The 144,179-nt window shown below is 40.4% G+C and overlaps 4 protein-coding genes across 6 annotated transcripts; 1 reads left to right on the plus strand and 3 right to left on the minus strand.

Annotated features, from left to right (window-relative positions):
* Positions 1-351: 351 nt before the first annotated feature.
* On the minus strand, positions 352-12,190 carry TMEM237 (transmembrane protein 237). Its single transcript, XM_075028159.1, has 11 exons — positions 11,844-12,190; positions 11,268-11,324; positions 9,504-9,617; positions 9,057-9,171; positions 8,145-8,305; positions 7,396-7,519; positions 6,199-6,390; positions 5,167-5,240; positions 4,581-4,674; positions 3,233-3,354; positions 352-1,339 (listed from the first exon to the last, which is right to left on the minus strand). The coding sequence occupies exons 4-11, from the start codon at positions 9,110-9,112 to the stop codon at positions 1,272-1,274; spliced, it is 891 nt and encodes a 296-aa protein (XP_074884260.1). The 5' UTR covers positions 9,113-9,171; positions 9,504-9,617; positions 11,268-11,324; positions 11,844-12,190; the 3' UTR covers positions 352-1,271.
* Positions 12,191-16,723: 4,533 nt separating this feature from the next.
* MPP4 (MAGUK p55 scaffold protein 4) lies at positions 16,724-37,516 on the minus strand. The gene is made up of 14 exons (XM_075028164.1): positions 36,517-37,516; positions 35,730-35,810; positions 35,037-35,168; positions 34,295-34,376; positions 33,055-33,140; positions 31,969-32,040; positions 31,325-31,521; positions 30,119-30,183; positions 23,666-23,836; positions 22,695-22,775; positions 21,629-21,722; positions 20,697-20,805; positions 18,154-18,288; positions 16,724-17,176 (listed from the first exon to the last, which is right to left on the minus strand). The coding sequence occupies exons 1-14, from the start codon at positions 36,544-36,546 to the stop codon at positions 16,985-16,987; spliced, it is 1,527 nt and encodes a 508-aa protein (XP_074884265.1). The 5' UTR covers positions 36,547-37,516; the 3' UTR covers positions 16,724-16,984.
* Positions 37,517-37,534: 18 nt separating this feature from the next.
* Positions 37,535-91,130, minus strand: ALS2 (alsin Rho guanine nucleotide exchange factor ALS2). 3 transcript variants are annotated; one of them, XR_012650439.1, is made up of 35 exons: positions 91,005-91,130; positions 86,078-86,167; positions 83,454-83,608; positions 81,142-82,061; positions 78,450-78,810; positions 77,415-77,583; positions 76,858-76,954; positions 76,375-76,452; positions 75,256-75,432; positions 73,346-73,517; positions 72,773-72,953; positions 71,029-71,094; positions 68,283-68,445; positions 67,422-67,553; positions 67,083-67,211; positions 66,635-66,705; positions 66,203-66,269; positions 65,712-65,914; positions 65,504-65,569; positions 63,613-63,711; positions 62,855-63,019; positions 59,841-59,952; positions 59,464-59,541; positions 59,218-59,351; positions 56,914-57,081; positions 56,515-56,632; positions 55,785-55,942; positions 54,930-55,052; positions 53,680-53,856; positions 53,249-53,294; positions 51,572-51,633; positions 50,776-50,925; positions 50,375-50,471; positions 39,755-39,869; positions 37,535-37,632 (listed from the first exon to the last, which is right to left on the minus strand). XR_012650439.1 is itself a non-coding variant. In XM_075028160.1 (34 exons), exons 2-34 carry the CDS (start codon positions 86,095-86,097, stop codon positions 48,944-48,946), a joined length of 4,953 nt encoding a protein of 1,650 aa, XP_074884261.1. In that variant the 5' UTR covers positions 86,098-86,167; positions 91,005-91,130; the 3' UTR covers positions 47,665-48,943. The 3 variants fall into 3 exon arrangements, 2 of the variants coding, with proteins under 2 accessions (XP_074884261.1, XP_074884262.1); XM_075028160.1 differs by lacking the exons at positions 37,535-37,632; positions 39,755-39,869 and adding an exon at positions 47,665-48,982; XM_075028161.1 differs by lacking the exons at positions 37,535-37,632; positions 39,755-39,869; positions 91,005-91,130 and adding exons at positions 47,665-48,982; positions 90,329-90,404.
* Positions 91,131-92,843: 1,713 nt separating this feature from the next.
* Positions 92,844-130,294, plus strand: CDK15 (cyclin dependent kinase 15). The gene is given in 14 exon segments (XM_075028165.1): positions 92,844-94,465; positions 95,377-95,403; positions 95,405-95,527; positions 95,677-95,774; positions 96,420-96,499; positions 100,065-100,159; positions 100,956-101,018; positions 103,014-103,137; positions 103,693-103,813; positions 109,717-109,810; positions 114,678-114,741; positions 121,836-121,884; positions 124,565-124,704; positions 130,055-130,294. Coding segments are annotated over 14 exon segments (1,308 nt in total). The 5' UTR covers positions 92,844-94,345; the 3' UTR covers positions 130,165-130,294.
* Positions 130,295-144,179: the final 13,885 nt, after the last annotated feature.

A 144,179-nucleotide genomic window follows, 5' to 3' on the forward strand; every position in this document is an offset into this window, starting at 1 on the left:
AAACTTCTGTTTCTTGTATCTACATCAACTTGAAAGAACTTGTTATCATCAAGACCTTAGTCAAGAGAACTAAATTAAGATAAAAAATAAAGTGTCCTCTTCTAAGGAATTACTAAGCAAAATCCCTGACAATCCAATGCCTTATTCTAGCAAATACTAAACCCAGATTATTTTATGCTTACTAACTTTGTGGGTTTTATGTTTCTTAGCCCTGTTTTGTTATAATCTTCCTTAGACTATTTTCTTCATAAGATTTGTTTTAATCTGTAGAGAATATTTAGCCAAATCAGGTAAGCCAACTCCTATCAGCATTGACATGCGGATCAAACTTAACAAGGCAGAGAGTGAGTTATAAAGAAGGTATGTTTATTTTGGTGTCAGGTGCAAGGGGATTTCTCCTCAAAGCTTGCACACCGTCTCAGCAAGCAGCCAGATATTTATTACACCAAAGCATACATGTTCATAGCGTTACACAATACAAAATATACATATGTATAAGTTGGGGTGGGGTTAGTTCAAAAACTTGTGTCAGCAGTTCTAAAATGTTTATGTCATCTTGCGCAGGCTCAGATCTGTCTCTGGTGGTCGTTTACTTCTTCAGAGGTCTTATCTTCCTCTTCTTCTTCTGTCCTCTAAATAAACTTTAGTCATTTACACATGCTCTCTTCTTACTTGGTGATTTCAGTGTTTTTTAACAAGTCCTAACAAGTTCTGTGGTAAGACTAACATTGCAGTTCCTGTTATCACTCCCTTTGTTTGGCATGTCAGTCCTTGAGGAATACCAGTCCCTGATAAGCTTAACCCTTGACAGACACCACAGGCGCCAGGCCCTGGCAAGTGAGCCTTGAAAGAACAAACAAGGCCAACAGAATTATTAAACAAATATTAAGTGGTCAAAAGGCAAATAGTTATTTCCCTGTATCAGCATTAGTAACAAAAGCAGGTTGTTCAAAGACTGTACAGCAGTCAAAAAAGCACTGAATACCTGATCTTCTGCATGTGCCTAGTTTCTGTGGCTATACAGGTAGCAATATTTACAAAATCACCTTGACTTTATGCACTAGAGATAATCTACTTCATAAAATAAAAGCAAAAGTATAAAAATTTTCAATCACATTTGGAAATTGTAGCATACATAAAAAGATCAAAATCAAATATATACAATATAAAAATACATTTTTTTCTTTATGAAAGTTATAATACATGGCTATAATACACAACATGTTGAGCCATCAGTCACAGCTACAATATTTGCTGATGCTTGTTCCACACTATGGCTGTACTCTGGGTATGGTATCTCCCTGGGGAAATTCCTCTATTTCAGCATGAAACATCAGTTCTAAGAGAGAAAGAAAAGAATTACGTTTTCTTTTAAAAGTTTCACCTGAATACAATTTCATTATTCCTGGAAAGTGCTCTAGCATTCCCCCAAGCGTCCTGCTTTTCTTCCCAATTATAATATCAACAACTTGGCAATGGCAGGGGCCACCACTGTCTTTAGAAAACTATCGTTGCCTCCCCAAATCAACAGCATTAGCGACGATGTTAGCAGCTGATCATATGCAGTATCATCCTGCATTCAACCTGAACACTGAAACAACTCTAGATTGAGGGATTGTTGGAGTTTTGAGAGTTTCAGACTCAAGAATGAAGATTTCTGTTTAGAGACTCGTTCATTTATGGATAAATCTGCTGTATGTTATCACAGCGTAAGTTAGCAACACTAGAACCTGGGATAGAAAGAATCATGAATGACATTGCTCACAGCTAGCTGTCACCACGGCAGCTCAGGCACAGGAGACAGCCTAAAGTCAGCAGTGAAGAGCTCCTTGCAGAGAAATTCAGCTAGGCATGCTAAGCAACTGATGAAGTAGACCTTGTGGAGCTCTGTGCTGCTGAGGGTAGAGTTTTCTTGTATCTGGGTTCCCTTATGTATCTATACTGCACCCTCAGTATAAGTGTACTTTCTGTCTTGTAAATAGCACATTCATCATATAGACCAGGCCGTGTTTTCCAACAACCTGTCAACATGGTAAAGTTAGACAATCTGTACATGCAACAATGTGGTTTATCCACTCAGGTTTGAGATGCACATGTTTTTGCTACCTCATCCTTAGTAGACTAAACTTTCTCTACTATTTGGGATAAGTCCTAATAAAATTTCTCTCTTGAAATGTCCAAATCAGGTTTTCTAATCTTAGTAGGCACATGAAAATATCAAAAAAGTTCATCAAAACCGGAGTTAAATCCTGCCACTGGCTTCCTTGAATAAGTCTTATTTAAAAAATGGATTTTAAATACAATTTAAACATATATTATAAATTTTACTGTCAAAGATTGTAAAGGCTGCCACCTAGGGTTTTTTTTTTAACTCATTGAGTTATTAGAAATAAGCAGAACTGGGGCCGCTGAAATAAAGAAATGTGTACATTAAAATTCTAAAGTAATCTGAAGAAGCATGTTGAATCTTCGTCAGCCTCCCAAACACAAATCTGTGCTTCAACTCATGATGCTCTTTGGATACCTGTTGACTTTTAAGTTGAAACTTAGGAGTTTTAGCTTCAAGTCCCAGGCTGCACGCACTTGATAGGAAAGCTGAGTTATGATACACCTTTTGGATCCCATTTGGAACAACAAAAGGAAGAAGGCCTAGTCTGTAGCAAAGCATCTTCTAAGAAAAGGGGATGACTTGCTTGCCCCCTCCTCCAGCCTGGACCAACACAAGCAGTCCTCATCTGAAGTCCTGTTCTGCAAGCACAAATCTGACTTTTCAAAGTTCTGGAGTTCCCAAAACTACTGCAATGTTCTATTGAAAATAATACTGAACTTGAAATGCATTCAGCATTTGTAGCAAAAGGAACATTAATAATATTAGGGAATTTTCTAACACACAAGCAGAATAAATACATTTCAAATATTCAAAATCTTGTTAAAGTAAAAATTATTTTTCCCTTCAATGAAGAAGAGGCACATGCTCTCTCATGTTTCAAAATTCATGTTGCTTCAGCCAGGACAAACAAGGCTTTTCTTTCCTTTCTGAATTACTGTTTTTTCTTTATAAAAACAAACACAGACACCAGCATCCTAAGAAGCACTTGCTTTGGAAAGCTGTTAGGAGATGCTTGTTTTTCTGAAGCCACAAAATTTCTCAGGACTAGTCTTGAACACCAAACACAGAGCACAGCAGATAAAAGCCTGAACAAACAACATTTTGCCTATTAATGTTTCGTACCTTCACTGTGGTCTAGCTCTGGTCGGTAAGACAAGAAGATCCAACTTGTCCCAACTAGAATAGACACTACCAGATTCACCACAACCCATGGCTGAACAATTTCTTCCTCAGTACCTGCCATCCTGGGAAGAGCACATCAACCCATCAGTCAGGGATTTGCTGGTACATACAGGTTACAATAATAATTTCAACAGACTATCATAAAAACAAGCTTGGTAAGCCAGACATGAAAACAGAAGTACTTGTACTATCCTGATGGTCTTGCATTGCAAAGGCCTGGTAAAGAGAGTGACTACCAAAGACAGCAAGTCAGCTAAGAAACCCCATTATCTCACAGAGAATGTCCACTTGTAGATTTCAACAGCAAACTCCTTTTCTTGGCCAAGAGATAGAAAATAAAAATCAGGATGCATGGTCATATTTTACTGTGGTGAAAGACACCACACAATGTCATCAGTCGATCTTATTTTTAAGCACTTTCTCATGAGGCAGCAAGGCAAGTCAACAGGAAGTCAGTAAAGTCTGTCTGAAAGCCAGTGAAAGGACTTGTGTACAGATGCTGCAGGGTAGATGAGATAAGGCTTTAAGAAGGTTATGATTTAAGTTAGCTGACACTTTTCTTGCTGTAATAACAGCAGCAGGTTGTGGTTTTGTTACTAGAATCTAGGCTTTTTAATAAACAACTCAACATTTACAGAAGCCCTGAAAAAAAAAGAAGAAAAATCTAACCACCCAAACCAGCTAATTTTCACGTAAATACTTTTGTTCTACTTCTCCTGGTCTATTTTAAAAACTCGTGTTACTAGAGTTTAAGTCCATTAAATATCTACTTCAGAAAGTAACAGGTTTGGATGGGATTGCCTAGCATGAAACAACGCTTCATATTTAATGCCAGCTGTGTCTGCTAAGCCCTTGCATCCTGTGGCAAACATACCACTTTTTCATAATACCATGACATTCATTTCTTGGACAGATTAGACTATCTCCTTCAAAACCAGAATGGCCTGCCCTTGAACACAAAAGGGTTACCTCACTAGGGTCCCATTTTCCAGCAAAAGAGATTCTTACCGTTCCTGTCAGATGACATTTTCAGCATCATTCCAACAGGCTCTTGTTTGAGGTACAATGGATTTGCAACCAACATGACCAAACCCCTCCTTGAATTCTCATTTTTCAGTGAAATTATCAAAGATTCAGGACAAGCTCAGACAAAGGCAGGTTTAGTAATGAAATCCTTCATTAATACTTTCTTCTGTATGTTGTATAACCTTTTCAATCCACCAGTCTGACTAAAGTTCCTAAGTGAGCTATGTTATAATTTACAGAAATGATTTCTTAAGTTTCCTACCAGATGCTGCCATTTTCTGAAGGTGGTGTGTAGAGGTTAATTCTGTCACATGTCATCTGCTGGCTTAAGGATAAGATAAGAGCAGCAAAGTACACTGGAAAAAATTGAATTAGTAATGTCAGATATAAACCCCCAAAATGCTGTCTTCATCATGTCATGATAATTATCGCTACATTTTCTTTCCTTTCACTCCACTGCCTCCAATGATAGTTTCCTTTAATTCATTCTTTCTTCTTCAACATTCCCCTGACCCATCAAAATCTGGTTTCTGCACTTTTGCAATCCATCAGCTACATCAAAGGTGGTATCTTATGATTTTGGTTTTTGCTAGGTCTGTGTTCAGTATGCAGAAGTGGGAAAAGAACTCTCTGGCTAACAGGCCCACTAATGCTACTATTGCAAATGCTTTAAAAAAATATGTAGCAAAGTGTTCACAGCCTTTGAAAGCTATTTTAAACTACTGAGCAAGTCACTTATTCTAAAGCAGAAAATAATGAGGGAGGAAGACTTCACTGAAAACAGTATGTAGGATTCTTCCATTTACTGTCTTTTCTGGACAACTTCCTATCAGCTTCAAAATACTTACAGAAAGAGGCTACTGCTGCTGGGTCTAGGGTAAGAAAGCCCCTCAGTGCAACCGATGCTTTTGCCAAATCAATCCTGATAACAAAAACAAGGGTCATTAACACAGCCCAGTAAGATAATAATATTGTTCCTCTAATAGTATTCTATTGTTCTTTTACTTTTTGCAAGACACCTTCTTCTGCCTCTGTTACAGTGCCTTAATACACAACTTTATCCCCCACACATGGCAATGGTCCTCATTATGCCAAATCCAAGAAAGACTGAAACTAAGGAGGATGTTCCATGAGGTTTGTAGCTTTCACACTGCAGTCCCTTCTGGAACAGGGAGAATGTAGAGAGATCTGTCCCCTCTCTGATCTTTAGCATTCATTTCACTGTCCACACCACCAACCAAGTTATGCTAATGTAACTGCTCACATAGCTTACACCACTACAGCAGCAATGAAGAATAACTCAGGCCTCCTCCCTGCCACCACTCCAGGAAAAAAAAGACACAATTTCTTCCATAGCACCAACTCCTCCCTTGGCTTATTATGCTGCCATGGAAACTAACTGTAACTAAAAGAAACATCTATAAATATGGTCTTTTTTGCTCCTCTTTCTGTTCATTCCCACTCTTAAGCTGTAATGCAGAAACCCTAGCTAAGCCAGGAAAACCATTTACACAGCTATGTTGCAAACCTGGCTGGGCAATGGATTCACGTGAAAAGTAACCCCATAAAAACATCAGTTGTTCTCCACTGCTCTCCCCAACAAAAAAAAAACCAAACAGGTCAGCTCTTCCATCTGGTTCACCTCATGATCACACAAACAGCACCAGGACATTGAAGCAAGGCAGCAGGCAACAGACAGAAATGTGTAACAAAGGTCTGAATGCACAAGTACACCCTTTATCTGTATAGCCAGCCATGTGTAAAATCATTCTTTAAGTGTATCACAAGAAGTCATCAACAGCAGATCAAAATGTGCCATAGGAAGGAGAAAGGAACAGATTGCACACAAATTACATACACCTTTCAAACACATATTTTACCTGTCAAAAGCTGAGACTGTACTGATAGACAGCAACAAATAGAACAAACTTTGAGCTGGGTATGCTAGCGTCTTATACTGCTTGAGCAGGTTAGAAACCGTGGAAAGCTGATTTCCTGCCAAAACGTAGATAACAATGACGTTCCACACAGCATACCCAGCAAGGAAGCCATGGGTAAAGAGTCCAATCACCCTGAATGAAGAAAAGAATATTAGACAAGTTTAACATCTTGAATTGGCAAAGAACTACAGATAGAAAAGGTCTACAAATCCATCTGTTCAACCCTGCTGCCGTGACAGGATCCCAGCCTTTCACAGATTGTTTCTGAGTGCTTTTTCTGATCTAGTTTTAAAAATTCTAAGCAATGGGACTTCTGCTTCCTCCCTTGACAGACTGCACCAGAACCTGAGCACTTAACAAAGAAAACCGAGATGTTCTGCCTGATCCTATCACTACTTCATTACTGCTACAGGAATCAAATACTTTCACTCACTGCCTGTAGCTTCTCAAGACCACTGCCCCTTACACTTACACAATGCTCTTAAACTTGTCTTCAAGTCAATCTTTTCATTATCTTCCTTGCTAAGAAAAAGCTGAGAAGGAAGCACAGGCTTCCAGATAAAATACACCAGAGAAGTAAATGGCCTTCATCTTCCCATTCTTTATCATAACACAACCACATATTAAAAATCAATAATCATTTTTTGCTATTGTGTGCAAGCTTATGCCCCAGTCCAAATTCACTCCTCCCTCTTTTTCACCAACCAGGATTTTTCTTGAAGAACTATCTGAATTGAGGTATTTTTATTCTGGTCATACAGCTGATGGGTGAATCTCATTTTGTAACACATTTTTTCTGTAGGTCTCTAATATTTTTGTTATCAGATCCATCTCTTTGCTATTCAGATTTTGTCTGAATCTTTGCAATATGACTTCCTTAGTTATTCTTTTTATAAGTTGCATTTCACATGTGATGTCTAGACTAGAAGCAGATATTCTTGACAACAAATACCAAAAGCTAGTGGACTGAGAAACTTTGTACCTGTTGCATCCTGAACCATCATTTATTAGGAAAATCCAAAAGAAATAAAGATACATCACAATGATAGAGAAAAGCTGCTAACTTTCAGGGAGAAGAAAAAAAACCCAAATGAACCCTAATTTCTGCTTATTTACATCAAAACATTTATCTTTTACCTGAAACTTCGGTGCACTGAAAGGGCAACATCTCTGGTAGTCCATGAAGCCTTCACATCCATAAGTACATTGATATTGTCAGTGGTTTTAATCAATTCTGCACGGTCGGCTGCCTGAAAACGCCCTGAAAGTATGAGGAAACTAGTTTTAGACAGTACTGTTACCTTCCATCATAATTTCTACATTAATACTTATTAGTGTTAAAAAGCTGTAAGCATCAGAAGTTCCATCAGAAAATTTCTTCTCCCCACTTCTTGCCCTTTGTCAGCTTACATTTCTACCAGGATGCATCTGTCAGTCTGATGCATCCTGGTGGGTCAGGCTATGGATTTAAGAATGTGCAGCGCACTTCAGGTAATTACTCAGTCTTCCCTGGTATGGAACAAAACACCACAAAAATGAACAACCAAAAACTTCCACTTGAAGGACTTTTTGCAATATAGTAAATGATACTTTCTTCTCAAAGTACTGTGACAGTATTAGGTCAAATAAGCTCAGCTGCATACTATCAAACAGCCTTTTTCACCCACACCATGGAATTAAAAAATTCAACCAAACGTGCCAGCACAGCGACACTAACATTCACTGTTGAAAAACTATCATGTATATTTATTTCCAAATAATCTTTGTTCCGGAAAACTTTTTTTTTTAATTCTTCCCAATACTGCAATATTTGGATTTTAAATACAATAATGCTTCCTTTAATTGCAAGAATGTCCCTAAATTACTTAAATCACAAGATTACTTACGATTTTTTTCAACAAACACTTTGCTAACAGGCTGGCTAATTCCAGTGGGAGCAGCAAATACTGGCTGCTGATCTGGGCTCTTTCTGTGCTCATCTTCAACGATATCTTCCTCCTCCACTTCCAGCTCATTGGAACAGTGCATTTCAGCTGGCCGAGGTTTCCTATCAGCACAGAACATACAATGGGGCAGAGAAAGAATAGGAGGTAAAATGTAAAACCTGAAGGCTCCTCTGAGCATTTAACATGTCTAACTTGACTGCTAAGAACTGTTCAGGTTAGTGACTTGCATAAAATTACCCCCGTTTATAATTTTAAGGACTAAAGTTCTCATGAACTTAGTTAAATAAAACCATAAAGCTAATCCTTGATTTTGGTTTTTTTCTCTCTATTTAAATTCCTTCCTGTGTCAAAACAATAAGGTGGGAAGAAATACATATCAAGAGATTAACAATTTAAAAAAAACCATATAAACTAAATACAAGGCCAAGAAAGTTGATGCTTTTGGCAGAAAGGGCACTAAAATGATTTAAAGGCATAGTTCTTGGAGAAAAGGCAAATAAAAAGGATGAGAAAGGAGTTAAGTTTCTCATAAAATTAAGGAAAAGATAGTAAGAATGAAAGCAGTTACACGTTCTAATTTTTTCATGTATGTAACTGAAATATTAGGCTCATGTAAAATGTATTCAGAACTGCAATGCATCCAGGTATGCATAAAACAAACAAGTGAAGAAAGTTAGATCTTAACCCTGGAAAGAACTGCACACATATTATTTATTGCACAGGCTGAATGGTATCGTGCACTTCAAGATTTTACATTTTTGTAATGTGACAATGTAAAATACTACTCAGCTATGTTCACTATCACAGTGACTATCACTATCCAACTTATGAGCTATACTAGTTTTGTCTCACTTTGTTCTTTTTCTCTGTTTGCGGATCACTGTTTCTTCAGCTTCAGGGACATCCATGCCATTTCCATTCTGAAATAGGGATGCAACATTTTGCTGGGTAAAAGAGGTCTCGGAATCTGAAGATTTAAAACAAAACACATGAAAGTTTCACAGCATTCATAATATTGGAAATACATTCACTTATACATAAGCAGTTATTATATAATGATAAAAAGGATCTATTTTATCACTTTCAAAACTGTATTGCCATTATTTGCATGAGGGTTTGTAGCCTATGGAATCTGAAATCAGAAACTGAAACTAAGCTACCATTCAGAAATTACTTTCAGCTGTTTTAAGTACAAAAGCACATGAAATGTTTTAAGTCAAAATACAAGTTGGCCAATCACATTTCTACGTTACCAACTTTTATTCAGTGCTCTTTCCAATCTACAATTATTTCACATACCAGCAGGTACTTTCTTCTTCTTGCGTTTCCTCTGAGGAGGGACATCATGAGGTTCAGGAGTTAGGGGCTCACTGCTTTCAGACTGCCGACGAACTGCTGCTTGGACAATGCCATCTGAAAACCAGATGAAAAGATCCAGCAACCTCAGTTAAGAGCCTCTGAGAGACAGGCAATAAAAAGCTGCCTTTTGCTACATTGTGCAGAACCTCTGTATTTGCCCAGCTTACAGCTGAGATGAAAACGTATTAGCTAGGAAATATAAGAGTTGGGAAACAAATGTGGTAAGTAAGAATATACAAAGGTGATAGCTGACAACCCTCCCTTCACCCTGACAGTTTCATGCCCAGGAGGGAAATTTAAGTATCCAAGAAGTAGCACAAGTCCCATTTGGGAATACAATAGAGGACTGATTGAAAGAAATCTACCACAGGAGAGAACTATACCTCTGTATTTTCCCTTTCTACATGCAAAGTTTATAACGCAAGGGACAAGAAAAAATTAACAGTTTGTAACAAGCTGATTCACACAGATACGTCCCAATGCAAAATAGCATCAAAGGGAGATTTAAATGCTAAGCATACACCACAAGAATAAAGGAGGAGGAGAAAAAAAAACACTGAAGGATGTCTACTCCAGTCTGAGAGATTAATTACTACGTTTGGGGGAACTATATTTCCATGAGAGGTTAACATAAATTCATCAAATATTCTAGCAGCAGTAGCATCAATTTGCATGATCAGAAATAGGAGGACAAAGTTACTTCTCCATTTTACATCACATCTGCCATTTTGTAGCTCTCTTGAGTACTGCAGTTTTTATGATAATTGAATCTATCTTTGTTTTCACTTCAAGCACAGGTTTTCCTACCTTTTGTAAAGCTTTGCTGTGCTAAAATGCAAAATTCACCAGCAAAGTAATGGCCAAAGCCAATGCATACTTTGCATGATCATTCAGGTCACTGAAAACAACAGTAAACAAAACTTGATCCTTGGGAAACCCTGCTAGCAACAGCTCTACTTATTGCATTTAAAGGTCTTTCAGTGACGCTTCAATTGTACACTCTTTTAAGCAAATAAAGGAGGGTTACCTCATCAACCCATCATATGAACCCAAGTCAACTGGTCCGCCAAAATCCACTACATTCTATCAGCACATTCTGCTTTATCAAAATAGATCAGACTTGTAATCTTGCTTAAAATGGTATTTCTATTCTGCAGATCTGCTTCTTGTAAAAATACAAAGCCCTGGTGCTAGTCATCTTTTAGGCTCTTAACTCTTTGATGATAATGGAATGATTAACTTGTGACTTTATTTAGCCAAGGACTGACATTGAGCCAATTTGTTACATGAGTTTTATTGTAGTTCATTCAAAAATTCAAGCACTTAACACATTCAACATAACAAGCAGCTTACAGCTGGAAATGACTATTTAATGAAGTATCCAAAAATTCTAGAAAGGAAAAAATAGCAGGAATAAAGGAACTTTTTCAGTTCAATATCAAGATATGCTGTATTACCAGTACTGGGAGAAAAAGCAGTTCTTCACTTAGTTCAGTTAGCATTACAGACTTGTTCTAAAATGACACCACTTCAGGGAAAAAGATTGCAGTTGTTCAATATAAAATAAATTGTAATAAATTATCTGAGAACACTACTCAAAAAATGAGTACAAGACTGAAACCCATGTATCTGTCAGAAGCTTGGCTACAGCGCAGGTCTCACCCAGGATTACAAATACAGTTTTCAGTCTTGGCAGGACCTTACCTAATGGAGTCTTTCCTTTGGGTTTCCTTTTTTTGGGACGACTCAGTGGAATTTCATCTGCAGAACATAAAACAGAAGTATATGTGCACAGCATGGAGAAACCTCCATCTCCTTTTTTTAACAGCCATTCTATTGCTAGTTAAGAAAGGGATTCATTTTTACAAGTGAAGACATCCTTCACCTTTTACAGGTGAGATGACAATTCACCAGTTTACACAAGCAGGAGGAGTACAGAAGATGGCAGGAAAACAGGATAAGAACCTGTCTTAAGTGCAACACGTGCGTTCAGTGAAAAACAGAAATACTCTGAATAATGCTGTAAAGAATCAACTTCTTGTTTAGAGCACAGTGACAACATTTCAGTTACCTTGATTCAGTATGGAAATAGCAAACAGTGAAGAGAACAAAGAAAAACAACAGACAGTTCTAACAATTGCAGTGCAGGTGTCCATGCAGTTTAAATAACTCAGCCTGCATTTAGAAAGAGTGTAAGGCTCTTTCTTTAAAGAGAGGATGAAGTGACACCAAAAGGAACTACCAATGTTTATAATTCTCTTTAATGCCAGAATAACTCACCTTGGTTTCCACTTCACATTTAAGGAGAAGAGGTGTTGAAGAGCAATGTAAAAGGAACAAAGATAAGAAGAAAGTTAATTTGGAATCAATTACAATTCACAACAGTGAAATTCACACTGCTGCTTTTGTGATGCATTTCCTTATCCCCACTCCTAGTTCTCTTTAATGAGTAGTTTTGTACAACAGAGTTAAGGGTACGAAGCAATCTTCAAGACTCAACACTTTGTTCGTGACTATGCAGTTTCTTGATTGGCTACCTGTGGATCAGATTAAAAGCTTTAATCACCTAGCTAATTAAAACTTGTCTTACTGCCTGATATGTAACAAACCACAAAAGTTATGAAACATTTGAGCACATACATTACTAAAAAGACACTATATGTTGTCAATCATGAACATCGCATTTGCCTTTTTTTTTTTTTTTTGAAGGAATTCTTAAGTACCATATCATAAAAGCCATGTAATTGCCTTTCCTTCCACACTGGAAAAAAAAGCCCAAATTTTTCCCTATGCTATGTCAAACTAGTAGACACCTATACCCCTGTTCAAGAATATCTAGTCTGATTTCAGAAATTCCCGAAGCATTTGTGATTCAAATAAACTAAAGAACATGAAACAAAACAAAGAAGGAAGGAAGAGATTGAAAAGAAGGATATCAATAAAACTGAAGTAGATGTTAATAAAACTAAAGTAGCTATTTGTCTGAAACCCTTTAAAATGTTTATCTCTAAGAGTACTAAAACTGAGGTAACATAGTAAAGTTTCTTGGCCCCTGTAAAACTTCAAAATGCTTTGTATTCCTTCTAAGGGTTCTGGGACAACAAATTAGCAAGAAAAGCAATTATTTTTAAAGCCATTATGACTACTCAGATGTTTATTTAACTTATTTCCCTCCCTTAATTTCATTACTTTTAAAAACACTGCAGTACAGAACCATGATCAATTCCACAGAATAAACTGATTTTACCTTGGCACTGGAGGGAGGGCACGAGGTGGGCACTGAAAGACAAGAGAAGAGACAAAAGTCAACTTCTGTCAGCATGAAACCACCTCCCAGAAAACAGCTATTTCCAGATATGGTCAGAACACTCTTAAGTATGATTTGCTTCGTATACCTCTTAAATAGCTAGAGATTCCTGATGGAGATGTTATATAAAAGTAATATGTAAAAGACATAGGAATAATATGCTTTTACCACAGTTCTGATGGGCACTGCATTAGGGACATCTACCTAACAGCTGTGTGTGAGGCACAGCTTGCATTTCAACTTCTCTTGAATAATTTCCACTTTTCATGTAAGGTACTGCTTTCATTGGAAAGCTTACCAGTCATTCTGTTCAAGTATCAAAATACTGCAATAATTTATGCATTGAATGTACTTGCACAGTATACAGTGTGAGCTGAGTATTTTCTATTAATGAAGTTGTAAATTCAGAACAATAGTAAAAGCAATAAAAGGAAACAAGCTTATTTATGAAAAATATTTTAAATATGATAAAACATTAATTTTAATATATTTTTAAAAATATTTACCAGCAGGTCAAACACAACCGAAATCTAAAAATAAGTAGCTCCTGTTAACAACCTGAAACTGAACTCTTGCGCTTTCTCTCATCTAGAAAAAGGCAGTTTACTTTCAGATTTTGTATTATATAACTATATTGAAAGACTATAAATGAATAAACATTTCCCATGCTCCAAAAATTCAGTTGATATCAGAAATAAAAAAAGACTGTAAGGCTAGTAAGACTCAAAGATCTACAAACTTACCACTTGTTTCTTTCCCATATCATTTGAAGCTGTTGCCTGAAAGAGGCACTGTGAACTGGTCTATACTCCCTCACGCTGCTCACGCTGAACCTCAGCTAATTCTGAACTAAAAATAAGCTTCTAGCAGCCAGGATTAGCTGGACATGAACCTTCCTGCCCCTGGGTTAGGGCCCAGTACTACTCCCATTTGAAACAGCAGAGTTTGTTCCATGGCAGGGAACGTTACTTGCACTGAAAAACCCGTAACTCCACATGCTGGCACAGGTTCCAGTAAGCAAGTTTTACTCAGGTTTGTTTACCAAAAAGAAATTAGACACCTCATGCAAGGAAGGGTTTGCAGGATTAGGCCTCAAATCTCTCACTTGGATTTTGGCCATGCTGAAGACTGACAGCAAGTGCCATTTACACAGGTAGAAAACAGCACACCCTGAGCAGCATCCAGCAAACTGGTCAGGACAGGTCATACCATATAGGTGCACTGTAAGGGAGAAAAAATACTGATAAAGGTCAGAGCTCATTACTTTTATTGTTTCCTATGTTCTTGTGGCAGTAATTATTAAATGCTTAGGGTAAATGATATTTTAAAAAACTACAATCTAAAATCTAAAAAAAACCCTAAAAAGTAAAAAAACCCAAACCAAACCCTTTTACATAGCATTCACTGCCTGCACAGTAGTATGTCTGTGTTCTGTAGTACCTATTTTGTTACCTTCTACGAAACAACTAAGTGAATTAATTTCTCTATCATTTATTCCTTGCAACAAAAGAAATCACATGCAAGCAGGCAGTCCCATCTGTATGAAAGCCCCTGACTCTGCTGCACAAATACCAGCTTTACTCCATTAGTTTCCAGTTTCTCAGAGTCTGAAGGAACTCACGCCAAGCTCCATAGAAAGGGTGAGTTTGGGCACAGGTTTCCAGGGGCATTTTGTTACTGACAGAAGAGCTGCTGAGTGCTAACATAGCCATAGCAGCCCTGAAGCCCAGAGACTCCCTCAAACCAGGTAGCAGCTGCCTCAGTGAAATCCTGTGTTTGTGCACATAAGCCAGGCCACAGGATGGTGGGACACACCTGGGAAGTCTCACTCAGGGAAAAAAATAAACCACCCAACCCCCTGGGTGTCCATTCAGGGATGCAGAGCAGAAAATGCCTTCGCTCCTAAGTGCGGCTGGTATGAAACAGCAGCGAGCAGATGTATTTATTCTCTGAGTGCAGTGAGCTAAGCTGCCACCACCAGACCTCGGAGGTGGTACGGAGGCAGCAGTTACGCCCAAACTCGAAGGTTTAAAAAAGCTTAACGAGCTTTTACAGATTTAAAGCTTTGCATACATTATATATATATATATATATATGGATGAAAACAACGAGGAAATGCTTGTGTCCCCAGCAAAGGATGAGCAGAAACGTGCAACCCTGCGGCCGGCTACACCCCACCTGCCGCGGGTAGCAGCGGGGCCGGCACCGCCGCCTCCCGGCCGGCGCGGGGATGTAGGAGCCGCGCTGCCAGCGCGCCCCGCTCCCGCGCCGTTCCTCAGCTCCGTGTCCCCGGCAGCAACTGCTACCGCTGACAGCGCCGGTACAGCTCTTCAGCAACAGCTCTCAGGGCGGACCAAGCTCCCGCCGCCGCCGGTGCTCACAGCCGGGCGCACCGGGCTGCCGCCCCGCGGGGCCGGCGCTGCCGCGGCCGCCGCCGCTTTGGTGCCCGCGCCGCGCCCAGCCCCCTCCAGAGGCGGCCCCGCAGCCCCGCCGCGGGCAGAGCCGCCCCCCGCCCGCCCCGGCCCCACCGCGCCCTCACCCCGCCGGGGCCCGCCCGCCGCGCCGCCATGCCGCGCCCGCCGCCGGTCTCCTGGGCGCCGCGGGGAGGAGCTGGCGCTCGCTTCCGCCCCGCGCCGGGGCTGTGGGAGCGCGGCAGGCCGAGGGGGCGGCCCCCTCAGCAGCGGGGCGGCCCGGCCTCCTCCTCCCACCTGGGTTCGCGTCCTCCTCGGCAGCTCCGTCAGCAGAGCGAGCCCGTCCCGGCGCCGTGCCGCAGGGCCAGCTGCTGCCGCGGGCGGGGGTCCTCGTCCCTCGGGCTGCAGGCGACCAAAATCAAATGCATGTTAGTGGAAAAACGAAGTTTCTAGCCTCCTAGAGTTTGCAAAATGAAGTTACACGCAGTAAACGGAAAGGAAAAAAAAAATAGAAAATAACTGTGATCAGATTTTGTTCCAGCACAAATGGACAGGAAGCAAATGCATCTGTAATGAGAACATTGTTCTTTTCTAATAGTGAAAGGAGATATGTCTGTAAGCAAACACATGAAAAACAGGCAAGGAGAAAGAGCAGACAAACGCTGGACAAGGCAGCAGAAGTGGGAGCTGGTCATGGACCAGCAGCACAGAGCTGGCATCAGTCTCACCCTCTACCTGTACTTGCCCCACACCAGTGACATGTTGGGACTCTGGTCTCTCCAGTATTTTACCTCTAAACAAGGAGTACTAGGCCTGACACTAGAACAAGAAGGTATGGTGGTAGCTGCAATAGTTGGCTTTGAATAATCTCTTTCTAGACTCTTTAAATTGCTTCTGTTGATTTTCCTTCAAGGTGAGGTAGGCCAACAGAATAATCATCTGTGTTCCTCAGGGGACAAGACAGCTGCAACTTGAGGTCAAGAGGGTGAGGAATTTGTTTGCCACAAGCACTACACCATTTCATGAGAAGAGCATGCTACTGTACAGCAAGCCAATAGGAAATGGGGCTTCTGACAATTTCCTTCTTTGGTAAGTCCACATTCTATGAGCTTTTACTCACTTGAGTTGATGGAACAAAAGAAAATACATGCTACATGTATTGTGAAGGTAACTGTAGGTTCTAGAGTAATTTTTATTGTGACAACACCACTCTGCTCCTGTCTTAAAAGGTAAAAAGGATAAGCAGCAAAGCAATACCTTCATAAATAACACTCTTTGCTCAAAGACAGCATGCTAAAAGAGCATGCTCCAGACTGAGTATTGACTGAGTATCATTTATCAGTAAGGCTTTCAGAATGTACAGGTATCACAGTACCAGAATGACCATAATAGAAAGGAAAGGACTTTTCCATAGCTATGTAGGAGTAAATTATGCACATACATGCAACAAAATAGATTTTTCTTTATTCTTGTAATTGAGCGCTCACAGTATTTCCTTTTTTGTACAAAAGTGGATGCAACTGTAACATAAAAAGCTGAAGAGCTACACAGAACATAGTATGATTATATCTCCTGTAACAGCTTCTTTGCTAATCCTCTTTCAAATCCCTCACATACAAAGATAAATTCTTGCAATCCTGACATTAGGATTATTCAAGTAAAACATAAGCTGTAATCTTTCTGAAGCTGCCTGCTGCTCAGAGTTAGGGCTGAGTGTCTGAGCATATCCATATTGCAGGGACCCACTGGGGCTCATCCTGTGCACGATGGACTGCAGACAGCAGCTGCGCAGATGCTTCTTGTAAATTGTCATTCACAATCACTTGATCAAAGAACTGACCAAACTGGGCTTCCATTTTCTTAGCCGAATCTTCCATCTCCTGTAAATCTTCTTCCTGCGAGACACAGAGTAAGTCTATAAAAGCTTTTGTGTTGTGTAGAGAAACATACCTGCATGGCATCTGCAGAACACCTTGGGCCATGTAAACAAGAGGTGAATAGATAGTGCCTGTGTACTTTTATTTCATTTACGCCTGCTGCAGTCAGTTCCAAGTCTCTCAAACAGAGCTGACTGCCATATCCTTCTCAAGGAAATACCTTCTGTCTCAGCATGCTCCATTTGCCCCAAAAAGGTTATCCTGCTGACAGAGGATGTTAGGGACTGAAAGGCAAATCCACTAATACTTGTGTTCTTGTTCTACATTTTAGTTTATTTCCCCAGTGTTCATGTTTGTTTCTGCCATAGCAATCATGATTAATTTCCTTGTTTTCCATGGTTATGGACTGAGGTGTCCAAAATTTTAAGATGCTAAACTTGATTATAATTTGCATGGAAACAATTGTGACAATGTACCAGACACATTGTAAATACAAGATATGCGTTTCCTACGAGCAGGATTTTTTTTTACATATAGAACTTAGTATAGAATTCATATTGATACTGTCATTTAGCATACATAAAATAACAATACATTCTTATAACTACATGAAAAAATAATTTAATTACTGAATAAAGTGCATTGCAGGTATTCCGGTGCAAACAGTAAATGTATGTGTTGACTCAAATCCTGTCACAAGGAAGTTACTTAAAACAAGAATATAAAAAATAGCCTCTCCTTTAAAGACATTTTGAAGCAAAATGCCTCAATCCCCCAGGTACAAATTACAACCCTTCCGCTCCATAGCAAATCTGGACAGGGAAAAAAATCCCAACAAACCAAACAGAAAAAGACAAGAATAACTTAGATTTGATCCTAAAGACACAATAATCTTTTTTTAAAAGAGTTAACATAGTAACACAGTAGAATGCATTATGTTCTAAACACAGAATCCCAGAATAATAAACTGAGTCTCTTCTATTCCCAAATCTCACCTTGAATTTCATGTTCACATAATAATCTGTAATGATCCTGGCATTTTTACGAGTCTGCCTCATGCAGTTTATGCTGGATGGCTTGATGAATATAATGTAGGGCTTTAATTCATGAGTCCGGGCTACTTGTATGCCCTGCAAATTAAGAGTAAAAAAAAGTTAAAGTATTTCAAGTGTATTCTTCCCAGTTTTACTCCCATAAAAAGCCAATTGTTTACAACATGCTGTTATCTCCAGACCTATCAGTAATCTTTTTCAGGAACACCTACTTTAAAATGACCTCACTAATAATCCCTGGACCAGACATTGTTAACAACTGTAGTATACCAATCACTTAATTCTGCTTGGTAACCTTATTAGGAGTTGCTTTCAACTCCAGTGAGTGACTGGACATTGTCATTAACAGATCTCTACAATCAACAACATAAAAAACACAGATTTCAGATTCATTTTTAAAGTGCTGGGGAGCTACCTTTGGAACAAGTACATCTTTATTGCTCCATACAGGAAGAAAGTATCCTGCTTTTGGAAATCTTTGTGTGTGTAACATTCCCTGATGCTAATAAGCTACTGCAGAGCTGTGGAGGGAACTAGGAAAAAAAAAAAAAGGAAAAAAAAAGCACAGCATGTAAAGTTGGCCAAGCCACCAAATTTAAAATACAAGTATGCAACTTAGCAGTAATTCTCCTACCTCACAGTAGTTACTGAAGAATAGCTATGAGCCATTACTTCATACCCTTTCCCAAACTTGTCCTTTAAACTCATAGCCTAAAACACTGATAGTGGCACATCTGTTCAAGTAGCAAGATGTCATGGTTTAACCCCAGCCAGCAACTAAGCACCACACCACCCAGTGGGATGGGGGAGAAAATTGGGAAAAGAAGTAAAACTTGTGGGTTGGGATAAGAACGGTTTAATGGAATATAAAAAGAAGAAACTAATAATGATAATGCTAACACTAATAAAGTGACAGCAGTAATGATAAAAGGATTGGAATGTACAAATGATGCGCAGTGCAATTGCTCATCACCTGCCGATCGACGCCCAGTTAGTCCCCAAGCAGCGAGACCCCCGCCCCCACTCCCCCCAGTTCCTATACTAGCTGTGACATCCCATGGTATGGAATGCCCCGTTAGCCAGTTTGGGTCAGCTGCCCTGGCTCTGTCCTGTGCCAACTTCTTGTGCCCCTCCAGCTTTCTCGCTGGCTGGGCATCAGAAGCTGAAAAATCCTTGACTTTAGTCTAAACACTACTTAGCAACAACTGAAAACATCAGTGTTACCAACATTCTTCCCATACTGAACTCAAAACATAGCACCTTACCAGCTACTAGGAAGACAATTAACTCTATCCCAGCTGAAACCAGGATACAAGATTACATTTCCCCTCCCCCTTCTCACTTTTGTTTAGAAGTGTAGCAGAAGAAATCCAAGGACATTTCTTTTTTAGATCTTAAGTGAAGACTAAAGTGTGGCCTAATCTGCCCCTTATAGTGGTTTGGATTTTGACTAGAAACCCACAGGTCTTGTAACTTAACTTCTATTTTAAACAGCACAAACCACTGCTAACTTAAGACTGACTACACTGGCTCTGCATAATTAGAGGGAAGTCTCTAAAAGTTACTGAGTTACGGTGTCTCTTTACATTCAGTTAGAAGAGATGTTGAAACCCAGTAGCCTAACTCCTAAGTACTAAATATGCAAGTAATTCAGAGAAGTTTAGTAACATTTTGCTAGACACAGCTTTAAGTCTCTTAGCTATTTACAAACTCAGGCCTTTACTAGTCTTATCTTCATCAGCAAATTCAATGCAAAGATAGAAGAAAAAAAGTGAATAGTGTCTAAGTGAAAAGATTAGCATGGTAAGTAGTTCTGAAAGTGTTAGAGGTAATAAAAGTAATTAAGAAAAAAAAAAAAACAGAAAAATGCAAAGATTGCATTTGAAGTTTTTTTGCAATGCCCAGTATAGAAACATCTGGTAATCACCCTAGTATTTGAAGCACCTCTTGCCAATATCTGCTAGGGCATATGTGCAAGCTGCCCTTTCTCATAATAGTAAACTACAAACTGTGGTCCCTAGATGAGCAGTGGTCTACACAGCAAGCACTCACTGGAGGTTCTTGTAGAGCTGTTTGGTCATGTGTGCCAGCAGTCTACTCCCAGCTGTTAAGTTACTTCTGAAGAGAAATAGATGCATGATATAATCCATGCTTTTGCTCAATTACTTTAATAGTTGCTGCTTTTACCAAAGCGTGTTCAGAGATTGCTAACGGAAGGACAGAACTCTCAACTAAGAGAGCTTGTAGGAGGAGGAGGAAATCCCATGCAAGTCTCCACATGAAAGAATAATCCTTGCTTTAAGCAAGTATGAAAACGCCCACCAAGACCCATGCAAAGAATAATCTATTATTAATAAGCACCATGAGCTAGAGTGAAAAACAAGACAAAGCAACTAACACTGTTCCAATAGCTCAAGAATGTACAGAGAATTATTTTTCCTTCCAGGAGATAGGGAATCTAGATTCCCTGGCCCTTTACAACTCACCTGTGGTTCTAAATCTATTACACAGATCTTCCCTTCATCAAGGACTGTTCGCACTGCATCAATACTGGTACCATACAGGTACCCTTTGTATTCCCCATATTCCAGCATTCTGCAACAGCGGTGAGGAAGAAGGAAAATGAAAGAGCACTTGAGTCTCAAAAAGGTTCCATTTAAGGGTGAAATCTTCAAAGGTAATCCAGTGATCAAGACTGCATGATCATAGAACATAGAGAACACTGATGAACAACCTCCACCTTTGCTCTTTCCCACTACACTGGGCACAAAATCAGAACCATTACAGTTTGACATCTTCAAAGCATGCATTTTTTACTCATCTTGTTGTTACAAATTACATCTTTAGAGGTTGTGATTCTAATGATAAAATGCTTGTCATTTATATAGTACAAATAACTTCATAAATCAGAAGATCTGAAAGCACTTGGCATAGCTCAAGGAGTGTAGCTTCAGGTGCTGAGCTGGTCTGTCTTAGAGGAATTATTGATGCATAGTAAGGAGCAGACACTTCTGAAAGTTTAGCCCTTACAGTTCAGCTGCTTACATGGAGATGCCGTCACTGGCATTCTGCAATGGAGTTGTAGGTCAGGAACAGGTCTGACTCACTGCTCAATTTTAGAGAACTGTCTGGTTTCTAGGAGAGTTAAACTCAGCTTACAAGCACATCAAATGAGCTCAGGACTGGAGATCCCACTTTCTTTTAGGATTCTGAGATTTAATTGTAGAGGAGCTTATTTGCAACTGCACAAACAGTTTTTGAAGCAACGGGCTCAAGTAGTTTTACCCAAATTTACACCACACATACATAGTAAGTATGAGTGGAGGAGCCCAGACTTGGGACCTAACTACAAAACTGTCTTTTCTTACATCATGTTACATTTTAAGTAACAAAAGTTTATTTCGTCTTTCCTACTTACCTGTGGCTATACACCATGTTTTCAAAAGTTTCCTTTGATACGTAGTGATATTCACGACCATTCATTTCGTAACTCTTCTGAACACGAGTGGTGTCTGAAAGGAGATATGCAGACACACACAAAGCCAAAATCAACTGCAAGTAAATTCCAGTAATTTTATAAACGAAAATGAGACAACTTTCATGAAGGACGATAAATCAGTATTTTTGTAAGTAATAAAGTCAGTTGTTTCAATTTGTTAATCCAGAGCAAAAGCTTTGTCTACTCTACTGGTCGCCCAGTGGCAAGTCCTTGAAAATCAGCAAAGCACATCTATATTTCTTGGAATGGAAGGAGAGCGGTTTAATCCAAATATCTGCAACTCAAACCAATCAGGAACTGCTTTGGAACCAGTTGCACAACTTCTTTTACTCCTCTGAGGTAAAATTGATTAAAGTTAATTCAGAAAAATCCCACAAGCCTTTCCACACTTGCACCTTCCCCATATCTGGGATCTTAAGCACAAAAGAATTACTAAATTTTCAGCCAGCTTCAGATTCATACATTTCCTGTTTGGTTATCCAAATCGCATGAACCAAATAAGCACAGGTAGAAACAATTTCAGTTATTACGTCAGAAATTAAGCTGTGTAAGTCTCATCTGAGACTTGAAGGCTAATAAGGAAAGCTGCAAAGCCTATTAAGCACCAACTTCTGTTGCCTTCACTCGCACATCTGACCACTTAAACACTATGAACTTACAATATCCCTAAGAAACATTTTTAAATCTAGGAAAAACAAACATCAAGATTAAACAAAATCATGCAGATAATCTACTGCTACATAAAGCTTTAACAGTTTCAGGAGCTGTAACTTGAAAATAGCTTTGGCTGATTTGCCAAAATAAGGAGAAAGATCATATTTAAACTAACCCTTATACAAGCAAATTACTCTGGCTTGCAGTAGAGCTGAAAAAACAGCCATACAGCAAAGAGTGTATGAATACACAAAGGCAATAGGGAGGTACTTGACATTTCCTAATCATGTTTGAAGGAGGTAGTGGGAGAAAGAGGAAGAACGTTACATACGAGGTATGGCACTTCGAAACTCCCGTGGGTTACTTGCGATAAGCCTTCGCCTTAGCTCATTCACACCAACTCCTGCAGGACCTGAAAAGTTGGAAAAGCGACTATTACTGACAGAGGCACTTTTTACACGCACACCCCCCATTTTCTGACACATTGCACACAGACAAATGAAATATAAATAAGTTCCAAAAAAATGTACCAGAAGTGACTGAAGCATCTTGATTGATTCAGGGTACAAATCACTTCCCAGCAATATAGTCATACCCAGGAGGCAACTCAGCAATACCATTTTAAAAGAAAATATTATTATCAAATACTTCCAGACTTAGAAAGGACAATGGACTTGCTTTTACCCAGTTTGCTTTATCAGGATCATGGAACACTGCAGAACAACAGCTTCCTTTCAGTCACTATCATTAAAGACTACTTGAGAGCCTGCAGCCCACTTAATACAGTATTTCCTATAGCAAGCATTATTAAAGACATCTTTTTAACTTTCCCTACTGCCCAAGATTGAGATTTTTCTAGTCTGGAGTTTAATTTTAAACATTTTTACCATTGCCATATCCATGCATTTAACACTGGCGGTAGAAATGCCTCCATGTAAGTTACAAATTTTTTCTCATCAGTTTCTGTAGCAGTCCCAACTGAATATAAAACTGAACCATTTCCCTAATAAAATTCATTATCAATCACCATTCATAACTGTATGGCTTCTTCTAAGGACTTTTTGGTTTTTTTCAACATTCACTATCTCAAGCAAAGAAGATGACACATACATCAAACTTTAAAACCAATAATGGGGTCAAATTACAATCATTCTTGATGTACTGCTTTAAGAGCTACCTGCACAGTCTTGCAACCACTGCAGTCAGCAGCAGGAAACCTCAGTGGATCAGACCATGACTGACTGCTTCCTCCCCTCTGTTACAGGTTCTGAAATTTGCATGAGAAAGTAATTAACCTCTTACCCACAAGTATAATTAGTCTGTTGCGGTCTGCTGGGTGCCGCTGGTACCTAACCACCTCTTCATATGGAGCTGCAAGAGTGCTGTAACAGCTGCTGGGGCACCGAGCGTAACATGACTGCTGGTTGGTCCGGGATTTCCTGCGACACAGGCGCATACTTCTACGGAAACCAGCTGTAAGGGGCAAATACATCAGTACTGGAAAATACACCTGAGATACAGGCAACTAGTTCTTTAGTCTAGAGTGTCTGTTTCTAAGCCACACAACATACTGGTTTTTTGAGCTTTTTGCAGGGTGAATTTCATTGCTGCACTTGGTATGTCAGCTTGGTAGAACCGGTGAGTATTAAAAGACAGCTAAAGAGGAGGTCAAATCTCACTGAAAGTCACCTGAAAATTAACCCAGAATCAAAGACCCCCAAAAGATCCCCCAAAACAAGCCAAAGGAGAAGTTTCTGGCTACATAAAGCATCACTGGGGAACAGGTCAACTGTTTTTTGATAGCGTAGCTGGTTTTCTCTCCTAAAGCAAGTCTGGAATGCTTGCTCCAGCCTCCAGAATGAATCCAAATACTTTAAAGGTCACTGTGGTTTAGTAACAGGGATAGGTTTGTTGCTCCACCGTACCATCCAACTCTGAAAACCTCACTTTTAGGTCTACTTTTCTAATGAAAGCCCTCATGATTATTCTTAATGGATGATAGACAACATTACACTCTAGCAAAATAAATCATGAAGTAAGGGAAATCTTAACAGCCAGTCAATTTAAAATAGTGGTGGCCAGGTCTCAGTAGAAGCCTAACAGAAGAGAGATTTAAATGGAGAGAACAAGCATTAGTAGGAGGAAAGCGACTTCTTGAAGTTTGGAAGACAGAGTAGGTAGAATTCAGTGCAGTATGTCTTTAGATTTAACATCAGACAAGCACTTTATCTAGATCAAACCCCAAACATCTTACTTATCTTTAGTCATTGCGTACCAATAAAGACTCGTTGACCAAATTCACCAAATTCTTCCTCTTCTAGAATAGGAAGAACAAATACTCATGAAATAAAAAAAAAAAAGGAACAGCGAAAGCTTAAGAGTTAGATGGCTAACAATTATTGCTGATCCCAAATGAAAGTGTTTCAGTAAACATATGGAAGTACCATGCCTAATCTAATAAAAAAAGCACAATACTCCATAACATGAAATACTCAAATATTTGACATGATCAATGACCAACTCAAAGGACCAATATTTATGTAAGAGAAAATTTAAACTTAGAAAGTCTTGGTATTTTCTAAATTAGATTTGAAACTCAAGATTTTATTTGTTTCATTCCTAAGATAACTAGACACCAGACAATGTTTTGAAATACTTCTAGTGAAAAAAACTCCACATAATTTAAGCTTTTCAGGTGTAACCTAGCTTACAAGAATTATTTAGTTAAACATTACAATAACCAACAAGTCAGTAGCACAAAATCAGAAATAAAAAATTTATAACTCAGTTTCTGCCCAATAGCATGCTTGGAAAATGCAACATGTATCTGCTCAGACCTTTCAGGCAGAATGAAGATCTGATTTTATTACTACTTTTTAATTATCTTTTGATCAGTAATATCTGTACTCCAACATCCCAGACTAATCTGTTTCTCCAATTCTTTGTCCCCGTTCTCAGGCTGTTCCTTGTGAAGGCTTAACCATTCAGGTGAGCCTTCTGAATCTCTATATGGTTTGGGTTTTTTTTTAAATGAAATATCTCCTATAAGGCTCAAAAATATCCATTTCCCAATAGATCAATGCTGTAACAGTTTAGAAACTATTTTATAAAGTGATTTGAAAACAACTAAGGAAAAAAAATGGTGTCAGCAGTGTTTAGATTTCCTTTCAAAAAGGACTACTAATTTTCCTGTAATCGGGCATGTAGTTATCCAAGCTGTGTATTCCCTTTATTTAGGCCTTGTTAAAGCAAGAATAAGATACAGAATACATAGACATATCTTTAAAGGCAATTGTTCCAAGGCAAGAACATTATTTTCATTTGCAAAGCATGAAATGTATCATCTTTTAGCACTACATTCTTTTGATTGACAGTTATCTCATAAGCATGCAAGTATCAAAACAAAATTAGATGCATCTTAGTTACTCTTCTTTCACATCTGTACACTCTGTACTACTTGTTCCTTTAAAATACAGTTTTATTCCTACATTTCTATATGTACTAACAACTCCTTGTTTATGACTGTAGGAAAAAAATACTCGGCACAAAACTGCTCGTTCAGAGCAAAGTTCAGAGTACTATTCAGCTGACATATGCCTGTATCATTTCTATCTTCAGGTCTTTTGAGCTGTCATTCAAATCTTTTTGAGCATTTCTGCTTTATCTACCCTCTGTCCTATGGTATTGGAGTGCAGTGTGGAATCCTACAGGGAACAAGCAATTCAGCTACCGGGTGTTGTAAGAAGAGTAGTAGTTCTTAGTAATGCAATAAACACAGATAAATTCTAATAGATTACTGCTTACAGGAGACAGGGAGAAAAAAGTTTGTGTTACCTTCTTTAAGCTCCTCTGCACATTTAGATGGAGACAGACATAAAACAATTAGTTTTGAGAAGACAGTCTATACTAAGATTAAAAAAAAAAATCCAACCAGTATCATCCAATGCATTTAGGAAGTTTAGGGAACAGGTACTGCAGGCTTTAAATCTAAAATCTAAAAATGCCTGTTTGAGCATAAATTCTCAGTTCCCAAAGAATGAGACACTCAGCTACAGCATCTACGTCAGTATTGTACTTGCAGAATACATCACACAGATGTTCAACTACTGGTTAAAGTAAAATGTAGGATAGCAAATATTTGCACCTTCATTCCTCCGACTGCCTGGATATAGCAGAGAGGTGACTCAGCACTGAGTAGTGAATAGGATTTGCAAGAGTAATCCCCAAGTACAGTTATCAGAAACATCCTAGCCTGAAAACAAAAGACTGCCCTGTAGACCTGATGGTTCTGTCTTAAAAGCTTTGGGCATTGCTTAAGAGGTGGAAGAGAATGAACCACTTGTGATAAGAGGAGAAGATCTGACTGGCAGGTAGGAACCTTGTGGAGAAGAGCAAGTGTAAGGTGGAATGACATCATCTCCACAAGATTACCAAATATCTCAAACAAGAAGTTTAGCAGTAGTAGATTTATTTTAGTGGAAACATGATTTATTTCAGAAGACTTCAGTTGTGCAGAACTCTGAATATGCTGTAAATAGGTAGCTGTTCCCTAAAAAAAAAAAAAAAAAAAAACAACCCCAAAACCAGCTTGGTTAAAAAAAAAAGCACTGATTGATTGTATGTCTTACACATAAATCATTCATTAAGCATTTTTGTTTCATGTATGCCAGCCATGCACACAATCGGGAATCCAAAACAGTTCTCCTCTTTACCACATCAGCTCCTACAGGTGCTGGGGATACTTAGGCCTCCGTTACCCTAAGGTAATCCAATTATCCACTGACATCAGTGCAGCCCCTGCTGTCACAGCTTGCATGGGTATAACTGATTAGTATTTGATAAACAGATCTGGTACTGATGCACAAGAAGAAGCACTCACACTGTGGGATAACAGGACAAAAACATTACTACTAAAGTAATCAAAGAGCAAGAGGAAGACTTAAGGCAACAGGATTTTACATAATGGCTTTTCAAGCCAGAATAGCTTCTAAAGCTAAAATGGCATTCTGTTTTTGTCACCTGCTTGTTTTTAAGATGCTTGTCTCTGGACACCCTTTTCTCAGCAGAACAATAGCAAGGAATTTGGAGATAGGTCAGAGGAACTTACCAGACTCAAATGTTTCTTCATCTTGTTTAGTAATCCAGATAGCAAAGATATTAAAATAAATTCAAAATGTAATTATTTTCCTCCTATAGAATTTCAGGATCAGAAACCAATTTTCCAACTTCTATCAATCAGTCTGTCTCACACATAATTTCCCCACTTCCCTCTACACTGAAGTAGCAAAATACAGCTTGCCATACTTGAATGAACTGCCTGGTCTCTCTCCACCCAGTTCTACAAGATCACATCCCTCCACAAGAGCTTTCTGAATTACCTCAGGAGAAGGAAGAACGAGCTGTACTGCTTTAAGGAGCAAGTCAAGCTAAGCATCTTCACAAGTACTATTTACATGTAAAAAACTATTCTTGCTCAGTCCCTAAAAATGTATTCTCCCAAGATCAGTTTCTTGGCAACGAATTGTGTGGGTTCTTCAAGACTACAATCATCTGTGGCATTAAATCTACAATAGGCCAAAACTATGGTAATGTTACAGTCACAGTCAAAACCCTGAATTAAAGAGGCTGGATCTCATTCAGGCATGTATTTTGGGGGTGGTTCCTCTTTTCAGCACAACACTTCACTATAAGCACTGTACACTAGAACTGCAATAATAATATAGGATGAAGCTTCCATGGTATGAAAAATAGAATTTTCTACCATTAAGTTCACTAGGAGAATAAGTGTTTTTATCTGGAGAACAAAACAAGGCTTTAAGTAGCTACTACCTTGAAGCAAATAGAATAATCTCAAGTGAATTCAGTTACCTGTTTCAACACACTTCTCATCAATCTGCATGTCATCCTCTACAGATCAACACAAGGAAAAAAAAATTCATCTGAATGAGAGAAACACTGAGGAGGAAAAAACCTTACAGATCTTACAAGACTGAACTCAGACATCAGAAAGAAATTATCTGAAGCTCAGATCAGCTTTAGACATCTTTAAGGATTTTAACTGTTAACTCCAACTTACTGATGTTCCCTGTCTTTAGTGAGCAAAAGGCTCTTCTTAAACTAGTGCTCTGAAGGGCTTGTGTCAGAGAGGCAAACACATCTAACTTGAATTCTCCTTTTGAAATTATAAAAGGTTTAACATGGCTGGCGCTCTATTTATCCTGTAGATATCTATTATAACCATGACAGAATATAATTTTCCACTCCCTTCTCTCCTGTAGCTTTTAAAAGTGTGCATCTTTCTAATACGCTTCACTCAAGGAAAGTGTTTTGTTTGGTTGATTTTATTACTATTTTTACAAGGAAGAACAGGAAAAGAAAAGATTGATTCAGCTCCCTCTCCATCCTCAGACCACATCAATTCACGTCCCTGAAATACAATCTTCATGGGCTGAGGCTATCTCGTGGGCTCACAGTACTGCACTGTTCGTGTGTTCTGTTCTTGCATGCCCCTCCAGATAGGCCCAGTAGGAGCTATTTTCCAGTTACAGGGCAATTCTCAGGGCATCTGTCAACCATATTCTGCCTATATTTATCCTTTAAAGAAATACTTTCTCAGAGCTGCTCAGGTCAGCTGCTGAAGATGGCAGAGAAAGAGGGAGAGGAAAAGATGAAATGTAGTCTTTCCTTCCTCAGAGCAACCCATCCAAACTGTCAGTTCCCTACAAGATAATGCATAGCTTAAGTTTCCACTTTAAGACAATGTAAGCTTCTACTATTTTAACTGAAAAAAGGCTTGATTTTGGTTATGCTAAGCACAAAAAATGACAAGAACTTGAGTTTCTTTTGCATGTATTTAACAAACTGCCTCATTTCTGACAACTTCTTAAAAAGCCTGTAAAACTATGTGCTATCTTGATTCCAGGTACAGGAATGCAATGTTGTCCAGATATTGATATCCTACCTTCTTCCACAGTGCTTACTGCCCACAGCATATCCATTGAAGCAGTTAAAATGCAATAAAATTATGGTAAAAGAGAGCCCCGACTCTAACAAAGAAAGCAATCAGTGCAAGAAGAATCCTAGGCAATGAAACACACTCAATCTGGGAGTTACCACAAGAGAAAAATTAATTTTATACTAGTATAAAGAACCACAGAAGAAAACAGGGAGAGCAAAACCAGGAAGAACATTCTTTGTTGGGGAATAATTGCACGTTTACAGAAAGTTATAGTTGGCAGAGGATAATGTTTCTGGATTGTCACCACGAATAAACTCATGGGCAGCATAGCTTATCTTACACCTCAAGGAAAAAAGTTCTATCTTTCTCTCAAAAGTTTTGATGACAAAGGAACATTCTAAACATACTGCATGGCATCTTTCAGTGCAGAACTGTTATCTCTGTCCCTGGAAAGCCAGGCTAGTACAATTGTCAGCTCAAGACTTATTCACACCCAATTATCCTAGAGAGCTCCTAGATCTTACAGACTTCAGAAGGAGCTGAATTCCCAGCTTCTCTCACAGTCAGATCCCAAGTACATTGGAGACAACAGCCTCCACCATCAGTACTCCAGGTACAACTACTATTAAGTGTTTGATTTCCTGGAGATAGTTAACATACTTCTGAGGTTACAATAGGGCTCCAGAAACAATGTCTTTGAATTAAACTGAATTGTATAAGCTTCTGTTTCAGTAACCCTGGAAACAGAGAGAAGACCTTTCTTTCCTACTCTACCATTCAAGTAAATTTTCACTCACACATTGATGATTTGAGACAGAGATGGGGCTGGAAAGGCTGAGACCACCAGAATTCTCGCTGCTTCCTACAGAGAAATAAATGTATCAGTTAAAGAAACAGTCCACAAGCATATTATGCTCCAGTCAGATTCACTGCTTACATGTAAGATCAATCAGTACTGAGCTGACAGAAAACACCAAGAATGGAAACATTACCAATGTTTTAGCCCACTGCAAAGTCCTGAAAGAAAGCTGACATGCTATCAGAACTATTTAAAAGCAATTTCCAAATCAGCAGCCCAGAAGTATTTAGAGTATTTTGAGTTTATATATGAGGACAGGAAGATAAGCCATACTGTGGTACAGACTCCTGGAAGTAGAATAGTGTGCTACTGCTATGGGTACTAGTACTATTGCCTTTGTTACTACACAGACCCTCTTGCTTGCAGCCTCAGTCACAACCTAGTTTGATTTCAGCTTTCGTTATATGGACCACAGCTAGGTTTACATATAATACAAATCGAAGCTTATCATCTACAATTGCGTGGCCTTATGTTTTCCTGAGGGTAACACAGATGGGACAAGGTTAGAGGATCAAACTGAAAAGTGTGCTACAGCAGTTTAAGTACTCTGGTTCTGAAAGCATGTAGCGTAAAAATAATGGGCAAGGGATCCTTGTTCTTCCTTGAGCATGTTTTTTTGGTTTGGGTTCCCCCCCGTCCTTTCTTTTAATCTGGTCTACTCAGTTTTGACCAAAGCTGAAGAGGTGCCTCGTGCCTCACAGGTCATCTTTAAAAAAAAAACCTGTTTCTTGATACAGCTATGCACTTATACGATACATGTATTATCCCACTCTTCCCCCCTGCGCCCCCCCTTTTTTTTTAATCATAGATGATGGTCCTAAACAGCTGGGGCCCTTAATTTCTACCCATCTTTCAGCAGCTACACTCCACTAGATGTCTTAGCAACTAGCACAGAGACTAGGCAGCTGCTGTGAACTTCTCAGACGTCAATTTAAGATGATACAGGTGCTTTCAAAAGCTTGTCATCACATAGGTACTCCTAAGGAAAGGAGAGCAAGAAGTTGGAGAACAGAGAGAGGAAAGATGTTTGTCAGATGCCACTCTGAATCATACTGCTATATAGCTTATGAAAAATTTAAATAGCAAAGTCTGAGTAACTGGCTAATTTTTGAACTGGAAATCAGAAAAATTACAACTTCTTTACCTTTTAAGAAGATGATTTGAGGGTATAAGTCCAGCACAGGCACTGAGATCTGAAACTTTCCTGGCCTGCCACCAGAGAGCATCATTCTGGTCCACAATCTGGAGTATTTCACCCTTCTTAAAAGGCAAACCTGCATCAGCACACGGTATAGCAGGATCTTGCAGAGGCCAGTAATCTGCCATTGCTCGCACATAGAGCTGGTAAAGAAAACGTACAAGACTAAGGGGAAGCCAAGTTTAGAACAGATACAACATGAGCTTTATAATCACAGGGCCAGATATTGCTGCTACTTAATTCATGATGAAGTCAAGTTTTAAAAACCAGATCAAGCTCCAAGCCCTATCCGTTCATTAAGGGAGAAATAAAAATTTGTCTCATACATTGTGAAAAAGAATTGACCTTCAACCTGTAGATCACTCTGAAAATGTCTTCATTACCTTTAACACAACTGTATTTCAGCTTACTATCTTTACTGCTTCAGCAACAGCATATTGATGTCAGCTGAGAGGTAGCCATAAAGGCAAGTAACACTTTAGGGGTTGCAATAAGCTTCTAAGCAATGCCATTTTTTTGTATCACACCATTAGACATTATTGGGGTAACTGTTTGCAGTAACAATCCAGAAAAACAAAAATGTCTCTTACCGTTGTTTGGTTGCTGACAGGCCGATCAGAAACTGGAATTAATTTGAACATAATTGTCCCCTGAGACAGGGCCTAAATGATTAGAAAATAATTAAAATATGGCTGGTATTCAACACAAATAACCAAACATTGGCAGCACAAGCTTAACACAGCATGGCTTTGAGGTTTCTATAATGTCTCTATTACAAATAGAATTCAGGGAGACAGAGTCAGTGTGACATTACTGTATTTTTTTTCAAAAGGCAACTCAAGAAAGAAACTTTAAAGTCTTGCTAAATATTTTTAATTCAATGAAATCTATGTTTCATTATAAATAGATATAATTTCAACATTAATTCATACCAAACTTTTCTACTGAAATCTGATTTAAATTAGCAGCAGGGTCTGGTTAGACAAGTGATGTAAAGGGGGGAAGAGAAAAATATAAATATTTAAGAATTAAGCATTCCAATAGAGTTTGTATTTCTTATACCTAGAAATAGTACAATCAAGGAAATAACACATAGAAAGACTTGATATTGATTACATATTCCAATACCTTACTGACTGGCACTAACACTTTGCAGTGAAGAACCCTGAAAGATTGTGGGCAAAATAACATGTAACAGGGACAGCTCAACAGATTTCTTCATGAGAATTTTGATGACAGCAATTACCACTGCCTTTTTTTGCAAGGCAAGGTATATAGCTTACAAGCTCATTCACTCGGCTTTAGTGCATTTTGTAACATGGACTCTTATTAGAGCAGCACCTTTCCACTAGTTTCTTGTGGAATATTAACTGAGTGGAGCTTCCAGAAAAATTATGAATCAGTAACGTCTGAATAAACGAGTATTTTTCGCAGAAGATGCAAGTGGAATGGTCACAATTAATTTAATTTCTGTCCTGAACAGGGGTTAGATTTAATTCTGGTTTCATACATTCTGCTTTCATAAGCAGTTGTGAACTACTTCCATAGTAAGGAAACAATCTGAATTTTGTTAAAAATTTCAGACTGTCTCCTCTAAGAGAGTATGTGTGCATAAAAGAAGCGGCATACAGTTACTCTTAAGGTACAAAGTAGAAAAAAGAAAAAAGATTCAATACCAGAATATTAATAACTTGCTCAGGCTCAAGTCCCTCAACAGGAACACCATTTACTTCCACCAGTTTGTCTCCAGCATACAGCAACCCTACAGTAAAAACAAGGATGAAATCAGCAGCAGAAGTTTTATCACAGCATGGATTATCTTGGGTAGGTGAAGCAGGGGCACACAGATGTACCACAGGTTTGGAAGTCAGCATCAAACATTTCCATACACCAGGTATGCAAGAAGGCATTTTGGATTTAGGCTGTATTGCCCCTGGATAGGACTGCAGATTTCTGTGGGTCACAAGAAGCTTGCATGCTTCAGTTTTTTTATTTCCTCCCACCTCCCCCATCAACATGTTTAAAATCTATTGATGTAAATTGCCTTGCAATTGCCTTAAAAGTAGCAGAAACATTTCCCAAAATAATTTCTGAACCTATTCTAGCTAATCCCATTATATTAATAGACCATGAGACTTGGACTCAGACCCTTAAAAATTCCAGGTGCAGTGGGAGGCCTTGGGACTCCTGTCTGTCCTTTACAAAGTCTTCACAATATTGTTTACTTTTACATTTTCCTTCAGCTCAGTTAAAACATTAACCAAACTAGGAACTTAATCAGCTATTGTCTACAGTTTGCATTTTCTTCTCTATGCAAAGGCCAGAAAATACTAAAAGGGACTATTTTATAATGATTACAGTTCAATTTTATTCTGATTTTTTACATTTTAGTTATGTTACATTTCCCAAGAAGCATGGAACACATTCAATTCTAGGATGACAAAGTAGTGATATTTCCAAGGAAACTCCTTGGAATATTGCTTAGCAACTAATGCTACCAAAGTGGTTAGTAGACTAGTGCCAAAAAGCATTACTACGTATTCCTTAAAGCCGATTATCTTATAGAATCACGGACTACTGATGTTTTCCATTTCTCCATTAGGGAATGAGCTGCTGGTATTCAAACCACACTGCAGTTTGGGATATTCCTGATCAATCTCATGACAGGTTTATCCAGGTATTGCTGCCGAGAATACATAATGAAAACTGGATTTGTACCTCAATTCAGTCTCAGACATAGCACATTCATATGAATCAAGGTCACTGCAACATACCACTATTTACAGTGCTGTCCAATGTATACATCATCTTGCTCTATAATGGAAGACTAATTGTAGAAGCTAAGCTATTATCTTACTTCAAATATCTTATTTCAAGTTCAATTTTTTGTATCACTTTGTTTCAAATTACACATACCACTTCTGTCTGCTAGCCCACCATGGATCACACGGGCAACCGTTATGTCACCTGTTATCTCGTGGCGTTTAATGGTGGCACCCTGACAAATAGAAACAAAGAAAAACCACACTGATCACTGAAGAACCCCAGTAGGTTTCCTTTCACATCACAAGTCTGATCTTTGCAATGACAAAAAGGCATGGAAGGATACAGCCTTTTTAACACCACACGGATCTAGTGATAATGTTATCATTATTAGTACTAAGTCCTTCAGTGTCTTCAACTTCCATCACACTAAAATAACCTCATTGAGTGACTGTAAGAAATCTTTTCTCAGATATTAAAGCTACCTTTTTCTAAAACAGATTAGTTAAGCCATACAATGTTTTCCACTTATAAGCACAAATGATTTCTAAAGAACCTTTCAGAGTCTCTCCTTCCTTCCTTACTATTTTGGCCAAGGGAATAGCTCTCAATCCAGTTTGCATTTTCATTATATTAGATAAAAACATCTGCCAAATGTTCAAACGCCAAGTGAACAAGGCACTGAACAACCCGCTCTAGTTGTACCCACACTGAGCAGGGCTAGATGGTCTTAAGGCCCTTTCCAACCCCAACAATTCTTGTGATTCTGTAAAAACTGGACAAGAATGCACACAATGTCTGTGACATTCCCGGAAAGAAACCAATATGCATGTGATGCATTATCGATGCTTGTGTAAGTTAAAATAATTTGACAGACATCAGACAGCTCCCTCACCAGCGGCTGGTTGTTTTTCACTAAGCAGACAATCCTCATAGCTTCCTCATTTTCAGGTATGTTGTCTGGCAGAGGTGGAAGGGTTGGTTCAAAATCTTTCTGGGCCACAGTATCATGAGCAGATAGCAAGGCCTTTACAAACAAAAACAAGCAAACCAACCAACCAATGAGCAAAGATGATACAATAGAACAGCTTTAAACAGTGACTGGTCAGAAAACAGAAATCAGCTAATAAGTTTCTATGTGAACATAGATCCCTTTCACACATTGACATTTTCTTCTTTCCACTTGAAAATTCAAACTGTGAAATAAAGTTTTCAGAACAGTTCTTCACTCTGCTTCTTCTGGAAAACTTACAAAAGATGAAACATTTCTATTTGGAGCTCGAGGGTAAAGAATGCAGGTTTTGCAATTACAAGGAAAATTTGGTTTTATGTCTGCATTGACTGCTCAGAATTTAACTTTGTAAGAAACATCTCTCTCAAACATAGCCTTTAAATAAAATGCAGCCCACTGCAGCTACTTCAGATACACAGTCCACATCTTATTTCACAGCTAGGTTAGTTCATGACTAGGAAACTATGTCTTTTCTGGCTCCTTTGCCAGTTCTTGTGAACAGCTGGCCATCTCTTTTCCATTCCCACTGCAGACAGCTCTATGAGCAAACTTCTTCTTTCCTGATGCGGGACTTGCCTTTAAGTGTGGAGCACGCAGTAGTCGTCTTAGCTCTTTGATTTCTCCAGACTGAGGGGCTTCACGCAGTAACTCTACCACCTGATAAACGTAAGAGAGAAAGCACAGAGACTGGTTCTGGAGGACAAGTGATTTGGAAAGCTCTAAATTGAATTTAGAGGAATATGGTACGGTAAGAGTGTTAAGCCCTGCCATGTTATGTGACTCGGAGCATATCTATACAGTTTGCTCTAGAATTGGACAATACAACCACAGCTGCACAACACTCAGCCATGCTTAATTTAGTTCAGGCACAGTGCTATGTGCACTAAATTATTTTTTTCTCCTATGCCTCAACCAATTTCATCACTAGTGTCAGTTTCTCCACTTAGTCATTAACTCTCCCACTAATTCAGAAATTTAAGAATTAATCAGCTATTACGATTAGAAAAATCCCAAAAGCTTTTCAAAATCCTCATGTCAGACTGTTTGATTGTAGCCACACAGTTACACGAGAAGAAAAATACATGGCCAGTCATTAAAACAAATAACATATGTGTTCACTACACTGGCCAGGGCTCATGCAGTCTAGTGACCACAGCTGTACACATTTCTCACACCCCCACGCCCCTTAACACAGTAAGAGTTATCAAATAGTTTGACAAATGTGTGAGGAGAGGAGAGAATCTTTCAAGTTTATATAGTGTACTCAGACCTGAAATAGAAAAATACCCAAACACTGTTATCTGCAGCTAAGTTGACTAATTTGGTATAAGTAAAGCAATACACTATGTACACAGAGTCTTACCTCACGATTCAATGCACGTGCCTGCAGCATGACAGGAACTGGTCTTTTTCCAAGATAGTGTTGGAGGCATTCATAAATCTATTGCATGCCATGATAGACAAGACAATGCAATGATGGTATGATCTGTTCACGTGATTATATAGATACATACACAACACACAATGGACAATATTGTATTTCTAGGAATTTCTCAGTCCAACTAGAGTCAAAGAGCTTGCAATCTCAATCCTTAATGTCTAATGCACCTGGAATTGAGTCTATAATTGATTGTATTTCCATATTATCATCCAGCTAGCTAGTTACGCTGTAGTTTTAAATTTTCCAGTAAGAAAAGCTGATTACACAAGACAATAGCCTGATAGCATCAATTCTCTGACTTGTAGCTTGCTTCCTTCTTCTAGTTGCAGGCATGATTAACAAAGTAAGTTTAACTTAAAAAAAATAAATTACTGTATTTAAAATGGCCTTAATGGACATTCTTATCCACTGCAAGTTTTTCTTCCTTTAAATTTAAAGACTTTAAAAATCCTCATTCAAGCAGAATTTGTACAGAATTTGTCTCAGAGATACAGTTCTTCAAGGGAGAAACACCAGCCAAAACTCTGTTCTATAACAACATAAAATCTTCAACTACACATCAGATCAGTGTGGGCAAAGCCAAAAAAATATAATTTCACAAGCATCCATACCAAAAAGTGGGATGCATAGCTATACAGAGGTCTAAGAACAGAAAAGACAGCTAAGCAGTGCTGTGTTCAGCCTACATCTCCATCCCCCTGGCCTTCGTGTAAAGTAGAAGAGGACATAATGTCTAGGACATTATGAAATAGAATACTTTTTTTCTTTAAAGCAAAAGTGTTTTTGTTCACTTTGATTGCTAATGTTAGGACTGACATTAGGAGTATCAGCACTTAGTGTAAATAAGCATTTATTGTCCTGATATGGCAAAATAAAGTAGCTATCCCCTAGAGACTGTCCTCTAGTAAACCTTTGCCTTCACAGCTGAATATTACTTTACCTTTAAAAGTGCTTGCAGCCAGCGAGATCTGAGCAGGTCATATAACATGCCAACGCCATTGACATCTCTTTTACAGAGCAAACTCAGTTCTTGTAGCACTAGAGTCAGAACATGAGATACACCTGAGCCCAAGAAACAGAAAAGCGCAAGACACTTCAGTACAAATAGAAGACCAACTAAAGCCAAACAGTGACCCAGGCCTTTGAAAAGGACCTTTCCTCAATTTATACTTCCAAGAAATGCACTCATTTCCTGTCTGCTTTGCTTGTTTCCTGCAATCTACTCTGTTGCATAAAAGTTTTATTTTATTATGTTATTAACCAGCAGGGCTAGGTCAATACTAGCAATTTTCAACTGACATGTGAGAAATACACACAGGGAGTCTCACACATAATCAGTCTGGTTTCAGGCTCGTACCTCCTACTTGAGAAGAGGTAAACATAAAAAATTGCTGTGTTCATTTTATAGGCTTTTCTTTTGGATGACACCCTGTTTAGGCCAGGGACCATCTGTTTTTCTCCACTCTTGAGAAGTGCAGACATTTTGGAGAATATCACTAATGAAAATGCAAATTCCTGTCAAATACATACTGTTGTCACAGACGCCTACATGTCCCAGGAAAGGGGAAGAGCCGTTCCTGCTATTAGAAGCAGCACTTAATCTGTTAGGAACAGTATTCTAATACAGTGGAAAACCAAAAAAATCCAGTGTCTTTCTAAAATCTCAAGGAGGCAGAAAATAAGATGTAACAAATAGGTAAGATGTTACACAAAGTCAGGCCTAGATATATACTGGATTTTTGTGAGTGCGCGGAATTTAATTTTACCTCAAAAATGACAAGAGATATTTTCTCTTATGTGACACTCTTCCCAAGAAACACAATGTTTGTAACAGCACTAATACAATACCATACCAAATGCTAGAGGTTGGATTTATTAAGCTCTAAGGGTTCTTAAAGAGACAGTAAGAGCTGGATGCCTGACTCCCATTGCATGTCAAAGGAAAGTAAGTGCTCAACTCTTGTGTACTTTGGTAAGCACAAGCTGTCTCTTGCTTTTTAGTGCCAAAGTAGTCATACAATATGATTGCAACTGGAGACTTTCCTTTATATTTATTTGTTTACAACATTAAACTTGGCATGTTTCAATGAATAATAGTAATAAAAGAAGCGTTGAATAAAACCAAGACATTAGGAGCTTCAAAGGTTACACCAGCCAAAGTCAAAATAATAATTTCTTAAAACTAAAGCTCATCCAGCAGACCCAGAATAGCTGAGTACTCCCTACTGCAGACAATATCATCAGCTACTATCATCCAGTCACCACAGCTAACCTAAACATGGAAGCCCTTCTTTACTTATTTCTCTCCTGAGCACAATTTTTATTACAGTTAGTTGTTTCCTGTATCAGCTCTAGACCTCAATGTTACCAACACTTATGTGAGATATGTCTTCGATTTTAGTTTCACTGAGGTATTCTCCTTATGCATGAATTTATACAGGTACTTGCCTGCTAAGATTCTGCAGATGGGACTTTTGCCTCAATCATCAGGCAGAATTATTGAGTATCCAAACTGGGAAAGCCTGGAAATGTACCTCATTATCAAAAGAATCATCTTTTCTGGAAAGCAGACATCTAAGCACTTACAGATAAGCTCCATGAACCCTGATTGTGAGCCCCACAGGAAAATACCTCCCCAAACACAGTTTTCTTAAAATGATTCTATTCTACAGGAACTTCCTAGTGCCTAATAGAATGCTACCTTTCACGGAGGCACTTTTTAAGATCTTTTCCTCATTACTGGTTGTCTCTTTTTGAGATGACTTGTACTAATTAACTCCTAGAATGCTATCCCTACATCAAACTGGGCTCAAATAGACCAAATTGTTCCATACAGAAGCACAAATCTTCAAACTACACAGAATCATTTCCTTAAGCAAAAAAAAAACCCCTCTTGCAGTTATTAGTCATTCTTGATACAGCTGCAGAGACCCTTGACTGTAAGCCAGAAACAAATGCCAGGTATTCTCTTCTGACGCTCTCTAAATTAACTGCACACCACCATTAAACATCAAGAATCATTCCAATTACTAAGCATTAATACTTCCAGACAAGTTCATCTCTCTCATGACTCAATGGAAGAACAGTTACAGAGACCAAGGAACAAAACTTTTGTCAGTTTTCTTTCTCTTTGAAAAAGAGATGCAAAAGTTAGGAGTACCATTATCTTGACTGCAGACTGTTGGCACCTCCATCTTTTCCTTTATTCAAGGAGATTCCTCCCACTTCGAGTACTGCATTCACACCAAGCAGGTTTCACAAAGATAGATGCTGAACTAGGGAAAAGAGTACACTCATATCAGAATACTGTCAGGTATTTTAGGTTGATAAGAAAGCAGAAATTAAAAGAAGGGGGGCAACCATTCATATTTTAAGTGCACAACAGGTTGCAAGCATAAATTAAATACGAGTCCCACCTGTAAATGCAGTTACCCATCAGCATCCAAAATGCAGACAGACCAACCTCAACTGTAGTATGACATTTTATTTCCTTCATGGAATTGTCATTAGCTTGCTTCATTAAGCCATCTAAATTAACAAGCTATTTGGTACATCTCCTGTTCCTCAGCTTATGTGCACTACAATGGAAAGTTGTAATTTTTTCCAAAGACTTTTAAAACTTGTTTTACATCAATATAGCTTGGAAAATGACCATATTCAAAAACATATTACATTTAATTCCTCTTGTTATTGACGCAATATTAAAACTGAAAGTCTCTGGAGTTTATACTGATTTTTTATTGAGCAAAGACATATTTTGGAAAAAAAAAAGGGAACCCTGTTTCTATCATTGTTAGAATTTAAGGTCTTTGAAGGATTCATTCCACAAAGATTTCATTATTTTCCTCTATTTCCTCATAGTGAAGTAAAACACAAAAAAACCCCAAACCCAAATTAAAGAAAACCCCTATACCTTACCTTACTGGTATCATCATCTCTCTCAGGCAATTTTAGAGATAGAGGCAAAGTTTTTTGCTAATCTAAAAAACCCCTCCAATATCTTTCATTATAAAAAGCAGCATATACTACCTTATTTTTTTCCTTTAAGTTTTAAAATATGAATTTTTAAGTAATGCAGGAAGCCAACACTTAGACTAATTAATCTGTATCTGTGCCACACTGAACTTTTCACATATAAAACATAAGCCTTCTAAAATTTTCTTCCAAATTCCTTCCCTCCCTTAAAATTCTGTGACAACATATAATGTTCCCTTAGACTAAAAATGGAGGAAGTTCTCCAACCTACTGCTAATAGGCAACAATGCAGTACAAGATTGCTTCAGAGAATTCTCAGAAATCTTCTTTGCAAACAAGTATAGAAATTCCCCAGGGAAGAGCATAAGGTGCATTTATACCCCAAAGCATCAGGAAGCTATCTATGAAAGTTCTGAAGTAATTCAGAATTTTCATAACATCCTAGTTGATCTAACTCCAAATCACCTTTGATACAAGTTTGAAGATATTGCCACAATTACCAGTACTGTAAGATTACTCTTAAAGAGTTAAATATTTAAACAGGTCACTCAAGAGATGATTCAAAGTACAAGTTAAAAAAACCTGTAACATCAGGAAACTGAGCACCTCAGCCAATAGTGAACCACTGTGTGACACTGTATGCACAGAGAATGCCTTACCAAATTCTGTTAAGTATACAGTAGTTTATCTCCTGGATTAGTAAAGCAAAAAGGCACCCTTTTCCTCTAGATTGTTCTGTGGACAGAAAACATCAAAGGTACAAGCAGGAAAAGTATTATCTTGATCTGCTTATAAAAGCAGAAGGCATTACTGTCACTTTTACTGCACTTCTTAATACTGATTTTTAAAACATGCTTCTCTCCTGCTAAACCATAAAATTGCTTTCAGAAGGCAATGGAAATTAAGGGAGAAAAAAGAAAGATTAGAAGTTAGGAGATTATGATTCAAACACTTTATTACTGAGCATTGGTAATTCATTTCAAGTTACCTCTACAGGGCACTCAGTGATACTTCTTATTGAAATTTCAATCCAAAGACTGCTTTTAAAATTATGGTTTCTTCTTCCAAAGACTAACAAAAATATAGTTTGCTCCTCCCCCAATACCCAATGCAACTGGATTTTGAGCTGCAATTATTTCATTTTTTTTCAGTAGTCTGAGCTCTTTTCCTTTAAGAGTTTGCCTTCCCCTTTGTTTAAGCTTAGCTGATCTGCCTAATGATAGATTTAACAAAGCAGGCCATATAAATCTAGTCATGAATACCTGTTTCTTAATTACTGAAGACATTAGGAGTAGAACACAAGTCTTTACTGTGGGATGGTATAAACATGGAAAGAGGAATCCCTATGTTGCAAAGTAAAATCAGGACAGTGGCGCTCCTGGTTTTCCCTGAATAACAGCAATATGCAAACATAAGTAACCCTCAGCTTGGCTGATCTCTGTCCCCTGCCTCTTTTTGGAAACTAAGAGTCTGTAGATCTAGATTCAGTTGCAGAAGCATTTACAAAGAGATAGTACTCAATATGCAAGTTATGTTCTAAAAGGAAACTTCTGACAGCTTATCCCATTAGCGACATTTCAGAAGCCCCATTTCCTGTTATTATTACTAATTCTAAAGCTTCTCTAGCTTTTATGGTTTTTTTCAGATGATTTTTCAAGAACTAAAGACAGACCCTGCTGATGTCTGCTGATTCCCACGTACAATAGTTGTTTATTTTGCTTTATATAGTCTACACACATACAACAGCATACTTCCAATTCAAAATCCTGATTACAATTTTGTGGTAAAGGATATTTGAAGACAAAAGAAAAGAGCATGTCCAAACATTTCAGATGTACTATAAAGGAGCCAACTCCTCATCTATATGTTATATTTCACATACTGAAAGTCCAGATTTAAAAATCTCATCACATACCATCCCTCAAAAAAGCCCCCCAAACAACCCATCTTTTTCGCCCCCCTCAAAAAAGAATAAATCAGTAAAATCCCTCTTATAATATAGTTGGGCTTTCTGGGGCAACTCCCGTAACCCTAACTGAATTTGTCTGGCCATCTCACATCTAAAGATATATTCTGGTTGTCAGCTGTGATCAACTTTAGTTATTACTATACATCTCTTACCAGATGTATGATTTTATAGCAGTTTGTTCACTCAAAGCATATACAACTTTTATCCATAAAGATACTCTGTCACCCAGAAGGCTCTCAACACATTGTACTTACAGTAACTTCCCATTCAAAGCCCAGTTCTCTCCAGAATAAAACTCGAGTTATTTCAAGTCTAGATCTGGCTTTTCCTATGTACTGTCCTATTTGGCTTCAAAGCATCAGACTGCATGCCCTTTTAGGTAGGGTGAGACCCTACAAACACATATAGGGAAACCTGTGAAAGACAGGAATTATTTCCAAAAGCTTTTTGATTTAACTAGTTAAAATAAAGTTTAGAAGACCCCTTAACCTCAAAATAGACAAGAAAAAACCCTCAATTTTTTTGTAGAAGACTCCTCAGATGCATACTGAAAACCGAATCTTCTCTCTTGTGATAACTGTAGTGAAATTACCATAATCTTAAGACCGGCTTTGTTCATGTAGTGTTGTCTATTAAACTGGCATTGTCACCATATTGACAATTAGCATTGCTTATATTCTATTACAAAACAGAGGAGTTTAAAGGAAAATAGAAAAAAAAAACCCACAGCCGTCTCCAGTATAGTCTTAGGAATACCTTCATCAAGGTATCGATCCCTTTTAGCCTTTGGGAGCTGGATCATATTTATTTCTTCTCAGCTAAGATAGATCTTACACAGCACAGTGACTCAGAAGGGGAAAGAACTAAACCAAAGCAAGTTACCCTGTTGCTGTCAAAGAAAAAACATTCTACAATCTTCTACTGAAGAGTTATTTCATTTTTAAATACACTACTGAGAATCATCCTGCAAACAGAGACAAAGAAGAACATTTCTGGAGATGCTAAAATACTTCCAATTCTGCTAAAATACTAACAATACTGTTACCCCTTTAAAATACTCGAGAGATTAATTTATTTTTTTTCCTCCATGGACCCTTGTAGCTTCTGGTATCACTACTGCTTCCATAGAGAACAGATGTGGGATTAACTTGAGTGTGTTTAGAAGTTTTAGACACACTGTCTTAAAGGTTGACCTTGGATTTCCAAGAAAAACTGGGAAAGCTACTGAATGCTGATTGCTTGCCTTTTTGGGTGAAATCCTCGGGCATAGCTATCAGAGAGCTGCTAGGGTTAGTAATAAACACGGCATTAGTAACCCTTCCGTCCATTGTTGCCTTTTTAAACTACAGAGTTTATGCTCACACTGACAGAAGCAGCATTTAAACATCAAAACCTGTCAAGTTCTTAACAACACAGCTCACCTCATTCATAAAGTAGTAGCTGTTTCATATTTTCACACAACAAAAGGAAAGCAGCTTCCAACTGTGAAGCCTGGTTTCAGCAGCTGTCAGTAGCTATAGATGATGAATAAGTTATTACCAGAAGAGAGGAAGAATAGTATCTTGCTTCTGTGCAGTTCTTTAGAAAAAGACCCACTAAATTGCTTCCTTAAGGGGAAAGGTCAGAGTTCAAACAAACTTGTAACTACTACTGTGCCTTTATTTCCTAAGACTTATACCTACACAGACTATAAGGCCAGAGCTCAGGGTCTCCTCATCCCAGGGATCTAAGTAAATTAGGTGGAAGTTCTTACTAAAAGGTTTACCTGACTAATCTCCCAGCCAGTGTAAGGTCCTTCCCATTCACATGTATTGCACACAATTACAGATGCTCATTAACAGGCAAAGAGAAATGTCTTCTATTATTAGGGACAGAACTAGATATCCATGCTGAGTGTGCCAAAATTTAGAGTCAAAAGAAGTCTGTCACCTCGTGCCTACAAACATCAGTTAGCGCAAATGTGGGCTACAGGGCTTACTTCCTTCAGCAGCAGAGTATGAAATACCTTTACCCTATTTGTCAGACAGACCAGAAGGTCTTTTGATACAAGGCTAGAGTTGCAAGGGAACCCAAGCCCTGCTTTAAAGACAGTTCTAAAAACTGTATTAAAGTGGACAATTTTGGATGCTGTCAGGCCTCTACAGGGGACAACAACAGAGAACCTGACATTCAGAACATCAATCCCCCTGCTCTTATAAGCTTCTTTGGCTAATATGCTTGACAAGGTTATTGAGCACTTTTAAAAGATACGACTCGTTTTCCTTGTTAAGTTTGTCGAAATTAATTATTTGGCATATTGAAGACTGCAAATTAGCTTGAGGGCAGGGAACACTCGGAGAGCTTTTGTTGCAAATAAGCCACTATAAATCAGCAAACTGATTAGGCAAAAAATGGTAATAAGAGACATTCAGCATCTCTCAAATAACATGCTCTATTCAGGACTTTTGTTCTGCATTAAATAAACTTAATTAGGCAAGTCTCATCACTGAAGTCTGTCAGCTTCTTCTAGTCAGTGTAAAAAACCATCTTGCTGCTTGTACACTTTTTGAGGCTTGAAAGCATTTTAACTAAAAAAACAACGCTAAATAGTACTAGAATAAATTGACGCATTTCAATCAAAGGTAGAGACCTATCCTTTGAAACCATATATCCTTATCTTGACCCAAGAACCACTTATTGCAAGTCTGAGGTGGTACAGATTAAAAAAAGACTGAATACATTTTATGTTCATGTAAGGCATTCTGTGAGATTTAGATAATCAAACCTGCACATGTAAGGTTGCTGATGGAACAATTTATGCTATTGCTCTTTGTAATCAGATATATTCAGTGATGATTTGTTCTGCCTCCCTCTAAAACAAAAGCTTACAGCTCCAGTAGTGGTGTGAGTACCTTGTTCACATGGGGGTAAATGCCTCGAAAGCATTGCTTCCTAAAAGAGCAGCGCATTCAGAGAAAAATACTTAGGTGCAGCACACCGTAGTCATGTGAGGCAGCCAGCTTTACTTACAGCTGTTTACTGCCAACAGCTTGGGTGTACAAAAAAAACCCCAAACAAACAAAACACCAAAAAACCCACAACCAAACCCAAACCACCACCACCTGACAACATCAACACACTGATACTAAACCAACTTAGAAGTACATGGCTAGGTAGTTCAAAGAAAGGATTTGTTCTACAGTCCCATATCAATCACGTATCTTTCCTCTACATTCTCTCTCAACATACCAGAACAGGTAGTTCCCAAAACTGCTTCTAAAAACAAGTACAGTTAGGAAGCAAACCTACTTGCAGCAAAATAAGTCAATAATGTATAGCACCTGGCACTCAAGTCAGAATACTTTGTGAAGATTAGGAGCAAGGGAAAAATTCTCTTTCGAGCCCCTACTCCCCATTCATACATATCTCCAATATTTAGCTAATGGGAATTAAACAGATATCACAAGTTTAATTAGCTTTGCTGTAGCTATGAGAAGAAACTAATTTCACAGTTGCATGGGGGAAATGCATCTGTGCAGTACAATGGTTTCAGTACAGTGCATATTTTCTTACCTGCAAATGCCACAGAATACACCATGTTCAGCTCATGCAGAATTTCCAGAGGAAAAGAGTATTTGCTGGATGTTAGTAGAGCAAGTAACCTCACTGCCCTAGCTAATCTATGGACATCCTCTCCTTTCTAATCCGCAGGAACCTAACCTTAGAACTACTCATTACCAAGGAGAAGAGAACAAATCCCCTTAACCCTTTTCTTGCATAAAAAGCCTGCTTTAAGTTGTCTCTCACTTAAGTAGTTTCTTATTCTCAGCAACTTTCCCAGCCAATAGGGTACTCATCTCGAGGGCTGTCTTCAGCTACCATACCTACAATTACAACGAGAATATCCAATACTGTCACATTGATCTTCTGTTGCTGGTTACAGGATTTCTGCTGCAGCACAAGAAATAGCCAGCTTTCAATTTAGGGATAAAAAAAAAAAAGAGAAAAAAGTAATTACCATGAAGCAATACATCTGGAGAAGTCCTGCAGGTTAACTCATTTCTTTGTAGGCTACAGAAATATATAAATTGCAAATCGAAGCTGGTCTGTACCAATTTCCTAATGCATCACAGCCCACATAGGCTGTAAAGTGGAATCTGTGCCAGAAGCACATTTAATCCTAGGATTCTCTTCAGCTAATAACTAAGCTATATATCAGGAAGACCAAAAATAATCCAGCCCAGGCTGTCTGCTTCCATTAATCAGCAAGCTAAATTCATATGCGATACCACTACTTTTTATAAGAGGTTGTGTAGATGTAGATAAGTGCGTGTGTGTATATATACAAAGCAGATGTATTTTTTGGTTTTTTTAGTTCTCAACTTTGCATCATTCACAGTGCATGAAGTTAAACATTTGAAGTTGCTACATATTTGTAGATAGACCTCCTTCTTGAAAGGCAGGAAGATTATGGAAAAACTTCCCATCTCTAGTTCCATTCTGAGTTTAAGGCACAGAATCAATGTGTGAGTAAGGTCATATGGAACAAAGCTTTTCACACGTCAAAGCTGAAGATGAAAATCCTTCCTTTCTTCTGAAACTTCTGAAGACAACAGACACTAACACTGAACAGTTACAGCAGGGGAAAAAAAAAAGCCCAAATCTGTTTTTAATGATTACACTCCTACAAAAGGTGAAAAATCCTGAATTCAGATCTCTGCAGATGAAAATTATTGCCATTGATTTACTCAGCTGTTCAGCATAGCTCCCTTTCAAAGAGCAGTTCTGCTCTTACAGGTTTCAGTTAAATATTTTTTGTACATTGAGTTCAAAAGAGATGATGGCATGGAAAGACTGCATCTAGCACAAAAGATTAAGTGTTCAAATTCCTGCCTTATACTTCATTAGTCTCCACCCTTAGTTGTGTACCTCCCCCCCCCCCCCCCCCAGTTAACGTCTTTTTATAGCTGCCCTTTTATTCATATTATTGCTTCTCTCTCCTCAAATTATTCAGTATAATTTAAAAAGATTAAGCTAATAAAAAACTGTTTGCAAACATGAAGTCTGTTATCACTAGAGTCTGTTGCAAGTGTAACAAGTATAACAGTAGTTTTAAACATCATCTTGCCAGAATTACTCTTTCCCCTTCTCTGATAAAACTAAAAATAATTTCAGAAAGACCAATCATTTTTACTTTATTATGAAAATTGCTACATTACAGTCACTGTTCAAAACAGTATTTTGACATATGGTTTCTTTCCATTTAGGTGCCAATACAGAAGCCATGATTACTATTTCAAAAATATGATTAGCATTATCTAATGTAGTTTGACATAACTTAAGCCATTATAACAATCTATTATCTATCCCTCTGTCCCCTTTTTTGAGTCAGCCATGGTCAAGAACAGCACCTACAATACCCAAGTTATCCACTAGTGTTATTGGTATAAATAAAGTTAACCATAAACCACAGAAGAACACACACACACACTCAAAAATCCCCCAGGGAAGTTACCTTTTCTCTACATGTTCAAAAATGCAACAAGGTTAGCTTTTTTCACTCTGACACATAAGTTAACAGGCAAAAGTCTCAAACCTAATCCATGGTCAGCTTGTTCAAGAGCATGTTCCCATTCTCCTATCACATTGGCTTCCAGAGAAAGCATTTGTCCTCTGACCTCAGGGTAATAAAACTAAACACTACAGATTTTGGGTATTTCATTCAGTGCCAAAATTTAAAGTGGTCAGTGCCTTTTATTTATTTCATAAACAGAAAGAATGGTGAATGCCTGTATATTTATAATTCTAGTAAACAGGGAAGTCCATAACAGTGTGATTATTTCCACAACAGTACATTAATAACTGCATTCAGCAATGCTGTTCAACACAGATGCTTCAAAACCTTTACAGCTGAACACACTATAGGTTACCCATTATAAATACTAACATATTTCTATTTTTTAAATAAACATAATAGCTTCATTCAGGAAGACTGAATGGTTCTGTGGTGCAATTCATTCTCTTTAAACATCTCTGTTGACAAACCAGGAATAATAAAAACAAACCCACTGCTTTAGAAGCCATGCGGTCCAGACTTTCACAGGTACTCTAAGTAGATGCCATGCCTTTTTGCAGCATTGTTAATTTAAAACGAGTAAATAATCTTTCTGTTAGAATAGGAAATTATTTCTTCTTGGCCAGTACTTGACAAACCAAGTCTCTAGCTTCATCACCACTTCATAGAGAGCCTCTGGCTGCAGTTTTCCAATCTTAAAACTGGAAGTTCAGAAGAAACAACTGAATATTTTCATCTGTAACAACAAAACTGTAATAGAGTATTTTCTAAATGCCATTTCAGGGAAGAAAGTGGGTATTAGTGAAGTTCCAGAGTAGAATATCCCACAGAGCCAGGTCGTAAATGATGGTCTAGGTAAGCTTTTCATGTTGAATCTGGTAGTAACATGCCTGAATTAAAACAAAGTTCAGTTTAGCATACATACCAGTTCTCAGCAAGCTGATAAAGCATCATACACAAAAAGGTTGCTTTTTTTTTTTCTATCCAAGAAAACAGAGGACTAAGCTTTCTACAAGCAGTGATGATAACAGTGACACTCAACACATGAGAATCTTCTGATACATAAACTAGCAAAAAGAACAACAGGAGATTGTAAGTTACAAATTAGGTCCAACTCCTAATGAAGCAAGATAGCATGATTTGGGACTCTGAATACTTTCACATCTCCCAGCTTTCCCAAGATGAAGTACATTTTTTTGCTCACAAGTCTTTCTTTGCCCTTTGACAGAAGGGCCCAAAAGAGAAAATATTTTCTTATAGGACAAGGATGCAGGGATTAAGCATTTCAAAAGCATTCAGACTGAAAAGCAAAGGTTTCTATCACCTAGATAAATACCCTGACCCACTGCTGATAGATATTCATCCCTTAATGCTGGTTCAAATACGCGTTGGGTCAGCCACGACCAGAAACTTAATATAAATGTCTCAAACAGCACTTGCACTCACAGAAAGAAAGATTCTGCTTCTACTACATAGATTCTTTGACAAGTTTTAACCAACTCAAACCTTCCCTTTTTGCAGAACTATAAAAATAACAGGTATGAAGAAACCTATGCACCCAACTATTTCCAGTTTACACAGACAGAAAATACAATCATGTTAACCTAACAGCTCAGCTTAAGATTTTTAAGTTTCAGATTAACAGCCTCCCTCCAAAACAACCCCACAAAAAAGCACCACACAGCTGAATTGTCACAAGACCCCCCTGTTTGAACAGTTCTGAGGTACCAAAACAACCCATTTCCATTATGGAGGTCCTAATGCACAATAGGGTAGTCATCAAAACAGATTCTCTTTTTCCATACTTAAAAAGAAAAAAATACTAAATAGAATGTGGAGAGTGACACAGTAATTTTGTTAGGGTTTTTTTCCCCCTGAAATTGAATTCCTGACGCACCTTAATGTAATGTTAGATTTTTCCATTACTGGAATGGCTAATCTCCAAAGTAGCACTTCATTCCAATTTTTAAAAAGGGAATAAGGTTAAGTTGCAGGGGAACGACAAGCTCCAAGTGAGCATTCAGAACTGTCAACAGCAACCAATATTACATTTGAGTAAAGTACGTTTGCACATTGCATCATTTTATTAGCAGTACCTGCAATTGTTAGGTTATCTTAAGCTCCAAGTTAAGTTTCCTTGCTCATCCTAGCTAAAAAATTCAATAAAAACATCCAAAAAGTTACAACCTAACATTCATACAATTGTCCTAAGCTGATCATCATTGCTCAAAGCTGATTAATTTCCAAAGAAAGCTTTTAATAACCCTGAATAATTTTCATACCTTCAAGGTAGTGAACATGATGCCTTGCTCCCCATGCTGCAGATAAGGATCCATAAGGTCTTCGATTAAGTGCACCTCAGACCCCAAATTCCTTATCCTGTCACATGGGGGAGGGAAAGACAATAGGTGAGCAAAAGATGCCATTATAATGTTTTTACTTTTTGTACATGGTGTTGTGCAAAAACATGCTTTTCCCTAACCTCATTCTGAGGTCACAGCCATTTCACAGTCAACTGTTCAAAATTTTTCCAGGTCAAAGCAAACAGCCAAAATGGAAAATTTACTAAGTTACAAAAAGCTAGCAGTTAGTCCTATAATGAGAAGCAGGAGTGTTTAATACAGGTAAAAGTACTCATAGTTCCTATACTCAGCTTATGACCGATACCACTTTTAGTGCCTACCTGGCTCGTAGCACCACATAGAGAAAAACAGGAAATAAGTCATCCATGGACCACAGAAAATCTTCCTGAAGGGTCTCAAGTACATTCTGAGAGATCTCTTCAAAAGTCTGCTGGATCACCTTCAACTTGTCAGCTGGGGTAAATGTGGTACTATTAGGAGAGCAAAAGCAAAACAGGATAACAGTAAGAAGTTACAGATCTGCATCTAAATTAGGAAGACAATTTGCTAGCTAGCATGCCCCCCCCCACCCAAGAAGATAAGGCAGATCACTCACACCACAACAGCCATGGCTGCCAAGGCTGTGTAGTACCCCAAGCTATAACTACCGGATGAAGGCACACTATGGCAAGTGAGACTGTCTTTGCAATTTTCAGATGTTTTAACATAGGAATTTTTTTGCACCTTTACCACTTTCTAAAACCCTTTTAATTTTTACTTAAATTCTTACAGCAGAATTCCTTATGTCAGCTAACAAACACAGAAAAGCTCACCATGCACAGGTCATTTTGCCACAATTGTTTAGAAATTCACATGCATATTTGATTGGACATCCTCATGCTTTTGATTCTAAATGGTGTCCTATGGAGACATCTCAGTCACATTTATGAGGCTGTCCTTCATTCTCCATCGGGAGAATTCGCTAACATTTTTAGTAGGAACTCTGAAACTTCTTGGTGACCTCTCTTATGAAGGTGAACAAAGAAAAGGTGACAGGTAAAGGATCACAGTCAAGTAAACTACATACTACTATAGCAGGAACAGTAAAGTACTAAAAGACGAATTTCAGAGAATTACCTGATTTGCTGTAAACATTCAACTGCAGAGGCAAAACAGGCATCTTTTGTATTTGATGATACCTGTGTAATCATGAGAAGATTTATCATGAAGGTTTAACACCATCACTATTCAGCAGAAGAACAGCAGAGTATCATGCAACACTGGCATAAAAGACTTTTTTTTCCAGTTTTCCAGTGCAAAGGAAGGGGAAGGTGCCTGGATGCTAAGTCATCCAGGAAATCTGTCTACATATAATTTGCATGAGTTTCATTTAAAATTCACAAAAACCTGTACTGAATTTCCTTGGTACGTTACAAGAATCAGGTGTTGGATATCTTCCAGGTCAGGTAAGACTGAGAATCATTAAATCTTAATGGTTAACAATTATGAGGGAACCATAAGACTGGAACAGTTGAAACTTAGAAAAGTCATAGCAGTCAATAATCAGAGACTCAGGTTTGGAGCAAACAGAAAAGAGCAAATATAAATGTTAGCTCTTAATATGCAACTGAGCCTAAGTCTTTCTGAATGGAGCAGGCAGAGAATGGATGGATGCAAAAAGACCTAGAGAAATTCACAGAAATGAGGAAACTGGTCAGAGGAGAGAAGTAGATAAACATGTCTGGGCTAAAAAGTCCTGTTTAATTGAAGGAGTGACCCAGCAAATAAGGTAAATGGCTGCAGGGATCATCATATACTGCATAATTCAGAGAAGGCACATGCCACATAGTACTTAACAGTGGAAGGGCTCTACACTATAACCAAAAAAACCCAGTCAGAAGCGTGAAGGTTTCAGACAAATGGTAAGAATTTTGCCCAATACCTAAAACCACAGAAGATCTGAAGGAACTCAAGAAACATGTTATTTCTGGATTTTGTAACATTTAAAGTCTGAGTGGAGATTTGCATCATGTTTTCTCAGGTGAATCTTCAACTTCATGATTTGTGAAAAAAGGGGACTTGTCTTGCTCAGGGAACCCATAGCCTCAGGGGTGGGGTTCAGTGGCAGCTTTGGTTATTATTACAAACTTGTAACACTCAATCCCTATCAAGGACTATCAGCTCATCCATGTGCAGCAACTTCTATGATGAAAAGTCATACTTCTGATTATTACAGACTTTGCAAAAGCCACAGTTATAAATAGGGAAGAGGTGATCTGAAGGCAAGAGTATCTAAATGACTATAAGAAATAAAAAATTTCAATAATAGTACACTGATTCATAAACAGACATAATTTAAAAGTATAGTGTAAACATTGATATTGTTCGAAGTTATGATTATTAAACCACTCTTACTGGAGCACAGAGATTGAGTACTATATTATTATTATCATCTAAGACGAGTGTTCAGCCACTTTCAGCAGGATAATGATTAAGAATAAAAACTATACAATTCTTCTCCTAATCAGAAAGTATACAATGGTATAACTCTCTTAATCAAACAGCTTAAAAACTTCCTTGCTAGACTCTTATTCTCACGCTTTCATAACTGGTAACCAAGCAAATGTCTTCCTGAATTAGAATTCATTACAGAGTAAGACAGTAAGTGACAAAGCTGGACTGACAGCTATTGTAAGAAATCACTAATGTAGCTTTTAAGTAGCAGACAAATCTTAAGGAAACAAGATAGCACAGCAACTCTTAAGCAAAAAGCCTGGTCAAATCATACTGTAAGTCAAGGCCCAATGAACATACCTTTCTACTCTCTCCAAGTATGGATACAGTTCCTGGCCAAAATTTCCTGCAAGAAACACAACAGTCTATTGAGAGACCATAGTCTTAAAGGGTTTTTCACCTTATGAAAATGAAGTCATCATGTTCTTCTATGAGATACAACAGCTCTTTCTACAGGATCAACTACATTTAGCACAATTAGCTGGAAAATAGCCTAATTTGAAATGCCTCACTCTGGTTTTGTAGCAATGCCCATCTTTTTTCCACCCCATCCGCTTTGTGGAAGAGGGAAGTTTTGAGTCCCTCTCTCTTAACCATACTAATTAGCTGAAGATATGTTTAGATGCATTTTAATCAAAGAAAACACTTTAGACAATAGGGTTTATTTGCTTTATCTAATTACATGCCATAATCTTTTTCTGAGTTCTGTTTTATTGTTGAAGCATACTCACGCTTGCACGCCAAGAAAACTTAGAAGAGCCATATCAGTTTGTTTGTTTAGACGTAAAACACATTCCCAGTAAATATCTTCCTCACGCTCGTTGTCTAAAGCATACAACATAAATAGAGGAGGATAGAGTCGTGGCAGTAATACAGGGAGCAGCAAGCCAAAACTGGTTACCACATAGCTATTATAAAAAAAGAAAAAAAAGATAGGGGGGTGGTTTGAAGAGGAAGACATTTTAAGAAAACTAATTATCTATAAAAATTGAATGAAAAAAGAAATCATTGGAACAAGTCTTTCATTTAGCACAAGCCTATTCTGTAAGGGATAAGAATAATAAAATAAGTACAAATCCATCAAATAGTATCTGTGAAGAAATACTTAGGAGTAATTTTCCTTTACAGTCCACATACAGGTGGGTTTGGGGCAGGAGGAGAGTGGTTGTGGTGCAGGTTTTTTGTAGTTTATGTGTTTTAAACAGAACGTTGGCTTTCTTCCTTGTATAATGTAAAAGCTGAATACTGTACTATATTACAGTTCGAGTTTTACCTGTATCTTCATGCTAATCATTTAGCCCCCAATCTGAGCCCCTCTGCTGACAGCTGAACTTCACCTTCAAAGCACAAGCTAGAAAATAGACTAAACCCCATTAAATTACCTGACCTAGCTCCACACACTCACACTCCAGGCTTCATAAAGTCAGCAGTTGCTTGGCCTCAAGCTGTAGTCCTAACAGGGGAAGCTGAAGGTGCCCACTAATACTGTCTGCACAGGTCGCTGGAGCCTATCTCTACTGATCCCTCTGCCTTGTTTTGACCATGCCTGAGGCTGCTGTGAACAGGACAACGATGGACACAAGAGTGAGCTCCACGTGACTGACTATTTGTGATGCAGTATGTGTGCACTGGACCTGAATTACCCCCAGTGCTCATATCCCAAATAGTTTTCTGAAGCCCAGGCCCAAGCCTGAACTTGTTTACCCACAACAGACAAAAGCAAGTTTGGGCTTAAGTAAAGACCCATTGCATGGAACAAGGATGAAATGCTTATTATTACAATGATTACATGGAAGTTTGCCTATCAGAATCTATCATCAGACCCAAAGGAAAAAAAAATCTGCTTATATACATAAGTTAAACATGCATATCTTTCTTCCCCCACCCGAGAGAAAACTGCAAAGAGAAATAAAATGAAGCCTTCATTAGTAGTTTTTTTGTTTTTTGTTTTTTTGGTTTTTTTTTTTCTTCTTTTATGTACCCCGGCTCAGGAGATTCTGATCTGGAGTCAGATTTCCCACTGCAAAATGATCGCCTTCCTTTTGTCTCTGTTGGCAGAAGCGGAATTGTGCTGCCCTCTTCCGGAAGATCAGGAAACAAGAACCTAAACAGCAATAGACACAATAACATCTTATTTCATTTCAAGAAGTTTCCACAAATCACAGCATTAAAGAGCAAGACTAGAGAAAAAAGAAAAGTCAGCTGAAATAATACATGGTGGACTAAGACAGCATAGCTAACAGATGTACAGTACCATCTACCTGGAAGAAAACTTAGGAAGGCCAACCCCTCCAATGCCAAAGATACCTTTTCTATCTTGCCATCGCTTACTTCCCTCCACACAAGGCTTCTAATAGTTAATAATTTGCAGTATTTCTGCTTTCAGATTGGCAGGACCCAATTCAAGCTGTAACTGCTCTCAAGAATCTAAGCAAACACTTCATAGGAACATTGCTCATCCATGTTGGTAACAGCTTTAATGGAATACACTGCAAGTCCCAGTCCTCACTATTCTTCTATACCCTTTGAACTCTGTCTTTTCACAGCATAGACATCCAGAGACACTAAATTGGAAACCCACATTCAAGACGAGCTTCTTACAGCCACATTTTGAAGTATGATGTAGGATGTAATACACTGCAGTGAAGATTTTAATTTTTCTATTTTGACAGAATATTCAAGACTTCTTAAAAAGGTTAAAGAAATAAAAGCAACCCCCAAAACGAAGTAAAGATACTGGCATACTTGGACTGCATAAACACTAGACGGTTTCAGTACCTGAGACATCTTTAATTAATTAAGCAGTAGTTTGACTTGAAAATTAGAGTCTCATTACCTAACCAATTGGAAGATGCGTTTGAGGTAGGACTTAATCTCTCTTACAGCCTCCTGCAGTAATCGTCTATTTGCTCCTACTCCAACATAGGTCATTCTGTAGACAGCTACTAGCGTTTCCACCAGCTTGCCCAATGGATGGAGGGGAGTGTCACAAGCCTGAGGTGAAAGATATTAATTGGCCAGGCAGATTGGTCAATGCAAGACAAGAAAAAAAAACAGGAATTCAAGAAAGATGGATTAGAGGTCCAACAACAGGCTTTGAAAACACACAAACAAAAAACCAAGTACATTAAAAAAATGAGCTATATTTAACAAATTACTATTTGGATTATGAAATTTATGTATTAGCTGAATACAGCTCATAGAGGAGTCAAGGTAATACAAGAACGTGTGCTACTACTTGGACTAGTCATCTGTCCACTACTATTAAAATTAACATACCATAATTAGCAAGCATTTCAAGATGCTTTGCTGGGATCCAATGTGTAAGAATTAAAACAGTAACTGAGCAGAAACTGAATTTAAGGGAGTATCCATTAGGTATACAATGATTTTAGTCTTAGTTGTAGATTTTAATTCACTAAACTAGAAAGTTATGAGCAAACATGAATGAATACAACATGGATTAGAAGAATGCAAATATGGAAGGAATTAAGGAAAGCTACTGCAAGTAAGCTTGATGTCATACCTTACCAACAAGCTATATGAGCATTTGAGAGTCACAATACCTTTATCAAATATTTTTTTATATTTTCATATTTTTCCAGGGTGAAGGCACCAATGTGTTGTGGAATGAACTCCAAACTTTCCAGTGTCTGAGTATGTGAGCGGCTCAGTAATTCTGGGCTGCAGTTATAAAAAGGACAAAGACATTGTACAGATTATTTACGAGACACATGCAGTAGGAAAAAAACCCTGAAGCTAACAACTGAACTAATTCTAAACATCAGTAAGTCCCTGAAAGGGTTTATAGTGCAGAGTATTAAGAGTTCTGATTTTGTTTAGGATTTGTTGGTGGTGTTTTAACTGAACTTTCACAGTCAGAGTTTCTAGTCTAGAGTAGAATGTGATTGCAGTTTCTTTCTCAATACTTTTTGTCTTGCTGATTACATTCTCTGGGAACCAACCTGTCTTTATGTTGCCGTCGGTTGGTGGTCAGGGCCACCGCAATGTTGTCCCAAGCCTTCCATCTGTCCCCCTGGCCTGGGGTCTCACAACCAAGCTGGTTCCAGCATTCTTCAAACACTGCCTTCCATTTCTCATCAGGAGGCACTGCCAGGATCCCAAGTTTCCGCCTAGTAAAATGACCAGTTAGTCTGTTAAAATCAAACAGTCATGAAACAACACATTCAGCTATGAAAACCACCTATGGCTAATGTCAATCTAGCGTTTCATACTATTTTACCAAAAGCTGATATACTTAACAGTCTCCACTGTGAACCGAGTCTATCACTAAGAATAAACCTAGAACCTACTATTTAATTAATGTGTTGAATTTCAACACCTTTTAACTTACAAGAAGTTATCCTTAAATCTTTTTTCCTTGCTAACTAACATATATTAATCCATGTAACATAATGTTACAAGATTAAAACATTTTTTATACCTACGTGTGGGAACAACTATGAACCTTATTACATTAGGCAAGTCAGTCTTAATCTTTCTTGCAGTATTGCAGGAAACAGTTTGATTAAACACAAAGAGGACTGGTTTGATTTCCAAGAAAACAGGACATACTGCACTTGACTAGGCTTATCTTCACCACTGGTATTTGTTCAGAAGGCTCAGGACACATTCACCTTAGCAAGGACATAGTACACATGTCCCAAATATCTCACTATCCTGGAACATACAAGTAGCATAGCTACACAGATAAATACCAAGGACAGGAATATGGCTCCTGCCCCTAAAGTAGTATCTACATATGATGTTGCATGACATGTTAGGGATGTGCTGGTAGAGAGTAAAACAAGCTCAGGCATCTTTTCACTGACAGCCAAAGCTCAGGGATCCTCTATAGCCAAAAGAAAACCAAGAACTGTTGTTCTCCCTACTTTATATATAGGTATAGATATCTCAGACATATAATGAAATTTTGGGCTTTGAAAAGCTTTCGGAAAGCAAATAAATGCTGTCAGGGTTAACAGTTCTATCTTGATTTAAATCAAGTGTCAGAAATCGTCAGACCTTTCGTTAATATTTTTTCCACGTTTGAGATGAGAACTAGCAACACTGGTATGTCCCATGCTTCCAGCTTCACAAAGCAAAAAAAGTAAGCTCTAAGCCTTTTCACAAGTTGTACCAGAAGATTTTCAACTTCAAGAGAGCCTGAAAAGGGTAGATGAAACCCTTATTTCACGAGCAATCTTCACAAATATGTACATACATTTATTCATAGACTCCCTACTGGGGTAAAAAGCAGACAGCTGCTAAGGTTGCAAGTGTTCAGTTCAGCAGGGAGGCCTGCTTAACTTTGCATCCTGTTGTAGGTGTCAGCACTGTCAAAAGAAATTACCAGTGAACGCTTCAGGAAGCATACTGAGAAGTAATCTATATAAAAAACATTAAAGTTGCGTTTCCCATTTTAATCTGAAATTTGAGAGTATGCTTCAAAGATATTGAATCCTGTACAAAAATCACTACTATTGTAAATCAGTATATAGTGCTACCAAATACTGAAATTTCACCAACAACTCTTGAAATTTACTTAAATTTCTTCTACTCAAAGATATCTGTTAGGACTTAAATAAAAAGAATGTGGCTTTTTTTCCCCAGTGATAATTAAGCAAATGGACCTAATGCATCTGCTATAAATAGGGTTATAGGGATACTTTTCAAAATTATCTTTGCCAGGTTGTTAAAATGCTCTCTTTTGCAATTCAGCAGATTTTTCTACTGTTTTCTTATGCATTGTTTGGAAGAGGTGTAGTAACTGGCTAGTTCTGTCCAAATGCATCCTCACTGGCATTATTAAATGACATACTAAATGAATTAATTTACCAACAGAATAATTGGCAGAAGGCAGAGAGGTCTGTGATCGACTTAATGACTCAAATGTAACTTAGTCCTTCTCAGTACCTCAAAAGTCAGCAGCAGCTGGGAACTCAGGTTCTAACAGTCAGTTCAGATCTAAATAAAAAAAATTTTTTGAGACTGCTACAGGACAGTAGCAGCATGTCAGCTATCCTATAATTTCATACTGCTACTTGGGTATCAAGTAGTAATTAAAGAAAGAACAGCTGTAAATAAGATTTTTTATCTTATTTTATTTCCTAAGCAGGAGGGAAGAGGAATGAAAAGGGAAAAACATTTTCAAAATCTCACTGTTTCTTTGGAAAAAATATTTTTAACTGGCCTTTGAAAAAAGACAATAGTTATGTTCTGAAGTATTACTGAACCATATGAGAAATTATTCCTTATTCAACACTCACAATGCTTTAGGTTTGTCCTTCTCATTCTCATACAAGCTAGGTTTGAAGTAGGTTCCTGTGATTTTTATCCCAGATCCCCATTCTCCACTGAAGAGACCTTCAATATAATCTCCATTTGGCAAGGTCAGTGTTCCCTTGAGAGAAGATAATAAAAAATTTAGCAAGGGGGAGAGATGTAATTTAACAAGGAAAGAGACTTTTTATTTAGATGGTAACTGTTTACAAGTGACAACTGTTAATACCAACCTTTCCACTCAGAGTCCAGTTATCTGAAAATTCCCCCTCATAGACTGTATCATCCTCAGAAAGCAGGATTCCAGTCCCCTATAAAGAGAATCATAAAGAACACAAAGTAGTAATTACAACAGAAGGCCAGACCACAAATCTAAAGATAAACTGAAAAACCTGTTCCTAATTCTTAGCAAATTATTTTCTTAAAAGCAGTTTCTGAAGTAGTCCTAGGTAAAACAGAGCAGGGATTATAAAGACAGTTTAAAAGCCAGGACAATGGAAGATTAGAAGAACAGAAGGTTTACACAGCCTAACATACACTTACCCACCCCAGAAAGCTACCACGCTTAGAGGAAAAGTCACTACAGCACAGAGTCCAGTGTTCAACTCACCATCATTTTGTTGGTGCTGAAGGCTCCTTCATAATACAGTCCAAACTGAGTAACCACAACACCATTGCCTTGGCAAAGATCATCTTGCCACATTCCCATATACTTTTCTCCTCTGAAGAAAAATGAGTAGGGAGAATACAGTCTAAGTAGTACACTTATAACCTTTCTTTGGCTTTACTGCGATATTTGACTGTTACAGAAACCACTAGAAGAGAGTCATACAGCACTTGCTTCAGGTCTGTCAATCTAGTTTCACTAGCTTCATGGAAATAAAGACTCTTTTTCATAGAAATCTACTGTAATGAACTTGTTTCACAATTCACATTGCAAATTGCCCACATCCAAACAAACTGTTCCTGATGATCTGAAACAATGCTGAGGCCCCATTAAGCCCAATTCCTACCCAAAGGAACCTGAGCAGTTCCTACAGCACATAAGAAACAGGGAAACTTGTTAGCTGATCCAGATCGGCTAACATCTAAGACTTAAGTTGCACATGAAAGGTGATCTTTGGCTTCATCAGGCATTTACCCGATGTATTTAACAGTTATTTAGAAAAGATGCAAGTTTATTTATTTATATAGGCAATTTTTTTGCCAAAGCTTTTGATTTCTTTACCTAAGCTCAGATGACTCAAATTGGGAGTGTAATAAATGAAAGAAACCAAGCTGTTCTACTGGGGGATAGGAGGGAGACCTACAAAGTCATACATGACATTTTGAAAATATTAGAGTGCAAAAACTGTAAGGAAATGGTTCACATTGTAGAAAGTTTCTGGATAATAGCCTAACAAAGGTCATGCCATAAAAAAAATTATTAGACAATTAAATATTGCTCACAAGTAAACATCAGCCTCCTTCAGACTGCTATTTAAAATACTTTCTTATGTGTGTAAATCCACAGAGGTCAGGCTAGAGTGTTTGAAACTAAGTGCAAGTCCCAAGTATTTTGAAACAATCTATTTTGTTGTTCTGAAAAAGAACATGCTTTCACCGTACAAGTAATAAAAAAAAAAATTAACTTGTCAAGGACTTATGTTTGCTTTTAGAGGGAAAATAGTGATTGATTTAATAGAAGCCTGCTTATTACAGAACGTTTTCCTTCTAGTACCTAGGAAAAATTATGGTCATAGTAAAGAGAGCAAGCCCAGCCATTAATCTAAATTCAGGGGTATCTTCCAGCTGATTGGACCCATAACCTAGCAGGATGCTGGTCTGATTCATCATGCCAGCTATAGGGGTCTCTGCTGGGTGAAGGCTTCTTGAAGAGACAGATGCAGCATACTCAGTTACCAGGATGGAAACATAATAAGAGTAGAAGTCCCCCTTGCTCAAATGACTGGTTTGCAGTAACGACAGCAAGTTATAAAGAGTGTCTGCAGCTATTCCTTATTTGTCTGGGCTGAAGAATAAGAAGTGAAGAAAATGAATCCTTAGGCCACAAACACATGCACATATCCTTCCCTGAGACCAGAAGTAAAACTACCATGAGGGCAGCTCACTCATATTTGAGTAACTCTGGAACAGAAAGAAATGCCACATTCCTCCCCTGCCATGAACTACCACTGCATTTACAAATTCTGGAGGTGAGAGGATCTGTGAGGAAAGCTGCCATCTCAATAGTTTGTCCTAGGTAAATAAATGACTAAATAAAGCATGTGGAGACATCTTGACACTAGAGTTTAAGAACAACCACCACTACCACTGAGAAAGATGAGATGCAAAACTGACATCAGGAGATAACCTAGACATGCTACAATAGCTCTGTTTCAGGAAAATATCCACATACACACTCCCCCCACACCCCCTTCACCTCCAGACTTTTTACTACTCTGCTTTTCAAGTGGGCTTTCAGTTAAACCAAAACCAGTTTGCTTGGGCTCTCAACAAAAGCTCTCTTTCCAGGAAAAAACAGCATTAAATTGGTGACTGAAAAAAACAAACTATATTGATCTGTGTGTGCTCAGAGAGTATTCATTTAGTGCACATATTTAGTGTGGTTTTGTTTCTGAGACCATCATTTCACTAATCTGCCCCGAGAGAAAGCATCTTCCCTCTGCTGCATTGATAGAGTAAGTTAATGGAAAACCTGAGCACAAGCTGAAATTTACCTAGTCCTGTATATCCATCTGATCACTGAACAACCCAGCCTTGCAGGCCTGAGATGAAAGAATATTCCTCACATGACATTCATAAAACTTTCAGCACTTGCACAACAAGATACCTTAACAAGATACCATATTCAGTGCTAGTTTTCAGGCAGGAGCATGATAGGAAAGCAAGGCAAAAAAACCCAAAGCAAATCAACCCCCCCCCCCCATTTACTCCAGAAGCAGCACCAAAAAGCAGTCTCTAGACCCAATTCTTTAGACCATCATCCCAAAAAGCCTACTAGAGGGGAAAAGAGAGGAGAGGGGGAAAAGAGAGGAGAGGGGGAAAAGAGAGGAGAGGGGGAAAAGAGAGGAGAGGGGGAAAAGAGAGGAGAGGGGGAAAAGAGAGGAGAGGGGGAAAAGAGAGGAGAGGGGGAAAAGAGAGGAGAGGGGGAAAAGAGAGGAGAGGGGGAAAAGAGAGGAGAGGGGGAAAAGAGAGGAGAGGGGGAAAAGAGAGGAGAGGGGGAAAAGAGAGGAGAGGGGGAAAAGAGAGGAGAGGGGGAAAAGAGAGGAGAGGGGGAAAAGAGAGGAGAGGGGGAAAAGAGAGGAGAGGGGGAAAAGAGAGGAGAGGGGGAAAAGAGAGGAGAGGGGGAAAAGAGAGGAGAGGGGGAAAAGAGAGGAGAGGGGGAAAAGAGAGGAGAGGGGGAAAAGAGAGGAGAGGGGGAAAAGAGAGGAGAGGGGGAAAAGAGAGGAGAGGGGGAAAAGAGAGGAGAGGGGGAAAAGAGAGGAGAGGGGGAAAAGAGAGGAGAGGGGGAAAAGAGAGACATGCCCTATTACTGCTTCTAACAGATCAAATCCTTTCCTACTCTTTTTGCAATTGCATGTCATACCAGTGTTTTAAGGATTCATGGAACTGAAGCACTACCTTGTGATATCATCAAAAACTCCATAACCACTCTTCTTATCCATTGTCCACTGTCCAATGAACATACTGGGAGAGGAAGAGGTCAGCTTCCCACTGCGTAGCAGACCATGCCCATGACGCATGTTATCCTGAAAACACCCTTCATACACCTCACCAGTAGCATAGCTGTAATGAAAGAGAGAGTAAAATTCCTATAGTCTACTTTCCTGTTGTGGGTTTGGGTTTTTTTTCAGTTGATTTGGGTTCTTTGATTGTTTGTTGGTTGTTTTTTTTTTGTTGGGCGGTTTTTGGCTTTTGGGGTTTTTTTTTGTCCCGTGTCCCGTCATCCCCCCCTGAACAGATTAACCCTCTCTTTTTCCTTCTAGGAATTACATTACAGCCACATTAAGCAGGAACTATAGTAAAAGTATATTTGGGATAAAAGCGAGCCTTTAATACAAGCCTTCTGATGCTTTGTTGTTTCAAAGCCACTCTCTCCCCAACAAGCAAGGCCATTAGAGGTTATATTTATTTCTCAGAAGAAAGAATCCTCTATTATTTGAAAGGTGGTAGCAACATTAGAACAGACATTAATAACAGAACACTACAAGTATGCATCATGAGCCATCTACCAAAAGCAAAGCAGAAAGTAAGCCAAGCCAACTATAACCACAAGTCTGAAATGTAACAAGAAGGCGACATACAGAGGCTTGCTAAGCAGTGTGCCAGAGCATCAGCCCTGCTCTCCTGCAATGACAGCAACACAAGTGCTACGTTACCTGTAAACTCCATGCCCACACATTTTGCCTTCCTTCCAGTACCCCACATAATGGTCATCCTTATTCAATGCTTTGTTTGGCACTCTGTATTCACCATACCTGTCAATGCACGGAAATGGAACAGAAGCAGCTATAATACTAACACATTTCATTAAAACCAGGAGCAGATATATATCACAGACCCATTCTAAAATCAGAATGCTCTATGTAATTTTCAGAACACCTCTTTCAACTACAGCACTTACAGATTATTTTTTTAAAGAGAAAGCAGGAATTTTTAAAGAGAAAAAGGAATTCCAACATCACTAGGTCAATTTAGTCTGTAGTGCTTTTCTCTCCTGTTTGATTGTGGCATGTTGTAAGTATTCCCCTCTCTACCACACTACAGCATTTTTCTCAACTTTCTAAAGGCCACAAGTCTTCTTGCATCCTAACACTGCTTCTACCTTTGTTGTCAGGACTTAATTCAAGCACACCTTTATTCCAGGGAAAGATGAAAACATATATCTCTACAGAGAATATTTTTTTAAAAAGATGCTTGCTTCGAATTATGCTCAAACAGTGGTACAGTATTGTTCACAATTTCAGTATGCCTGAAAAGAATGAGACACACAACTTTTATTTACTGATTTTAATCTTCTGAGGAGATTAAAATCCAGTTATGAAGGTTCTCCAGAGAGCATGTGTACCCCAACCAGGCATTACTATTGTTAAGTGTTGAGACTGTAGCACGCATGCTGAAATGCAAATACATGCATTTGATAATCCTAGCAGTTACAGCTGAATACCAATCCATTTATTTCTGGTGGGGATTGGTTTGCAATATTTCCACCTCCAACAACCCTAAAATCACCAGGGTTAGTTACAAATGACCAAAGCTCTAGTCTGGTTTTATAGTTTGACATTATACCAATAGCTAAGGTGCACTTTAAAAAGCTGTCTGCAGCCAGACCACATTTCAATTTCCCCTCCAACTCAATACTTTGAAAATACATCTGGAAGCCAATAGGACTTCTCATATATTTTTATCCTGCCCAGTACAGACATGTCTGCTCACAAGATTCATATAAAAATGCTTTAGAAAGAAGTTAACCTCTTAGCCTCAGTAGTGCCCTAGGCAGATTCTTAGCAATGAAATCCATAGATTAATTCAAAGCTGTGTAATAAATTATTGAATTACTTTCAAGAGGTCTTATTTGTTTCACCAGATAAGTTGATAATGTCCAGAACTTCCATTCATCCTATTTTCAAACTCCTCTGTACTAGTTATCTTAATCATCAGGATCACATACTCTCATTAGTTTTGTTTTCATCACCCAAACCCTGAAGTCTTCATTCAAGATTTTGTTGTCTCCTTCCTGAATTACTAAACCCTTGCTCTACCAGAAATACAGCAAGGAAAACATTAGAGAAAATGCATCACTACATTGTATGAAAGGCATTGCATTTTCTAGAAGGATAAAAAAACGATACCAGAACTTTTCAAAGAATATTGCAACACAAAAAGTTAATAGTTGCCTATACAGCAGAAAGTTGACCACAGACTTTTCAATTAGCTTCCTCTGCTTAGAACTTTACACCCACCTACCCATTCTTTCTCCTCCACTGTTTTACCGTTTCCTTCCTCCATCCTACAGCTGATTACCCTAATTAGTTTCAGCTTTTATGAAAGAGCAAGTTTTTAATCATGCGGTTGCAGAGTCTGTTGTGAAGAGAGCCAGCATACCTCTGGATAAATGAGAAATTATCAATATATAGATGTATCTTGTTAATATACATAGCGCTGAGTCAGTAAGATTCACTGCAAACCCTTTCAAGGTTTCTGTTATTATCTTCTACAGCAAAAGCTATTTCTTGCCCTCTGGCTCCACAAGTAGTGAGAGGATCTTACCCATCCTCCAGTCCGGTCCGGAAAGTCCCAGAATACATTCTTCCATCTGCCCACTTTAGGATCCCTCTAGAAAAAATACAAAGCCATACATGTGTATAAGATAATCATTTCACTTCACACTTCCCAAATAACTTCTGTGAGTAAGCCTACTTATTGATACAGCAACCACCTCATTTTGTTTTCAACTGTTATGTTCAAACGCTTTTACCTGCCATGGGGTTTTCCCGAAAGCCATCTCCCATCATAAACAGCATCCTTAAATCGAGGGTCCTTATAGAAGGTGTATTTGGCACTGCGAGAAATCGGAGGTTCCTGTCGTGGCATATTTGCACCAGCTCCATATAGAACTAAGTCAGAAGTCCCTCTAAGGGCCTGATCCACTGCTTGGCTGATTGCCCTCAGCCACTTGGTCTGAAACAGAAAGTGTTTCATCACAGAATTTAGCTAACATCTGTCTTTGCCTTGAATCTCACCTCTGCAGCAACTACAATAATCTCCATCGCACTCCTCAGTAGAGTGTTGTAAAATGGAGCACTGCTACACTCAAGCACAGTGTATAGTCAAGCTGCGTACCAAGTTGTAGGAAGACTTCATTCTTGGTGAATACTTAGGTGATACTTCTCCCTATTTGGTTTCACAGTAGGAGAGAAAAACACATTCATATTACTGAAGCCATGCAAAATTTGTAGATATGCCTACCTTTTCCTGTGGTGTTGAAGAAACAAGAACAAGCTGCTCTTCTGGTGTTGTAATCTTCAATCCATTCCTACATGGGGGGGGGGGCAAAAAGTATTTTAATCTAGTGAAATTTCATACTGAAAAAGGCAAGGTTTTTTAGAGCATGAATACTGTATCTTCCCTCCACCACCCCAGCTAGCATTCACTTTAATATTAAAGTTGGCAGTCAAAAAAAAGCAGCAGGAAAGACTACTCACTTCCCTCCTGACTACCTTATTCTTTCTGATGTTTATACTTTTTTAAGACATAAAAATACAGTAAGTTTTCTGAAACAAGAGAGGTAGACACGATTGCATCCAGCCAATTCCACTCCTAGTTTACAATAGTTGGTTACAAAATGCTCATCCTCCCTCCCAAGATACCTATTTCAGCATCATAAGCAAGAATACTCACACATTACCAGCTTCTTCTGAAAGAGCTTCTACCCACAGTGTGGACAAGGGAAAAATATGGTGCGTTGAGAACTGTAGGCAAGGAGAAGAAAGAGGGAAACTTCACCAGGTACTTATCCATTACCACTGCCCCATGCTTTTTCTGAACAGTTTTTTGCCTTTCTTTGAGGACTAGGGAAAACTGAGCATTACAGGCTCCTTACATGCACCTTGTTCCGAAAAATAGCCAACCAAAACCATGCCAATCACCGGGCAACAGCAGTCAAACATTAAAGAAAAAAAAAAGTACAAATAAATTTGAAATGATGTAAACATGAAAAAATATCACTTTTAAGTGTTCAAGCAACATTGCAGTGAATGGTGCAAAAACTTAACTTCGCTATATGAAAAATAGGTCATGTTGTTTGAGGCAGAGAAAAGGTTTTGTTCCTGGACACAAGCTGGCTTACCTGAGCATGTACCAGAGCATCATTAAAGAGGATGAACCAGTTTACAGAGAATCTTCCAGCATGCTGTAGTGACAACCCCCGATTGCTGCTTTCACAGATTAAACGACGCTCTGGCTTCCGCAAGGAATCCTACAGGTAGGGTTAAAAACAAAATTAAGGTCAGTGCTACTTGTCTTTCATAGTAAAGGCCCAACCTTTCTAAAGTTAAAGAGTGGTACAGGAACACAGATTAGAAAAGTGAGAAGTGCAACTGGGACAGTACCATCAGTAATGGACACAGGGTGTAATGCTAACAGCAAGAGATTCAAGCTGCTAATGGACTGACAATTGTCATTATACCGTCATTTTCCCAGGAAAGGTCTTCCAGAAGCCAAGTGTGTATTCTGCTTCTTTCCTTTTTCTGCTAAGATGGACAGCAAGGCTCTCATAACAAGAACTAGAATCCTGTAGCTTCTGGTATTCTGGAGATGCCTATAGGGCACAAGGTAAGACAGACCTGAGAGTGTTTCTGAACACCTGTACCAACAACACTAACCAAGCTGCAATGCAACTGCTCATTTTATTAAATTGGCACCAAATCCATGGCAGTTGGTCTGGTTAATAAAGTAACAGTGAAGGCCAAGTTATTTTCTTGGTCACCTGTTCTGTTGGTGTGCTGGGAGTTTTTAAAATCACAGAAATTCCACGAACGTTGAGAGGAGAATGATTAATATACAATTACATGATCTACCTTCTTGCAGCTTAACAAGCTCTAGCAGAAGTAGTGCTAATAATTGTAGGGGTAATACTTTAAATGACTATATAGAGATAAACGTACAAGCAGTTATTGTTCCTGCTTAGTCATCTTCCATTTCAAAAGAATGCAATTATATACATCCAAATGGGTGGTATTACAGCCAAGGATAGCTACAGTAGTGATGCCAAATAGAACTGAAAAGCAACAGGCAAACATCAGAATAATGTATTTGCAATTAAGTACTCAGACACACAAACAAACAAGTTCTGGCAGGGTAACAAGTTTCTACCTGTCATGTGATCTGTGCAGGCGTGGTGCAAGATTGCACAAATAAACTTGCATGATCTTCCCTGCAGCAAACGCAAGCTATTTCTAATTACCTGGCATTTGCTTCACGCAGTTACTTCCGAGCCATAAGTTTCATGTGTATATTTATTCAGATACAGATAACAAAGCCAACTTACCACTTCAAAACACGTGGCAAGCTTTAACAAAGTTCTAGCGTAATTATGAAGTCGTCCAAATGGCATGAAAAACAGAGCATTCAGAACTTCCACTAGCTGGAGATTTTCCTCATTCTTCTCAGACAGTTTCTGTAACAGCTCCTGGTTTTTACTCAAGAAGTCTCTAAATGATGGGACCATTGGGGAACAGAGGGAGGAGAGAAGAAGAAAGACAGCAAGACATCAGTGATGTTTTACATAAATGAGCTCCAAATGCCCCTTTTTAGATTACCATAAGCCAATAAAAATTATAAAGACAATTGCATGCTGCTTATTAATCTATTCCCAATTTAGTTTAAGGAAGTACAGTAATATAGACATGTAGCTCTAACAACTGCAACACAGGACTTTTTTTACTTCTGGTCTCACATGCTTAATCATTAAACTGGTTGAAGAAAAAGTTGACCAAGATACCCCAGTTGGAGAGTAACTCACTGCCTTTTTCCCCTTTAACACTTGATTAGTAAAAAAGCTAACAGGTGGAATGACTTCCCCATTACTGTTAGAGTAGTAAATTTCTTAGACTGGTGATTCATACAAAAAGGCCTGAAAGAATTTTAGCTTTGCTCCAGTGCACTTCCCTAAGTATATCCAAATAAACTATTCCCCACCCCTGCTGTTCAAGGCAACTGACCAGTTTTTCCCCTAACTAGAAAAATTACATCCTACCTCAAAGAAAGGCAGGAAATCTGTTCAATCCTCAGTCTGATTTCCAAGAGGGAGAACTAATCTAGTTCAGAGAAGAAGAGGGAAATGATTCTGAAGACAATGCATTAGCACACAAAACCAGGATTTCTTCATTAAAAGGAAAACAAACCTACTTTTCCCTCTCCTTCACCATATCTCTGTGCACACATGTGCTGGCACATATGACACATCTGCATTAAAACACATCCAGCTGGGAAGCATTTAAACCACAAGCTGCAAGAATCAGGTGAGGCTGAGAAAGTAGGCCCCAGGGACAGTGAAACAGATCAGAGAATTGCACAGCAGGGTCACTAAGAATTCTACATGATTAGCAAAAGGCCATTTCACACATCAAAATAACATACCTTGTCTAGGTCTGCTACTGATATTTAAGAACTCTCCTGTTCAACAAGCCTTAGGAATAAAGTCTTCTTTCGAAAGAAGACCATATTTCTTAATTTTAAAGTTAACCGTCTGGATGGCTTGCATTTTTAAAGTGCTTCAAGATCCTCACATGGAGGTCTCTGTAGAAAAGTGTCAAATAACAACAGATTCATAACACTGAGTATAGCTCATCTACTCTTTCAGAGGACATGCTCAAAAACCTGCCAACAATGGAGACTTCTATTGAAGTTAGCACTTTTTTTAAAGCTGGGACTATTTGTAATGCATTCATACTGCAGAATATCCATAAAAGACAGGCTGACATTGCTAACCGTTGACTTAAGACAGGATCCCTCAGGGAGGGGGCAGGGGGGAAATTCATCATTATCAGCAAACATATTCTTGACTTCCCTTTGCAAGTAACAGGACAAAACTTCTAAGACATCTCCTCCCTGAAGTTTCAGAACCTGAAAAAGTGTTATTCACCTAATGAGACCCTGGCTGCAGTAGGAGAAGCTGTGACACCTGACAGCGACAACTGATGTGATGAATTCAGCATAAGTAATTTCAGCATCCAGAACTTTTCAGTACTTATTATAAATAAGCTTATACTTGAACTAAGATTTCCTGTAAGTCACCCTAAAAATCTTGCCCAATGCAGAAAGATTCTCAACGTCTCACTGCAGAGGGATTTTGTATTTAGTCTTTGACACTGGTCCTCAGGTGCAGAAGACTCTTTGCATCAGGTACCCTGGTGTTTCAAAGAACTTTCAATACCATAGGTTACATTACATTCAAAGTGCTCCATAAACAGCTGTAACAATTACTCCCAGATTACAGAATTTAGGAAGGAAGGAAAGCTGGCAATTCCTCAGATGAGTTAAAAATATACCCTCACTGCAACAAATTTTTTACAGCACTAGAGTCAAAGATGCACAGTGTCATTACTTTATTTCCTAGACAAAAATACTATTGAACTAAGAAAAAAGCTTTACTTTATGATCTATCAACTTCAAATATACTTTCTCAGGCCTTAAAGGCACAATTCCTTCCTTACATTTAAGAGCACCTATGCATGAAATAAAGCAACCTGAAGAGGCAGACAAGATACATGGGCAGAAATGTTATTTTAGCATAATTCTAAAGCGCTTCCATAAACTTAAAGAATTCAAGTGAAAGTGAATTCACATTATCTACTCTTACTAATTCTTACAGAAAAGTTTGCTGTTCTGTATTTTCTTGACAGCAACATTTGAAAGAATAAAATACTAACAAACACTGAATAGATGATGAAAACAACCTCAAGACTAAGTTTTCAAAAAAATCATTATCTGAAATCTATTTACGTTTCTTTCAAGGAATTTACAATAATTTATGCTTTTTTCCTCCTTTCTCCACCTTCAAGATAAAGTAACTGCTCATTCAGCAGCATTTTAACCTAAACTTTTATCACAGTTGAGAAGTAACTTTTTCTTCACCTGATGGAAAAGGAATTAGTGTACTAGAGTAAGCTGAGACCAAGTCTCTGCATGCTCATTACTACACACACACACACACACACACACACACAATTCTTTAAAGCACAGTTCTTTACTAGTTGACCAAAAACTCCAGAAAATGGTAAAGGTTTGCTTACATTGCTGGCTTTGCAAGGAGCATAAATCCTCCCATTACGAGGAAGTTTGTTACTGAAGTACAATACCTAGAATAGGGAAGAAAAAGAGCTTCAGTTACAAAATAAGAACATCCCTGGATATAGCAACTGTTGTCATTTCCACCAGTTTACCAATGAGATCTGCAGTATCTTTTACTATACAAGTTATCTAAGTACTTGAGAAATTATTAAACAGTGAAACACTCAATGTTACTGGAACATTCACTTTCCACATGAGGATAGAACATGCATTACTATTCCACATTTCTCCTGTCATTAGCAAAATGCAGAGGGGTTACTTTGCAAGTGAAACTTTGATTATTTTTTGTTTGGTTGGTTTTTGTTTGTTTCCCCCAAATTTGGGCATGTACAGAATATGCCATCTGTTTTAACAATTAAAAAAAAAAAAGCACCTTTCCCCAAGGGAAGAGGTCTCAGCTTAGCCCAATTAACAGATAATACTTGTGTTGCCTGACAGATCCTTGGAAGATGGTCAAGGCACTATGCTGAGGAGCATGCATAGGTTCTAATGCTATACACAGGAAAACGTGTAAAGCATTAGAAAGCAAAGGGGGAGACCAGAAGACAGGCAGTAATAACGAGAACAGAAATTAGGTATTTCAGTCTCTGACAAGGAAGAAGAAGAAATTATGAAACCCTTCTAATCTCAGTAATGAGAACCAATTCTGGAAATCCAGGTTACAAGAAAACTGAAGTCAAAGACTAAGTAAGAAAGGGAGAAAATACATATTTACAATTATGAACAACCCATTTGATAAATGGAGAAGAAAGCTTCTTTTAGGGTGATATGGCATAAGTTTATCACTGACCCAGTAAAAGTTGTAACTGTTGTGCCTGTGTTAGAAAGAAGTGCAATTAGCTGCACATTCTAAATGCTACAGCATAACAACTGAAGTTGATGATCCTGAAATTTTGTTCCCTTAGAAATTTTCAGGCGTCTGGTAACCAAGACTACGTTCAGAGAGGACATTTTCAGACTCTCCCCTCTGTCAAGCCAGTGTTTTTCAGAAGCCTGTAGGTATTAAGTATGATGAGACTTCTGCTACATTTGGATGAAATTACCCAGCAACTACAAAAGTTATGGAGGAGAAAGACAGCAAACAGTATGACTGCATAGACTTCCTCTCCCAAAAGCATTAAGCTAATAAAAATAATAATCAGGATAATTCAGACTTAATTCGGAGCACTAAAGCAGCTCTGTCGTTGGGGTGACAGGTGTAATGCTAGCTAGTTAGCAGATATCAGGACAGAAGAATCGTTCTTCTGGGAGACAATTTGTAGTTAATGACTATTGAAAAGGCATTTTGTAACCACAGAAAACCCCCAAAGGCAGCTTTACTTAGTAGCCTAGCCATGGTAACTCTATTACATTATATTACAAGATCCTTACTATTAACTAACAAACATGTCACTTTTTACAGGTATATATGTAGCAACCGAAGAAGAGTTTGTATGTAGTTTTACATTACGGAAGCTGAAGCTGTCCAGTGTACTCCACTGGCAAAGACTTTGAAATATATAGCTTACTACAAAATGAATTAGTTTGTGTAAAACCCTCCATACATTTTAAATAGCAAGAATACAATTTGCACAACAGTTACTTATGTAGCTTTCCTTATGATCTACTTTTCCCTAACTCAGGGCTTGTTGTAGTCAGTAGATAAAGCCTGCAGAGACTCAAGATGAGAGGGAATTGGATACTTGCTCAGTGTAACTATCCAAAAAGAGACTGGAATGCTTCAGGATGGCCAAGCTCCTGGCTTCTTTTACTCCATGAAGAAAGCTACTTAAAGAAGCTCCATGTTGACCAATGAGATAGCATAGCTTGCTGAACCTGCTTGCCATTTCCTGCAACAACTGGATTGTACTTGCATTGCCCAAATTATCTGTAACAGATCAGAAAGCAATTTAGCTTACCTTACAAAAGAGCAGCACACATTAATAAAGGGAATTACCACAAGGTGCTGTTTAGATGTTTTATTGGCAATTTCACCTCATGGCTACATTATTCAGAATCAGGAATTCAACAATTTTAGACTAAATACAGCTCAAATAATTAAGTTATTTCAGGTGAAACAGTCAGAAAAAGTGCAAATACTAATAACATAGTGCAGATGTCAAAATGCAGCTGTATTTCACCAGTTCATGCAAGCAGGGGAGAAGAGTAAGACCGTAGCTTTATCTTAAAAATATATAATAATTTAAATTTTGCATAAAGGAATTTGTTGTGGAACATAGGGGAAATAATATCAAAGAAAATATTAGAAGAAGTTCTTACCTAAACCTAAAAGAGGTCTAAGAACCTGAGATTTGATCTCACTCAGTTTGAAATAAAACCTTCTCTCAGTAGAAGCCAACTCATGCAAACTGGCAATATATCCCATTACGTTTTTGTCTACTAAGACCAAACAGTTGTCACCACCAGCTATCACATTGCTTATGTACCCTATCTGAAAGATGAAAAAGAGAAAAGAAAAAACAGCAGCTTTAATATTTTGCTTTTTACACTCCAATTTAAAAATAGGGCAATGCAGAATAAAGCATATCTTTAGGAGCACTAAGTGATAATAAGTATTAGTTACCTACAGTGACAAACAATGCATTCAATACTGGCTTAATACAAGAATGATAAAAGTAGAAGAAACATTTATAGTCAATGCTGTTCATTTTCCTGGTACTGACAGAGCCTAAAAGACAATAAATAGACCATCTTTTAAGGTGACTCATACAACCATTCCATATTTAAGAGATAGTGACCTTAAGTTCAGTCCCTTTCAGAATTGCAATATACTTCATGCTTCTATCAGCAATGTTGATATTAAATAGTATCATTACATCAGCTACTTCTCCTACTAATTAGGAAGTGAGAATAACAAGGCTTTAATATTATGACTGTGCTCTGAACTATAGTCCTTTCTGGACCTGGAAGATGTCAATTTATTGATAATAGTATTAAAGTATCAATAAACTGGACTAATATTAATAACTATACTAATACCACAAGTGGTATTAGTAGGTATTTGCTTTCCACAGTAGTTGGAAGGAAAATGCTTCTCTAAGGTCAGCACAAGTGCTACTGATGCTTTGTGGCTCCTCACTAATTCTGGTTCCCATGCAATACTATATAGTAATTCAGTGTTCAAGCTCTACTTTTATTTCCTTTGTTGCTAAATAGAGGATTCCTTAGAAACGTTGAGCCAGAGTTGTTCAACAAGCAACCCACAGGCCAATTCTGATATGCAAGAGCCTATAAGTCACCCTACAAGAGAAGGGAAGGGAATGGCTAGCAACAATCTTACAGAAGGAATACAAGTGTGTGCATGTCTGCATGCACATACATGTGTACACACACATGCACGTGCATATGCATGGAACCAGTGCCTAAATCCCTGTGTCCCCTCAAAACCCCTCTCCAACTGCTATTCTGCTTAATCTAGGGAAGTAGCAATGAGACCCAGAAGAGCCGAGACAAAGAGCTGCTTTCTGCCCTCACCCTCTCCTTTTTGTTACCTTGAACTCAGGTTGGTCTGAAATCAAACAAACAACTTGGAAAAGGACATACAGAACACACACTCCCCTATCTCACACTAACTTCAAGGCAGATATGAGATTCAGCTTGATGAAAAAAGTGTGCATAGGGGCACCTCTCTCCCCCATAGACATGCAAATGCACACTTCAGGGCCTTTGCTCAGTTCCCCCTTTACACCCATGAGAATGGGAGGGGGAGGGAAGGAGATGGTGCAGAAATCTGGGACCTTCTGCTTACTCACAGACAAGATGCATAGGAAGCAGAAAGGAACAGAGAAGGCAGTGCACTCAATCACTTGAGAAACAACAGGAAAATGGAGAGCAATAGCAGCAAAGAATAAACACATGAAGACTGTGGTGAAAACAGCACAATGTAAGGGTGCACTTCTGCAGCATGCACATATGGAACGAAATGGATTAGACACACAGGAAACACCTCCTTGTCTCTCAAAACAGAAGGAAAGACCAAGAAACAGGCAGGGAAGAGAACAATACTAACTAGGCCTTCTCTCTGCCCTCCATAAGCTGTGCTCCTGATTTGACTGCTAGGAACCAGTTACTTGACTTGACACCCTTAAAGCTAGTTGAACAACCAGCACTCTGCTAGTTCCAAAAAGCATCAGTATGATTTGCACTAGCTTAAAGGAAATACCACTCACCTTACTACAGGATAGTAACAAAACTGGACTCTTAGTACAGCTATTTTCATACAAATTATTTTCTTCTGTTGTCTCCTGGCCACTGTAATATAATCCAGGTTGGAAGTCTTCCTCATCTGCTAAGAAGAGGGAATAATCTAGTCCTGCTGCTGTACTCCAAACACCATCACCACACACCTGAAATTCATGAGGAAGGAAAAGACATTAGAAGTCATCAGCTGAAGAGGAGAGTACTTAACTCTTCTCAACACACATGCACATAATACACCTGCCAAAAAAAAGTATTGCAATAACTGGTAATTTTTTAACTTCATCTCATAACAAATACATTTCTTGCAGGTATACTGAAAATTATCTTTCTTTCCAGTCTTCTTTCCAATGGCTGATTTTCTGCCTTTAATTTATAAATCAGTTTTATTTTTAAATGGGCATCAGGTGAGCTTGATTAAAGTTGGGACACTATTCTCCCCTCTACATTTAACTGGGAAATCTATAAATTTGAGAGACAGTTAACATGCTGTACATTAATTTGCATAAGGCCTAAGCAGGAAAATTTTGCAGCTAGTTTTCCACTATGACAAGCACCAGAAAACATAGGAAAGGGTCTGCTCTAACCCAAAAATCAGTATTTGGCTATTCATTCAATGTGATAAAAAGTTCAAAACAAACAGAAAACCCACTGCCAAAACAGCTCTGGAAATACAGAAACGAACAACAAATATGGTCATGGTCTAGCAAGGCTAAAAATGCTAGAAGCAGTTGTTTAGAATAAAAACAGCATTCCAAAGTAAAAGTTTCAGCACTGCAACATCAATATCAGAGAAACCAAACATAAGGTAGAAATGGAATTTGACAAGAACATACAATCAGTCACGTTTCTCAGTTTTAGAACTTCAATGTGGTCAAAAACCAGCGGAAGTCTGTGTAAAGGATTTATTGGGTAGATTTTCACAAGCTCATATAAGGATCGTATTCCCAGTATAAGCCAAAGAAATCAAGGGTTCTATTACTATATAGCCCACAGATCCATAAACAAGGTCAGTTTTCAGAAATTACTTTGCACTTGTATAAGAAGAGACCCTAAACTGAAAGAAGAAAAACACAGAAAACAGAAAGTACCTTTGCAAGACGAGGGACTGTTGTGGGGGAGTTCAAGTGACCAAGCTGGCCAGAGATATTACTGCCCCATGAATACACCTGTAAGAAACATAGGTAAAAATCAGAATGTAACTTTATATACACAGACATATACTGAATTGTAGTGGTACAACACATCAAGTGTGCAAACACACACAAGTCAAGAGTATAAGATTCATGTACCAAGAAGCACTTCCCTAATTTCCACTGTCTTCCTATATTTGCTAATTGTCTTCTCACTTCAGAAATGGAATGCACCAAATCAAGTCATGGCAATCTTTAAACATAATGTTGACAGTACATGCAGAACTTTGGCAGAAATAGAATTAAAATTCCATGCTGCTTCCAAGTTGCCTCCCACAAACAGGAACAGAAGTTTGGAAGCAAAAGAAACAAAACCCTAGAAAACACCAAACATGACAATTATGTCATAGATAAGCAATAAATGATAACAATCACTTGTACCTGGGATTTGGCAGTGAGTGCTAAGGAATGATGGCCACCAGCAGAGAGATGAATCACTTCTTTACCATCTAGGCTTTTCACACATAGTGGTTGAAGCCTGTCAATCCCCAGAACCCATTGCAGAGCAGGGGAGGGGGGGAGGAAGGAAGAAAATAAAATTATCACATGTATTAACACAAAAATACATTCCAAGTTTTATTTTTTCTCCTCAAGAAATTAGAGAAAACAAGCATACATGGAGTCTTTTGGCAATAAACCAGCTTAGTCAAAAAGGTCATGAAGGGCAAAAGTTGATGACAAACCTCATCCCAATTTGAAAAAAGTCAAAATATCACCAAAACTCCTAGTGATTACAAGGGGAAAAGTCATAAATGATTGACATTCAGTAACAATACAGCATAAAACATGTTACTTAGAGGAACTTAGGTCACAACACTTAAAAGAACAAGAACACAGTGCAAGGCAGTTGACCAAATTTGAGAATTTGAGAAAGCTGAATACTCGAAATTTCTTAGTGACCTACTGAATAAAAAAAACATTTATCAAAGACATCTCACCTTGGCAGAACATCGCCATGCCCTAGCTGTCCTTCCTTCCCTTTTCCCCAGCTCCATACCTCCGTTCTCAGAGAGGGTAAAAGAGCATCAGCCTCACCACTGTAGGTTGGAGTCAGAGCTACAGTCCTCATTTTTGCCCGCCCTACCTTCCGTAAGAGCCTAGGAGAAACTGAAAACAGGCCAAGAGATAGAAAAATTTCTCATCATTTTAGGTAAATGTATCACTCAGACTGTGTTTTACACAGTAACAGTACCATTTGAGATAACTGATCAAGACTTCTTAGAGAGGTCTTAATTGAGATGGAGAGCAAAGGCTGACATGTAAGAAGATAGGTTACTGATACACAGAGGTAACGTATGTGCTAAAAGTAGACAGATCCCAATTAATTTTTACCAGCTATTAAAGTGTAACAGGCATATGAGAACTATGCAGTTATACTGAAGCAAATGAACCAAAACAAACTATGCCTTAAAAAAAGTATGTTTTGAAAGAAAATATATCCTTGCAGTGAACGGATTTCAATACTTCCTAAAATCTCCCCTCAGATCCAAGATCAATATTGAACTAAACCATGTACCCATTAAGAACAATTAACAACACTAAAATCTATGAGGGAAGAAGGTCATTGACTGAAGTCTGGCAGCAGGAATTAGAATATTTCTAGGTCCCTGGCTCAAAAATCACCTCAGTGCAGTAGGGTCTACACAGGCCACACAGTTTTTTAGCTTCTATGCAACCTATATGAAAGCCAGTTTGCCATCATTTCGCAATAAGATGCTCAGACTACAATGTGCCCATTTTACCTTACTTTACCAACAAAGAATGTTCCTAAACCCACTACACTTTTCTTAACATGCAGTATCTCCTAGTCTTCACTCCCTCCAGCACTTTCAAGTCCTAAAATACAGGTTATAATTCATAAACTCCTTTGGTAGATTATTAGATTTGTGTTCAATAAATACATTTTATTTTCAGTTATAAACCTCCGCATTGCTATAACTTTTCCAGTTGATTTTCCCAGCATGCTTTTTTACCTTGTGACAACAAGCCAGGCAGGGAAAGTCTTCGACTCCCTCCTTCAGATTCCTCCTCTCTAATATCTACTAAACTGGAACTCTTCTTCCCCTGCATGGATTCCAGTCTGACCTGCTCTTCTCGGCTGTCTTTCAGAGCTTCAGGCCCTGGGGAACTGCCACCAGTTTGAGATCCTGGTTCACTTGAAGGTGTGCCATAGAAGTTCATCACTTTCTTCAGAGACAATGCTCCAGCTTCATAAGTAGCAGCTACTCTCACACCAACTGCTGATGCACAAGAGGCCACCAAGCTGTTCAGGGCAGACGTGCTGGTACCTGGAGGGCCAGGGATACAAGCACTGAGTTGTTCTTCTTGGGAAGGCTAAAACCAAAGAAAAATTGAAGACTATCATACCAGACAGCACATAACAGTAGGATGACAATATACACATTCACTATTCAAACTATGTGCTATACTAAACAATACATTATGAGGAAGCTTTTTATACTTTGGTGTACATCTGTTCCTCAGAATTATATTTTTTAAGGTAGGACCAAGCACCATTTCTACATGGCCTGGCTTTCCCTGTTGCACTTGTCTTGTAGCTCATCCATAAGACACTGTGGATCTGTTTGGTTTTTTAAAATACAAAAAAAAAAAAAAAAAAAAAAAGATCTTTGCAAACAAATATAAAAGGGGATTTCATTTTAGGCTTATTACCAACTTATTCGCCACCAACTGAAGTACATCAGTGAGCATGCTGTATTTACAGAGAGAACGGTCTCTCTCTTCAACATGTTAAAAGGAAAACAGTGTTCATGTATTCATTTTGCAAGGTCTACCTTAAGACCAGTCTGGGCTACATGTCCCCTTATGCTACTGTTGTATCCATATAAAGCTTAATTAATAATCAAGTCACACTAGGGACAAACTGACCAAAGGCAATTATTAGTACCAGCACATGATTACCTATAATAGCAATCAATTTACCCACCAAATAAGAATAATGCACAAGATATTTACCAAATAGTTTGAATGTTAAAACAAAGACAGCAAACTCCCATCTTCCCACCTAATACATAGTGCGAAATAGTATTATCATAAATATAGCTCATTTTACTCTGCCAGAAGGGAAACAGTCTTACTTTTCTTCTTTGTGAAAAGTTAGGCTAAAGGATTGGGATTGGTCTTGTTTACTGGTACTTCATTCCTATTTATAAAAGGCATGCCTAGCAATACAGAAGAGCAAATGTGATTTCTGTAGCAAAGCAAAGAGAAGCAAAGGATTTTACTAATGTTAAAACATTACATTAGTCCTCATCTCTGCTCTTCACGTGTATGCTCAACTGTGTTAAGATTCAGTGAATCAGTTGCAGGCTTGTTTATTCCTGGACCTTTGCAAGGGCAACAGTACTCTGGAAATATTCCAGAACAAGGACTTGAGAAAGGGAGCATGAAACTATGCATTTCAGTCATTTCCTAATGGCAGGAGTTCTCACATGAGGCTGAGGGGCCCACAACTGTTAGAATGCATTTGTATTAGCAAAAAGCAAAGGGAAGGACAACTGTGTTCACACAATGTTTATTTCTCTGAAATAGGTTTCCCTCAGAATAGGAAAATATAACTTGCTGAATCCCCAAGTTACTGGACAGTTGTTGGTTTTTTTAAATACTTTTTTTTTCCCCCAGAGGTGACGACAAAAATCAACTATTTATTAGGCACTGTGAAATCTGCCTCCCAGAACCATTGTGAAAAAATTTTTACTGTAACTATAAAAAAAATAATTAAGAAACCAATGTCTACACAACACTTGAAATGACAGAAGAAATTTTCAGAATTCTGCTATGGACTTTGCATATTGGGCCACAGAGTGCCAATTTTCCTTACCGATGTTACCTTCACCATAAACCATCCAGCAGGACAGTACTCACGTACTGCAAGATTTTGGATTAGTTTTCTGTCTAATAGCTTTTTGGTTGTAACTTCCTCCCCCCACCCCAAATAAGGTTTTTTTCAAAAAAGTGGAAAACATAGTATTTTGCAGGGAGCTGGAAACAGCTCTTGAACCTTCATATCAAGCATTTTCTGATGCTTATTAAGAAATTATTACTTCACTGTTCTGCTATAGCATCAAAACTGTGTTGTTGAACCATTTTCCACATCACACAGAGTAGTACTTACGTATTTCCCATCCCTGTTTATGCCACACCCATGTGATTAACATTAGAAGCCTTTTGGTCAACTTTTTAACATTACCTTTACAATCTTTACTTGCAATCTAGAATTTTTAACTGATTGAGAAATTAGATTTGTGAGCGATCCACTCCATGTATAGAAAAGAAAGTTTTACCTTAAAGATAAATTAGGCAAGTACCAGCTTACTGCCCCATACAAATGGGAAACCCATGCATCATAAAGCAGGTAGAGAATGGGAGATTGGCTTACATGGTTCTGGTACTGTGGACTATGAAGAGGAGAGACTACAGCACTGTCAAGGCTGCTCACATTAAAGGCTTACCACTGAACAAGTATGGAGGACAAAAAAATCTTCCACTTAAAAGTTGAGAACCATGGCAGAGAAGAAACACTTTGAAACTACAGGAACACCACAGCTACATAAACTAGCAGAATTTTTCATTATGGAAAGAGTAACATTGTCACATATACATGAGAAGTTGTAGCACATTAAGAGCTAGTCACTAGGTACCAACCTGCTCAGGTTCTGTGCAGATGTTTTTCTCCAGGCTCTCATTTAATGAGTGATCTGATAAACTGATTAAGTACTCTTTCACTTCTTTTTTGTCTGGGAACAGGATATTTCCAGGGCTAGAAATTCCACTGTCTTCCTGTCCATCGTTGCTGGAAAGCATACTTGCTCCATCAGATTCTAAAGCAACAAGCGTATGTCCTTCCACAAGTGGTTTCTGACAGTCTTCACTTTGGCTACCTGTTACACTTCTTCTTTCTAGGGTCTCCAATGAGGGACAGAAGACATGGTTTTCTGGTTGGTTATCAGACAGTGCTACACCCAGTGGGCAACAGTGACTATCTGAAATTATTACATGATCTTCCTTGTCCGTCATGGTAATGAGGAGTTGACTGCAGTGATTGCACCTCTCTGGGATAGGCTTCATTTCCTGCACAGGCAGACATTGTACCAGAGCCAGGCTGTGGTAGGCTCCACAAGCAATCTGGAGCACAACGCGTCCTGCCAGGTGCTCTACCTTCTGTGGCTTTGTCACTGGGAAAGTTGTTGTTATGAGACCAAGCTGGCAGCCACTTCCCCAAGCCCATATCTCTCTGCTTAGTGATAGTGCCAGCGTGTGTTCTTCTCCACATGCTAGCTGCAAAATCCTTACTGATAACAGAGGACTGGTTTCAGAATCAGAAATACTGATGGGTTGTGGCTCTGGCACACATGGCTGATTAGCAACTGCACACTGGCCAGCAGAATTGTTTCCCCACATGTACACCACACCACTTTCTGTCACGGCTCCATTATGGAAGCTACCAGCTGCCACTGTAATAACATGATGCCCAAGCAAAGTATTTTCCAACATAGGACTACTAGCACATGACTCCTCTGGTCCTGATCTCCAGGGCAGTTTTCCAAAACTGTAGACCTCTCCACCTGGGGAAAAAAACAAAAAACAACAAAAACCTAGCATGAGTCTAATGAAGTTAAACCAATACAAAAATTTGAAGAGAGATTCAGATAAACAGATATCAATTTTTAGCTTACTCCAGGCTCAGCAAAACTGGCTATTGATGTATGAAGACTGCTGGTTGCTCTCTGCTATTGCTGCTGTTAAATTCTACACCTCATGTTAATGTTACCCTGTACATGCATGCAGTGTTGAACGAAGGTAAGCTTTTCTGCTAAAAATACTACTATAGTCAAGTTAAATATATTTATTGGTCCCTTCTATGTTAAGAACATACAACATATTAAGGACATACAACCATGCTTGAAGAGCACAACAAAGTACAGAGCTCGTCTTCCCATACAGAGATCTAGCATCACCAAACTGCACTGTTTGCCACCCTAGAGTAAAATAGGATGGCCCTATCAGGTGGAAAGTGGGGGTGGGTGGGTAAGTGTACCTTGCCACTAGTTTGATGTTGTACTGCAGCCTCTCCAAAATTTCATTACCTTTACCTGAAAAGATTGCAGCAATGCCAGTTCAAGTTACTTTGCTAATTCTAAAGAAAAGCAGAAATCTAGTTTTAAAATGAACAGTTGTTTTCACAGTGTTAGAAAAATGGTAAATCATATCAACAAACAACATCCTACATGGGGCAAGAACACACATGCAAAAAGTCCTTTCAATTATGAAAGAAACATGTTCTAAAAAAAAAAAACCAAAAAACCACTGGACCTCCATAACAACTCCAGTAGAGGAGAGGTGCTTATAGCAGGCTCACCAATAACCCAGATCCTTCCTTCAAAAACATCAGAGAAAAATCAAAGAAGCAACTTCCAATTTAGTCTTTACAACTGTATGCCCATTGATCAGTACAAGTATGGACCAAGCTAAGCAAACACTTAGACGGACTGGCTTTTAGAAATACTTTGATTCACAGTGCCAAATTGCTCACAAACCAAGACTCACTCTGATGCATCTACTAGCTACACATTTTTCCAGAAGCAGAAAGAAACCAAAGCTCTTACACATCAAGAGAACCTCTTGCTGTACTGTCTTTTTTGAATGAAAGACATCAGAAGAAATGTCATTTTGAGTTCACATGGTTCAGATTACACTACCATCTTTAAACAGGAAATCCAGAGCCATTGTTAAAAGAAAAAAGTATGAAAGAAGACACTATGCATATAATTTCCATTCCAACACAGTTTTAAGTAACTTACAGCTAACAAGGAAATACTGGCAAAGTTAAAAATCTAACCATTTAAATGTTTTGTATGAGAGACAGATAGAATGAAAAAAAAACAACTACAAGAAGAAAACTCGACAATAGCTAGTTTGTTATTGCCTCAAATCTTCCCAATTAAGATGTTTATTACCTTCTGTTAGAAGTAACCCATGATTTATGCCAAGGGCTGCCTGTAATACAGTTTTTCCACTGAGGCCTGGAAGCCTTTCTGGAGTTACAGAGCAAGAACCAGCCTTCCAAACATAGACCAGGCCTCTCTCTTTGGCTCCTTCTGCCTCTTCTGACCTACAAAAAGATTGGAGGAAATACAGAATCAGCTTGAAGTTTTCTGTGGTTCAGTAATGCACAGTTTGCTTTTCACATATGTAGAAAAGGCTTAGCAGTTCAGGTATTAGTTTTAATTCAGAAAGTCAACATATATAATTTACAATTTGGTAATCTTAATTTAAGTGTTATTTAAATGAAGAACAAGTGTATTCTATTTGAAATCATTGGCTTTCTTTTTCATTTGTACTTTACTGCCTGAAAAACAGCTGATCTCATCACTAATAAACTTAAAGATACATTTACTCACAACTGATATAGCCTTTATAGTATATATTGTATTTGTGCTCACAGCAAGGAGATCAAATTAAGACTAAATTCTGCCATTGTATGCTGAGGGAGATCACTGCATCAGTTCTACTCACATGTAAGCAACTCTGTTCCTATCTGAATAATAAGATTTATAATGTTAACTCCTCCTGTGTTAGCAAGCAGAAGGAACATTTCTGGTTCATTAAGTTTTATTTATGTTTTGTATTATTCAGCTTTTGGAAGTCAAAATGTAGGAAAAACAGCCTTATTATGATGTTTTTATCAGTTACATAAAACATCAAGTATGTCTCAAATAATATTTGCTTTAAAAGTAAGTAATTAAGCAAAGGATGTATTGTGTGCAGATTTTACCATGAACCAATTGCTCTCATTCACAGTATCTTCAAAATATTACACCTGTTAAGAGCTCATCCTTTACATACTTTCATTTCTACCTTTAGAGAGAAAAATGAGGTTTTGGTCAGTTTGGGTTTTTTTTTTTTTTTTTTTCTTCTTTTAATTCTTAATGAGTTTCTCAGATTCAGATGAGCTAGTCATTCAAATTAATTGAACCAGAAAAATAGAAAATGATCCTGAAACACAACGGAAGTATCTGGGCTTGCAGGAGTGACTGGAACTATCCAAAGCTGGTTTAATACTTCAACACACTTTGGTTTGAATGCTCAGTCAGCAACTTCTCCCATTCAGCAGAAACAAATTCCTCAGAACTTTGACAACAAGCACACAGTTTTAACATTTTGTGCAATCACTTGATTTAAACAAACACAAGAAGTCATTTTAAATATCAATATAGACTGACAGCATTTCAAGTTAAATTAAGAGTTTTCTTTAAATTTATTTAAAAAGTTATATAGAACAGATTGTTATCCACCCTGCAAGAAAAAGTAGGTTTAGCTCCTTATTTGCCAACAGTCAAGACATTTACTCCCCACATAAATCAGTTCTTGCAGCTTTGCATGAACTTGTGAAGTTAAATATATATAAAGTGGCAAGAAAAGCTTTGACAAAACGGCAATCTTTGTCTAGAAGAAGGGGCACAAAAAAACCCAAATGTATTCCAAAACTGAAGCAAACCCAGAAAAACCTAGTCTGATAGGCCGCACTGTGGACAACTTATCCAAGTAGCACATTCAAAAGCAGACAACTGATTTTTAAGCTAAAATTTTTGCTAACTGTGGTGCATAGGATGAACAATACCTTTGCACAATCTGCCTCTGAAACACTCCAGATGAGAATAACTAAGAGATGGAATTATCTCTCTTAGCTCCTGTACCCATCCCCAATCTCTATTCTTTTTCCACATAACAGGAGGAAAAAAAAAAAAAAAAAAAAAAAAAAAAATCAAGAAAAAGGTGACAGTCAAGAACTCTTCTAAAATTCAGATAAGTAATTTAATCCAAACAACATACATAGTACTAAAAGGCAGAGTCCATGTTGCATTTTAAATACATAAGACTTGTGTTTAGAATAGAATTAAAAAGGAACCAATCGAGTAATATATTGGCCAGAAACAAAAAATTAGAAAAATCCAACATCATAGTTAGGACATTTACCTAAAATCAAAATATGGATTTTACTCAGATGGGCAAAGCACTCCAAAGAACACAACATGATAATATAGAGAGTTTTCAGCAAAATACTGTGCATTAAATTGAGTGCAAAGCCTGATATTTGGGCTTTTATCCATTTAATAGGTTGTCAGAGAACAGTGTAAGACAAATTTGGACATTCACATACCAGGATTTATTACAAGACATTAATTTTCCATCCCAAAAACATCTGACCTCTGTCACATATCTTAGTGGAAGAAACAGAGAGCAAAAGAATAGTCTACTGCAGGGCTGTTGATCTAGAATCAAAATTCACAGGTGCAGGTAACAGATAAAATTTACCATTCACCAGAGAATGTTACTTTCAGGTTTCTAGCCCATGTCTGGCCCTCCACAAGTTACAACAATCAACTTAAAAAAAACTTGCTGTTGTAATAAGTTGAGTGTTCCAGATATAACTGAAACTAAAGCTAAGTTACTCCTCTTCTTCCCTTTAGCATAAGTTACATAAAGAGTATGCTAACATTACTTAGTAATTTTACAGGATGATCATGAGCTGGCATATTTCAGGGAGCCTCTGTGGCTTCACCTAGCTGCTCATTCTCACCTTCTTTCCTGTGAGTCCATCTGTCAGTGGCAGCACTCCATCACCACCAAATCTTTCCTCTTTCAAAAGGAACAATGTAATTTCCACAAACTGTAAAATACAAACACCAGCTATTTAATTGCAAATAAAGCTAAACATTAGAAAAAAAAAAATCAAAAAACCCCCCACAAAAACCCAAGAAGCAAATCTTTAGAGCCCGTGTTAAATAAATAAGCACTACCACAACACTAGGATGGTTGAAGTATTTAGTTCACTCACACTGAGTTGGCAGACAAAAGCTAAACAGCCAGACTTATCCCATCTACTCATCTCGCAATAGGTCTACTGTTAAGGACAGACTGAGCAAAACCTAGTTCAAAGGCAGAAATTAACATCAATCTCTCTCCATAATGCTCAGTATACCACTCAAGAAACATCAAATTGATCCATTTTCAGTCTAATATAAGATAGAATTCTATGCTCAAGCTAAATTTTTAAGGTAAACAGATTTGTATGAGCAGAAAATGGTTAAGAGTTGAATTCATAACTGTATTCCTGAACCATTAAAAGGTACAGTTCTATTAAAGCCTGTGCAGAAATGCAGAAAGCCAATTAAGAGTTCAAAACATTTCTTCACGCAACTGGTAGCAGAGCATCTATGAAGGTATGATAACACCACAGAAGCCAAGGAGAAAAAAGTGGCTGTTCTATTTATGCTTTTATCCTTTCAGATTTTGAATTTTGCACCCTCACACCTTTCCATCTTCATGAAGATACCTTTGTATTACTTTTCTTGTAATAAAACAAAGCTACAGTTAATCTTTGTTTCTTATAATCTGTTTGGCTTTTTAATATTGAAAGAATTGTAATTTTCCTTGATCTACTGTCTTGCTAGGTGAAGTATTAAAAATTTTAGTTACATTAATGTATGTGCGTAATCCTATTTATTCAAATAAAATGTTTCATACATAAATTCTTTAGACCTTTTGCCTCACTATAGTTGCTGTCTGCTATCCACTGTAACAAAAGCAGGAAATAAATTATTTAATATAACGGTCTTTTAAGACCATACATCCCCAAGAAAGGATCCAGAATGAGTAGTCTGAAGCTCTTCCATAAAGAAAATAGAAATAAAATATGGCCAGTCTTGATTATAAGAGACAATATATGCAAACCTCTAACTTGCATACAGAAGTTTCAATTCACACTTGGAAATAGTAATCATCAAGTTGATAAATAATTGAAATAACTAACACAAATTCCAACACTTTCACTAGACCACTCTGAATAATGAAGTACCAAGCAGATCTTTATAGACAGAAACAGCAATACATCATACCAAATGTTTCCAGTTTTCCAAATACAGGGCACTAAAAATAGCAATTTGGGCTTCAGGGTTGGCAAAGAACTTACCACAAAAAGATGAAGAGCCACAAAAAAATGAAATCAAATTAATATGATAGAATAGTATTGTGATAAGTGATATGCACCTTGCTCTAGAATTTAAAAAAAAAAAAAAAATCAGAGCATACTTTCTAGGAACAGAAAGCCACACTTGTCACCACAAAGATATTGCTTTCAAGACACTTCTGTCTCTCCTTCCTCAACTAAAAAAAGAAAAAAAAAAACCAAACCCCACCCACAACTGTAAAAGTTAACTTTTAAAATATTAACAGAGGAAGTCTCACAAATGCAAGGAAGCTGTCATGCAATCCTTCAGTAAAAGAGGTGTTGATGAAACAACAAAGGAAAATGGAAGTTCATTTTTGGAACTTCTAACTTTGTGATGTAATCTTGCTCAGAGTAAGTACATTTGAAGTTTTTTTTTTTTAGCCTACTCAAAACCACCTAACCCTACAATTCATTTTCCTAAAGATGCTGGCACTTCTCCTCTGTGAGGAACTCCAGCTTTACATATAAATATCCAATGGATCGGTGAAACAGAAGAAGAGTTGGGAGCTTTGATAAAGTCATCAAAGTATCAACGATTGTATCATTTACATTGTATAGTTTAAAATTCTTGGCTTCTATAATCTCGGCAGGTTTTTAAATTATTTTTATTTTTTTAAGGGCTCAAAGAATTTCTTTCATTTTCATAAGCTTCAACTGGACAAAAGTTTACTGTAATTATCACGAAAACTTCTGATTATAACAAAGCAAAGTTACAGCCAGGTAACTGATTAGCTGTTTTGCAAGACCTGCCTTCAAGGCCCAATTGAAAAATGATTTAAGTCATAATTAAATAAGAAACCTGCAATACCGGTGAACTAGAAATTAAGAATGATATGACAGTGGCGATACATTTTGTTTTCTTTACAAAAGCTCATACTTAAGGTTGCATTACTAAGCGTTTATGCATATTATGGAAAATGCTAGTCAAACTGTTTTCCTTCCACAAATGAGACATCTTTAAGACATTTCAAAACCATTTTCAATTCAATGCAAGTTTTCATTCACTCCTAGGACAGCACAACATTATTCCCATTTCATAGCTAATACAAAATATGAGTCATTTGGTCACAGCTACAAACTAAGTAATTATAAATAGAAAGTTTCTTCCTCCCAATAGGAATATGCAATTTTCCTTGCTGATTTTCACATTTATATAATATTACATTGTAGCATTACATATATATTACTTCTTTTCCACTAAGATTACCTGAATTGTTGTTAGCTTTAACGTTCATAGAACTGAACGGCCAGGCACAATATATCATTCTCACGGTATGGAAAATCGGTATGATACCAGCACCTGCACTGCTCTGCCTATATATTTACTTTCTACATTTTTGCTTCAACACTGCAAGAGGGAAAAAGCAAAGAGTGCCAAATAGTGCCAAATTATGAACTGGATTTCTGTTACAGACAGATGGTCACTAGCATGACACTGATGTCATACTTTCCACTTACAGCGTAGAATACTAATTCAAATTCTCTGGAAATCAAACACCATAATAACTGCTATGGCAGGGAATGAGGTGGACTAAACATTACTCTCATTACTCTGGACTGCATCCTTCACTGGACATTGACCATTCTTTAATAAGCATCATAGGTATAAAAGTAATCTTATATTCAATGCTGAACAGGAACAACTGGTATGCCCCTGACTTTTAGAAATACTAAAACTCCCATTAGCCTCATGTGCTTATTTACCTGCTACACTTAATAAATAACTACAAATACTTCTACAACTTTCAGACATGTTTACTTACATATTTACAAACACACCTTTAATAAACTTGTTGCATCATATTTAGCGATAACTTACACTACCAACACTGCAAGCTTGTTATACAAAATTATCTATTCAGGTTCTGAAAGAGGTTACTGCCAAACTTCCTAATTCAAAACAGGGTTGTCAACATTAGTCTTGTCTACATACATACAATTTATTATGCCTAACTGTGGTTCACATATAATGCATTACCAGTTCAAGAAGCCCTTATGTTTTGGTCAGCACCGACAAGGTACAACTACTGTTCTTAACATTAAGATCTGCTCAGAGCAAAACAAAACAACTTGCTACTCAAAGACAGCAGTGATCGCTTCAGATGAGGGCTCAAAGCTTTTAATGCCAGTTCCAGTGAATGAGGGATGGTTGCAAACAAGATATAACAGTAAAGGAGTCAGGAAAAAAAAAACCAAAACAAAACCACGCAACAAAGAAAGGGCCTAGTATCAGCTAAAAGAACACAGCTGAAAACTATCTGCTATAGCACATAATAAATAATTTAAAATTTACCAAACTCATAACAGGCTCAAAAATTTCTGAATATCCCTTCCTCCCTCCTCTTTCTCTTCTTAAATTACACCTTCTTAATTTAGTACATGTTCAGGTCCTTCCCTTTCTGAGAACAATTAACTCCACAGAAACTGAAAGATGGTAAGTGTAGCTAGTTTTTATAAGCTGCTGCACTACAACAGCAGTGATCAACTACCAATCATCTGTGACTACTCTAGGTGCTCCCCAGTGTCTCACCAAAATAGTTTTGGGCCGGAAGAGGAGGTCTGCGAGAGTGACAGCATGCTAGCTCGGTCATCTGTACACAATATTGCAGCCAAGCTAGAACTATCACTCAATGGACTCCGAAAGTTGAAACAGCATTTACTCCTGAGCAACCAAGTCATGCAAAGAGAAAGGACTCTGAAATGAACATGGATGGAGATAAAGGGAGGACATACTATTTAAAGTTTAGGTGGCCTCTTCCTATCAAAAGGGAGGAGTCCTTTAGGAACCTCCAGAAATAAATCTCAACATCTCTGCTTTACCAGCCTCTCGGAGAGCGGGAAGAGTTGGACAGCCAGCACCTTCCGTCAGAGCCGTTCTTTAGCCTCTCCCCCAGCTTCTCAAGCCCAGTCCCCGGCTGAGACGGGGCCTGTTCGCTGATCACCAGTGCAGCACAACAGCACACCACCTCCTCTCCTGAAGCTCAGGGGCGGGAGGCGCAGGGAGCGCGGCGGACCGGCCCACGGCGCTTCGGCCAACCGGGTTCCCGCCGCAGCGCCGCGCTCCCCGTTTCCCTTCAGGAGCGGGTAGCCATTTCCTTCGCCGCTCCTCATAACCCCCCAAAACTTTCCCCACCTGCTGTTGCCCCGCAGCCAGAGCAGCACCTGCCCCGCCAGAGCGGCTCCCAGGGGAGAGGCTTGGCGGGGAGGGGGGGGGTGTGTGCCTGATGCCCCGAGCAGGGGCCGAGCGGCGGGGCAGCCGGCTGCGAGAGGCGGTTGGCGGGGTGAGGGAGCGCGCGGGTGACTAGCGGCAGCGCGGAGCCGTTGACGGGGGGGGGGGGAGGAGCGCGGAGGGCACGTGTCGTCGTCCCCCGGCACAGGTCGGCGCCCCACGTGACTCAGACTCCACTCCCCACGGCAGGGCGCGCGCCACCCCCGCACCTCCGTCCTCGCGCCGCCACCCCCCCCCCCCCGTCCCTCGCGCCAACGGCCGCCTCACCCGGCGCCGCGCTCGCTTTGACCGCCGGTCTCGCCGCCGGCTGCCGGGGCGCAGATCAGCTGATTCACGCGGGGGCGCGGGGCGGGGACTGCGCCGGGCAGGGGGTGGAGCCTAGCGTGGACCCGCGCGCGCGCAGGAGCGTTGGGTAGAGAGGCGGCAGCTCGGGGGCGGGCTCCGGCGCTCGCGCCGACGGGTCCCTCCCGGGGACAAAAGAGGCAGAGACCCGCCTGAAGGGCGCGGCCCCGGCCCCGGCCCCGGCCCCGGCCCCGGCCCCGGCCCCTCCGGTCTCCAGCCGGAACCGGAACCAGGATCTGCTGGTGTTGCTGTTACCGGCACGTTTAGACCAGTAAACAGGAGAGTGGTGAAGCTGGTTGGGCAATGCTACTGTTACGGTGCCGGCACCAGGAGTGCAAGGAAACACACCTGAACATGTACCTTAAAATATTAGAGGCACAAATAAAGAACAAAGCTATAACCTACACAGGAAACCTGATCAATAACTAGCAATAATACCTGGCCGTCCCTTCCTGCTCCATAAACCCTCCGAGTAGCTTCTGGTTTAAATGGGAGCAGGCCTGCACCACTGGTGTAAATAGACCCTGTCTACAGGACAAGCCGCCTCGAAATAGTTAGGCACGTGTACGCATATATGTCCATGGAGATGTGTACGCCTCTGTACAAACTGCACACGTGCATTTTATGTATGTATTTATACATGCATAAATTTTACAGAATAAGTTTAAAATAGAGTGGTGTATATATACATGCTGTCCAAAAAGCAGATTCATCACCTGGTGTGCAACGACCCAACAACCACACACTCAGGAGAGACGTTCTTTATTTTGTATTTGTGCAAAAATGGGTGCTAGGTGGTTATTCCACAAAGCCGGCACACCACACCAAAGAAAAACAATGTATTTATTCTGTTACATGATTAGTAAAAACCCACCTAAATTTACATTCATTGGTTAGCAGTCACCATCTCATCTACTATTGGCCAGCTATATTTACATTAGCCCCACTTGCTATGTGGATTAGCATGCGTGCTCCTCGCAGGTGTGGGGTGGGCAAGTTCTTCCAGACCGGATTGAGTCGGTGGTCGCGATCTCCCCCTGCCACCTTTACCTTTCCCCCAGGTCGTGCTGCTTTGGCAATCAGCTGGCCCTTGGCACCTTCTGGAGCTGGATGTTTCATCAGTCACAGCCTGCATTTCTTACGTCCACTTATCCTTCTTGTTATCTCAAGAACGTTTCTTTTCTCTCTGATGGACCTTGAGTATTCTTGCCAAGTTGGCAATACACACGAAGTATCCTCAAAACATCAAGGCCTAATTGTTCCAGGGTGTCTTTACTCTATGAATGTCAACTGTGTGCCTTTCTGATTACAGCCTTACTTGTTAATTTGATACATACAAAATACATCTCGCACAAACCAGTCAGACCATTCTAAATCTCTGAGTTATTCTTCAACATACACACTATGCATATACCTATATGTATATATATATACTATATATATGTGTTTCTACCTGAAGAAGTTTTGCAAAATGTACTTTTCGTGTTATATCAGCACTTAGTAGACTATTTCATACACTGCCTGAAGTTTTCTTTAAAAACTGTTGTTCCAAAACCACGTATAGGCTCTCCTTTATAAACTCTTACATTTTCTAAGGATAACTATTAAACATTTATATTAGAGTGTTTCCTCTGCTAACTGGAATGAACACTCCTTTATTCTTTCTTCAATAACCAGAACCACCAGCTATTACCATGCTTTCTTCATTTACCAGCTCTTGCTAGCTGGCAAAAGTTGGATGACTTTTCTTTGTAACAGAGTAATTGCCCTCTACTACCTGACACAAAATGTACCTAAGATTAAAATGAATAATCTTCATATGAATTAACATGTATATTTTTATATTGTCTACTTTTTGTGCATTTATCTTTCCATTCCTTTAAAATGCAAGTATTATTTATGCTTAAATGTATTTTAAGAGTCCATTTGTATAAATATGGTCAAAACAATAAAAAATAGTTTCCAGAATAAGAAACTTTGTACAGATGTGCAAACGATGCTTGCATAACCAGTTTATTACTGAGTATGTTGCATTCAGACAACCTTTCTCATGCCTGGACAGCACATCCAAATTACTGCTATATTCTGATGGCTCAAAGAGTATATGGAAAATAAATAGAAGACTGAAGTCCATGATGATAGATATTTAGCAAACTACGGCTAACTGGGGAGTGCAAAAGAAAATCATGTGAAAGAAATCAAGCCTCCCAGTATGTTAGCTCCTTCTTGCCATGCAAAGGCTGGGTAGTTTGGCTGCAATGAGACACAGAAATTGTTCCTGCCTTCCCAGAACATTTTTTCTTAAAAAAAAATCCTTTTGCTCAAGGAAAGAGCGTTTTTCTTAGACACCAAAACAGTGAAGCAAAGGGAAAACTCCACATCATGTATTCACATGAAAACTGAAGGACCTAAGGGGTCAGCATAAAAATTCTACAGCATAATGCCTGCTCCCTCACCCCTTGCCAGCATTTTCTCAGTGTGGGTGGGGTGTTACTCCTAGGAAGCTGCACAGCGAGTCCGACTCATGGAGGACTGAAAGAAGGGGACTTTTGTCTGTCCACATCCACATAAGTCCACTGCGCATTGCCTGCTCAGTACAGAATTGATGAAATCTCTTTTGGGCTGGATCGATCAGCTTGTTCTCGCTATTTTGACATGTGGACAAGACTATTTTCTACCAGCTACAACTCATTGTGTTGCTTAGGCAAGTGATCCAATAGGGACAGACAGCTCCCCATGCTGACATCGCCACCACATCATGGCTAAGAATGTAAATACCAAAGCATGGACAGTCAATGTAGAGCTCCTGCAGAAAGCACAACTCAGCCGCACTGCTCAGATAGCTCAACTTAAAGCCTAATGGCACACAGAATAGTACCTGCCATAGACATGGAGGGAAGTCAAGGTCTGTTCCTGTATGAAACCTATCACTTCATTACCTAACATATTACACTGAAAGTTGCTTAACTGGAAGAAATTTGTATGAGCAGAAAGTTTGGATTTATTGCTTAATTCTCCATCTTCAGGTATGAAAAAATGTGGGCTGTTTTTGGAGGGCATGTGCCAAATGAGCTGAAATCAGTGGAGCTACTCCAGGGCTGAATTTGGATCACTGCGTGTTGGACTTTCAAAGAAAAATGGCAGAAATCACAAGACTGCTTGAGGCAGACACCTCATGTGAGTCATATGAACTGTTATTACAGACAGAGGGATGAGGAGGAGCAACGGAGGAAAAACAAGATACATTTTAATTGAAACAGGACAACATGGGAGACATGTTGTGTGTAAGTGCTGTCAGACCAGGATGCTGCAGCTGCTGTTCAGAGAGAAGGGGTTCCCAACATATCCAAGGCCTTCAGCACATGGAAGCAGCATCTACAGCAGAGGTATTTAATATCACACTGTGATACTTCTGCATCGGGATAGGTTAAGCCTGGGTTCTTCCACTTGTTGTGGGAGTGCAAAACATTCACATTTGCTTCTAACCAGACAGCATCAAACTTTGCAGCTTCAGGCTTGTGAAGCTACTGAAGGAGGACTCCATGCCTTAGATGACAATAAATGCCTTTGATGTGATGAACGGGGAGAAGATTGCACTCCAGCGAGCTCTCTGCCAATGAAGGATTGTAAAAGAGGGAGGGAGCCAACAACCTACAGTTCTGGAGGAGGCAGCATGCCATCGATTACAAATCCTGTTATATTTGAGTCAAATGATAATGCAGGCACCCATCCAATATAGCTGCTCAGGAGGAGCTTGCAGGCTGCCTGCCATTCATTACCACTATTTTTATAGTTTATGGCACTGTTATGCTGTATGGGCAAAAATAACAGGCTGTGTAAATTATACAGTGGTGAGAAAGGCTCAACATGAAGGGGGGACAGGGGCTTAAGGAGGAGAAGACGACATAAATTTAAACTTCCTGAAATTTCACTCCTGCATTTGGTTTTTAGTCCCTGCCCTAACAGATTGCTATCTAGAGATGAATAAATCAAGGGTAAGAGAGAATAACATGCATCTGGAATGATACTGGTAGAAGCGTCCTCTGCAGTTAAGGCAGTTTTATCTTTGTGTGTTCTCAGAGTGAGCGCTACCATTTATGAAGACAGGAACATGTAGACAGTTGTTCCCCTTACAGACGGAGCTGAGAAACTGTACTAGAGATCTGTGACTGGTGGGGAGGGAGATGAAAATGACATGAAGTGCTCAAAGTCAGTGCAGTCAAGGAGAAAGGAAAGAATCACATCAGTAAAATGGTGGTTTGCCAGTGATACAGTTTGCCTTCTTTTCCTGTGCCAGCTGTCAGACGTAACCAGAGCACCCCTTTCCTCTACCCTCTCTGCAGCCACCGCAGCTCCACACCCTCCAGAGATGGAGGTGCAGGACACAGAGGCCTTGGAGTTACGCTGATCCTTTCCAGGAGCAGGATGTTGTGGAGAGGTTCAAACAGGTGAGTGTGCAGCATCCATAGAGCCAGACAGGAGGTCATTCATCCTATGATTATTCCAGCCATGAATCAGCATTTAATTACTGAATAACATACTAGTAGCTTCTTGTTCTACCCAGCAATCTAAAACACATACCAATTTCTTCATGAAGCAGAGAGAAGGCATCTCATTTGGAGCTACCACATCCTATGTACATCTAGAGAAGCTGTGTGAAGGATCCTGTGCAACAGTGTACAAGGGGATCAGCAGGTGAGCAAGGATCACCAGTGCTATTATTGCCTTCCCAGTGCCCACTGAAAATACCCATTACAGGAATCCGTAAGAATGAGCTTGAAGCTGGGCAATTCAGAGTACTTACAGGAAGATAAAGGCAAATCAAAAGTCCAGCTTTGCCTTTAACCAGGATATTTGCAAAGCCTCACCCCAATTTTTCAGGGAACTCCTCCACTACAGCCATGTAGGCTCCACAAAGACACTTTGCTCTGCAGGAGCGTGCCAGGAGATTGTCTGGCTGCACCAGGGAGGGAATGAGGATTTTCCTTGGAATGAGGGATCCCTGCATGATGGAAAAATTGGAGGTGAGGCCATGCTGCCATCACACGGGGGCAGGAAAGCTGTGAGAGGGCAGAGTGGGAACACTGCCCAAAGCCATGCTCTAGCAATACCCAGTCAGCAGAACGGTGGTACTCTAGCCAGGCAGGCTGGCTCCCATTTCACTGCTAATGAAGGCAAGTTGGAGGTGGTTTGCAATACCTTTCTGAGCTTGACCTAGGTGGAGGAGTGAGCCCTAGAAATTTTGCTTGGGTAAGTGTGGAGCGCTCTAAGGGACTGTTAATGTTGTTGTCATGCCAAGCACTGAGGTGCTTCGTGTGACCTTCTGCTCTGACCTGACAGGATCAATGGCCAGTTGGTGGCGTTGAAAGTGATCAGGCTGGAGGCAGAGGAGGGAGTGCCCTTTACAGCCATTTGGGAAGGTAAGACATAAAGACCTTCTTCAAACATTGGTGAAAAGCGAGGGACGTCATTCTTGAAGAGCATTTATTTTAACCTGAAAAAGCTCCATGTGATGTCTTCCTAAGTCCTTTATTGCCTACTCAATGTGTCAGCTGTCCCTCTCCCAAAACTCTCTGTTTCCTTATCCCCTCTTGAAGGAGGTCTTTGTGCTGGGCTGGGTGAGCATGTGATGGACGGAGAGGGAACCTGCTGGCCAGTGTATTCCCTCATGACAGAAGCCTCTGAGCTTGTGATAAGCAAAGTGCCAGCTGCAGCCAGAGCATGTCCTTTCTAGCAGTGTAGGGGCCCTCTTGCACCTCCTGTCTGCTACCTGCTCCATAGTTGCTTTCTCACTCCCATTTTTATACACTAGCACTGCACAGCAGGTGCTGTTGCATTGGGCAGTTGTGGACTGGAAGTGCCCTTTGCACCAGGGTCTCTGCTTGCTGTTATCACAAACAGTGCCACTTTCCTGTGTGATGGCAGCTGATACCTGGATCATCACATATCCCAGCCTGAAGAGAAACACTTTTGATAAAACTGGTTTTTAATAACATCTATCATTTCAGCCCAGTGAGAAATTCTTTCTATCAGTTGACTTTGTAGAGCACTAGGCAAAATGTCTGCAGCTTTCTCAATTTCTTTGAGAAAGAAATGCTTTTGTTTAAGTGCTTGATTTTGGCTGAATGTATTTACATGTCCCTACAGACCAAGTTCATAAACTGCCTGGTTGATTAAGGCTTCTATTTTCATCTGCTCTACAATCCCAAGAGGATCATAAGCTGGTTTCTGCCTTGCACAGAAATATGCAACCTTTGTGCCAGTCTGTTGTCTGGTATTAGTGAGAGCTATCAATGTAAGAGGTCACACATATTTTGTTTTTTACTTCTTACTGCAATTCAAAACTAGGGTTGATCTTGTCACCATGGGGATGGAGTGCCAGCTTTCACAGAGCAGCCCTAGCACAGAAGGACTGTCATACCAGTCAACTCAGAATAACAAGAGGTCAGTCAGTAGACCCACTCCAGGTTTATAACAGTGTAATTAAGATAAGAAAGTTTACAAAGTCCTTAGTCAAATTCTGGCTGAAAGCAAAGAGATACCTAAATATGCCTATTTACAGAATGGCTTGTGTTACAGTTTCCTATACACTCATTTGCTGTGGTGCTTTTGCTCTGCGTTTACACCTGTAGCCCACCAGTAAAATAAGCCTTAAAAGCTTTATCTACATAGAACTAATGATGCTCTAGAGATCAGCACCCCTTTAACATGCTCTACTGGACAGACTGAGAGCCTTAACTTCATTATGGAAGAAAACAAGAGTGATCCTATGAAGGGTCTACTTTAAATAGATCTTTTGTGTACTGCTGAGCTTTGCAGCATCTGACACCTCAAATTTACAATGTAAGTCAGTAGCGCAAACAAAGCACAAGATTTATTAACATGGTGCATTCTCTGCTACCCTGGAGGAATGGCACTCCCCTGACAAAGAGCTGCTTCACCCCAGGAAGCCCCACAGAGACGAAACGCATTTAAAGCTCAGTTCTGGCTGCAGCACCTGACACCCCAGCAGGGGGTTGTAGAAGCAACCAAGTGAGAAGCAGTTCCCAGAGGCCTGATTGAGGCACAGGAGCTGAATTCTCTATATTACTGTGGACCCTCTGGAGCAACAGCTCTGGTCATATAGGATTTTTGAGGTATCACAGAGCCAGGTTAGCAGCCCCTTTCTGTAGCAGATGGGATCTAGCCAGAGTATCTTTACTGGGTTCATAGGCAATTAGGTGCAATCTGGAGCATGTTTAAGGTTCATACTGCCATGCACTGGAAACATACTCGTGGTAGCTAAATGGACTAGCATCAGTACTAGAGGCTCTGTGCAAGAACTATTTACAATCTGTGCTGTTTCCAGTAGTTATGCTGAATCAGGCATCCCTTACTGCTCAGCAGTCTCAGTATTGACATATGCTTAGGCCACAGCTGTGTAATACAGTATATCTGGCTATAGGGCTTTTAGAACCAGGTGAAATTGTTAAACTCACAAAAGGCAAAGTGCTAATCCAGTATAAATTTGCTTTGCCAGCATGAAACTCTTCAAATATCTTTTGCAGATTGTTTGAAAAACAAAAAGCAGCTTTTATCCAGTACCAAAACTCATTTGGCCTCCCATGAACGGCCCAAGCTCTGTATTGTGTGCTTCAGCTAATTCAGCAGAAATGAGATTGTATGCCCATGCCTTATCTGGATGAAATTTGTAGCACTGCATGGTCTGACAGTAAACTAATTTGGTTTTAATCAGCAGGGATGGGCGAGTCTGGAGCCGCTCTGAAGCTAATCTTCTATGTCAGAGGGTGAACTAAAATCTGGAGTCAGGGACCCCTGTTTTTGTTGAGCTTTGGGGCTTCTGTCTGTGCATAGTTTCAGTATAACAGTTGGCTTGGATTCTTCAGTAGTGCCCAGGATCTGCAGGCAGAGCGATCCCAGTTCCACCACTTCCCCGTGTCCCTCCTCCGTGCAGAGGTACAGCAACTACTGTCTCAAACCTATGGTAGCAAATGATGAAGTTGTGCATGCTCTTCCCCCATAAAGACTATCTTTGAGACTTTCTGCTGAGAAGCTGCCTTCATTAGTGTGTTGGCTGGAGCCTGCTCTATTATGAGAAACCTAACGCAAGGCTGAAAGGCTCAGAAGGCTGTAGCTTTTGTCTTAGCATCAGTCAGCAGTGTGTGGTCTGTATGGAGGCAGAGACTCTTCCATGTGCTGCCCACTCCATCACCACACCCTAGATGTACTGAGGCTTGGCAAAGGCATGTCAGCACCTAAGGACCAGGGCCACACAGTTGCAATGATGCTTTTAGACGGCCAGGCCAAAAGAAAAAACGTGCCAAAGTTGTAGAAATACAAACAAGTTACTGTTCACTCAGTAACTTCATCCTCTCTGCTCTTTGAGTTTTAAACCGGATAAAGTAACCAATATGCCTTCTCCAAGCTAGAAGCACAGAGCTTAATTCAGAATTCAGCTTAGCATTACAGTGATTTCTTTTGGCAGTTTTTCACACCCTGATATTGTGAAGCTGGAAGCTGATAGAAACTCAGCTTTCCCCAGAAGTCTCCTAAGGGCCCTGCTGAGGGCACGTGCCAGGAGGCAGATGGGAGAAGGATGAGAAGCTCAGTGACAGGCCAGGGGCTGCTGCATTTTGGCTCTGGGAGCTCCCAGTCCCTGCCTCTCTCTCAGTGTTTTCCTTGAAGAAATTATTTCTCCTCAGCTGAGAAGCTGACAGCTGGAAACTGTGAACTGCTATTTCTGATCGAGGCAAGATCCCACCTCTGAGGGACGGACAGGTTGCTGCCAAGTCCGGAGCACTGATGCTTGCTTCTCTAAGGAGCTGTTCCATCCTCCTCCAGACTCAGAGCTGCCGCTTCTTACAGAACTGCCAAGTTTGGACTATTTTCCCCCAGTTTTTTATTTTCACTGCCTTGCCATGTGCACTATCTCCTTCCACTTCCAGCACCAGTGGTTAACTCGATCTTCCTTTTGTGTTTTCCCAGCTTCTCTTCTCAAGCGTTTGAAGCATGCCAACATTGTACTGCTTCATGACATTATCCAGACCAAGGAGACACTAACATTTGTCTTTGAGTACATGGTGAGTTGATGTTTTTCTAGCTTCCCGTGGAGCTAGTACTGGGAAGTACTGGGAAGTGGCTGCATAATGAATTTATTGCATTATGAGATGTCTACAAAGAAACAAGTTGTAATCCTTTAGTGCAATGATTGATTTTCCTTCTTGATCTCCTGTTTCCCAGCCACACAGCCGTACTCTTTTCTTTCTGTATGTGCGACAGCTGTATGCAAAAATGATGCCACATCTTGTCTCCACTAGGGTGGTAGACACTATTTACCTCCATTTCTGCCTTGACAACACAATAAAAGTACTGTTCTTGAGCCACAGCAAGGACAGGAAATAATGATACGAGCTCACATCCCAGTTGGGGTCAGATTTGGCACTGACCCCAGTGGCTCACCATGACCAAACTGCAGGTTGCTCTCATGGGGAGGGTAGGATGCCAATAAAAAAGTTCTCCACATGAGTCTTGCTACTTCTGTTGCTTTTGCTGATAGCTATCAACCAAATTACAAGAAAAATACAGGGGCTATGTCTTCTTACTGCAGCTCTATGATTAATTCTGGCACAAGTATGAATACTGTTAACTATCAGCTTCAGGTCATAAACTACTAGGGTGAGATAACAGGTCAGCCAGGTCCCTGATTTGACACAGCACTTAAGCACATCCTTGTGTGCTGCATCAGATCAGATGTTCACCAAGGTGAAAGAGACACCTTTGTAGTGGTTGCATATTTCTTCCATTTACAGAAGAGGCATTGTTGGTAGAAGCATTTTACACCAGTAGCTTTGCCTCAAGTTCTCCTCTTTTATTTAGCACACGGATCTAGCACAGTACATGGGCCAGCATCCTGGAGGACTTCAATCGTGCAATGTTATGGTGAGTTCCCTAGAAGACCAGTATCCCTCAAAGCATGAGGAAGTGTTATTTTCCACTATGTATGATCACTGTAAATTACTAATATTTATATGTTCCATATATGACAAAAACTTTGAAGAAAAGCTGCCTTTGATAAAGATGTAGCAACCTCCCTCTCAGTCTCCAAAGCCTTTTTTTGGTTAGCCCCTCTTCCCATTTTCTGATCCTGCAAGAGGACATTCAGCTTTTGTGAACAATGACATCCTGTGGCAAGGAAATCTGCCTCTACACAAATTTGTATCCTCTTATCATAAGAATATATTATTCATCTCTCTAATTAAAAACTCTCAAAACTCACTCTCTCCTGCAACTATCTTCATATTTGCAGTCATTTAAGTCTATTTTGTTTCTACCACAGCTTTTTGGGATGGGTTGACTGGACCTGAGCACAGCTGAAGATGTAGCCTTACATTACAGATTGATGTTATGGTAGTCTCCTACTCTCCTTTGTATGCATCTTCACATTTAATTAACTTTCAGAATTATTGCTGCATACTGACTTAAGGTTTCAGTGTAGATGTCCTCAGTAAACGCCTGGGTCCTTTTCCTGAGCAGCTTCAGTTAATTTATCTTACAGCTGTCAACAATAACTTTGTATCTTATCAAACTGCCTATTCATCTGACTTCGTCAGATCTCTCTGAAGTTCCTCACTGTCAATTCTTACCACAGCTAATCTAAATACTTCTGTCATCTTCAAATGTTGCCACCTTGTTCACATCTTTTTCCAGATAGTTGTTAAGCAACACCAATTCTAATGAAGTTTCTTGGGGCCTCAGATTTTAAACATCTTTAAAACTCAGATATGTCCAAGATGCAGTCTTGTAGTTTTGGCACAGATCTCAAGGGCTCTGCTACCAGGCAGGACTGTAAAGCACAGGGAATACATGGCTGTAACACGTACTCACTGGCATTTCTGTGAGTAAACACTAGCCAGCTGCTCTGCTTTCCTGTCCAAAATCCTCATTGTCAGCAGGAAATGAACTGCAAAATGATTTACTACTCCTTTAGGAGGGTCATCTAGCTTGCTTCATTTTTGCTGGCAAATGTTTTTTTTGTCTCTGAGTGATTCCTATCACATAAGATGCAAGTATGCAGTACGTTACAGGGACACTTTTCTGGTACAAAAATGACCTATGGGTGTCACTGTTTTTCCTCCTCTTCAGATTAAACTTCTGGTAAAAAATATCTTTCCTCTGGTGAAGTCTAATTACTTTTGCTGTGTTTCGTTTCTATCCACTGTCCAACTTCGTACCTTGTTTCAGCTCAATTTATTTTACCCCAGGCTTCTTTATGCTGCCATGGTGGTTGGAGTTTGATATTTCTTTCTTGCTTGCGTGCTTTCTTGCTTGCTTTCTTCATTCATCGTATCTTATAAGGTATAGCTGTTCAAATCAGGTCCTTGTGTTTTCTCCCATCTTGAAGATAACAGTTCACATTGTCAAGTAAGTCAGTTCACTGGTACAGCTTATACTGTGAAGAGGTGGTGTGTACAGCAGCCGCAGAACTCCCTCTGCTGGTGTCAGCTGGCTCAAATGGGCAAAACTTCCAGGTCCTTAAACCTTCATTTTACTTGGCTGTCTTTGTCTTGAACACTGAAATCAGAATATCTGCTGTTCTGAAAGCTGGGTCTGTGTTTAGGCAAGTTGCACTTGCTCCTGCAATCAATAGTCTATTTCTAAAGAAAAGTTAAATTTCCAAAATGTGCACTTAGGGACTGCACTGTAACTGCCCTCATGGCCAAATATTCCACCCTGAAAACCTCAGAAAGCTGCATGGCAGTCATACCCTACCACAGTTTTCTCCTCCTCAGTGAGCTCTACTCATTTGGGGGATTTTTACCAATTTCTTAGATGCTTTGTCTCTGCTTTGTTCTAGGAGTTCTCCTGAAGTTCAGAGTTTATGTATCAATGCAAAGTCACACTAAATCATTTCAGTTTTTTGCTGGCTTTTTCTAGCTCTTCATGTTCCAGCTTTTGTGCGGCCTGGCTTACATCCACCAACAACACATTCTTCACCGAGATCTGAAACCCCAGAACTTGCTCATCAGTTGCCTTGGTGAGCTCAAATTAGCCGACTTTGGTGAGTCACAGTTTGGATACTGCTAATATATCTGCTTAGACCAAAGCTTTAGCATGCATATAGATCTGTATCCACAGCTAATTAAGGCATAAAAGCAAAACCTCTCACTGAACTTCAGGAAACTATTTCTGTGGTCAGTCCAGCCTTTCTTGCCTTTATACTGATAGGTGCAGGGAGTTACCTCATTTAAGTCAGAGCAATTACTGCCACACAAAACTGATTCAAGAGAATTGAGAATCAACCCGTCTCTTCAGAAAATAATGTAACATGTAGAGTCCACCATAAAGTGCTGAACCAAAAGGCTTTCTTGGCATTGGTTTGAGATGGCTGCTTCAGTCACAAATGGTAAAGCCCTGCACAACACAGCATATTGCTTGATCTGATGTGTCCCAGAGGTATATTCCAGACACACTTTCTTTGTCAATTGCTTGTAAACTGCATTGTGATTGCTTGTGTTTAAAGATCCAAGAGAAAATAATGTCCTGTTTCCAATTATTATCACCTATGCGCTGCACAGGTAGAAGGACTTTTTTGTTTGTTTGGGTTTTTTTGCAGGCCTTGCTCGTGCCAAGTCCATCCCCAGACAGACATACTCCTCTGAAGTTGTGACACTCTGGTACCGTCCTCCTGATGTGTTGCTTGGAGCTACACATTATTCTTCTGATCTAGATATCTGGTACTGACCAATTTCAAAGCATCTGGGGTCCCTTGGGAAAAATCATCTTTAGCTGAATTAAATTAAGTCAACCAAGTTACAGCAGATACAGTCATAAGTAGAGGAATTAACACCTGTGAGCAGAAAATGTGTGAGCAGTGGGGAGTTTTGTACTGCTGGGTTCATAGAACTTTGGGGGAATGATGTCACTACATCTCAGTTATGGATTTATATAAACCTCATCCGATAATATTTATGAGATACGTACATCTCACTTGGTGACATTTATGAAGCATTTTCAGGTCTTGCATCGGAACAGCTTTGCTTAATGCACTTACTGTTTTGTATCTATGTGGTCAGCTGAGTCAGCGGTAGCTCTCTACAGCAATGGCTTTGTAAAGAAACAATGGACGCAGTCACAACCACACCAACAATGACTTTGGCCTTGGTAACAAAAGGTGGCATTAAAGGGTTTCTGAATGGGTCTGGAGATAGAAAGGTGTCTGAGACTTTCATTGTTTCTGTGATACTTTGTCCTTCTCAGATAACATATCAGATGCACTCTGCATTTTATACAGAAGGGCTGTGTTCTGTTAGAGCCTTCTTACCTTATAAGCTCTATCCTAAAATCTTAATGTGGCTGGGAATTGCAGGAAACAAGCCGCATGTTAGCGGCGCTGAAGGGAGAGGGGTCTCTGAGAGCAGGCAGAAAGGAGAGGAGGAGGACCTTCACAGGGGTCCCACTGGTCCTTCTGGGCTGGCCTGGACGCGTAGCTGGGCCCTAGGGTTCATCTGCCTTCTGGCTCACTTCTGCACCAGCCTGAGCCAGCTTCCAGCACCACAGTCCTGACTTATTCATGGACAAAATGCAGTTCATGAAGTTGCAGGAGACCACCCTTATTCTGGGTAATTTTACATCTGTAGATAGTACTGCTGCTTCACCCTTTCTCCAGACCAGGTAATTTTCTGCCTGTGCCTGTGACACTGGGACTTTTCTTAACTGCTCTGCCGAGTCAAAGGCTGGGAAAGGGTGGGAGCGCAGCAGGCTGAAGAATGTGCAAGAAGAGGGCTGGGTAAGTTTACAAACAGCAAAGTTCCAAGTCTTCTCAGGCTGTATCGACCTCCAGAGATCTGTAGCTTATCAGTGACTCTGATGGCCTAAGCCTGGAGGGCAGTTCAAGAAAACAGGAGTTTTTAGTTTGTTCATTTCCCTAGGCCTGCTGCTAATTTAATTGCTTAAAGATTTCTCCAAGGAGGAAAACCTTGCTAAATTCTAATGGGTTCCAGCTGCTAAGCCAGTCTAAATGTTCCTGTTTTCTCTCCCCCTCTGCCTGTCACCTCTCCCCTCCAGACAGTCTCTCAGGAATGTCTGCTGAGTTTGAAGAAGACGCCTGCCTAGCAGATTGGAGGGTTTGTATTAGGCAGATGCTGGTATAAGCCTGTTGGTTTTTTTTCCCTGAAAGTTGACCCCTGTCCAAAGCCCCAGCTACACACAGAAAGCCTGACATTTCTGTCCGTGCAAAACCAACATCCCCACTACATAACTCTGCTCTAGTATAATGAATAGCAACATAGGAGCGGTATACAAAGATCCCATCCAGCACTCTGAGCGGCTCTAACAGCACAGTACTCTCAGTCCCACTGAACTACATTCACACTATAGGCACCTTTGTTATAATGCCTCCTTATAATAACAACATTCAGAGTGTTTGCCCTAAAGAAAGATGTCATGCTGAGAGAATAGAGAGTACTTCAGTGAGCTCTATTCAGTAACTTCCTCTAACAAGAGTCATTTATTATCTTGATGTACACTGCATTTAAGTTCAATTTTTGTCTATTAGGAAATAATGTGAATTCACACAGATGTTACTTGTCTATTGGGAAGAAAGGGAAAAAAACCCTATGTCTTTTGGATGCTGCAATTTACATGAAGGCAGGTCAGAATGCCCTTGGTAATGGCATGAGACAGTGGGTGTTAAAGCCTTGGTTTAAAGAAACCAATTATAACAAAATAAAACATTATGGCAATTCATGCATAGTGTGCTTGAGCAGCAATACTGTCAGTGGGAGGCACACGGGAAGTGAATGAGGCCTTGAATAGATGAAGAAAGAGATACAGAAGGAGAGTCACTCGCTCCTGGACTAACTAGAAAAGCTGCTTTAATCTCTCTGTATCTTTTTTCTCTCTCTTTCTCCCTCACTATCTCTTTAGGACTTTAGAAGATTCAATTAAAGGATTTCAGGGAGACTAACGTTTCAGGGAGATTACACTGCATATCAGAAAGACTTTTTTTTTTTAAACCACCAAGTGCTTTATGCACGTGCCACACTAGTAGCTGCTAACATCATGAGTGCCTTAAGTTATGGCTCCTTTTCAGTTAGGCTTTCCTTGTATAATCTTCCATTAAAAAAAAAAAATTTTAAAAATTTTTTAAAATCACAGGAATCTTCCTAGGTAGATTCATGTAGACTAGGAGTTCCTGTGTAGTCATTTAACTTGGACCTACCATGCCCACTACAGCCTTCCCTCCAGCCTGATTTGCATTGCCCTGCTGTGCTAAACTGGGACATACAGGCTAAGGGCTCCCCTGTACAGACCACGCTTGGTGAGGAAGAAGAAAAAGGATATATTTCTGGTTAAATATAAAATTGCAATCTCCCAATGCCAGAAAAACTGTGGAGAGGGAACTCTGGGATGCCACAGAGATATCTTAGATCTTAATCCTGATGAAGTCGCCTCTCCACTGTGTGATGCAGCACTGCAGGCTGAGGGGTAAGTGCAGTGTTCAAATCTGCCCCAGGGATTGCAGGCAGATGCAACTGTGCTGTCTGAACCAGCTCTGTTTACGCTCACTAAATATCCCTATAACCAGTTATACCTCTCCTTCTACTTTAGCAGTCACTGTCTTGATTCACGTGCATATCTGGCACATGCTGAAACATCATGTCTAGGCCTCTTCCCAAAAGACCCCCCGCTCTGCCCTAGCTCTTCTCAAGGCAGCTATGTGGGACTCAGACCTTTTGAGAAACTTGTAGACTGGAAGGGGTAAGAGGACCTCAGAAATGAGTATCAGAGAGGTAAGAAGGAAAAGGAGAAAAACAAAACAACACTAGGTCTAAATCTTTAGAAACATTTAAAAGTAAATGTTTTTGAATCATCTTCAAGAACAGAAGGATCCTCATAATGCTGTCAGAGCAGTAACTGTAAATCCAGTATCTCAGAAGGAAAGTTGAGGCCTCTACTGAAAGACTAATATGATGACTAGCACTAGTTTCTAAAGTCCTACTTTAACAGATAGACAAAAATACCTGGGAAAAGAGTGGAGTGTCCATACATCAGTTATTTTATCTACTTCTGGCCTTTTCTTTTAAAGAAAAGCATATTTCATCCAGAAACAAATAGAGATAGAAACAGTCATAATTGCCATTGATGAATCAATACAGTATCAAGCAGGCATTAAAGGCAGCTAGTTAGCTGACTCTTGCTACAGGAAACAAAAAGCCCTTCCTTTCCAGCAGTTATGGTGGCTCTGACAGTTTTGTCTTTATTAGACACGCTAAGGTTTAAAAGCTTCCAGAGATAACGGTAATAAACCAGGAATACAAAAGAGAGCTCTACCAGAAGATGCATTTGTAACAACCCACAAGTTGTTCCTCTCCTCAGACTGACAGCTTGACTATTAGTGAAAAGTCTGTTTCATTAGATTGGAATTTTTTAACTCTTTGCTCATGAGTAATTCTTAGCAAATGCTACCTGAATCTAGAAAAAAAGATTTCTGCTGTTGCCAGTCTAATGGCCATTTCTAGCTAGGGTATCAGAACCCAAACTGTGGGTGAATGACAGGATCATTTGCTCCAAAACCACATAGAGCTGATCCTCTTCTCCCTACAAATCACGAGTGCCTAAATTGCTTTATACAGTTAAACTTGTGCAATGGAATCACTGGATTACAGCAGCCCCTGTGGTTGCAAAATAGGGTGAGCCATCTCAGCATGTACATCAGCTGTGAAAACAGAAGGTTGGTACGACACTGGTCTCAGTAGAATCAATCTGTGGGCTCCAAAATAATATCTAGTGATGTGGTAGTGCTATGAAATACAAAAAAATCTATGTCACAAAAGCTGTGGGTTAAGTTTCATGATGCCTGGAGCCTGTAAAAGCACATTAGACAAGCAAGGAGCTAAGCTCACAAGACCCAAGATTAGGGTACAGGAAGCTAAGGGAAAGTACAGCAGAGATGTTTGTGAAAACAGCATTAGATATGGATCTGCAAACAGGCTTGGCATCACCTGATGCACAAGGATGACCAAAATGAATACCACAGATGAGTTGCATGTCAGGCTTTCAACTGACCACAACCAGGTGGAAAAAGCATCTACAGTATTGCAAAAAAAAGGTGCAAGAGGTAACACAGCAGTACAGATGACCAGAAAAGATTACCAGTTGCTCAGCAAGTGAAAATAATACTTTCAGAGCCTGTTAGGCAAAACTGGGTTTTCAACATTTGAGCTTAAAGGACTCAAATTTGCTATAACCAAAGAAGATTGAGACTGAAGCCTGAAAAGTTGGAATGGGACTTAGTGAAAAGACAGGAAACCTAGAAAAAGTTTGGAGAAAAAAGATTAAAAAGTAAATGAGCAGAGTTTTACACCATACAATAAGAGATGGAAATACTTGCAAATAGGTAAGTCTACCCTGACCACAACTATCTTATCGTTTTTGCCAGCAGGACTAATACACCTTAGTAAAATTAAGCATTTTTTTGCAGGGTTTGGTGCTTGGTTTTTTTAAGCTGGCTCATTTGCTTTGGCACAAGTGCAGAGAAGGGAATGGCATAAAAATAAGAATACTTTAACTTGCTGTTGTCACCAAGTTCTTTATGCTATGAAATCATGGCTTCAGTTTTCCAGTGAAGAGCTAATTGCTTCTGAGGGAAAAATTGCTCTAGTGGTTAGTGACTCTGGGTTCTTTCTGCATCTAATGTATCCTTCAAGCCAATGTAGTGTGTAGTAGTTCCCTGTTCATCTTTTCTGCTGTTATCACTCCAATTTTGCACCTTTTTCTCATGGAAAACAACGTAGTATTCCACAGGCTTCTGCCACGACCATCTTTTTAGATGTATTTGTAACAGGATACATTGAATGAGACCTGAAACAAATTGTCTGGTGCTGGAAAAAAAGATGGTGCTTAGTGGGTTTCTTTTCCAAGGATATCACCTGTCTTCTCTTACTGGTGAAAGGTGGGGGTTTTTTTTAGTGGATGGTGCTGATGAGAAAAAGGAGATGGGAACAGCCTTGTGTGGACTTTGACTGCTTTTTAAAATTCTTCTAAAATCCTGGAGGGATGTGAATGTGACGTATATCTGGTCTGGTCCCATCCTATTTGACTTGTCAGCTTTTTAATTCAAGTGTTTCAATCAGATTTGGATGAGGTTAATGATACTACATACAACTTGCAACAAGGGCCAGCTGCAAGTGCTTAGAACAGTGGTGCAAGACCAGGGATGTATAAGACGGCCCTTCCCAAAGGAAACCTTCCTGACTTGCCACAATCAGTAGGGTTTTTTATAATGCTACATCCTCCCTACCACCATACTGTAGAGTATATCAGTCTTCACTGAAGCCTGTATTTATTTACATATATACAGACACACACCCCCATCCTGCCTTGCTTCACGGACACACACACTCACTAGACAACGTGAGGTGGGTATACAATACTTACATTAGACTGGTACTTTTCAGACTTGAGCTGCAATATGTATAGGGTTTACAGGTTATATCAGAATTTCTGCATTTATACATTGGGATTTCTAAATTTCCATTCCAACAATTATCTCTCTTCCTTTCTCCCCTGCCCATCCCAACAATCATATTATATATGTCACATATGTGAATGAGTTAATACCTTGGGTTTCTTGCAGGAGTGCAGGCTGTATATTTGTTGAAATGATCCAGGGCCAGCCAATATTTGCAGGAACTTCTGGTACTCATGAACAGCTGATGAAGATCTGGGTGGTGAGTAAAATATACCCTGAAATGGGAGAGAAAAAGAATCTGTTGCTCCAGCCCCCTACTTAATTTTGGAGTCCTGAGCATAGGTCCTGTGAATAGCAGAAATAATTTGGTTCAATCTATCTGCCACGTTCATAGCAGACTTTGTAACCCATTTTATATTTGGCAACTTTCTTACAGACACAGGAGTAAATCAAATGACTTTCCTTTGATGTTTGTCATCTCATCAAAAATTTAAAGCCAATTAAAGTGACATCAAATTGAAGAATGCATAAAAGGTGTGCAGGTACTGCAAATTCTATTCCTTCTTGTTAAATCCTTTACTTACTGTAGGATACAGCACACCGTATTCTCACAAAGGAGCTCTAATACTGCTCTTAAACTACCTTGAAAATGGCAAGACCCTGAGGTTTTTCAGAGATCCTTCTTCATTTTAACTTGGAACATTTTGTATCATCCAGTTTATGGTGCAGCCCTAGAGACTGCTTTGGCATAATGGAAAGTGTGAAATTACTTTATAAAGGCAGCAGTGAGAGCAGACATATTCAGGAGCCTCTTAAGCCATTTTTTCTGCTGGGGAAACTGAAACACAGAGCCATGTCGTTAGTGCAGCTTGGTAGAATTGAGGCAGTTACCAGCACGAGCAGATTCTGTATGTTTGTGACAGCTCATTGCTGACCCTGTTACTGATTCGACAGGAAGGTCAACCTATAGATTCCTAGTGGGCTTTGCTGTAGGTGTCTGCCCTTTCACATCTCCTCCCAGGGGTTTACTCTTCTGCATAGAGTGTTTCCCAAATGTGGGTCTTCAAAGGAAAAAGTACAGCAAACTGGAATTTGGAAAGTGGTGAGAAAGGACTTTATAGCCTCAACTTTGTGTAAGTCAGACTTTTCCTTCTTAATTCCTTCATCCAGAAACACTCCTGCCTGGTAGGGTTTTCCTATCTGCTTTTAGCTAGAATGTGATAAAAAGTCAGGCAAGTGGGTCCAGTTCTTAGACTTGAGTTCAGTCCATTTAAATAAGTGCTGAATTTCTCTTCCATAGGGAGTGAAAAAAAAAAAATTATTGAGGAAAAAAAAATCCATACTTGGCCAATTAACAGGGTTCAAAGCCAGGGCAGGGCCCAGTTTCCCAGAGTGTAAATGAAGGGTATCCTTCCACTTATGGCTCTGAAATCTCTGGATACATTTCCTGTGGTTTTGCAGTTGGAGGGTTATAGCCCTATCATCATTTCTCTGGTATTATAACTAATACCGTGATTAATAGGATTTGTGCTATAGAAGGCAAAAAAAAACTTATTTAAAAATCATGAGGAAGCTTTAAGAGCCATGAAATAATTAGTGCCTTTCACAGAAGGTTTTATGTTATTATACAGCCTGGAATGAGGCTCTGTGTTAGGCCAGGATTTCAAAGCTCCTTAGAGGCTTTCGATGTCTAACTTGAGATATTTTGCCAAGTGTGAGGTTCAGAATGGGGATTCCTACTGTTTTCTAATAATCAGTTCCTTTCATGTACTAATAATAGAGGCACCCTGCACTGGTTTAGAGACTGTCTGCATTTGTGTGCATGAGCCTCTATCACCCAGCATGCTTATCTCCACGTTGGACTGCTGGTTCAAACACCGTATAGATATATGGCTGGAAAATCCCCATTGTTTGTCCTCTTGAATCATCAGGACTGACTGTCATTTCACCAACATTTCTTCTAAAGGCAAGTGCCACCTTAAGCAGCCTCCATTCCCCATCTCTATCCCTGGCTGCTCATTCCTGCTCCTGTGCCACCTCTCACGTGTGGGGCTACATGAACTGGGGAGCCTGTAACTTGGTTTTCTTCCCGAGTTACTCTAAATGAGAACAGTTTATTTACCCAGTTCATCATCTGGCTGCACAAACAGTAGCACTAATGACCAGTAGTACTCAGGAAGGGATGACACAGGAGTAGAACCAAATGGGAAGGGAACAAAGAGGAAAGAGCTACTTAGGCTGGCAGTGCTACTTATGGAAGTACGACCTGAGGGAATGTGAACTGCAGTGTCTCCAGTTCTCTCGTGGCATGGAGAGTAAGCAAACCTGACAAACTTAAGATCCATCATTCAAATTTCAAGAGATCGGGCACAGGTTTTACATTCAAAAACTCTACTTTATTGATTAACACTGTGCTGAGGACTTCATGTGGGCTGGATTAGACTGCAGCATGCCACCAGCATGCTTTTGTGGCTGAGCCGAACATGTGACAAGTGCCAAATGAATGACTACAAGGCTTCTCTACATAAAACATAAAATATAACTTCCCAACAAAACTAAGCAAAATCAGCTAGGGTGATTCCTTCAGCTGGTTCATCACAGGAGAAGCAAGCAGTTAGAGGGCAGAGAGAGAGGACAATGACTTACACCAACTTAAAGTGCTTGCTGAAATACAGGCATTGTAAATATGCTTCTGGCTGAAACTATGCCTCTTCCAAAGTGGACTGAGCCGAGCTGCACCAAGACCTTTCACTACAGTAAAAGGTGCCTTCTTGGAGAAGCATGGCAGAGTAGCAAGTATAGAGAAGCTGTTTTGCTTTGTCTGATGGCATGCACCAGAGAGTTAACAGCTAGATTTAGGGTAGATACACAACAGATAAAACAATCCCCAGAGTATAATTAATTCCAATTAAATAAATATAACTCATTGTCTGATTTGGCAAGGAATCTTACTAAAGGTCCAGGGGGAAAAAAGAGAAAAGAAAAAAAAAAAATCACCTGCCCTGTTACCTTGGAAATGCAAAACTAGATCCAAATTCATGGATTGGAATAGCATTTTTTGTAAAAAAAAAAAAGGCTCAGAAAATATAAATATAAATCCATATTCATATGACATTCAGTGACTGGTGCTCTGAATGCTTTCACACCTCAACTCAGCAAAATTTAAGCATTTGCTGAAAACCTTGTGTTGCAAAGTACAAGCAAGCACAAATAACTATTTTCTTAAATTCTTCACCAAAGAGAGGCAGAGTGCTGAGCTGACCCTGAAGAGTATGATTTTACTATGTACTGAACTTTCTCAGCTCCCTCTGATGCCTTTAGGACTGATGCCTGATGGCTCACAAGAAACCTTGAAGAATGAGGGCCCAGATGAGTGCAGGGATGGCACTTCAGAACACACACCTGGATTTTCAATACAGAACATTTTAGAGGGTTTGCTGTAGCCTCCTAAAAAGCTAAGAGGGTAGCAAAAGAGAGCAAATTCTGGATTCAGGTTCAGATTCCAGCTCTCTCCTTCCTGCGCACAGGGAGTTTGCTTTGGGCAGACCTGCCCTGCTTACATGATACACACACCAGTCAAGAATGCATCCTCATCCAGAGCTGTCAAATTACCCTTGGTGCAAGCCACCTTCCAACATACTCACATGGCTGAACGCTGCAAGACACTTTCTCTTTGGAGAGCTTTCAAGCTTCCAAGACTGATTTGGGGCAGCTTCTAAGACTGATTTTACAGGTGAGCAGAGACAAGGGTCCTACCCCTTGGTCTTTGCTGTGGCAGGGTGAGTCCATAAGCAGTTTGGAAACATGGACCACAGCAAGCCACGCTAGCTTGCTTCCCCCTACAGACCACCTTACTAATATGTGCCAGCTGTGAGATGCAGTCCCTGCTTGTGGCTGTCCAGGTAGCTGTAATTGTCCTCACAGCTGTTTCCCAACTCTGAGTGAGAAAAGGAATCATCTACCAGATGCACAACTGCAACAACCAGGCTTTATATTTCTTCCATCTTTAATGTATTTTTTTACAGATGCCTGTTTTCTTGCAATCTTATCACAAGTTTCTGTGAGGCCAAGTTCCCTATATCATGTAACCCAGCTTTCATTTTAAGGGAAAGGAATTGTCTATCATATGCAAAGTGTAACTAATATGAGACAAATCTAATGTTGGAGAAGAGAAAGTGAATAAAAAAACCTGACATTTTTCATGTCAAAATTTCACCATTTTTTGAGGAAATCTGATAATTTGGGGGGTTGTCTGGATGATAAGCTTTGAATGCTTGGAGTTAGAAGTACTGATTTATAATACCATATCACATGCTCCGGAGTCATCTTAAATATGTGGCTTTACCTCTTTAGCACAACTCATCCATATCAATAGGTACAAGGCACTTTTCATGTGGTAAGTAATAATAATAACACTAAACATCTGCAACTGCAACCAGCACAGAAATCCAGATATGCTTTATCTCACATATTTCAGCTACTAAAATGAGGTTGGAGGAGGCTTTACTGGCCCACACTTTGCTCAGCAAAGACCTACTCCTGAACCCCACAATTCACAATAAAGGCCAAAGACACCACTGAAGCCCTGGACCCTTCAGGATGAGACACTGTACTGCTTTCTACCTTCTGCCAGTAGACCTGTCTGCCAGCTTTTCTTTGTCACCTCAGAATGGCAGGCATTTCTACCACAGCTCACAGCCTGTGCTGCCTCTGAGCGTATCAGCTGCTGCCAGCAAAGGTGGGCAGAATGAGTCCCCAGTGCAGCTCTGGTGCAGGAAGACACCTTCAGCGGTGAAAGGGGCTCAACAATGTGACCCCTGGGATGGCAAACACGTGCAGGAGTGGCACCTGGCAGTGAATCTGCATACGCTTTCACTGATGTTCACAGCAGCAACAACGTTCAATCTCAGCAGGACCCTTTCGGCTATAAAATCAAGTGCTAAAATGTCAGTGTCCTTTTTTGTGCAGTGGTAGATCCAGCACGAGCCAGGGCAGTGTGAATCTGTGCTGGTTTACAGCAAAGGCCAGCCTTTCTCCATCAAGAGTGATTCCTCCGGCTCCACACCAAGGCAGAGTACTGGCAGACAGAGGTTATTGCTCTTCTCACTCTTTCTTCTTTTGCATAGGTATTGGGGGTCCCAACTGAGGACACCTGGCCAGGACTTTCCAAGCTCCCCAACTATAACCCAGGTAGGATTTAACTCACAAGAATGCCAACTTTTTCTCTGAGCCACTAGCCACTCAATTTTGGGGTCAGTAATTCTCATTATGAAAAATCCTGTGCTTCAGTGTTACTAAATCCCTTGAGCTACTTAATGATTGTTGTAGGACCCACAACAACACTAGGATTGGCCTAGTATACAAGCAAAGGTACACGTGTGGCAAAGTTGCCTCACTGAGTGCTGGGTATATATTAGGCTGATGGAAGATTTCATTGCTGCAAGTGCTGACAATGTAAAGTCTCCACTCCTCAGTGCAAAGGACCGATGTCTCCTGATTTAGACTGGAAAAGCTGACAGGTACCTGGAGACACAGTTTATCTGAACTGTCCTTATTTTTATGGAGATTGGTTTGGGGGCCTTTAAACCTCAGTTTTAAAGGTCACTGTCCCTGATTTTGATGTGGGCAAGGTGAGAAATCTGTGTGATTTATAAAGCTGGCTTCTTTTATTTCCACATGGGCTGGTAGAGAAGTCTGTGTCCTGGACTTCAAAGGGCCAGTTGTCTCTTATTTTGATGTGGGCAGGTTGAGAAGTATGCTTTGAAAAGCTAGCTCAGTCACTCTCCCTCTCCCTCCCTCTCTCCCCCTTTCTCTCTCTTTTTGTTTAATGTTTTCTCTTGGGAAAATATATTCAAGTGTCAGTGAGGGGGAAATGATGAGCACTGATTCTCAGCCTCTCAGCAGGATCATTCTGTAAGAGAAATATAAAAGTGAAATATTAAAAACCCTAGAATGTGAAATCCACCCATCTACAATCTAGCCATTCTCTCTCACTTGTACCCTAAGAGAGTGGTGGGGGGAGCCTGTCTATCTGGAAGGGGGAAAAAAGAGCAGGGGGGAGAAGACGTGCTTTAAGCAAGAGGTTTACAGGTTTAGTAGAGCATAGTAACATCTTTTCAAAGAAGTGGGTGTTGCTCTGTGACCCAGTCCAAGATGCCCCTCCTTTGATTCTGGTGCATGAACACTAAACAGCCCCCATTTTCACATGGTAGCTGCGATTGGCTGAACAATAACCTGGTCTCACAGTCGAAAGGACTGGAATCTTTCACACAATTAGCTGAGACACATTAATCAAACCAGCGTGAAATGGGAATGTGTCGCTGTCCACAGCAAGTTTAATTTGGATAGGGAGCAAGAACAGAGCAGACAGCTGGAGGAAGCACTTTCTTCTCTAAGTTGTTGAAGGCTTGGCTGGATAGTCTACAAGTTGGAAAGGGTAGTCTGGGAGGAAAGAAATGCCCATGTGTGGGACAAACTGATCACAAAGAATTTTTTTATGCCAGTCATCTGCTCATAGAAGGCCAAAAACTCTCAGCGATGATGATTAGGTGTCCTGATGCTATATAGAGGGACAATCTAAAAGTGCAAGCATTAAGGCTATGCCAGCAAAGAAGCTAATACAGACAACAGAAAATGGGTGAGTGCCCAGAACTGCCCTGAGCGGTGACTCCCACTTAGTTCTATTTTGTCTGAGCAGCAGTGCTGTCCTCTGCTGCTGTGGGGGATGCCAGTGCCAGGGCTGGGAGAGAGAGGACAGGCACCTAGGCAGCATGGGAAGTAAAGACAAGTCTAGTCACCATAAGCAATTTTCAAGTCTGAGTTGCTTTCAGGCTTGATAGAAAGTTTCCCTAATGGACTCCAGTGGGGCAGAATGGACCTGTGCTGTGCTGTGATCCTATGATGCTGGTGCCTTTTGTGGCTGGAGCAGACAGAAATACAGGAGTTAGAGGACACCTTCCTGTGGGAACACCCCACCATGCTAGCAAACACATGGGAGAGGGGTGCTAAGCCAGTGTTTGGGGCAATAGCTGTCCCAGCTGGAGAGGCAGCATCCCTTTTCCTCTCCTCAGAGCCTGCTTAAGGGGTTCCGGGGAAGCTGCTCCAGCCACGTACTGGAACCAAGCTCTTGGCTCACATCTGGATTATACAAACCAGTCTGGATAGAAGAAGGTTAGTCATATAAGGTTGGACTATTTGCCCTATTCATGAACTAGATCAAGTCAGTTTTTGATGGGGCTGCTGGTAAAAAGGCAAATTAGTCTCTTTATTTAAAGCTATTTGCCATTCACATGCTCCTGTGCACTTCCCCTCTCTTTTCTGAAGTACAAGTGCTGTTTCCCCCCCAGGACACACTCAGCCCAAGTGGAAGCTGTGGAGTCTGCCTGAGAAAACCTTCTCTCTTGAGGTTATTTTCAGTCCAGTTGTGCGAATCTGAATGCCTGGGATGGTTCAGATAAGCAAACAAACTTTGGAGCGCTTCCCCAAATCTGATGGCTTGAATGCTTTTAGCTAGTCCTATTGATGTTCCCAGTGAGCGCAGGCAGCAAACAAACAAACAGGTTCCTGCCCGAGGCAAGGAACTAACACGGGCAAAACAAAGCACTGAGGTGTGATCCTATTCTCATTGAAGTGGATGGCAAAACTCCCACTGGATTCAGCAGTGTAGGCTCAGCCCCAGAATGAGGTTGTTACTGGGAGGGTTCCTGGGCCAGGTGGGTTAGTAGGAATCTTTGAAATGAAAGCTGGAAATCTTTAGATGTTTTCCTATCCCTACTGTGGGCTTGAGCACATCCTGCTGCAGTGTCTGAAGAGGAGATACAGCATGGGCTGTGGGGTCTGTGAGCCAGGCACACGCAGGGCAGCTGGAGCAAGAGCAGCTCCCCTTCCCCATCTATGGGCAACTGGCAAGGGATGAAATGCGCAAAGGAGTATTTGACCACCCTATGCCCCTGTGCCTTCTTGCACAAAGAAGTTCAGAAATAGGCCTCATGCCCATTGCCTACAGCTTGTCAAAATCTCAACCTGTGCCTAACCCGAAGTGAACAGGAAGGGTGGGTGAGCAACTCTTCCGTGGCCAGCCCTGCAGCTGGTGATCTCTGCCCCCTCTCTGCAGGAGAGACACTTGGGGTAGGGAATTACATGCAGCCGTGGGGCCTGAAAGCATGGGTTTACCCCAGCCCTGGCCTGAGAACCAGTTCCTGCAGAACATGAAGGGTTGGGAGAGCTCCTGCCCCACGTTTCAGCGCACTCGCTGGCCCTCTCCCTGGCTCCCCAGGCTTAGGAGCCCTGCCCATAGCGACAAGGCTTTGCCCTGTGTTTGTTCATTTGTTCTGTTCCCCTCATTTTGCTTCCCCTGAAAGAGGCAGTTGTAGCTCTGTTAACACTATTTTTGAAAGCTCTCACGCTGTGTGAGCTCAAATCCTTGCATTAATCTACTGCTGTGTTCATTTCACTGCGCTGAAAAGCAGGGAGTTTAAATCCCCTCTAAACACCATTGGTGACACCAGAAGGCCAGTGTTTTGATCCAGCCCCATTAATGGTTACAAGTTTGAATCTAGACAGCAGGGGTCAAGGGCAGGAAAGGATTAGGAATCACAGCCCATGACATTAAGCTAGTGCTTTTGCCAAACTGGGAATACTGGAGCGCCCAATGTACCGAGTTGTTTTTTGTTTCCTTTTTCTGACATTTGGATTCCAAAGAGTGGGGAATAGTGCTTATTTGTTTATAACATGACGAACTCGCTATGAGTGAGCTTTACTCCCTGCTTTATCGCACAGGCTGACTAATGAAGTTTCCTATGCCAGCTAGCATCATCTCACTTAGCAGACACGGGTTTTACACTGTCTTTTTCAGATGCAGCAATGACTTTTAAATTAAGCCTAGCTTTTCACCTATCTGCAGGCTTTGCCACGCTGAATGAGATTTAGAAGCTTTCCAGAATCAACTTCTGCTCCCGAGTACGGATTTTTATTATCTGTTGCATTTCCAAAATGTCACCAGCAGATGGAGGCAACAAGCAGCAGGCTCTGAAATGCAAACTTCAAGTAACATTTTTGAGAATGCAGATGAAGTCTGCACTCCGAGTGCGCTCTTTTTTTCCGCTTTTTTTTATCTCACTTTTTATGCTGATGCTTCATTTAACAAATCGGATGGTTGGAAACTGAATTCTAAAACGATGACATTTTTATTGTCATAATAAACTGCATGTGGCTTTGATCCCAAAGGGAAGAGCAGCACTGTAACTAATGCGCAATATATGCTGGTCAGGCTGTAGGGAAACTTCCTATCTGTCAGGCACTGGGCACAGACTGCAGTTTCCAGCCTGCCACACAGACAGAGCTCTGCTTCTGTCCTGCAGCCACAGAGATTTCACTAATGAGAGAAATTTTCTCTGTGAGCCTGCAACCCCAGCGTTCATCCAGCAGCACTTGGCATCCTCTTTCTCTCTCTTCATCAATTAGGAAAGTTTAACTTTTGTCCTCTGGCTTGCTTGCCTCATTATCAGTTCATTAGCCACTTCCACCTGGGTTTTCATTTTCAGGAAGGTATTTCCTCATTAGCACATGCTGACTTGCATTCGGATAGAAAATAACAAACCCAAGTGCTACCTTTCAGATCTACTTGTATTGTTAGAAAAGCCAATCAGCCCTACACAATCCCATCATTTAATGTCTATATCATCATTGTAAGACAATTAAATCTGTAGTTCATCCACTTTTTGGAGTGATATCCAAATATTCTTTATCTCTTACCTTTAAGGAGGAGGTGTTTACATTGTTTTACAATTTTAGATTGGTCTTAATCTTACAGTAGGGAAAATATTTACTGCTCTGTTCTTACCCTGCTCAACACAATGGGGCCTCAGCATTCTCTAAGGGTTTGTCTATATGGGGTCAGTCAGGAGATTAATCTGAACTGATTTAAAGTGGATTAGTTAACTGCATTAAATCCTTGAGCAGAGACACACTGTTTTCTTACCCATATCTTCCATTTATAATCAAAGCTCTGTACACTCAAAGTGGCAAGTTTGGCAGTCCTCACCCAAGCAGAATTCTCCACTGAGAGATGTGTTTGGACGGGGACAGCAGTAGCTGGCTTGCTGGCTCTTACAATACCCCTTGTAGATAATTATTAATCTCCATGTTATATAAATGATGAATTTCAGTCAAGAGGCTTACTCGAGACAGTGAAGACTATAATTCAGGTATTCCTCCCAGTTCCCAGTAAGCAAGCTGCTATTTCTGTCTATAATGTAAAGAAAATCCTATTTCCTCTTTGGAATGTTAATCCTGAAAATGCACTCCACAAAAACAAAGTGACATTTCACTTAGATATCACTGAAATATTTTGCCCTGCTGTTATCAAATGAACATGCATTTTTAAACTTTTATGTTAAACTCATTAAAGAATATTAAGGTTAAAAGATTTCAGTAGAGTTAAAGTACAATATTTAAGTAAACCTGACATTTTTATTAAATATTAAAGGAACTTTATATATTGTCATGGAATATTTCCATCTCACAAATGAAAATTTTCTGGCAGAAAGTTACAACATCTGAAAGTTTTTGGCCAGCTCTGTGAAGAGGTAAAAATTTCTACCTCATACAAAAAAATCTTATGCCTTTCCAAACCATTTTAAAAATTGTTTTTCTTATATTCTGCCTGGAAACTTTATATCTCTACTCAGTATGGACAATTTATTTCTACACTTTTATTACAGTCAAGGGGGCAAAATGAAGGAAAGAGGATCCAGAGAAAATGTTATTAGTGATCCAAGAGGACCGTTCTGCCAGAGTTAATCTCAGTGACTGATTTGGGAAGGGGCTATTCAAGATACTAATATATAACTTCTATATATGGGTGATAATTCCAGTGCTCTGGCACCTAAACAGTCATTAATCGCATTCCAGGTTATATTGCCATTTACTGCTTTAGCAATTACCTTAGTATTTGGGTGTAGGAGAACACTTCGATTGTGAACTGTTACTTACCCTTTGATAGACAGGTTTAACAACCTGCTTGCCTGGCTTAATGGTGAAAGATTGCTGCTGGAAAGGTTAAGTGCTGAAAGTTCAGTCATTTTCACTTTTTCAAATTGTTGGTGCATCAAGTCAGATACTGAGTGACCAAGCCCCTAGGCCTGGCACTCTGGAAATGGCCACACAGGTGAAGTGATAGGGGACTCCTGCTTTGCCCACAGCAGGCAGCTTCTGTCCCTGAATGATGTGGCTGGTGCTTCTGGGCAGGAAGGGAGGGCAGATGCTCTCAGATGGTGCCGGATAAGCCCAGCCGAGCTCCCAGTCTACTGGCAACAGACCAATGGCATTTGCTTCCTGGTGGTCTCGCTGCCGTGGGGAATGCTTGTCCAGGCTGGGCTGGAAGAGGGGTCTACACCACCCTTCCTGCTCTCCTTTCCATGGCTAGAGCACCATTCACCTCTGCTGTCAGAAACGGTGCTCAGGAAAATGTAGCTGGGTAGAAACTACAGCCTTTCTGATGCAAGAAAATGTCTCTGTTGATCAGCACTAAGAGGAAATCTTCCAGGCTTAAGCCATTCATTCATATCTAAGCCTGAGAAAATTCATGCTTTGTAAGAAAACATTTGAGGAATGTATTCCTCCACATTTTCCACAATGTTTAGAAATGTGTCCTTGAAAAATGGCAACAACACAGCCTTCCCAAAACTGCAAACTCTGCAAAGTTCCAGTCTGGTAGAGATGTTTGAATCAGTAAGTACAAAGCCTGCATGAAAATGGTTAACTGGATAAACAACAAACTTAGTGAAGGATTGACAGCAAGAGCAGTGGGCAAGAAGAGAGTAGGACCCAAGTGTCTTTGCTCTGTCCCCAGTCTTTCTGCCAGATCCATGCAGAAAACCCCATGTGCCCACACGGCAATACATAAAGCTCAGCAGCCCCTTCGTAAGCCAAGAAAATTGCTGGGGATTCAGGCCTGCAAACCTCTTTCTGCTTCCTTCATGTGAAGGCTTTAGGGACTGATACTGCTTTTATTGAAGTCAAAGCTAAGATTCACACTGTAACAGGAGGGCCAAGGCCTATATTCACAGATGTATGAAAGGAAAGGGTTACAGAACTGGAACAGCCTTATTAACATCAATGCTGGTACTCAAGTCCTATAGGAATAATGTATATTTATAAACACTAAGAAGACAGATTCTATAGGGCCCTTTGAAATTCTGAGCACACATTTTTTTTAAGGGCTCAAAGAATGGTTTTTGGCTTGATTTTCATTTAATCCTGTGATTACATATTACACTTTCTAGAACTGGTTGCTTCCAGGAGACCTCAGAAACTCCGAGTCATGTGTGACAGGTAAGCTACCTATAACGACAATGTCAAAATCGCCTCTGGGTTTATTTGTTTCTTTATGTAATCATTTAATTTGAAATGAGCTCTTTTGGCAAGCACAGGAAGAGCGGGGTGGCTCTGTAGTAACAAGCAGATCTAATGTCAGTTAAGTAACTGCTTTCGAGAGATTGCAGTAGAGGTAGGCATATAGTGGGTTTATTATTCTCAGAGGAGTAGTGATTATTCTCAGATAAGCGGTGATTCAATGACACTATGAGCAGCTTTTTGTGGGGCACAGTTCAATTCAGAATGTCGTACTTTCCCAGGCCCTCTTGCCCAGACTGAAGACAGACTTTACACTGTCCCAATTTTCATTTCTGGAAACAGACTGTAGGAATGTTGCTCACAGTGGTAAGGAAGACGTGCTAGGAGAGTGTTTTCATGAGACAATGAATAATCTTGTGATTAGTTAGGAGGGGAAAAATCGCATTCTTCAGTGGCCAAAAGCTATGAGACTAGGGCCATGGTTACACACCTTGGCTTGACCAGGCACAACACCACCACCACCACCGCCCAATCTTGGTGTGTAACCATGGCCCTAGTCTCATAGCTTTTGGCCACTGAAGAATGTGATTTTTTTAAGCACATATATGTACACACACACACATATACACAATGTAAATATGTATCAGTGGAAGAAATTTAAAATCAGGCAAAGTGCCCTAACCTAGCTCAGAGAGCCATTAAAATCGAATCCGCCCCCCAGTACTGATTCGGAGGCACACAACAGGCTTTATAGATACATAGGAAAATACTAGATAGGATTTGTCCTCATGATTGTGTTCATGCACAGGTCAAGAATCAAATATTCTTTGAGGACATAACCACATTTTTCATTGCTGCTGTTTATTACCTGCTCAGCTCATTGCTTGGGATCCAGTGGTGCTTGGGGGGAAGTGTGCTGCCCTTCAGAGCTGGGTTTCCCAGACACTATTCTGAATGGCTGAACATGCTGAAGTTTTCAGCAAAGCACAAGTTGCTGAAATGCCAGCCATTGTCACGCACATCTTCAGAAACACACAAAGCTCAGTGCGTCCGATGCCCTGATAATGCAGGTCCTGGAACAGAACAAATCCCCTCTCAGCCTGAACATAGAAATAACTATATTCATTGCAACTCTGCTGTATTGCACTTCTGCTTTTTGGCCCTAATCCCTTGACAGGCTCCATTACAGCCCCATACCGATGGGCTGGCCCAGCGCCTCTGCGGCAGAACTCTGGGCTGCATGTGAGCCAGCTCCAACTCTGCGTTACACAGTCCTTATGCTGGTGTGGCCGAATGGCTGCCTTGGCATGCTTGGGTCTTGAAAAGGAAAGAACTGCTTCATACAGACTGCTTAGCCATGACTCTCCATGGCCAATTAAGAAATCAAAGGGGAGCTCTGTGCGGAGCTTGGCCACCACCAGGAAGCCTGAGACATGGTGGGAAGCACTGAACCATGTTGTTGCCCAGTGTGGGAGTCTGCAGCAGGAACGAGCAAGGGGGCAGAGGGTCTCCAGTAAGACCCTGCCATGGCAGGGGCAGCCTGTGGTGCAGCTCTAGCAAGCAGCCTCAGGCTGGGTGCTTTGGTTCCCTGTCCCATCCCTGCTCCCCAAGGCAGCAGGGGCTCAAACCGTTTTGCTGGAGGTGAGAATTCAGCAGTTCCCTACCACAGCGAGGCCAGATACCTTTTACAAATCTGTTTCTCAGGATATCTGCCTCTCTGTGTGTTTTCTCCTTTCTTTTTTTTACATCTTATCTGCTCAAAACAAAACTGTCAGCATGTCAAATGTCCTGTGTAGAGAGGTGGGGTGCAGGGGCAGGGGGATCCCTGTGCCTGATGTCACTTGGAGGGGAAGCATGGGTGGGGGCTGAGGGAGGAAGCACAACAGGCTATGCTCCGATGGGCCTCCTGATGCTGAAACATGATCAGAACAAACAAACAAAGTAAAAGCTGTAAAACTAAATGACTATATTTGTTTCTTTGTTGGTTTGTTTTCTCTCTTCCAATTCCTTGTCCCCAGCTGTGTGCTCCTCTAGAAAGCAGCCACTTGGCATTGGTATTTGCTGGGCATGGAGCATGTGTGTATTACATCTATTTTAAGCACTTCTCCTGAGAAACAGATTCATCTCTGTGAATCCCCAACACATTTTACAACCAGCTGCACTACAGGTACTAGGGTAGGAAAAGGGGAAATGGTATTTTCTTTAGTTTTTTAGTTTTGACCTCTGGTCTGCTCAGTGGGCCAGTCAGGTTATTTTGTGCACTTGTATTGTCACTGTAAACTGGTAACACCAACCTCTGATATTCAGTTATGACATGTAAACCTCAACCTCAGTTATGACATGTAACATATAGTCTCCCCAGCAGCATTTTCCCTTTTACTTACAACCTTCTTTTTACAAAATAACAATTTCTTTTCAAAATTCCTCTGAAAACATAAGTTTGAGCTGAAATCTTGGATGCATATTCTCCAACATAATCAAACTCACATGGAGAAGCAAATGTCCTGGAAAGCTATATAGTTGGGGTGGGTTTATCCAGCTCCCCTGTGTCCCTCCACTATCTCTGCCTCAAGCTCTGAGAAGGGCTGGGTCAAGTTCTGGTTCTGGCTTGCTTTCTTGTGTTCATCTCCTATGCTATTTTTTTGTCTTGTTTTCCTAGGCTGAGCAGGGTGCCAGCAGCAGAGGATTTAGCCTCCAGGATGCTTATAGCCTTCCCTCGAGGCAGGATCTCTGCACAAGATGCGCTTCTTCATGACTTCTTCAGCCTTCTGCCTCCTCAGCTCTACCAGGTTCCTACTGGTAAGTTAACTCTCGATTTCATCTCACCAAGAAAAAGCTATTTCACATGCTATTTATTATGAGTTTATTCTGTACTTTGAAAGTCTCTGCCATTCACTGGCATGTCTTTCTCTTTTCTGCCTGCCCTCCCTCCACACTCCCGTATGCTGCGAAGTTTACATCCCATTGCAAATTTGACAGCCTGTTTTTCTGTTTTCTTCCACTTGATCACAGTGCTAATACTAGAAAGGGACCTGGATGGGCTGCCGCCATGGTACCTTTACAAAGTGGAGGTGTATATGCTTTGACAGGTCGTTTCTCCCCCATTCTGTAACCCCAGGGGCCCGGAGCTTTCCCTCGGGCTGGCTCACACTGTGTATTCAGCGTAACTCACATGCTGGTCCCTCCTGATGTCCTGAATTCCCAGCTGCTCAGCATGATGTGCTAGCTCCAATTCCCTTGGACTGCTCCTCCTGCTCCCTTTTGATGTTCAGAGACAACAGCTGTTCCTCATACCCTGTCGCACCAGTTCTCCCTCAGTTTTACCTGCTTTATTTTCTTCTTCCCTTGCCCCCTTCTCTTAAGCACACAGCTGCATACTCACAGATCTGCCTCTCCTGCCCTGAGCTGAGAATAGATACAGGGTCTCTCAAGCTACAGGTTCTGTTCCTCACTAGGCAAAGCTCCCAACTATCAGGCAACGGACCAGAGAGCCCTTGCATTCCCCCTTGCTTCCTGGGCACCCGCTACACTAGTTAATTTGGTGGGTTTATTTAAGATAGGGGCAATTAAGAAGAAGCCTTCTTGGACTGTGTTGTCAAGGTATTTGAAAACCTAATTTCTGGCTCCTGCGACACATCCCAAGCGAAGGAGCAGCCAGCTAGCGTGTCTCCCAAACCGCTGCCCTTCAGAAGGTGCTCTGTGTGTATGTGCATGAGTGAGAGACATCTGCATTCCTTTTCTGTTCACCCAGCCACAGAGCACAAATCTACTTTGACACTTTTAGAAAAATGAAAAGATGGAATCTCGCAGGAGCCTGCGTGTGCTGGGGGGGGAGGAGGGGAGCACGCACAGCAGGAGGGAAGTTGACTTTTCTTTATACATATAGGGTTTTTTCCATGCAGAGTTTAAATTATGCCTGATAAAAGGAGTTTCGTGGATGTTTCAGTTCTTTCAAACCCTCCTGGCTTCCTCCCAATTAAATGAGGTTTGTCAAAGCCACAGGGCTCTGCTGCTGCCGGAGAGGCGGACAAGCACTTCCCGCAGTGACATCTCCAATCCCCAAGGGAGAAGATGAAAGTGTCAGTGCCAAGAGAGAGAGAGAGAGTGTGGAAAAAAACAGGTACAGAGACAGACAGTGTGAGAGAAAGGGAGAGAGTGAGGAGAAATAGAAGGAATGAGAAAACAGATTGGCATAATGTGTCAATCTCTCTGACATGCTGCCAGAGAGGGGATAGATTAATTTCACCTGGGTTTATGCACCATCCCATATTTATTATCCCCCATATTACGGTGAGAAGTACCTTGTGGACAGGAACCTGCATGGCGTTATCATAGCAACCAATGTGTTGGGAACAGAATCAAAGTGCACAGGGCTGAAACAAGTACAGTATGATCATGCAAGACCATATTCATGAGTGACTCATTAAGCCTGTAAAAATTAGGCAATTCTGAATAATTCCCCATGTAGCCATCCCTATCGCCATAACCGTGTAAGACATTTGTTCTCTTGTGTCATTTTGGCATCACACTATTTTGGAATTTAACTGTATCATTTTAAAATTCTCATTGCTTTGATAACACAGTGCAGATTTTAAATATATTCTGTTCCCACTTTGTTCTGGAGGATGCTGGCTATTAGTCCCTATCCTCTGAAGGAGAAAGTTAAAGCAGAAGGGCAAAGAATGAGCTGGAGATGAAAGGTGAAAGGAGGAGGGGGTTGATCCCAAGGTGTGTGAGAGAGTAAGAGGGAAACAACATTTGAAAAAATAAAAGGTTCCCATAAGAAATTATTTTCTGTTTTTATGAAATAATTGTATCCATTACTGTCCTTTTTATAAGTTGCTATGACAAGCTGGAAGCTAGAGGATTTTTTTCAAAGGTCAATTCCTGGCAAAAAAATAATTGGAGAAATCAGTGTTTCAAAGATAAGTACCCCTCCAAATGGCGTGTTTCTGGTTACTGAGGGGAATACTAATGGCTGGAGGCTGGCTGCTGCCCCTGGGAAAGGGGACAGGGAGCATGGGGCTCTTTGCTTCCTGGTGGTCAGCTCCTGCAGAGGGGAACAGGTTGCTGTTGCTCATGCTCATCTGGATGCAAAGTGCTAGAAAAAAAGAGTAGCTTACGTTGTAAGAGACGACGACTCCCCTGAGTGGGGCTGGTCCACAGATGGGCCAGCTCTCCTACAGCTGCTTGCTCCTGTGCCTCTAGTGCTAGAAGGGGCTGCTAAGGCCCAGGTTCAAATCCCACTCATCGTCTTGGTGGCCTTAATTCTACACATACCACCAGCACCTCTGGATATAGCAACAAAGGAGAGGGGCAGGGGATTCTCCAGCTTCCTTCCACTGCAGCTAGTAGCCTAAGGGGTGGCAGTGATGACCTTTCGTAAAACTGGAGCATTTGCTGTCCTTTTTCTGGCCTAAGCCAATCCTGAGACAATTATCTTTGTGCAGTGCAGCCCTGCACTGCAGCAGCTCTGATAAAACTTCAGTCTAACCCTTTGCCACCTGCTAAAGCAGAATGTTTTCTGTCCAATTAATCACTCCTGGAAGAAAGATGAGATCCCTGAATCAAGAAAGCATGAGCTGTGCTCTCAACTCAGTGTCAGTCCTGAAGTGCAAAGGGCCTTCTGAGAAGGTATCTCACTCCGCTGTCAGACAGGTCAGACACAGTAACAATTGCAGCTTATTATTCTTAGTTATAGATTTGGCTTATTTTCTCTCTTTTGCCCTCGAATGCTTTTGAGCAGACTCGCAAGCAGGGGTGGTGAGCGGTGTGATCTGGGGTTAGCACCAGTGCACTCCCAAGAAAACATACTGCAAGAAGAGCTCTGGCCAAACAACGCAGGCACATGGGCCAGGGAGGGCTGAGCTGGCACCTCAGATCCTATCCCCACAGGACCAATGTCCAGGCTCAGTATACACCTTTCTCACAGTTCAGGAGACATTCAACCCTGGGCATACCATCAGCATAGCAGTTAGTCCTTAAGTCCAATTTATGCTCCATGAGGAGGATTGCGTGTTGTGTGGATGTGATCCTGGCTTTGACTAGGAGAGACTTGCTCCTTTTGGATAGGGTTGGTCTCTGATTGTTACCTCCCCCCAGCAATTCAAAACCACTGTGCCAGGTGGTGATGACACTGTGCTGTTTCTCCTAAAACAGCCCGCTATTCAGCTTTTCAGAGACAAGGAGGAGGAGGGAGGCTTGATGTTGACAGAGCACTGTCATTTTAATGCCGGTTGCATCTAAATTAGTGCAAAGCAAGCATAGGCAATGAGGAGGTTAAGGCTGCAAGCCACTGCCTACCAAAAATCCCATTACTAGTGGGATTAGCCAGCGCTGGTATATATTATCACAGGGCACTTAGAAAGAAGAGCTGGCTTTCATGGACATCTTGTTTGGATTGGCTGGTTTCCCTAGGTTCTCCTACATAGCTAAAAAGTTTATATAGTCACATTTTTTTACTTCTGTGCTTTGCCACCTCTGTACTCAGCAAATGGATATCCTTCACTGCAAATCAGATACAGCCACCTAGAAAGTGTGTATACACTTAATGTGTATACACTATAATGTGTCTTAATAAGGGAATAAACCAAAGTTGGTGTTGAGCAGCGAATCAGCTGTCACTCCTGAACCAGAAGCAGTCTTTTCTGTAAGGTGATAAAGCAAATCTTCACTTAACTCAGGAAAAATACCCCTCACTTCACCTGGCCTGATCTCCACAGTGGTAGAAGGTCTGCTTGCGTAAATACTGACAGGACGCTGAGGTTTTGTATTCCGTCATTAAGCCACCACCCTAGGAAAGAGCCATTGCAACACCACAGCAGATGTGTGCCAAGGGCACAGGCCTCTGGAGATGTTGCCCTGCTTAAGCTCTTCTGCAGGCGCTGGCCTGGAGCAGACATCGTGCTGGCAGGTGCTGGGCCCTGTTCAGGAGCACAGGACGAAGGGGAAGATGGGAAAAGAAGGAAAGTTTTCTTTGCTTACTCCCCAGTTCATGCTCTTGCAAAAGCACAACTGGCGCAAAGTTTGGCCCACATGACTTGTGGAAACAAAGTCCTACAGACATGGATCAAATGCTCTGACTCCTCATTGATCTCAGGCCAGAGAATCTCTATAAAGGTCTTACTGTTCGGGGAGATGAACTGCTTTTGGGGGGGAGTGCTGTTAATACCCTTCATGGAGGCAGACGCTATTGCATCAGAGGTTAGCAGATTTTTTTCTGTATTTTGTCTAATTGCAAGTTATATGTGAGGTTTCTTTCCATTTTCCCTTTAACACTCTTAAATGCAAACCTGAGAAGATTTATTTGTCTTGTTTGCTGTGAAAGACATCTGGACTGGAACTCCCATGTAGTCATTTTGCATCTTCAGGTGCACTTCTGCCTTCACCCAGTTATCAGCAGAAAAGAGCAAATGGGGATGTAGTGATTGGATTTCTAAGGCACAAAAGTTAAAGCTAAGTTTGAGATTGTGACAGCAAGCAACCATGAGCCTAGGAACTCAATTAGCCTGAAAGACAACTATCTCATTATCTTTTCTAAAATGATATAAATACATAAGAATATAAAAATTTAAAATAAACTCTCTCTCTATTGACTGTCTAGATGACTGAATTTCACTGCTCAATTTCTTTAAACACCCACTTTAGTATTTATTTATTCTAAGCGTGAAGCAGCTACGATAATTAGACTGTCAGATTTGGTAAGTTAATGAGGAGTCACTGGAGTGGAAGGTTTTGCATTTGTGAGATTGCTGAAGGAGAGAAGCCCCGTGCCTTCGCTCTATCTCTTTTTTCTTTTTCTTTTTTCCCCCCTCCGCTGGGTGGGAAGGAGAGAGCTTGGCAGCATGGAGATCCATTTGAATCCTTTTGATTAGCAGGTTGCATTCCTACCACCGTTGTACCAAATAGTATTTTCCTGGTTGCTCCAAGAAAAAGAAAAAGAAAAGAAACCATAGATGAGATTTCTAGAGAAGTGTGCCTAGATTAAAGAAATAATTTTCAAAAAAAATCAGAAGGAATGGAGGTGTGAGAAATAGGATCCTGGATTAATTTATATTGTGGCTAATGTCACGGGAGAGCATTAGGAAAGTAGCACAATGAAGGAAAAGGACTGTTTTGCAGCTTTCTCTTTAACCTGATTTTTCCACAGGACAATCAGTGCTTACAGTTCCAGGAGTGAGACTGCAACCTGAAATCTGTGACCTGTTTGCTTCTTACCGAAAAGGCCATCTCTCAGGAGGTTCAAGCAAGTTTTGGTAGAAAGCAGGGATGATATTGACTAATTCTTGGGTAAGCACATAGTTGCCACTGTCAAAGCTGCTGCCATGATGCTTAGCACATGAATTCCTTTGTGTGCTGAAGGTGGGAAAACAGAACTGATACCCAGGCTGGATGATCACATCCCAGGCTGAGGACAAGGTGGGAGATCTCACATTCAGAGAGAAGAGATCAGCAAGCCAATGGCCCCTGAGGCACAATGCTCAGTGGTTTCATGGGACGTTTGGGTTTGTTTTGTCATAGTCCCAAGTCTCAGACCAGTGCCTTTTCCTCTGATGCCACCCCAGTCAAAATATTGCTTAATTTCCCTGTTGCTTAAACTGACCAAATTGCTATGTTCGCCTTTGTCCTTGTCTATTGAGTTCACATTTTATAGCTTACTTGTTTTGATTTCACATGCAATGGAACCTGAGCAGAGCTAGGCAAAATCTCCTTAGCTCATAACATCCTTGGTTTTCATTAATCACTATTGTAATATAACACACCTCAAAATGATGCTTCAGCATCAATGTTTTTAATCTGCTTTTTGTTACAGAAGACCAAAAGATCACTTAAAATCACTGTTATTGAAAGAAATTACCAGAAAATACCCTTTTATTATATCCTGCCTCTTTGTTTACTTTGTGCATTTGTTAACAGCATGTGTCCAGTCAGTGTCCCTGGCTGGGTCTGTGCTTACAGGACAGACCTGGAAACTGACCTTGAGGCCAAATTAGTTTGACTGTCTTATTGTCTTCCAAGCTAAAAGGTAATACAGCTGTGATTAGCAGGGCAAACCTCAGCTACCCATCTGCGCTTTCAAATGCATGTAGATGGCATGTACCTGCTATAGGATCAGGTCCCAGCACTCAGTGCCTGGTCTCACAGCCTCTCTCTACCCCATCTGCCCTCATCATGTAGACAACAGCAGGCAGACAGGACAGCCTTGAGTCCTTTCGAGAAGGACCTGACACTGCCAGCCCTGTGACCAGATTGGGTTTTGGAGGCAGCCTGAATACATTCTGCTCACCTGCTCAGCTAAGTGCAGACGGGGCGGCTGTTCCCTCTCTGTGATCAGAGAGGAACTAATCCTGCCAAAAAAGCTGGTTGTCAGTTCCACTAAGGCTTCAGGGACAACTCACTTGAGGAGGGCACTCATGCTTCAGTGTTCAATGAACTTGGATTTGGCCAGTTTTAACTCATTTTGAGAGTATTTCACACATACGTAATTTAAAATAGTGAAACCATTAAAATAGTAAGAGATACTTTTAAACATTTTCTTTTTTTTTTTTTTTATATTAACCTGGCCTCAAAGTGATTGTGTCCCCTCTTTTAAGGTGCTTACAAAACATACTAAAAAAGCTTAAATGTCAACTCAAGTTTTCTTCTGCACTTCATTACAGGAAAACATTCTATAAGTGATGGTGTTCATATTATTAATTCTCTTTTTAAAAAGGCATCTGAATTCAGACAGGCAAGCAAGGTTATAAATGAAACAGTAATTTTTTTTGTCATTGTAATAGGCTACCAATGGAAAGCAGGGAGTTCTCTATGCTTTTTCAAATCTAATCAGAGGTAGGTAGGCATCTAAAGCACAACAGCCTCACACTGGCACGTGAGAGAATGGAATTTCCTGGGAAGATAATGAAACCAGCCAGCCTTCCTTCATTGGCCAACCTGAGTTAAGTTACAAAAACAGACAAAACCAAAAAACTAAACATACCAGGCTCAATTGTGAATCCATGGGCCCTGAGTGACACAGCAAGGGACAAAACATCATCACAGTCTCCTCCTTGTTCTCCTTATGGTTTCAGGAAGGGAAGAGATAGTGCCAGGCATCTATCCTACAGTGATACACACTCCATGCCAACATGCCATCCATTTTCTACCCTGTTCCACTTCTTTCCCTCTACCTGCTGAGCAGGAACATACGGATCATTGGCATCTGCTTCCGTTCTCATGCTGCCTCTCAAAATGTAGATAAATAATGCAGTGCCTCTTATACGTATGTGCTACTGTACTAGCTAAGTGTAGTTGAATCTACAGGAAGATTAGAACTTGTTTTAAACCAACTGTTAACAAGTAAAGTAACTAAAGTCACTAGCCCTGCAGAATATTTGTAATTAGGATTTATTTTTCCTTTTGATTCAGGACTTAGGCCATGGATTTTTATCCTAACAGAATTCCTTTGCAACAGGGGCAGATTCTACCCTCCATTACACCAAGGACCTTTGAAATAACTCTTGATATTGACAACATGAAGCAAAATCTTTGCGAGTATAAAACAAGGGCAGAGTTTGGTTGGGGAGGGGTATTTTTAAAAATCACCTTTCAGTAGAAGACAATGAAATTGTGCAGATGTCCTGCCTTTGTTTTTCAGAATGCAATGTCAGAAAGATTGACTTGGCAACGAAGATGTAACAGCACAGTCTGGACACTGGACTTGCAGAATAAACTCAGCCATGTGTCACTTAATAGAGAGATCCCTGGACCAGAAGATCGATGTACAAACAGGACAGATGGGGACTGACAATTGAAAGAATGTAGAGGCTGATCCAAGGCTTACAGAGACCTGTCATTCCTGGGGTTTGCCTACAATCTCCTTCAACAAAAGAGGTCCTGGGGGAAGGAGGGGATTAGTCAAAATTTGAGTGAAGTCTCCAGGGAAGATGGTTTCTTGGATAAAGTTGTCAACAAAAGGAATTGTTTAAGACTATTTGTTATAATTTCCTAGAGGGAGCTTCTGCCATTACTAACAGGATTACCAACATACTGGTTCCACACCAGCAGAGCATTAGACATGTGCATTGCAGACTGGTTGCTTAGAGCTGAATTCAGGGGTCTTCTTATATTGGGTCCCAAATGTGTGCAGGTGTTGATGAGCAGAGGGGAGATGGTAAAGAATTAAGATGCAGCCAAACACGGGCCGGTTTTGGTCCAGCTGTTGCAGAGAGTCTTGGCTCATTAATGAGTTACCAGGGTGTTTTAATCTCCTTGATCTCAGGGCTGCTGACAGACTATGAGAAGGAAAGCTAGTCCAAGGTAAGTGCTGATCAGGATACATGGGGAAATCAGAGAGCTCTTTCCCAACTACAGTTACTGTGAAATTTCTCACAGAATTCTCCCTGGAAGAATCAGGAAAGCAAGTAACTTACTGTGTTCATGTACTAGTCTGCTTGGTTTCAGTTATCTGGGATACTTCTTCTCAGCTCTGGGACATCAGAAACCAGAAGCCTTGGTGTAACCTCACAGCAGATCTGGGAAGGAAGACAAAGATAAATCATTAAGGTGCAGGCATGCAAACCTTGAATACTGCTTCTTCATCTGAGTAGTGTCACTGGCATGACTGGCAGAACTTCTCTGAGCAAGCATTATATAGAACATTGAGGCACTGGAACAAAACCAATCACGGAGCTATGGGGATACACCAGATAAATGGTTGGCAGCCATAGAGAGAGCTGGAAGGTGACATTTTAGTGTAAGGGAGATACATCTCCAGCCCCACCCCAGTCCATTGTTTGCTACCCAAACACTGCAGATCTGGGCAGGAAGCAGCACAACTGTTTATGTTCCCCTTTGCCCTTGCTGTAGACATAATTGCAGGAACATATAGACTTGCTACACAAAAAAGCACACAGACTATCTGTAGACACTGCTTAGTTAAGAGGACAAGAGGTATTCCTTATGTTACGTGACAGTCCTTAAAGTTCTCTGCCTTAATGAAAAGGCAAGCTATGTCCCAAAAGTCTTTCTACCTCTAGATTGCATGGACCCTGATCTCCTAAACGCCATCCACTCTCAAAGTGAGTGTGAATGCCTGACCACTCTTTGCAATACTGAACAGAAATTTGTCTCAATATTAGGACCTTCTGCCTTTCATTTGCTCTCCAATGAATCTGGAATAATATTACAGTGACCTCACAGCAGTATAAGCAAGCTCAGACCAGAGTATCCCATAGAGTTCTACTTAGGCGTGTATCTCTCTGTCAGCTTCCCATGTGCAGGTTTATTTGTGGAGAGAAGAACATTTGGAACCTTTTTAGAAGAAAAACAATAGCTCTTAAGCACACTGGCACTGGCTGTTGCATTGCAAAAGCTTCTAAGAACTAAGAAATAAGAAGCTTTTCTAAAGTGGATGGCTGGCTGCATGGGTAGAGATAGCTCTCCACTTCTGAGTTACGCTGTATTGTCATATGCATGTCCAGAGCAGCTGTAAATGTTGCCCAAGTTGGGACAGGGGTCTTCTGCATTCCTTTTGCACTCTTGGAGATGGCTGGACTAGAGTGGTGAAGAAGCAGGACCTCTAATGCCTGCCATGGGATGGTTATGGCTGTATGTCTGCTCCTAACCGAGAGCCACTAAATGCTCAAGATTATGCATGGGCAATGAAGGATCTAATGATGGGAACTGAATCACTTTCCTCATGGTGTCTATCCAGACATCAGTTGTAAATTTCTTCTGCCCTGGAGCAGCAGCAAGAATGGCTTTGCTCTTTTACATAGCTGCTACCTCATAATGGCCAAAGCTCATATGCTAAATTGCCAAAGGGTTGAATAATAACCTTCTAGCTCTGTATCTGGAGGGACGGAAAGCCAGGAGGACCCTGGCAAAAGGATGTGCTGCAACCCAGCACTCTTCTGTTCATTAACTCAACATTGGAGGCCCAATGCCTTAAATATGCCAGATCAGAGAGAAATTGTCCTAGAACCACTCCTTTCCCAAACTAACGGGAGTACTATTTACAGCAGGAGTACTGATCTCAGTAGATTTTCCATCCCCTGGCCTGCACAATCTCAGGGGCAACAGCACTCAGGGAAAATGGATCTAGTGTTGTAATGAGTCAGGAAGAGTAGGTAAGAAGAAACACATCTGAATTCATGTACCAAGTTAGTGCCACCCAAAAAAGTGGTCCTGCTTCCCCCATTTTCCTCCCTGCTCCAAGCTTCACAGTCTTTCTCTCTTGCTCTCTTGCACTTATCTAAGCCCTTGATGAGCTGATTTAACTCATTAAACAGGTGGAAAACTATTAACTGTTTTACTGGGTTAGTTTTTTATTGCTTTAGTGAGCTGAATCAGATTATGAAGGGGTCAGAGAAGTACCAGACTTCATGCATGGCTGAGTGTGGAGTGGTAAAGGAGGAGCAGGAATAAGCCATGAAGTTCAGACTCTCTTATCTCCAACCTGCTCACATTCAGTTCGTGTGGGTGGTCATCCCCTGTCACATCTGGATGTTTGAGGTTCTGTTTTGAGGTAATAACTGAATGGGTTCTGGTAAGTGCTCAGTACTGCTATCATGTATGTGAGCCCATCTCAAATCTAGGTGTTTGCTGTTGAAGACCTTACAAAAATCCCAGACATTGGCAGAGAGGTGCAGGACTGACCTTTCCTTTTTTCCAGAAAAGACTTTCTCTTGGCAGGGGTAGGATGCCTTGGTAAAGCAGGTGAGAGTTTATGAAGTGCATGTAAATGGAGATCATTGTGCTCGAGGGTCATCAAACTGTTTCTTCTCACCACCTAATAAAAAATTAAAAACAAATCTGAGATTTTGGAGAAATTCTTTAACATCCTCTTTTATGTAAAGAGAGTTTAACAGCAGACTTAAATGTTTGCTTTAAAAACATCATGAAGTAAATGAAATAACTTCTTTCCCAGGCCAAGATTCTGTTTTACTTCAGCCCAGGGCAATTTTGTTGGCCAAATTACATATCCCCAAGAAAAAATACGAGGGCTTTAATACTTGCAAACCCCTGTCTGTAATGGCGCAAGCGGGCAATGCTCTTTAAAGGGGGGAAAAAAGCGCCAGGAAAATCCCCCTCACAAGTTAGAACTGCATTTGGGGAGCCCAGATGAAAGCTCTGAAGCAGGTCATGTGACAGGTGTCACTTCAGTAATGATATTGGGGCAGAGATAAAAGTCCTCGCCGGCTGGTCATGTGACACCGCTTCATTACTGGCACAGCAGGTGGTCGGAGAGTCTCAATGCCTTTATTTTTTTATTATTTTTTAATTTTTTTTATTCTGTGATAATGAGAAAATGTTTAAACTTCCATCCCTGTGTTTAAACACTTCTTCATGCTGACAGCAGCAGGAGATCCCTTGATCAGCTGTCAGATGGGAAAGTGCAATTTTTCTGGAAAGTAAACAGTGTGTTTGCCAGTTGGAAATCATTTTCTGTTTGTTGGGACTGCTAGTCATGGCGTGATGGAGCCATGTCACAGCATCTGACAACTTGAGAGTGGGGAATAGAAAACAGGCTGAGAAATGAGTTTTAGACTTTGCCTCTGATAACAGGAGCTTGAGATTTTTGACATGTCGCTATTGTTATTGTGGGGAAAATACCCACCACTTATGGATTGCTTATGAAACTTTTAAAGCAGTGGCTCAGTGTAAGCATGAGTATGTGGGACCTTCTAAAAGAAGCTCCTGCATTTTAATAGAAACTTTCCTAGGAGAAAAACAAAAGAGACACACAAAGGAACTGAGTGGGTGTGGTGACATGTGGGGGTGAAGGTGGCCACATCTCATTCCTGGCTAGCAAGAAGAAAAAAAAAAGTCTCCTTATAATTATATTAGAAAACTTTTCATGGCTCTGGTGTCACATAGACTTGGGGAACCCCCTGGGAGTTTCAGGTGAGACAAGGAAGGCAAATGTGGTCACAGGGTCATGCCAGAGAGCACAACCCCATCCCAGGGCGGCGGGGGCCTGGCTGAAATCAGAGCTGTTACGCTGTCCTTTGGAAGTACTCTGGAACCCAACTAAGCTCACTTTAAATGCTAACCACATGTTTTTCTTTTCCTATCAGGCAAATACCTTCTCAAAGTCAATTCCCATAGAGAACAAGAGATACGCACATAATTGTAATTAAAATTAAGGTTTGAATGTGCATATGCAGAAGCATAGACAGCATTTTTCCTATGCAGACACAGACAACATCTTATATGCAGAATCAACAAATCAACCTGATTTCAACACTGGGAAAGTTAGTTACTCAAAGCAGGGCTTGGGTGGCAGATTAGGTATTTGCAGCAACTATGTTTCATGGAGTCCTTGGTGGTCCCCCACAAATGCTTTCCTCTGCTGGCTGCACTGCAGCCTTCTCCCCCTTCCTCAAGATCCCCATCGGAAGCTTCCTGCCTGTTACACTTCACAAAGTCTTGGCTCATTGAAACACAAGTTTCGCTGCCCAGTTGGTATCCCCTCACACCAGGAATGCCCTAGAGCTGGTGCTTTGGTTTCAGCTCCCCGCTCTCGAGCGGGTGGGGAGGTGGCTGCCTCCCACCCCGCTCGGCTGCAATTAGGGGCAGGACCGGACCATCAGCAAAAATGATCCCAAGCGAAAAGATCAGATCAGAATCTGGCCCTTTGTTAGCAGTCATTAAAAAACATTGCACTTTTAATAGAGGCTTATTCAATTAGCAGACTAACAGGCTCCATCAGATAAGCTGGGGATTTCCCTGGGAATCTGAGTCACATACATACTGCCAACACCACTCTGCACCCTATGGTTAACCCTCTCCGCGCAGAACCAGAATGAAGAGGCTAAATTCCAGGAAAAGGTTAATTTTTGGATTCTTAAGGGAGACGGGAAAGCCCTCCACTGCACCTCGAAGCCCCCAGAGGTGCCAGTGCCAAGTGTGAGTTGCACACGCTGGAAGGACCCAGGAGGATCATGGCACCAAACTGGAGCTGCTGCAGACTGGAGACTCGCCTGATCTCCGATAAACACGCTGACATTTGGCAGCCTGACAGCTTCACAGTCCCATAAGAGGCTTCCTAATTAGAGCCTGGGTGAGAAACAATCCACAACTTGAAGTTTGTCTCTAGCTTCCTTGCTGTACTTTTTTCCCCCCTCCCTTTTTGTGCCTGTTCTCCCTTTTCAGTGTTTTCTCTTGCAGATTCTCAATACATCCCCTCCCCGCAGGCGAAAGTTGTTTGAAACACCAAGCAGGAGAAAGGGTCATTTTTGCCTGTCCTCTCAGCTCAGAACAGCTCCCAGCAAAAGCACCCCTCTTGCATTCCAGTGTTGCCCTTGAAGGAGATGGGGAGATAAGGCAGGGGAAAGGACAGTACATGGTGAAGTTTATAATGAGGCAAAGTACAACCGGTCTGGAAGAAAACCGAACCAGTCCCATTCATTCCTAGTCAAACAAGTAGGGCAAATCTAGTGCTCCCAGCAGCAGGAGAATGGGGACTCTGGGTCTGGATCCAGCCCTGAATTTTGCTTTCCTCTACAGCAAGCTGGCCCTGAACAGCACGTCACAACATCCTGAGTCTTTTAGCTGGAGCCAGGGTCTGAATTTAGCATTGCCTTCAAGTTGTATGGTACCATGCTGCTGCTGTATCATAGCAAGACATTCATCCAGCCGGTGGTAAGATGAAATATATTTTTTAGAGATACGTACTGTTACAGAGCCAGATCTTTCAAAGCTAAATCATATTCCACCCATTTACCCCATCACATGCATATTCTCTGAATCGTTCCAGAAAAGATCTTCAAATGCAATAACCTCTGAATTTGAGATGATATCAACAAGCAACATCTGCTAAGACAAGTATAACTCTTTTACTGTATTTATTTCCTAGAGTGTTATTTGCTGATAGTGGGATTGATTGTTCTCTATTTAATATCCCAAAGTCTTTTCCAGGGTAATGAGACAGGTAGCAAAGCTCTTCAAAGACAATAGCCATTGCATAGTCTGCAACAGCCTGGATACAGATACAAACATCACTTTATATTAGAGGGTTGTTCCCCTTCACCGTCCTCCTTGGTAAATACCATATTCCCTGGATAGCCACCAGAAACAGGCAGAAACTTGGGATTCTCCAGTCTTGCCCATACATTACATCAGACAGCTCATACAGAGCTGTAACATACAGTTACCACCATTCAGCAGGATCCCAGATGATGACACGGGACCAATACCTACGGATATTTGACCATTAGCTCTCTCCAAAGCAAACAGATTTCATTCAGAATATGCAGTTGAAACTATTCCCAGGACAAACATAATTATTGCTGAGATACACTGGAAGATCTCCATCTAACATCTCTAGAGTTTAATATAAGTCTTATCCAGAGGACTGGGGGTCCTTGGGGAGTGTACTTTTTTGAGGTTTCACTTTGGGGGCTTCATTATGATTGCTGACACCAAGTGTTTCATGTGCTGCAGATGTCCAGCTATGAGAAAAAACTGTGGACCTATACCTCCGCACTGGGGAGAACAACCCTGCATTAGGACTAGAAAGGCCTGTAACATCATCCTCATCTGTAATGCCTGCACTGTTAAGACACTGAGGCTGAGAAAATTGTTTATTGAACCGATATTTCCAACAAACAGATGTCTATGAAGCAAGCAGAGCTGCTCCCTGAGGTTCTAATATTAACAAATTCCCTCAACAGAATGTAGCTGTGTGTTTTCTACTATTCCTCTCTATAAACTGGAGTATGGATTAGTGCACACTATTTATAGAGCCCAGCCCACCCACTTACTTGGAGCACCCCTGAAGCTGAGGGAGATGTAGCTGCATTCGTAGCCAGACACCACCTCCAGGGTCCATGTATCATCATACCAAAATTCTGCCTTTCAGTATAGTAGAAACCTTGGAAAAAATTAGAGGTTGTTCTGGTCCTAAAATATCTGGCTCCATCCCTGCCCTGATTTTTTTTGCCTGATAAATGAGTATAGACATGAAGAAGGAGGAGAGATAGACGTGGGGAAAGCTCTCCTGGAGGACTGTACTGAGGAGGAGATGAGGCAGAGCTGGCTCTGGGTGACTCTCTCTTCGAATACCTGTATTCCCTGTCACTGCAAAGTGGGCATAAAGGTCAGAATAGCAGCATTTTACACACACGTGTATGTTTGATATGAACCATTTTAAAATTCAGGTGAATCAGATGCCATGAACAGGTACAATACCACAGGAGAAAAGAAAAACATTGATTCTTTTCAATTAAAATCCATTTTTTCAGGGTTTAGAATTTCAGTCATTTAAATCCATTTTAGACTAAGTCTTAGAAATAGAAGTTGCCAGCCTGGAGGAATTAATTTTTTTATTATTTTATTTTAAGGGATTAACTCAAGTTGATAGATTTAGAGCATTTTTTAAGTTTGTTGGTTTCAGATGTTTAAAAAGAAATTTAAAATAAACAAACAAAATCCAGTTGAAAATTTGGCAAGAGCTGAATCCTTTGGGCAAAATTTTCCCAGGAGAAGCATAGATCTCTGATAAGCAACAGAGGAGATGCCATACTTCACAGCTGCAATGCAGATCTGTGGCCTCTCCAGAGACTCCCACACACTAAACAGGGATTTCATTAGTTTAAATGCCAGATCTGCTTTGGTCCCAGTGAAACTCCAGAAGGGCATTATCTAGGAAAATGGGGCACATTTAATCCACTTCATCATTAATGCAAAGAATAGTCTCAATATTTGTGAAAATCAGAACCATGCATTATGAAAGGTCCTTCATATCTTGAGTAGATTAAACTCTGCTCGCCAGCCTCCCCTCCAGTTGGGCCATAGTTTGTTTGTAACATCTCTATTTATGATATACAGGTCTTTCTGGGTCTGTGATGAGGCAAGCTTGAGCTAGACTGCTGGCCTGACTGGGCACTTCTCTGAAGGATGTGCTGGAAACTTTAGTTTGGTGACTAAGGCTGGAAGTGCCACAGGTGCCAAAGGAAAATAACAGGTCTGAGCAACACAGTCTGATTTTGGATTTTGGACCTTCTCATCAGGCATGGTTGTTGCATATTCTTTGCAGAACCTTCTCTGCTAGTGAAATCTCAGGCCATTTGACATTTTAACTGGATTTAAAATGAAAAGGATGAAAAGATTTTACATCACTGAACAGGGCCCTTGAGTTTATCACCATGTGGCTGTACTGCCAAGGCCAACTATCCCCATGATGAAGTCTGGGAACAATTCTTGTGAGCTAAACACAGTGCTGTCGCACAGGTCTCCTCCTAGGCAAGTAAGTAGTCACTATGCCGATGCTGGTGAGCTGTGGGCTAAGCTGCACAAACCTGCATCCTGCAGTTGGTGAAAAGCTGCAAGACAAACCGCACCATGCTTCACTGGGTAGGTGCTGAAGGCTTCTCACGTGGTTAGAAGTCTGTTTTATACAAAACCCTCTCAGAAGCCATTCAGCTGGACACAGACCTGAAAGATTTAATTCAGTCGAAAGAAGACTCTCTGCAAGAGACCTAGGCGCAGGGTTGCTGACCATCCCACTGTGGATCCTGTGCAGAAAGAGCCGGGAGACAAGCTTGGAGATAGCTGTGAGGCGCCAAGCTTGTGACCATGTTTGAGGCTCTTGGGAGCAAAACGATGAGGCTGCCTTGGGGGCTGAGTGAGAAGGCAATGTAAGAACCATAAACTCTTTGAAGGTGATAGAGAGAAACCCAGGAAAGCAGCTGCCCAACCAGCAGAGAAGGGACCGTTATCGTCTGGGTGTGACGAATGAAGGCAGGCAGGTCACTAGACATCCCTGTGCTTTCACAGGGACCTGCCTGTATGTGCCAGGCTGCACCACAGCCTCTGCCGGGGCAGATTCTGCTTGACTTGTTAGGAGTGAGGAAAAGATGGCCAGGCCTGGAGGGAAGCATGCTGTGAGCAGTGAGGGCTGGATGCTCCATGCCAGACAGCGCCTGAGGCAACTGCGGAGGAGATGTCCCTGAAGGGGCTGCCCTGGGGCCCTGGCCTGGGAGGAAACAGCCCCTGAATACCACCCTCTCTTGTCCTGCCCCTTCACAGCAGGCACTGCTATGTGGACTTACCTTCAGTTTGCCCAAGTGAGGGAGGGAGAACATAGCCTCGTCTCACAGATTTCCACCCACCTCCCCTGTGGCTCCAGATAAAGTTTTGGAGGGAAGTGGAGCAAAGAAGCTCGTTCCCAGTCGTAGGTGTCTCTGGGCAATGCCCACTTCAGCGAGGAGTGCAGCACTTCCATAAGCACTTCAGAATGAACAGCTGTATCATATCATCTCCCTTGGTTGTACCTGGGGTCTCTGCTTCCTTCAGGCAGATCCTCCAGCTGACACTGAGAGGAAAGGCAAGCCTTGGGCAGATGTTTGAACCCTCCAGCATGATCGCTGCATTTACCAAGCATCCAAAGTGCTTTCAAGGGTCTGAAGATATCTTCCATTGCTAGTATGATTACAGCTCTAATGAGATTTGAAGCAAGCCATTTCTTCTAAACAATGGTGCTATCTCATTCTAACCCATTTAGATGATAATCTGCTCTCCCAGATATTAATATTTTCGTATTAATGTAGATCCTTTTATCCCTGTAGCTTAGCACTGGGTTCTGATTTATTAATAGCTGGCTCCCTCTGGACTAGGGGAGCAGGATGCTGCGTTGTGATGAGCTTAATAACTCACTGCTCCCCATTAGTAAATCTCAGACTAGCGCTTCAAATTTGCAGAGAGAATTGGGTTGAATTTCCCTCATTCCTTGAAGCATCTTAGTCCTGTTGTGCAAAACTACCTGCTAACAATCTTTCTTAAGCGAGCCAAGTGCTTTAATACCGGTTCAGCCCACTCAACTGAACTTTTAACAGCATTTTAGGGAGAAAGGGCAAGAGCGGAGTTAACAGATGTCACTGGCTTTTCCTATCAAATGGTGCCAGGGCACTTTTCTGGAGGCACCAGCAATATAACATCCAGCAGAATTAATGTACTTATTATTTTAGAAGAGTTCATGTTTTTTTAATGTCTCCCGGTTTGAAGGAAGGGTTGAAAGTAAGGGCAGCCTATTTGCATTGTGAATAAAGTTATCTGCCTCCTCCCCCCCCACCCCCCCTCCTCCCCGGAATATGCAGAAATAAATGCCTTCTAATGAACCCTGGGGGGCTGAAGCTTTGATATGGATCTTGCCGGGGGTATAGTGGTCGGGAGAAGTTCTGCCAGACTGAAACCCAGCATGGCGTGGGGGGTAGGCAGTCTTCCTCAGAGTGCAAAAGAAGGGAAATTGGATTATCTTGCTAGCAGTTGGTGTTTTTCTGTCTGCAAGAACTTACAGATGAGAGGCCCCAGTTGGGAAGTTAAATTCAGCCCTCTGCAAACGGTAAGTTTTTTTCCTCATCTAAATAAAAGAGATGATCCCATCCAAGTTCTGGAAACTTTCTCTTGCTCTGGCTGGATGCAGGGCAGGTGGGTAGAGAAGCAAAACTGCAGGATTTGAATTTTAGTTTGGTGGCTGCTGAAAGTGTTGACTATGTGTGGCCATGTGTTTGTAAACACAGATTACTCTTTGAATGTGACATCTGGCTTTCAAGGAGCTCCCACAGCAGGCAGAATCACAGCAGTACACACTTCAGTTCCTTCAGACAAATCTATTGTAGGACACTGTTTTGCAGTTTACAGCACATCGAATAAACTCAAAAAACAACAAATGCAGCTGAAGCCCCTTAAGAGAGAAAATCTGGTTAAATGGGTTGCTTTCTGGGAACAAATTGTTGAATAAAAAGAACACCCTGGCAATGGGAAAGTTTTCTGTGTTGCCAAGAGGTTGCATAAAAAGACCATTTTATAGCATTAACCCATTCCCTATAGAAGCCAGAGCATACCGCGGAGGATCACATGCTGCCTGGGAAGCAGCAGGCAGCACAGAGAGCTGAAATACAGCAGCCACTGACAGAAAGGGCGTGCAGCATCCAGGGTGGCTGTGCTTGCTCCCTGGGCAGAAGCTGGTGCAGGACAGTGCTGTGGGATTCCACCAACAATGCCAGACCAAGCAGCTCTTCCCTTTGGGTGCAGACACAACACCTTCCTAACAGAGAGCAATACCAGGAGCGTTGAGCAAGCTCCCTGGCACACAGGATGTGCCAAGGAAGGAGCAAAGGGAATTGCCAGATTTCTTTCCTCTCCCAGAGAAGGATAGAGAAGAAATGATTCTGCAAGAAGGTTAGGATAGTCAGGAAGGAACCAAGACATAAAGTGCTGCTGTTGATTTTCAGTATCAGGATGCCACACCAGTAAGTTTCACAAGGTTCCAGCATCCTTATGCATCAACT

This window comes from Buteo buteo, chromosome 5 (assembly GCF_964188355.1).
Source record: "Buteo buteo chromosome 5, bButBut1.hap1.1, whole genome shotgun sequence".
Classification (NCBI taxonomy): domain Eukaryota; kingdom Metazoa; phylum Chordata; class Aves; order Accipitriformes; family Accipitridae; genus Buteo; species Buteo buteo.

Coding starts and splice junctions, on each gene's coding strand:
- ALS2 (XM_075028160.1), bottom strand. CDS start 86,097: ATGGACTCACAGGAAAGAAG. Junction 83,609..86,077: donor ATGGACTCACAGGAAAGAAG/GTGAGAATGAGC, acceptor ATCTTTTTGTAG/GTCAGAAGAGGCAGAAGGAG. Junction 59,953..62,854: donor GTTTTTGATGATATCACAAG/GTAGTGCTTCAG, acceptor ATTTTTCTTCAG/AGGAGAAAAGTATATGGGAA.
- TMEM237 (XM_075028159.1), bottom strand. CDS start 9,112: ATGGATGTCCCTGAAGCTGAAGAAACAGTGATCCGCAAACAGAGAAAA. Junction 7,520..8,144: donor AGTGTTTGTTGAAAAAAATC/GTAAGTAATCTT, acceptor TCATACTTTCAG/GGCGTTTTCAGGCAGCCGAC. Junction 6,391..7,395: donor TCAGTGCACCGAAGTTTCAG/GTAAAAGATAAA, acceptor TTCTTCATTCAG/GGTGATTGGACTCTTTACCC.
- MPP4 (XM_075028164.1), bottom strand. CDS start 36,546: ATGCTGCAGGCACGTGCATTGAATCGTGAG. Junction 35,811..36,516: donor CACGTGCATTGAATCGTGAG/GTAAGACTCTGT, acceptor TACGTTTATCAG/GTGGTAGAGTTACTGCGTGA. Junction 20,806..21,628: donor AACATGGTGTATAGCCACAG/GTAAGTAGGAAA, acceptor CCGCTGTTGCAG/AATGCTGGAATATGGGGAAT.